Raw genomic sequence first — 127,612 nt, 5'->3', positions numbered from 1 at the left:
AATCGAAGGGCAGTCACAAGCAATTCATCTGAGTTTTGTTGACTGTTCTTGGTGATTAGGGTTATGGATTTAAAGTCTCTTGTAATTGAAAATAAATTTGGGAATTACTGATTATTGTAATTGGATCTGCCTTTTGCTAATTGAAGAAGAATAGTTTTGGTTCTAAGTTTTGTGGATGCTTATGAATTCTGACGACGATAATGATATTCTTGTTTCTTGTTAAAGACAATGGTTTTGGGGATGCATTGTTGTTTTGGTTTTGAACTGTGTGTAGCTGTTGTTGTAGGACGGATATTTTTTTTATAAGGGAACAGATGGTGATCAAGTGATAGTCAGTGGGGTGATGCAGATGGTGATGGGGTGGGGGTGATAGTCAGCCGCCTAGGAATACAGAAGGCTTTGATTGAAAAAGATCGAAAGAACCACAAGATCCAAACTGTTCCCATCATGATTCATGTTTATGAATTCAGGTATGCTTCCGCATTCAAGTATTTTATTTCTTAATGATTTAACATGAATAATCTTTGGATTAAGGAATTTTGAGAAGATTCCAACACCTTTGACTTAATTTACCTCACGCGATTCTTTTTCTTCTCCTTATTCTTTTTCTTCTTCTTCTTCTTCTTCTTCTTCTGCTTCGCCACCCCTGACACTTCGTTGTCACTGTCACGAACACTGTCATCTCCTCTTCCTCTTCCTATTCCTCTTCCTCCTTCTTTTCTCATTGGAATTTCTTCTCCTTCCTTTTCTTCCGTCTCCATCATCTTCATCTTCTTTCCTTTTCCTCCTTCTCCTCCATCATCTTCATCACTATGATAATTATCGTTATAGTCATCGTAGTTTTTTTCTTATACGTATCGTCATTATCGTTGTCGTCATTATTGTTATCATTATGATAGAATTTTTGCCATATTAATGACATTGCTTGATTCAAAATTGATTTGGATGTGTTTTCGTTAATAATTCAGTCATTTTTGTGGATGGAATATTTTGGCATTCCTTGTGTTCACATAGTATGTGTCTTGGTGTATCTAAGCATAATCTTTATCCCTACTAAGCTAATAGTTGAAAGGTGGACCTATTGATAGTAAGATATATAGCACATGCATGAGTGGAAATTAGGGTAGTCTAAATAGACATTGCATGAAATGTAAGATCCTGGATTATTTTTGAAAATTAAATAGTAAGTTATTTATAATTTATTATATTTGTTGATAATTTTATTTTAAAAAAAATTATTTATCTCTAATTTTAAATCAGAGTACTTAATTAAAAATAATCTATAGGTTAAAAAATAAATAATATTCTTAAAGTTAATTATATTTAATTAAATTTAATTTAAAGTTAATCTTCTACTCGAACCCTAATTTTACCTAACCTAACCCTAATACACTCTCACCCTTCCTTTTCACCCGTCAGCCACCGAAGCCCTCACCCTCACCAACAGATATACACACACAGAAGAAGGGAAAAAGAAAAGAGAAGAGAAGGAGAAACGGAAGAAGGAAGGGAATGGAGAGAGACGGCGCCGATGGGCGTCACTGGCACCGTCGCCGTCGTCGTTGTCGTAAGGGAGAGAGAGAAAGCGTCGTTGAGAGAGAGGGAGCAAGCAGCCGTGGGAAGCGTCATCACTGCTAGATTTTCAAATAAGACAAATTATAACTGTTTTAGCTCCCTTTTTTTTGTTACCAAACATTTTCATCGTCAAATTTTCAAAATTTTTGCTGAATTTTCCATCCGAAGTTGTAAATTTAGAGAAGAAAATCCAATAAATGGATACAAAATCAAAAGCATTGGAACAAAAAATTAATGGTTACTTATTACATATCAAAGAAAAAAGAGATATTTATTCTATAAATTTTACAATACAATTTTCCAAAGCCACATTTTATTTATATTACTTGACATATGATAAATTATTTTAGTTTAACTATAACTAAATATATCTTGGAAGCCTTTTCTGTAGAGAAAAAAAACACTCTTGATAAATAACTATAATTAAATATATCTTGGATATCCTATATGTTAGAACAAGTCTCCCAGTACAAAAATAATCAATAATATCAAAGATACAAACAAAACGCTAGCACCTATTGACAAAAGAAAAGAAGAAAAAATGCTCACTTTTGTAGTATCACACCAGACTTTGAAAGGAGCCGAAATGTTCTGTTGGAATTGTTCAAGGTAGAGCACGATCTCTTGCCTGACATAATTTTAGATATTAACAAGCAACATGATTAACAAGCATTATCAGAACAAATAAAGGATTTTAGAAATAAACTGCAAACCATTATCAAAATAGATAATTTTAGAAATTAATAAGCAACATGATTTATTTTAGCCTTCTCCTTCTCTCCTTCAGAGTGAGGCAAGAAAACTTGTTTGCAAAAGAATTATGAACTTTTACATACATATGTAAACCATCATGCATCTAATAATATGTTTCTTCAATTTGTAGCTACCATTAATAAACTTATCCAATCTTTGGTCAATTTTTCAAAACTTGTTACTTTTCTATATTCTCTACCTAATTTAATGGTTCACTTGAGCAATTCAACAAAATTCCAAAAGGTAAAAAGAAAAAAGAACAAGAACAATAAGCAGCTTAATTGAGATTATAGTAGGAACAAAAACAAACAGGAATGGCAGTCATATTCTATTAGAGTATTAGGTGAATTTGGTATGCGTAAGATCCACTTCTTATTATGAACAATATCATTTCACACTAGCACGATCCAATATGTTATATGATTAACGACTTGCACTAAAAGCAACAAGAAACCAAAGACATCTACTTGTCCAGTGACATCAATTAGGCCTATATTTGTTGGGATTGTGTAATGGATTTACTAACTTTAAATTTGAGCATATTTTTGTCACCTACACAGAGCATAAAAACCAAAACCCACTACTCCATAAATGCACGCTGGTTAGGCACATGTTGTTTTTCAAACACAAAACAAATTGACTTTCCTCATCAGGGGGCGAAGATTCTTAGGCGATGAAAGCATTAGTAGTAATAAGGATGTTTTGTTTTCTAAACGATTTCTACTTTTGTTACTGGATACGGATGGCTTATTATTAGTTTATTACTCCATCATTAGCAGAGCCAAAGCTAATGATTTAGTGGGCAGAGCAACTTTGTTACCTTCTCGTCACAAGCATGGCAGACGAGGAGCACGACGAAGGACGGCGCAAAATAAGGGGTTATAGGCCGCGACGACTCGAAAACTACCGCGACGAAGCTCGCGACTGGCGATTGAGGTGCGGGTGTGGAGCAGGATGAACAGACGAATATCTTCGGCGTGACTGACGGCGACAATCAGAAGCCCAGCTGCGGCGGTCGCGGTGGAGGAAGCTAAGGTTTCCTTCCAGGGAGATGCTCATTCTTCTCTGAGCAACTAGGCATGGTGAGAGGAGGAGAGAGAACTGAAGATGAAGAAAATCTCATGTCCTAAGCTATTCAAGCTGTGATGTTGATGGTTTGATGAACCAGAAAGAATTAAAAGATGAAAAAAATGAGTTCTTCTCAATGTTGAAGAGAATGAAAAATCTCTGTTTTTTTAAATATTTGTTAAGTTATTACACCTTATATACTATGTACTCTTTATGTACTCTCACTAAAAAATAATTACAATAGTAAGCCTATTATTGATAAAAAAAATTTAGGTAACACCCTCCCGCAAGCTAAAATTATGTAAATCTAACAATCCTAGCTTGAAAACATTAGCAAGAAAAAGATCCGGTGACAGAGCTTTGGTAAGAAAATCAGCAAGTTGATCTTTAGAACGAATTGGCATAAGATGAATGAGACCAGACAAATGCTTTTCACGAACAATGTGGCAGTCCACTTCAATGTGTTTGGTTCTTTCATGAAAGATCAGATTATTGGCAATGTGAATGGCTGACTGGTTGTCACAGAATAGAGTGACAGACTTTCGAAGTAGCAAACCAATAAAATCCATTAAGAAAGATAACCAGCTAGCTTCACAGGTGACACTAGCAAGAGAATTATATTCAGCTTCTGTAGAGGACTTGGCAACTGTTGTTTGCTTAGAGAGTTCCCAAGCATGAAGCAATAACCAGAAATGGAGCGACGAGTATCGGCACAGGTAGCCCAGTCAGCGTCGGCAAATCCAGTAAGATGCAGATTAGAAGTAGAGAAGAAGAAGAGATTAGTTGTTGCACAGTCCAAAAATTGGCTCAAATGTCCCACAGCATAAAAGATATCGGGTCTAGTGTTTGTGAGGTAAAGGAGTCGGCCGATGAGCTGACCGTAAACAGTGTTGTCTGTTAAAATAGTACTAGATTTCTTTGAGAGTTTCTGACTATAATCAAATGGGGTAGAGAGAGGCTTGCTTTGTTGAAAAAGGGAGAAAGTGAAAGAATTCTGGTTCTTTACTCATTGTATATAACCCTTCTATACACTCGGCAATGCCAATCATCTTTAATGTGGATCGATCTTGTATCTCACAACACTTATCATTGATTAACAGTTGATAATATAAGTTTGAGGTTAACTTTGACACATAGATCAGTTTAAAATCAAAAAAAGAAATGTATAAAACATTTTTGAGAAAAAAATTTTTAGAGAATGTGATTGTGCCAATAATGGTGCTAACAGTTTTGGTCCCATTTGGCAATATCACATTAATTGGAGCAATATTTTAAAAACTTGCAAAAATTTTTAAGTCAAAAGTCACATGATTTGTTGCACTGGAATCAATGACCTATAGTGCAGATTTTAGAGTGATAATACTCATAATTTTCGCATTAAAATGTAATGCAATGGTTTTACCTGCAGTGGAAGTCTGAATAAAATTAGTCAAAATTTGATTTGCGTTATGAGGTTGTTGCTGCACATTTTTGTCTTTGATCAACTCTAACAAGGCAAATCTTTGCTCTGGAGTGAACTCAGATCTTGATATTCCAGTGTTCTTTTGGAGACAATTGAGTTGGGATTGTTTGTCACTGAGTATATCATCATGCCCCTTAGTGATCACGTGATTGATGGTGGTGTTATGTTGCTGTCGTTGATAGAAATGGGAAGAGTACCCATACTTCTTATAGCATACATCTTCTGTGTGTGGCATTACTTGTTACAATGAGAGCATGACAATGTAGCTCACGACCTCTACAATGGGAGGATTTGTTTACCATGTTCACCATTTTTGAGAAATCAATGAATCACAGAGAAATAAGGATTAAGATCTTCTTCCTTCCAACTCGTTGACCGAAACAGCTATGTTCACCAAGAAAGAATCTTGCGAAATAGATTCTCATCAAACTCTATTGGATGAGTTTGAAGGAAGAAGTAAGAATGGGGAAAGAAAATGTCGAAAAAAAAATTAGGGATAGAAAGAAAATGGCAAAATTGGATTGGATCTCAATTCACAACTTGGTTGCCTTCCACGCTCACCGCACCATGAAGAAAATCTCATATTCTAAGCTATTCAAGATGTGATGTTGATGGTTTGATGAAATAAAAAGGATTAAAAGAGGAAAAAATTAAGTTCTTCTCATTATTGAAGAGAATGAAAAATCTCCTTTTTTTTAATACAAGTTTAATCACCCGTGCCATGCACGTATAAGATTGAAATTATAATTTTAAGTTGTTATGTTAAATTTCATTTTAATTATAATAATTTAATTAATACAAAAATAACTTGTATGCGTTGTTTTTCTTTTCTTAATATAGTGTTAATTGCATTAATTATAAAATAATTATTTAATCTACTTTTTTCAATAAATCAGGCATATATACTCAATATGACCATAAATAATCTAGTAATACTTAAATCGACTAACAAAACTTTATGTGTTGGTTTACTGTGAAGTAAGAAAATATCGAAATCAGTTCAAAATGAAGAACAAATTAATAGAGAATTCTAATGCAGAAAGTTTTGTAATAAACAATAAATAATTTAAACCTACTGAATAACAATTCAATGCTATCCTTTGATACCTGCAAAATATATACATGAAACAACACTGTATCAATGTTTGTATATAAAATTATATGATTAACGTAATTATAAAATTGTTTGTCAAGAGAATAAAATTATACGAACTTTTATGATAATTTTAATATTCTCAAACTATTAATGTACAATAAAAATTCATCTATTAGTTCCTATAAATTCTAAATTTTTTTAAGTGATAGTAATAAATTTTAATAAATAAATAGATGTAGTAAGATATTTTGTTATTACCTTTTTATTATAGGCTCTCAAAAACTTCTCTATATACCACATATTCATCGTGCAGTTATCTTTCAAGTGTCCATGATCTTGCAACAGCACTCGCAGACCATCTTTACTCGTTACCCTTGATAATGCAACATACAATTGACCTTGAAAACTGGCCTTGGAAGGTAAATTCCAACTTTCGATAGAGTTTGTCCCTGGGACTTTAAATCGCACTGTAGTTGATTCATCCAAGAGTTTACTCATGAAATAAAGTTAAAATGTGAACAGTAAATATATATAGACTGGACCTAGCATCACTCGAAGAAATCATGTAGAATAAACAAAATACTTTATCATCTATGAAAACCATTTCTAGATAAGCTGTCTTACTCTTGTCAAACTTGGATGGAACTTTCCATAACCTTATAATCCTTACCTTTATTTTCCAAACCTTTTTATTACATAATCTACTACAGGTAATACTGTTGATAGAATCATAGCTTGTAGCCATTAGGTATGGAAAATAATAGCTTGTAGCCATTAGGTATGGAAAATAATAAAGAGAAAAAGAAATACGAATAAGGTACGAATTTTGTAGATGAAAAATAATTGAAATAATTGACTATTTCGACTTATATATATATATATATATATATATATATATATATATATATATATATATATATATATATATATATATATATATATATAAATAAAAATTATTTAATTTCAATTTCAATTTCATATAACAAAACAGTAATTTTCAAAAATTATGGAATCTTTTTTTGACATATGTATTATGCCATACGTATAATTTATACGGATTATTATATAAATTCATATATATGCATAACAAAACAGTTTAATATTATATATTTTTTACATTAATTATATGCCAATATTTTGAAAAAAGAGATAAAAAAAAGAGATATATAAATATGTTTAATATTATTGCTATATATGAAGCAGTTTTATATTGCTTTAATTATAGAGACTTATTATAATTATATAAAATTTAATTTGAGGAAATAATTTCTCTTGCCATAAATAATATACTAAAACTGTTAGTATATTATCTTCTTTATGGTTAATTGAATTTATCAATGATTTTTCCGTATAAATCGTTATTACCCAGTTTTTAATAATTACTTAATATACAAAATTTGAAATTGAAAATTGTTATTACTAATTCAATTAACTGGTTAATTGAGTAATAATTGTCAAATTATTAAGGTGCAAAATCATTGATTTATTCAATTGATTTTCATATATTATTTATATTTCAAGTAATAATTTGAAATTATATTATTTACCCAGTTAATAATACTATTATTAAAAATTATTTTTTGCATTGATTTTTAAATCAATTATTAAAAAATTATTTTTGTTAAGATAATTGTTTATAAATTATTTCAAATTATATTTTGTTAAGATATAATTATTTAGATTATTACTCATGACACGGCTATAATTTCATTTTATACCAATTAATCAATTATAATTATATGATACGAGTGTAGTTTCAATTTTATCTGCGAATTATTTTTCGTAATAATATACAACATATTATTTACCGTAATAATTTGATTTGATTGATTTCTAATTATTTACGTATATAAATGATTAATACATAACATAAATATCGTAATTATTATAATTCTATGATATAATTATAATTAACATATTTTATCATAATTAAATATTGATTTGATATAATTATAATAAAAATACTTTCCCAAAATAATATAATCTACTATTATTCATCCACTAATTATTTGGCAATAAATCTTAATATGATTTTTTACATCTCCGCTATGGGAAATAACTACTTAGATATACCAAATAATATGTAACATATTACTACATGTATAAGTTAAGGCACAAAGACAGGATTTAATTAAGGTGATTGAAACTTTCACCAAACAGAATATAACCTCAATCGAATAAAAAAGGTGCTCAATTTTGCATTAATTAGCTAGTCGAAGAAATCACATACTCATTCATTATTTATGTTTCATTATATTTTTTAAATAATATATAGAAAACATATATCCTGTGTATAAAAATGTGACTATTAGTAATTTTATTAATAAACTTTTTTTTAAACTATTACTAATTTCAATTTTAATAGAAAATCTGAGGAAATAACATCGTAAATTTCAATATTTAGAATTCATGCAAAATCAGACCATCCTCTTGTTAGATAAGCTTCATCATCTGTTATCCATGCAATGCGATAAGGTATAGAATTGGCACACCGAGAAACCAAACTAACTCTTATTCCCCTCAATGGCATTGCATGCATGCAAAAGAAAGCTGGTAATTTTTGAAAAAAAATTAAAATATGTTAAAAAATTACTATAATAATGAACAGCTTCATCATCTGTTATCCATGCAATGCGGTAAGGTATAGAATTGGCACATCAAAAAACCAAACTAACTCTTATTCCCCTCAATGGCATTGCATGCATGCAAAAGAAAGCTGGTAATTTCTGAAAAAAATCAAAATATGTTAAAAAATTACTCTAATAATGAACAGCTTAAACTAAGAAAATTTAAATATATTACCAATCGTTGAAATTACATATCTGAATTTGTCACGAATTTAGGAAAACTGAACTGAAACTGAGGGAATTCAATTTCATTATGTGCTCCACTTCGAAGATTTTCGGGCAGACGTAAAAAACATGGAGGGGATGGAACTTGAACTTGTCCTATAAAGTTCTGTGGATGCAATTCTTCAATCAAAAATCGAGTTCCTCCTAAGAAATCTAACTTTAACCACGTTCCATTGGGTTTGTCATAATAGGTGAGTAGATCCAACCATCCTTCGGTAAAGTAGAGGCTATTGCCTCTTCTTTGAACGCTTACATCCATGTAGTTGGAACCCGAATCCGTGAAGACAACTCGATGAGGTATTTCATGGATGTGATGCATTGTAAATGATTGTGGCAAAAGACAATCGAACTGGAACATTAGACGATAAGAATAACTTAGAGTAACAACAAATAAAAAATTATCAAAAGAATAATATAATAGAATGAGCATATGAAAAATATTATAAAAAATTATAAATTGTACCTTAAAAGGATCAACTTCAATAAAAAATGAAGAATACATTCTTATTCTATGAAGTAGTAAAAAAAACACTAAATATAAAATTATGAATTGACTCTCAAATTTAGATTCATGTATCACAGAGAAACACTATATATAGACTTTAGTAAAACAAAAATAAATATGTAAATTACCTATTATTAAGGTAATTTTTTAATAATGCATTAAATTTTGATTTGATACAATTATAATGAAGATATGTTTCTAAATTAGTATAACTATACATTATTCATTAAATATTAATTACAATATAATTATATTAAAGATATTTTTTATAAAATAATTTAGAAAAATTATTTGATAAACGTGAATCGGGTAACAAAGATTTATTATTATTATTATTACTATTATTGATATTATTATTATCATTAAAATTATTAAAAGTATTTTTAATTGATAATTGATAAGTAGTTTAATAGTGTATTAAATATTGATTTGATATAATTATAATGAAGATATGTTGCTAAATTAGTATAATTATATATTATTCATTTAGTATTAATTATAATATAATTACAATAAAATAATTTAGAATAGAAAAAATTTTTTATTCGTTTTGGAGGGAAAACGGAAGCATGAGAGATCGACACGTCACTTTTAGTAGTGGAGAAAAACCCAGTTTTAGTATATTAAGTATATTTGTTAAGTTATTACACCTTATATATTATGTACTCTTTATGTACTCTCGCTAAAAAATAATTACAGTAATAAACCTATTATTGATAAAAAAATAACCTAAGTAACAGAAATCCAACCCAACCTATTTCAATCATTTTTATTCCTAAAACTATTCTCAACGATCAATAAAGTCCAACCCATGAATTTAGATTCACGGAATCCACTACAATGAAATCTATTTCTGTTCAACCCATGAAGATAGTCAAAGTGTCGAGCCTGATTAATACGTTTATGGTTATTTCAAAAGGAAGAGATAGCCAATTTCTCTGTCAGTTCCGTGCAACATTCCTATTGTTAATTTTATAAGTGAAAAAAGACAGATATTAGAATAGAGTGGTTTCTACTTTTAACTTTGGTCAATTTTGATTAATAATTAAATTATTTTTTTATTAATAATAGATGTTAAGTTTATTTGTTGTAATTTTTTTAGTGGGAGTACATAAAGAGTACTGTTCATACCCTGGCCCAATGCTAAGGGCCCAGGTCCAATCGAAAGGCCTGATCCAATAGATTAAACCTAGCAAAGCACCCACCTCCACTCAAGAGGTCGGTGTCAACCCCGACTTGGTACGAAGAAGTCGGTTGTGAGATTAGCTGGCAGATAAATGCTCATTCAAATGAGTAACCGCCCCTAAAATCTCTCTAACCACTTCATAAAGCCGTATCTTAACCTCCCTAAGATAATGGGACGGTTGCAATCCTAAAGATACGGCACTACTCCAACGGTGGTTATTGGCTCACCACTATAAATACACTGACACCCCTCAGGTATCACTAAGTCCAATACTCTCTAGACCTGTTTACACCCTTGCTGACTTAAGCATCGGAGTGTCTTTGCAGGTACCACCCCCCCATTCACACGCGAGCACAAGTCGGACGGAGCCTCCCGAGTTGCGAACCTGCCTGGAGTCCTCCTCTATTATACACTTGGGCCGCCGAACGCCATCCTTTGGACTAATCTCCGGTTACCCACCGTAACATTGGCGCCGTTGCCGGGGACCCGCGAGATCATCCCTCGATGGCGGAAAGATCCCATGAAGAAGGCCATGTCGAGACGGATTCTGAGCAAGAGAATCTAGACATGGGCAATGACAATGAAGACACAGCCCAACATCAAGACAATGACCAACATAGAGAGGGTACCTCCGGAGTAAAGAATCCGAAGGTAAATTCCTCAGATGGGCGTGAATCAGAAAAAGGCGGACCAGCTCACGTAGCTGAACTAATGGGATTGGTCCATAGCCGCCTGGAGCAATTGGAACAAGAACGGGAGAGGCAAAAGGAAACCGAAAGGTACCTTAAAGAAAAGATGGAACGGCGAAAAGAGTTAGAAAGAAAACTCTTGCAGCTAGAATCCTCTCTCAAGAATTCCCGCGATGAAGGAGAAGATCAACTCCCAGGCGGAGAAGATCCTTTCAGCGAGGACATAATGAGGGCAAAAGTTCCAAGGAACTTCAAAAGCCCTGATATGGACCTCTATGATGGAACTACGGATCCAAAGCATCATCTTAGCAATTTTAAAAGTCGGATGTATCTGGCTGACGCCTCCGACGCTACGAGATGCAAGGCTTTCCCGACCACTTTATCGAAAGCAGCGATGAAGTGGTTCGATAGCCTTCCCCCAAGATCCGTCACTAGTTTTGAAGACCTCTCGAGGAAATTCTTGATGAGGTTCTCAATCCAAAAAGATAAGGTAAAACATGCACCGAGCCTCCTGGGAATAAAACAGGAGGTCGGAGAGTCTTTACGAGCCTATATGGAAAGGTTCAACAAGGCATGTTTAGAGATCCAAGACCTGCCCACAGAGGCAGTGATAATGGGGTTAGTCAACGGACTCAGAGAAGGCCCTTTCTCACAGTCCATATCTAAAAGACACCCCGCTTCTCTAAGTGATGTACAAGAAAGGGCCGAGAAGTACATCAACATGGAAGAGAACGCAAAACTTAGAGACCTGAGTTCACGACCGGGACATACTTCCTCCTCTAAGGAGAGGGAAAGGGAAGTCAGGAAGAAGGAAGAACCCAGTCTCGAGAGGCCCAGGAAATATCACTCTTATACTCCTCTAAAGACCTCTATAGTGGACGTATACAGAGAGATTTGCAACACTGAAAGGCTGCCACCCCCAAGACCTATTAAAAACAAAAAAGGGGGAAGTCGCAGCGAGTATTGTGAGTACCATAAGATATATGGTCACTCCACCAACGACTGTTACGACCTCAAAAATGTGATAGAAAAGCTGGCTAGAGAAGGTCGGCTTGATAGATATCTCATGGAGAGGTCGGACACCCATGGAAAGAGAAAGCGAGATGATATGGACAGGAGAGATCCTCCACCCCAGACCCCTGAGAGGCACATCCACATGATCTCAGGAGGATTTGCGGGAGGAGGAATCACCAAATCTTCTCGCAAAAGACATCTCAAAAGAGTCTATCAGGTCGGGGATGAGACACCCGACCTCCCCACTATCTCATTTACAAAAGAAGATGGGCAAGGGATAATTCCCGGGCATGATGACCCCGTGGTGATAACTATGATCCTAGCTAATGCCCATCTCCACAGAACCCTAGTAGATCAAGGAAGCTCGGCGGACATCCTTTTCAAACCCGCCTTCGACAAGCTAGGGTTAGATGAAAAAGAGTTGAAAGCTTACCCCGACACCCTATACGGGTTAGGGGATACGTCAATAAAGCCACTGGGATTTTTACCCCTTCACACCACCTTTGGAAAAGGGGAAAAATCAAGGACTCTAAGCATAGACTTTATAGTCATCGATGAAGGGTCCGCCTACAATGCCTTAATCGGCAGGACTACCCTTAATCGCCTTGGAGCAGTGGTATCAACTCCTCACCTCTGCATGAAATTCCCAACTCCAGGGGGAATAGCAACGGTGAGGGGAGATCAGAAATTGGCGAGGAAGTGCTATAACGAAAGCCTAAATCTGAGAAGAAAAGGCAAAGAAGTCCACACCATAGAGTTGGGTGGAGCAAGAACCAGAGAAGAACTACGACCCCAGCCGGGAGGAAAAACCGAGGAGATACAAGTCGGGGAGGAGGACGGAAAAAAGACCTACATAGGAGCCAACCTGGGGGAAGCCCTGAAACAAAGGTTGGGTGAACTCCTAAGAGCTAATTCCGACCTCTTCGCCTGGAAGGCTTCCGACATGCCCGGGATTGATCCCGAGCTCATGTCCCATAGGCTCTCGGTTTACCCAGGGTCCCGACCTGTACAGCAAAGAAGACGCAAGCTCGGCCCAGAGAGGGCCTCCATAGTAGAAGAGCAAGTACAGGCGCTCCTGGAAGCCGGCTTTATCAGAGAGGTCAAATACCCAACATGGCTAGCCAATGTAGTGCTGGTCAAAAAACAAAATGGTAAATGGAGAATGTGCGTCGACTATACCGACTTGAATAAGGCATGTCCTAAGGACCCTTATCCCCTACCGAGTATCGATGCCCTGGTAGACTCCAGCTCAGGGTACCAATACCTATCATTCATGGACGCCTACTCGGGATATAACCAAATCCCGATGCATGAACCCGACCAGGAGAAAACATCGTTCATCACGCCAAAAGCCAACTATTGCTACGTGGTCATGCCATTCGGACTGAAGAATGCAGGAGCCACGTACCAAAGGCTGATGAACAAAGTGTTTTCCCCCCATTTAGGGAGCTTAATGGAGGTATACGTCGACGACATGTTAGTAAAAACCAAGCAAGAAGTCGACCTCTTAACCGACCTCTCGCAAGTCTTCAACACTATAAGGTTGCATGGGATGAGACTAAATCCCGCAAAATGCGCCTTCGCAGTAGAAGCAGGAAAATTTCTAGGCTTCATGCTAACACAAAGAGGGATTGAGGCCAATCCCGAAAAATGCAGAGCCATCCTAGAAATGAAAAGCCCGACTTGTTTGAGGGAGGTTCAACAGCTTAATGGCCGACTTGCAGCCCTCTCCAGGTTTTTGGCAGGATCGGCACTAAAATCCCTTCCATTATTTTCCTTATTAAGGAAGGGATGCCAGTTTGAGTGGACTCCGGAATGTGAGGAGGCATTCCAAGAGTTCAAAAAATTCTTAAGCCAACCTCCTATATTAACTCGACCAGTACCGGGAAAAGACCTCGTCATATACCTATCCGTCGCAAACAGGGCTGTCTCATCAGCCCTGATCAGAGAAGATGAGGTCGGGCAACACCCGGTCTACTTCACCAGTAAGGTTCTACAAGGTCCTGAACTAAGGTACCACAAACTAGAAAAGTTTGCCTACTCCTTAGTGATAGCCTCACGAAGGCTACGACCTTACTTTCAGGCTCATACAATAAGAGTCCGTACAAACCAACCCATGAAGCAAATCCTCCAAAAGACGGATGTTGCAGGGAGAATGGTTCAATGGGCGATAGAGCTCTCCGAGTTCGATTTGAGATATGAAACTCGGACAGCAATCAAAGCCCAATGCCTCGCCGACTTCATTGCAGAATATGCAGGAGAACAAGAGGAAAAACCGACTACATGGGAGCTCTATGTAGACGGATCCTCCAACAAAACAGGGAGCGGCGCAGGTATAATATTGGTAGATGGAAAAGGAACCCAGATAGAGGTCTCCTTAAAATTTGAATTTCCGGCTTCAAACAATCAGGCAGAATATGAAGCCTTGATTGCCGGATTAAAGTTAGCAGAAGAAGTTGGCGCTACAAAGGTGATGATCTACAGTGACTCACAAGTGGTGACTTCCCAAATAAGCGGAGAATATCAGGCGAAGGACCCCAATATGAAGAAATACTTGGAAAAAACCTTGGAACATTTGGGGCACTTTGCGGAAACCGAGGTTAAGCACATAACTCGGGATCTAAATAGCAGAGCTGACGCCCTATCCAAGTTAGCAAGTACCAAACCCGGAGGGAACAATAGAAGCCTGATCCAAGAAACCCTCCAAGAGCCCTCGGTATCAAAAACAGGGGATCAACAAGAGGTACTTGAGGTAGTCGGCCTAAACCTCGGATGGATGAACCCCTTAGTCGAATACCTGAAATTCGACATCCTCCCCAAAGAGGAGAAAGAGGCTAAAAAGATCCGAAGGGAAGCACAACATTATACTTTGGTGAGAAATGTCCTCTACAGAAGAGGAATATCAACGCCATTGCTGAAGTGCGTACCGACCTCAAGAGCCACCGAGGTGTTGGAGGAAGTACATAGTAGGATCTGCGGAAACCATCTCGGAGCGAGGTCGCTGGCCAGAAAAGTGATCCGAGCAGGATTCTATTGGCCGACCTTGCAGAAAGACGCAACAGACTTTGTGAAAAAATGCCAGCCATGTCAGATGCATGCAAATTTCCACGTGGCTCCACCAGAAGAGCTCATTAGTATAACTTCCCCCTGGCCCTTCGCAAAATGGGGAATGGATTTGTTAGGTCCTTTTCCTCAAGCACCAGGGCAAATCAAATACTTGATCGTGGGAATAGACTACTTCACGAAGTGGATAGAAGCAGAACCATTAGCCACTATCACCGCTCAAAGAAGTCGCAGGTTCCTCTACAAAAACATCATCACAAGGTATGGAATACCTTATTCCATCACCACGGATAATGGAACCCAATTCACTGACGCCACCTTCAGAAGTCTGGTAGCCAGTATGAAAATCAAGCACCAGTTCACCTCGGTAGAACACCCACAAGCCAATGGGCAAGCTGAGGCAGCTAACAAAGTTATACTGGCAGGATTGAAGAAGAGATTACAGGAAGCAAAGGGAGCTTGGGCGGAAGAGCTCCCCCAAGTGCTATGGGCTTATAGACGACCCCCCAATCCGCCACAGGAGAAACACCCTTCCGACTAGTCTACGGCGTAGAAGCCATGATTCCTATAGAAATCAGTGAGCAAAGCCCAAGGGTAATTCTCCATGATGAGATCGGAAATGTACAGGGGCACAAAGAGGAGCTCGACTTGCTCCCCGAAGTCCGAGAACGCCCAGATAAGAGAAGCGGCATTAAAGCAAAGGATGACTACCAGATACAACAGGAAAGTCATTCGAAGAACATTCGCCGTAGATGACCTGGTCCTAATTAGAAACGACATTGGGGTCAACAATCAGGAGATGGAAAGCTAGCCGCAAATTGGAAAGGGCCATACAAAATCAAGGAAGTGTTAGGGAAAGGTTATTATAAAGTAACCGACCTGGAGGGCACTGAGTTACCAAGGTCGTGGCATGCTTGTAATATGAAAAGGTACTACAGTTAGAAGCGAACTCTACTCCCTGATGTACTCTTTTCCCACTTCATGATTTTTCCCAAAAGAAAAGGGTTTTTTCTGGAGAAGGGTTTTTAACGAGGCATCACAGTAGAGGCTAAGGGAAAATATACTGTCAAGACCCTTAGTAGCAAAAAAGGTACCTTCCCGATTAATAAAGATCTTTTTTCATTCATAATCTCTTATAATATCCTCCTTTATTTTTCTAAGTCTTTCTACGAAACGCGCCGACTTAAGCTCGACAAAGCGTGAAAATCCCATGAACCGACCTAGATGGTCGTCAGGATAAACGACGAGGTACAAGTCGGTGTAAAGAGGTTATGTAAGTCGATCGTAAAAACTCGGGAACCAACCCGACTCATAAGTCGGAAATTGATTCCGAGTAGGGAAACTTGGAAAACTTTGATCCACAGATCGGAGTATAACACCGAGTAGAAAAAACGCATCGCAAAAATAACCTAAGTCATAAAAAACTCACTAAAGCAAAGTCGAGTATAAAGGATAACAAAAGATATGACAACCTGAAAAGTTTAAAGCTTGCAAGCCTTTCCACGAAAAAGGCTCGAGAAAAAATGCAAGCTAGCAAAAAAGTTTTTTCGAAAAGATCAAACATATTTCAAAATAGAAAGCATGTGCACGCGCAAAGTAACTTAAACCCTTATCCAAAAAAGGGCACCTACTGCGATTAGAAAACCCTTATCCAAAAAGGGCATTATTTTGTTTGAAACCCTTATCCAAAAAGGGCAACAAACAGAATATTTTGTTTACGGCCTTGAAAGGCCAGAAGCAAATTGTTCACAACCACCAGCAAATAAATAGAAGTTTAAAAAAGAGGGGACCCACAGGCCGGGCCCCCATATAGCCACAAAAAAAAAAGTCATTTCTTGGACGGAGTAGAGGAATCACCACCACCAGGAGGAACCACCAGGACCGGGAGGAGGAGCCAAAGAGGAAGTCGGAGCAAGGGTTGAAGAACTCGGTGGATCTGCGGAATAAGGAGGAGACTCTATAATCCTCTGCCCCCGAGTCTTTAGGTCTGACTCGGAAAGGACCTCGGGAGCAGGAGGATCAACGATGGCGCCATCAATCACCACTTTGTCAGGATGTAATGGAGAAAGATCCAGTCGGGGGCTATAACCCTGACCTGCTCCAGGAAAATTCTCCAAGACTCCTCGGAGGCATCGGCGATAGAGTCCTCCAAGTCAGCATAGGCATTCCGAGAGTTCAACAAATCCTTCTTCACCTCCACCATATCTTAAATAGGCTTTGGTAGCTCTCCTGGGCTGCTTCCTTAGATTTACCTCCATAGTACATTGGGCTCGCAGCTGGCTCTCCTTCTCCCGGAGGTCATCTCTCTCCTTCCTCAACTTATCCCTCTCCTCCTTCAACTCCTTTGATGTTTTTCAAATAAAAGAAGCCTCTCCTCTAGCTCCTCAACCTTGAGGAAGTCCCCAAGGAGCTGAGAGGAGTCTTCTCAAACATGTCCAAAAGTTTGCCACAAACTCCCGCCGCCCTAAAAACTTTCTTCGGCCAGAGTGGCAAGGTGTTTCCGAACAGAAACATCACCATATTGTGAGAGGATAGATGTTCTTTCGGACGAATGCAAAAGCATCCGCCTTAACCCCACCTTCCCAAGAAGGGCCAGACTCCGAAGTCTTGCGCCTCTTCTTCTCTGGCTCGGAAAGTAGTGGGGCAGAAGGGAGTGGTCGAGCCAAACTTGAGGAGGAAGAGAGATAAGAGGTTGAGAGGGAGTACCCACATTCTGGAGGAGGAGGAGGAGGAGGAGAGACGACCGCCTTGGAACCCGGACCCTGGCCCGGGACTTTGCCTTGGCTTCCTGCACCCTGGTAGACTCTTGAGCATTTTTCTTTGCCATATCTACAAAAGAAAACAAAGGTTACAAGTCGGTAAAATATAAGTCGGCGAAAACTACTCGGAAAAAGAATGCATGCACTACCTATTTGAGATTGAACGAAAGTCGGTGTTCCTGAAGAATTTTTCTGGTATCTAAATATGGAGACTTCCCCCACGCTTCTCGGAAAAACCCTACAATGGCCGCCTCCACCTCGTCTAGGTATCTAGACCAATCTTTTCACAAGGGGTGGCCGGCAGCCAATAAAGGGGAAAGCGAGGGGAGGAATGCTCGTCCAGAAAAAGGGGTGGTGACCCTCTACGGCCGAACCTTGAAGAAGAAATTTTTGAAGTCGTGGAAAGATTCGTCAAAAGGGTGAAATCCCCGACCTTGAATGGCTCGGAAGGATACCCATTGTTGTTTGTTGTTTAGCCCACTAAGGGCTTAGTCATATGGAAAGATAAAAGAAGATCTCAAAGAAGTCGGGAAAGTCCGAGCGTGGCTTATAAAACTGGTAAATCTTCAAAAAAAACCCCATGAATTGGGGTGGAGTTGAGTAGGGGCAACCTTACAGTGGTGCAAAACGGATATCTCGAAAATCAGAGAAAGGAAGAAAGACACCCAAACGGGTGATCATGCATTCATACAGGAAGAAAAATGAGGGGCCGCCTCATTAGCTCTCCCAAACAGACCGGTCTCAGGACCCGGGATTATCAGTTCATATTGGGCTCGTCCTCGTCCGAAGTACAGAGCTATGATGAGTGCGAAGGTGGGTGATGAACTCAGCGTCAACCAACGGTTCCTCCCAAGGACCGTATCGTCAACCCCACTGAGAAAGAATGTCTACAGAAGCCATTTTTTTATAAGAAGAAAGTGGCAGAAAACTACAAAAAGGAAAAAGAAAAAGAAAATCAAAAAATACGGCCATAAAGAGGAGAGATTCGAAACTAGAATCTACAGGTCAACCTATCACTCGCAAAACAAAACATGCAAGCATAAAGCATGGCATGAAAAAAGCAAAACTAACCTTTATCCGAAATGGAGGTTGGAGAAGCAGAAATCTTGAACGCAAGGATGCACACGAACAGGATAAGAAGCCCTAAATGAAAAGCCCCAAGGACACGACGCTTGAATTGACGTAACTGTCAGAAATCAAAGGTCGCGAAATCACGTCGGTTTCCAAGATCCGTATTCTCTCAAACAAATCGACTACGAACCCGAGTTGAATACTTGAACCCAAACCTAAAAGAAATTTGGGCTCAAGTAGGGGCACTGTTCATCACCCTGGCCCAATGCTAAGGGCCCAGGTCCAATCGAAAGGCCTGATCCAATAGATTAAACCTAGCAAAACCCAACCACTCAAGAGGTCGGTGTCAACCCCGACTTGGTACGAAGAAGTCGGTTGAGATTAGCGGGCAGATAAATGCTCATTCAAATGAGTAACCGCCCCTAAAATCTCTCTAACCACTTCATAAAGCCGTATCTTAACCTCCCTAAGATAATGGGACGGTTGCAATCCTAAAGATACGGCACTACCCAACGGTGGTATTGGCTCACCACTATAATACACTGACACCCCTCAGGTATCACTAAGTCCAATACTCTCTAGACTGTTACACCCTTGGACTTAAGCATCGGAGGTCTTTGCAGGTACCACCCCCCATTCACACGCGAGCACAAGTCGGACGGAGCCTCCCGAGTTGCGAACCTGCCTGGAGTCCTCCTCTATTATACACTTGGGCCGCCGAACGCCATCCTTTGGACTAATCTCCGGTTACCCACCGTAACAAGTACATATATATAAAGTGTAATAATTTAACAAATATTTTTGAGTAATTACCCAAATCAGTCCCAAAGATTTTAAAAGCGGACATTTTAGTCGCAAAAAAAAAAAATAATAAATAATCCCCAAAGTTTTACTCAGGCAAACAAAATTACCGCCGAACGCCATCCTTTGGACTAATCTCCGGTTACCCACCGTAACAAGTACATATATATAAAGTGTAATAATTTAACAAATATTTTTTGAGTAATTACCCAAATCAGTCCCAAAGATTTTAAAAGCGGACATTTTAGTCGCAAAAAAAATTAATACATAAATTAATCCCCAAAGTTTTACTCAGGCAAACAAATTAGTTACCAGTTTACTTTTCGGTCTAGTAATTACCCAGCTCAATCCCCAAAAATTTAAAAAACGGACAATTTAGTCCCAAAAAAAATTTAGTCCCAAAAAAATTAATACATAAATCAATTTTCAACGTTTTTCTCTATTAAAAATAACAGTTCTTGATCCAAAAAAATAAAATAAAATAATTATTATTATATTAATTGCATAATAATATTGTACCATATTTGTTTGTATTTTTTGAACAAAAATAATAATAGTCACTAAATAATAATAATAATATTTAATAAAATTATTAGAGATTATTCTACAAGAAATTTAAAGTTGAAATCATTTGATATTTTTGTAATTAATATAATCAAAAAAATGTCCTATTTTAAAAATCATGTTTATATTAAAACAATATTTTAATTTAAATTTCAAAACATCATTATTCACCTTACTTGTTTCTAACGAAAAAAGGTGTAATAATAATAATAAATAATATAATAATAATAATAAGAATAATAATAATAATAATAAATAATAATATATTATATTATTATATTAGTATATTATTATTATTATTATTAATTGCATAATATTATTATTATTATTAAAAATAATAATAAATTTGTTCAATATATTTTTATATATGTATTTATAATATATATATTCACTAAATATTAATATTAATACACTCTTTTTTGTTAGAAACAAGTAAGGTGAGTAATGATGTTTTGAAATCTAAATTAAAATATTTTCTTTTAATATAAACATGATTTTAAAATAGGACATCTTTTGATTATATTAATACAAAAAAATATCAAATGATTTCAACTTTAAATTTTTTGTAAATAATCTCTATAATTTATGATTATTATTATTATTATTATATAGTATATTATTATTATATTATTATTATTATTATTATTATTATTATTATTATTATTATTGTTCAAAAAATACAAAAAATTATGGTACAATATTATTATGCAATTAATAATAATAATAATAATAATATTTTATTTTATTTTTTTGGCGGAGGACTGTTATGTTTAACGGAAAAAAATATTAGGAGATTGATTTGTATATTAATTTTTTTGGGACTAAAATGTCCATTTTCAAAATTTTTTAGGACTGATCTCGGTAATTACTATGCCGGAAAATGAACTGGGACTCTGCTGGAGTAAAACTTTGGGGATTGATTTATGTATTAATTTTTTTAGGGATTAAAATATCTATTTTTAAAATTTTTGGAGACTGATTTGGGTAATTACTCATATTTTTTAAAGAATGTTTCATTCTTTTTATTTCAAAAATATTTATTAAGTTATTACACTTTATATATTCTATATTTTTTGTGTACTCTTACTAAAAAAATTATAACAAATAAACCTACATCTACTATTAATAAAAAAAAATTTAGATAAGATTTGGTTTTTTCTCCAGAATAAAAGATAAAATACAAATTCCAAAGTTAATCTTGATTCTTAATCCTCTTGAGCTTTTTTTGAAAAAATTTTATTTAAAAATAAATAACATAAAATTACTTCAGTAAGAACAAACGAACAAATAAGCGCTAGATACAAAAAAAATTTATAGATACTCAGCGGCAAAAAAATGTAATCGAAGATTTTATGGTCGCCAAAATACTAAAGTTTAATCTCTTCTAGTTTGCCTTAATTTGTATCAATAGCATTGATACAAATGTTCAACAGATTCTTTCAAAAAAATTTCTTAGAATTATTAATAAGCTTTAGTTCAAGGGGCCTATGATCCTTTTTTTTACTAAGAGGTCTTGAGTTCAAATTTCATGTAGTGCAAACTTAATAAAAAAAAAGATAAAAATACCGCATATGACCGTCGAGCTTGATTAATACGTTAATGGTAATTTCGAAAGAAAGAGATAGTCAATTTTTACCAATTCCGTGCAACATTATTATTATTAATTTTATAAATGAAAGAACAGATATTAGAATAGAGTGGTTTCTACTTTTAACTTTAGTTAGTTTCGATTATATAACTAAAATTTTTTATAAAGAAGAATAATACATGAAAATTTTAATTCTTCAAATATGATGCTTCTTTTTGTTTTTTCTAATAATTTTATTTTTGTTAAAAATATTTAAGCCATTTGTACTTAATAAGGCAACAAAACATCAAAACGGTGACAGCAAATATATTTTTGGATAATTTACTGTATACATTGAAATGGTCTAAAAAATAAAAATCACAACTAAGCACAGTTTTTATACAAATTTTTTGTGTTTTTTTTTTTATTAGAAAGAATAATTAAGAGATTCGTTAATATATTTTTTTATTTTATGTTCTCTCGTTTAATTTTTTTCAAAGTCTTTTCGACCTTCTTTCAAACTATTAAAACAAATGGGTTTGAAGCCCATTAAATTTAAAAAATGTGAATTAAAAATTAACTTTACTTTCATACATAAAACCAAAGCAGTTCAATATTTGTTGCTCTTTAGTTTTTTTGAAGGAAGTTAACACAAATATGTGGATTATAGTTCAAAGGAAAGAAATTTAAAACAAGCTATATCCAACAAATACAAACACTATTTTAGCAATCACAAATACAAATCAACTAAAACAAACCCCAGAAGCTACATCTCTACATCAGCACCGCACTCTCATAAAAGTTTCCAAATTTCAACTCTACTGTCGGCATTAGACAAAGGATTTGTGGAGTACATAGACAAATAATACACAAATTAAAATACCCAGAATACACCCACATTATTTTTAATTTCAAGAATACACAGTTTATCAATTGGTCCATTATTTCGACTCCAAAAATACCTCTATTTTTAGTAAATCTCTAATTAGCATCTTAATGTACGGGGGACAAAAATAAGTTTGATGGCAGAGTATTGCAATAGTGATCCACTTAATATTTTTAATGCTTTACTAATTTAAGAACACGATGATAGTTTAGGGTTAAACTATTACCGAGTTGGTATATTAATATTATGAACTAATTTTAGCGAAAATGTAAATTTGGAAGGGGAAAAAATTCAGCTAAGGGTTTAATTTAATTGATAATTTTAAAATACACAATGTAATTTTCAATTGTCTAAAATACAAATAACTTATAACTAAAATTGATAGATGCTTCGATGTAACAACTAATTTAACTGTAAATAGCATGATTTCAAACTGAACCCTTCTTCCTTGAAACCCTACTTTAACCCTTCCCTTCTCTGCTTTCATTTCATTGCAAAAGATTCACCATCTGCGCGGGTCAGATACTCGTTATTCTGATTCACGTACAAAACAAAACAAACTTAGAAAATTCAAGAATGACACGTGCATTTCACGTGGTGATTGTTGCCATGGTGGTGTTCGCCATCATTGGCGTGGCATACGGTGCATCACCATCATCATCGTCATCTGGATCTTCCTCCGCCGATGACTATGATTATGACTATTCAGACGGTATCGCTCCTTCACCAAACGCCAAGAACCACCACGTTCCTACCCCTTCTAATGCTACTAAGAACAAGAACGACGATTCTTCACCAAGTGCTGCCTCTAGGCATGTCTCATTCTCTGCCGCAATCGGAGCTGCCACTCCGGCTCTCATTGCCGCCGCCTTCTATTTCTGATCGTCATTCTTGGCTTCAATATTTTTTTTCTCTATTAACAATGTGTAATGTAAAGAAAGAGCGCGTCTATTGCTCTTGTATTTTCCAGAAATGCACGCCTGTTGTTTTGTGTTTTGGATCTTGTTCTTTAAGACTTCTTAATTATATCCATTAACACATTCTTTTTAAACTAATTTGGAATACTAGGGAAAGTTTTATACAAATTTGAAATCAACTTTTTTTAAAAGAAAAATAAATTAATATCACTGTTATTAAAATAATAAAATCTGCTTGCGTTTATTTTAATTTGTTGTTTCTTCCTCCATCACACGATTATCAATCAGTGCATCTCATCTTTACAAACTATTCCTTGAAATTTTATTCATTTAAGTTCCTTCTAAAATCAATTTCTGGTGGTCCACCATAAGAACACGATTAAAATTTTAAAATCGCGATAACTGTTTAACTAATTGATTTGTTATGACCCTTTTTTTTTGTATGGGGAGAAAGAGAAATGTTCGTAATCAAATTTAACTGTTTGGACAATTGGACGATACACATCCAATTTTTAATGTAAATATCATATCCATATTTGATAAGAAATAAATAGATTCAATATTATGAACTAATAAATAATTTATATTTATCCTCCTTGTCTAAAGACTATTTGCCACACTACCACATTTTAAAGCACTGTATTTAACCAAAAAACCACAATGTGATCAATTATTATTATTTTCATTTTGGTGACTAATCATGCAGAGGAATAAAAGAAAAAGAAAGCCTAAGACTTGACAGGCATTTGCTGCTTGATTACATCTGCTGGCTCATTCCAAGGGTGTAATATAGTGTGATCAATTATTAAGTTCTCAGACCAACTCACTCGTCCGCTTAAACAACTGTAATCCGCGATAGATTAGTCTTTAACTTATTGAGATGGGTAATGTATTAAAAATTTTTTTTTCTGTGTATATTTTTTAAATTTCATTCATAGAATTTAAAAATAAAAAATAATTCTATTTTATTTTATAAAAAATATTAAAGGACTAATAAAATTTATTTTTTTGGTCAGTTATTAACTATGTTAGATTATTAGACTAAAAAATTTAGTTCAATCACTAAAAATACGGAAAAAAACAATAAATTTTGTTAGATTTTGAACTTTCCTCCTACTTTATTTTTACTTTTAATAAATTAAGCACATTTTTTATAAGCACCAAAGGCTTAGGAGAGTTTAGTGTATCCTGTTAGGGTTTAGTGTGATTTTCAAATCCTTGTATGTGAGAGTCGAAAAAAGAGTGTGAACAAATCAATCTGAGCGTAAAAGTGCGGATATGGAGGAAAGGGAGACGTGGAGGAGAGAGGTTGATGGCCTCAATCGGAGTCAAGGTCATGTTGGTGAGAGTGAGGATGATATTGTAGTATTGGAGGAGAATGACAGTAGGGCTGGGTTGGAAAAGTGCTCACGGAGTCTAGTAGGAAGGATTATGGCGGATAAGAGCTTCACCATTGGAGCCATAGAAGCTGCCCTTCAACGCTATATAGAACCAACCGGAAGGATTGAGAATTAAGGCCCATGGAGAGAATGTGTATCAGTTTTTCTTTGCAAAGGAGGCTGATGTAGTAAGGGTGGAATGAGGATCGCCATGGTTATTTAAGCAATTTATGATTCATCTGAAAAGATTGGAGTTTGAAATGCAGATTGAAGAAAAAGACTACACTCTGATCCCGATGTGAATTCAACTTTGGAACATGCCCAAATACTGCTATTATAACCAGGTCTTATCACAAGATCTTAACCCCCATCACAAAGCCAGCGAGCATAACAACCACAATCCACACACCAACCACATAATCAACCTAGAAAACATTAGCCATCCATTAACCCCAAACACTCATCTAAATCCACAAACAAACATCCAACAAAACCAAAAATAAACTGAACCTGAAACCTTTCAATTATCCAAAACTAAACTATTTCAACAATCTTTTGGTGTTATGGACGTTGGGCGGGATGGAGAACTGGGAACCTTTAATATAGGCAGCGATAAGGTCAAATTAAGGAAGGTGTGAAGAGAAGGAAGCTGAAACAGATAGTAAGAAGGAATTCTAGGGAAGGAACAATACCCCATGTGACTGGCTTAAAGAGGAGATCATGAGTAATGGAGATAGGAGGGGAAGGAGAGCAGATGGTTTTGCAGAAAGAAACTATTGTTGAACTGGGAGAGGGTGCTAACTTGCAAAAGGCACCCCCACGAGCCATGAAGATGGTCATATGGAAGGGTTTGGAAAATTTTCTGATAGTTCACAACATTAAAAGGATCATGAAACCCTATTCTCCCGAGGTGGTTTTTATTCGTGAAACTAAAAACCAAATCTCGCTTGTGGAGAGAAGATTGAAAGAGTGCGGATTTGATGACATATATTGTGTAGGGCCAAGAGGTTTATCAGGTGGACTAGCCCTGGCGGACTCGCCCTGGCATGGAAAGGAGGAATGAAGGTGTAAGTGATGCGAGGAGAATTTTTTGTGTGGTTTTCTATTAAGGACCATGAAAGGCAGATTGTTTGGAGCGGTCATAGAGGATTTTAATGCAATCTTGACAGCAGGGAAGAAAGAACTAGGTAGGGATAAATCACCGCAATATATTCAGCAGTTTCAAGATTAAACTAGTCGATATCGGCTACATAGGAGGAAGGTTTACATGGTAGAACAAAAGCTACCAAGAAAGATCGATAAGAGAATGCCTTGACAGAGCTCTCATCTCTAGCTCATTATGACTTGACTACCCAATGGCTACTATAACACATTTAGAGGAAACTGGGTCTGACCATAAACTGATACTGATGAGTACAAACCCGCTGCAAGTGAAAGCAAAGAGGAGATTCCGGTTCCAAGAGCGCTGGTATGGTAAAGAAGAGACTGACCAGATCATAGAAGAAGCTTGGAAAAAAGAAGTGATTGGCTCCCCAATGTTCTACTTATTTCAAAAACTTAAGGGATGCCAACATGAATTAGTGAAATGGCAAGCATCGGAGCCGAGCAACTCAAAAAAGGAGATTATGAGACTGGAAGGGCTGCTTTCTGCAGCCAAGGAGAACCCAACTTTGGCAAATAAAGAACATATTATGGAGTTGGAAAAAACCTCTCCGAAGCGTGTATTTTGGAAAGAGAAGTCTCGAGTAAGGTGGCTGAGATAGGGAGACCAAAACACAAAATTCTTCCATGCACAGCATCAAGCAAGACATAAAAGGAACAAAATATGGAAATTAGAGGATGAGAATGGGGAATGGTGTACTTCTCCTGAAGAAATTGGCACTCGAGCTCAAAGATTCTTTGAAGATCTATTTAAGAGTGGCTGCCCACAAGACCCTCAGAACCTCTTGCAAGAGTTTACAAGAAGAGTGTCAGCAGAGATGAACAGAAATCTGCGCAAGCCAGTTACCGATGACGAGATCAAAAGGGCTGTATTTTCAATCAATGCAGAGGCAGCACTAGGTGATGACGGATTTATAGCTAAGTTTTTTCAGTTTTATTGGTATACTATCAAATATGATGTTCTTAAAGCAGTGAAAAGTTTCTTTAGAGGAGGACAGATGCTTAGAAGCTCTAATCACACGCAAATATGTCTTATCCCAAAGTTACAAAGCATGACTACCATGAATCATGTCAGACCTATTAATCTTAGCACTGTTTTTTTATAAAATAATAACAAAAGTGTTAGTGCACAGACTACAGCCCTACATGGACAACATCATAGGCAGTCAATAGAGTGCTTTTATCCGTGGGAGACTCATTAGTGATAACATTTTAGTGGCACATGAATGCATGCATTACTTAAAGAATAAGTTAGGAGGCAGTAATGATATGGCATTAAAGATTGATATGAGTAAGGTCTATGATCGAGTGGAATGGAGTTTTGTGTGGTTTTTAATGGAGAAGATGGGATTTTATTCAAGATGGATAGGATGGATAAGGCGTGTGTAACTACGACTTCTTATTCTGTTATTGTGGATGGCTTTCCTATTGGCTTTTTCAAACCAAGCAGAGGGCTCTGGCAAAGAGATCCCCTCTCACCATATCTCTTTATCATTTGTGCAGAAAGTTTATCTTATTTGCTCCACGACAAAGAACAGAATAACAGGATACAGAGACTAAGGCTGAATAGTAGATGCCCTTCTATAACCCACCTCCTATTCGCAGATGACTCCTTTCTTTTCTGTAAGGCTACTAGAGCTAATTGTGAAAACCTACTCCAAACAATACAGCGATACTGTGACATCAGTAGGTAGGCGATAAATTTGAGCAAATCAGCAGTGTACTTTAGTAAAAATACACCCCAACAAACAAGAGGAGAGTTGGCAGCAGCACTCAAAGTCCCGAATGTTGGATCCCAAGATAAATACCTGGGACTTCCATCAATTATTGGCAGATCAAAAAAGAAAACTTTTCCTGTGTTAAAGAAAAAGTCATGAAAAAACTTTAACATTGGAAGCGGTCTTTCCTATCGGCAAGCGGCAGGGAAGTACTTATTAAGGCGATTGGGACAGCAATTCCGATTTATTCGCTGGGTTGTTTCAAGCTCCCGGAGACCTTATTAGATGAGCTGCATAGAATGATGATGCAGTTTTGGTGGGAAAAGAAACATAATGAAAAGAAAACGCTTGTACGTATAATATCACTGATTTTACATTATGTGACTGAAACATAAAAAATATGTGTGATTCACATTAACCCGATTCTAACCTGCAATAGTGCTTATTTGTATTACAATTCCATCCCAATGAATTAAGCTTCCTACCTAGTAAAGTGCTCAGCGGAATGATCAGTCCAAGCAACAAATGAAAAAATACAGATCTTCATCAAACTCTAAGCTGAACACCAAAAATTGCAATTCAGCTCAGCCAGCTATTTGGTGAAGATTGGTTTCTATAAAAGCATTAAGTAACATCTAGACCTACTGGCAACCATATCACACATCTGATGAAAGTAACTCCCAAAGAGAGAACAGCAAGAAGAAAAAGTGGAAATATATTTTCTCACTGAATATACATATTCTACACCAACTTCTGCCACCCTGAAGGACAAAGGTTGGAAGAAAGCACAGGAGGTGAATTGCGGATCAATATAAGCAGAGGCATTCATTCAAGCTTTTAATCAAGAAACTCCATTTGCATGATCAGCTAATTTGTCTTTACTTCAGTACATCCCTTTGAAAACAGGATTTGTCCGACAAATGCTTGCTCCATATTCCTCATATTCTGCTTTTGTATGACAAGCCTGCACATTTTATCAGGAAATTTCAAAATAAGCAGGAAGCAAAGATTAGGTAAGTTGGCTTCAACTTGAAAAGAGGTGATATATCTATCATAGGGAGGCAAGTCATCGAGAGAATAACATTATCACAAGAAAACACATTGCAAGCAAACTAGTTTCTTAGGCACCAAACTATTTCTTATTCCCAAATCTAGCAACCCATACCATATGCATCTACTTTGTTAGCATGATTGATATCACAAATTCATTTAGCAAGATGACCAAGCACATTAGATTTTTAGAACTAAAAACAAAACAAAAAACAGGAAGAGCAGAACCCAAACCAATAAATTTTGACCCAACAGTCTGTGTTACGTATCCTATATGGGGTTTAGGGAAGAGAAATAGAAAGTAAGGGTATTTTTTTGGAAAAAAGTCTTGCAACTAACTTTGACAGTTTGTCAGAGTAGTGGTGTATGGCCATTTTTGTTAGAGGAGAGACAGAAATGAGATTGCGAATGAGAGAAGGAGAGTTAGAGGGATTCATCTTAGAAATTAGGCTGAACAAAACCCATAGTAGAGTAATAGCCTCTCAAATGCTACTTGTATCTTCCCTTTTTCTGCATATTTCTTACTACATTCCCTATACATTCAGGTCAAGAATGATATCTCAATGATATCATTGAGCCCCTCTGCTTCAATGCTAAGTACCCAAAGAAAGTGGGAAACCACACCTTAAAAGCTAGCTATTAAGGGGGACAAACTACTCTCCTTAAATACAACATCAAGCATCCCATACTACTTGATGTCGGACTTTGGGCACCCCATAATACCCATGTCTAACATTCTATTCCACCTTCTTCTATTTTCCACTCTATTATCTGTTTCATCCTTTAGTTGGGTTGCCATGGTAATAGGATCCTACAGTCTCCAATCAAAATTGATCATGTAAAAGGGAGAATTTGGACACATTTCTCAGTCTCACAAGCCAGTGTCAGTAAACTAGTGGGACAGAAAAGTAGTGACTAGGAGATGCAAAGCATGTTGCTTCCAGACCCAATCAGGGAAAAAGGCTGTCATAAATTAAATACCGCAAAAAATTCAGGGGTTGATGCAAGCACCGAGCCTCCAAACCAGACTGCAAATCTCTGGACAGAATGGCTGACTACATTGACTTCCACTGGTTGTGACTGAGATCCAAATAAAAAAATAAATTAAAAAAAATGATAATATGGCCACATTGTTCGTGCAAGTGTGTGCAAGAGAATGAGAAGAAACACAGAATAAATAAGTTGAAAAGTGTTAACTCTTACTTTAATCTCCCCATTTAGACGTGCATCAGATGCATGTACACGAGCATCCACTATTTTCTTCAGATCGCGTTGCAACCTCCTGTGAAAATCTTTGAACATGGTTGATCCTCCAGATAACACTATATTCTGAAATAAAAAAGAATGAGAAAATAGTATAGAGCTCACTATTAATATCATCATCTCTTATCTCTTATGACTGCCACTTGGTCACATTTTAGTAACACAATTCTTTAAAAATATAAATATATAACTGCACAATTATATTAAAAAGGTGACTTAATAGGCATGATACTGCTTGTTCAGATGCTATTCACAAGCCCTGATAAAAGATGAGGGTGGTATTAGTCCTTCAGCAACTAAAACAAAACTTTGTCAAATTTCTATGACATGGATAGAGGGCTTGAACTTATAATATCGGAAATTAAATTTCTTGGCCAGGCCAGCAGGCTGATAACACTTGACAATAGCATCATACAACTTGGACACTGGGTCAACAACAGAGTAAAACCCCAAGCTTAAATTTGTTTTAAACCCTAACTAGTTTCAAGGTAAAAGTTGACTATTCACTATTCACTGTCATGTTAAAGCAACTCTTGGGAGGCCTTTATGGTTCACCAAGTAAATCAATGGCTTGGTACTTCACCTTGTATAATGCTCTTCTTGTGTCAATCGGGGCAGACTGAATGCACTTGTCTATTACAACTGGCAAAGGAGTGGAAAAGTCACTGCTATATATCTCAGGATTAAAGAAAACCTGCAGAAAAGGGAAGACATACAGATCTCTTTAATGTATATAATGACCCAAACCTATATAATAGTTTCACAACAGAAAAGTTTGAGTCCCCAATTCAGACATCAAGGATATATATCTAAACTTTGGGAGATAGGTTCAGTTAGCCTTATTGAAAATACCATGTGACATAAAAGGTACAAGGAAACAAGTAATACATCCAACCAACAGCCTCGAAGGCAGATATATGTATGCTTATTTGAGAAAATCTAATGAACCCATAAAACAAACCTCGGGGCCAAGAAACCGTTCATAGCCAATGTCACATGAATATGGAGCCCCCGTCTTTGGTTTGATACCTCTCCATTGCCTTATATACTTTGATGGTTCTTTGTCATGTTTATTGAACTCCTAAATAAGTGAGAAAGTTTTAACTCTTGTTAGAAAGGAAAATCAATAATCCCAAAGATTATCTTTATGTCCCTTAATTTGCAAAGAAGCTGGGTAAAACTGTTGGCTTAAGTAACCCCTCACATGACGATAAACCAGTAATGAACTCAGAAGTCAGGACAACCTTAACAATGTCGGAGCATGTGTAGCAATACATTTCCTTCACTTTCCGAGCCACTTCAAAAGAGTCTTCTGGTGGTATATTCTCTCCTCTTTCCTACATGAAATAATGTTGATGTGAGACAATTCATGAACCTCAATTAGCAAAACGCAGATCCACAAATACCTAGATTTCTATTTTCTACAACCTAAGCAAGTATGAAACATACTCAGCAGGTAGCTTAGTTACATTTAGTGTGAACATTCAACATAAGAAAGAAGAGGATTCAAATAACCCACAGATACTCACATTTGATTATTAGCCAAAAACAGGCAGCACTACAAATTCTCTATATTCAACATGATTACCTACCCGCATAAGCTGCTGGACAAAAAGTGTAACATCCTTTCCAGCAATAGGAACTGATTTGATGCTACTCCCAATGACATAGCCGTCTGCAACAGGTACAACATGTGTAGCCCCATCTCCAACATCCACCACAACTCCTGTCATCTCACACTAAGAAGAATTCTAGATCAGCTTAAAAAGAACAAAAGGATATAGCAGATGTTTTAAAAATCAAGTAATTTCTTGACAACTCTGAATGAACTGTTATCAAGTTTAAATGTAAACATGTGGTAGCAATATCACGAGAAAATCCCCCTGGCTTGCACTATATAGTCATTTTTTATTCAAGACATGGTGAGCCTAAAATTGAAGGGTCTCATCAGTCATAAAATAACCTATGAACATGTTTAGATATTTAGCAAAGTAGTTGTGCTAGTGCAGCCCGTAAGAGATTTTGCAGAAGCTTATATAATTAACACCCTAAGAATTAATCACTCAATTCAAAGTCTATCAACTCACAATATATCATCATGATTCATGAGTGAAACCAACCAACCTTAGATGTTGTGTAGCCAGCTGCAAGAGCTAAAACCGAATTTACGGCAATGTATAATCCAGGTACATTAAAAGTCTCAAACATGATTTCACCGGTATATTCGCGACTCTCGGGCGCAGTCAAAGGACTCTCAGTCAAAAGAAAATAGTGATCCTCCGGATCACATCTCAGGTAGTTAAATATGCACTGCTGCCAGAACCTCTCCATGGAGTCCCAATTTTCAACCTGGCCATGCTGAATCGGGTAGCTTAGACTATAGGTGCTGCTAGATCGAGACTTAGCAAGGGCCTCATCCCCAATGAAGAAATCAAGATCCGCCATGACCCCAGCATTGTGCTGGGCGATCCAATTGGCCTTAGAAGAGGTCCTTGATTGATTGAGGAACGACTCGTTAAGTGCAACCACCGTTGGAACAATAAAGCACGGCTCAACGTTGCCGGCAAAACCCATCTTCGTATACCTGCAGTACAACAACCACAAAATTAAGAAAAACAAATACCGGGGCATTTCAGCAAACACCTGGTGTCCCTCTTTTGATAAACAGGATAAAAAGAGTACCCGGAGCCATTATCAATAACTACAGCAGGACGAGAAGCAGCAGGGTCCATAAGTGGTGAGGAAGAAGACAGTTAGGGTGGATCTGCGAGCGAGATCCAAGATTGCGAGGGAGGGAGAGGATCAACGTTGAAAATTGATATACGCTTTCGTTGACAGGGAATGGGGAAAAACTGAAAAAGTGAATAAGAAAAACATATAAAGTAAGGAACACATTAGAAGATTTAGTGCGTAAAAGACATATGTATATTGGAGTGAGCAATGGTTCACCAACTCAAACAGAGCATCCGCATGAATTTTCTCTCACTAGAAACCCTCTTGAATAAGGTTTTTCTTCTAATATTCGTTTCTTTCTTTGTGGAATCCCTTAACTTTCAATTTACTTCAGATAGTGTTGAATTAAGTACAGGGGTTAGTTATGTTTTGTTTATGAGCTAATTTTATTGCAGTTTATCCAAAAAAGAAAAAAGAAAAGAAAAGAAGAGAACTTGTTTCACTGGTCGAACCTCGTGATCATTTTCCATTTCATTTATTGTGATTATTTTTCAGTATTGATTAATATTTTTTATTTCATCTTCATAGGTTTTCTGGATTGCTCCATTCTGGCTGAAATTTGTTTCTGATGATGAAGCAGCCAATTTTTTTTCTCAAATATTATCGGAACTGCACTGGGTGCTTATTTTGTTACTTTAATTTCTGTTATATTTGTTAGCTCTTTTATGCCCTTTTCTATGCTTTTGTAAATTTCACTGTAATTTAAAGGTTGTTTACCATTGTACCAAAAACGGTAGTTTATATTTCTGAGTTGAAAATCTTTCAAAGCACCTTTCATAAATTGCATAGGGCTACAAATCTTGATTTTGTTTTGTCTTCTTAAAATATGGTTCGGACATTCTGTTTAGCAATTTGTAAATTTGTGTGTCCACTATGTTCAATAACAACTAATTCTTACCCCCGCTATGTTAGGTCATCTAATTGTGATAATTTTGAAAGCCTATGTTTATAGTTCTAATGATTTTTATATAAGAAATGATAATTGATATCTATCCATTTCTAACTCGTCATAAGGCAAGAATATTGTGATACGTTTTGTGCCAGTTTTTGTCATCTTTATTTCTATAACTTCCATTTCAATTGATTATGTCGCTTACATCGTCACAAGTTCTCCCTAGGGTCTTACATGATCGTTGAAGAACACATTAAAAGGTAAATTATCTGTTAGGGAATATTATTGTCAACCCTGCTATTAATGGAGTCTTTGGTTCTTCGACTCCATGAAATCTCAGCTGTAAAATTTGGCAACTTCAAACTCAAATCTGGCATCTCGTCACCAATCTACATTACGTACCCTTCTGTCCTCCGGCAAATTTCTCAGACCTTGGTTTCCTCAGTATCTTCTACTTCATTTGACTTTGTCTGTGGTGTTCCTTACACTGCTGTGGCTATCGCCACTTGTGTATCAGTAACTCAAAATATCCCTATGGTCATGTGCCGCAAGGAAATCAAAGACTACGGAACTTCTAAAGCCATCGAAGGCACTTCGATTCTGGAAACTGCTGCGCCACTGCGTGCTGCAGGGTTGAAGGTCAGTGATGCTGTTGTATTGATTGATAGAGAGCAAGGTAGGAGAGAGAATTTGGAAAGCAATGGAATCAAGCTGCATTCAATTATTAAATTGACAGAAATGAAGAATTTGAGCGAAAAGGGGAAGCTTGACAAAGATATTGTAAGGATTGTTATGAGGTTCTTAGAGGAGAATCAAAATGTTGCTAATTTTACAACTAAAGCTAAGCTAAAGTTGTCATTTTTGGAGAGGGCTAAGTTGTTGAAAAATCCAATAGGAAAGAGGTTGTTCGAGATAATGGCTGAGAAAGGGAGTAATCTGTGTTTGGCTGCTGATGTTGGAACTTGGAAGTGCAGCTGAATTGCTTAAAATTGCTGAAAAGGTGAAAACTTCTTTCATCTGCAAAAGCCACCCCGCCAATTTTTATATTATGGAAGGTTTCATTTGCTTAGGTAATTAGCTTTCAAATTCCTTTGCACAATGACTCCCACAACTTATGCACACCTTATGCACATCTCCTCAATTACAACCAATGAATTACACAAGTAAACACTCTCATATTGGTCCCTAAAAATTTCCAAAATGGATGATTATATTCAAGGATTATAGACCTCACATCATTGTAACCGCTTGTTACTGCCGGGAACCAATGGCAGAATCCCAGATCAGGTAGTTTGTGTCGAATGCGGCCGTCCAATGGTCCATGGAAAAGTTCCACATGTATGATGTATCGCTGCTGCAGAGACTGAAATATCAAACAAATAGCACCCCTACCCCAACTTCATATTTTATATGTATGCTTATGCCATTTGAAACCCCCTTTTTCTTGTTAATTTAAACCCAGAAACCATACAAAATAAAAGACTACTCTCCAAACAAAAAAGAGTCAAGAAATATTTTCCAATTTAGCATGTTTAAATTTAAACTCCAAGATTTACTTCCATTTAGTCCTGTTTTGTAAAGTCTAAACTCCAAACACTGATCAATCTTATTGTTGTTTATGCTTGATTCCATCTGCATCTATGGCTCCATGCTCCATTTTTTTTTTTTGGGGTGGGGATTCACAAGACAATAGATTATGGAAGAGTTTTATTTTTACTTTTACTTAAGGAACAATGTGCTAAGTTCTAACAAGTAATTAAGAATGGTACAATATGATAAATGGTCAATAAGATAAATGGTCATTGTGGAGTAGATTTAGTGGCAGTGGTAACAGAATTCCATATCTGTGCAAGAGGAGCAATGATATGAGGCATGATAGCACCAATTCCTCTAAGTGTGGCAGCAGAGGCAACCCCAATTGCAAAAGTCTCAACATAACCAGGCTTTGAATCAAGCTTCATGTCAAGAACTGCTAGTCTGCCATTAACTGCATCCATCTTCCTTGAAGAATCAATCAACAGCTTGTCCTTTTTCCCTCTGCCGGACGATATCACTCCAAACAGCGCCCTCTGCAGATCCTCTATCACCTTGATGGATGCTTCCTGTGCATCCATCCCTTGGGATTCATAATGTGATATCAGCTCCTTCGGCGACGGAATCTTCCTTTTTTGGTTTGATTTTGGCGCTGGTTTCGATGAGGGTGATGCATTTGGAATTGGTGGCTTCTCCATTTCTAAGACCTCTTCACAGATAAGTCACTAGAACCTGCGGATCCAATATCATATTAAATCATTAGAAAGATATCATTTTTGCTACAAATACTAAAAGTAACATTTTCCATAATTTCATTGTACCAGTAGACAGGTAGCGTAATGTAGCTCAAAAAAAAGATTACAGCACGCTGTTTAAAACTGGTTAAATAAGAAAATTTGATATATGCTTCGGAAACAAGAACATCCCCAACTTCAATATAAAAAAGGATGTTCACCAGAAGAAGCAACCATACAAAAGAAAAATAAAAATACGAATAAGCGAATGTGTGTAAACAACACGACCGCAAAAGAAACTACGATAGTAAGAATCCGTAGTTTGGTGGAGACATGAAAGACTCTCAAAAGAGGTCTACGTTGAAAATTGATATACGCTTTCGTTGACACGTCCTTCTGCAAAAGCAATTTAGACGAAGAACGTAACGCCTTTCAAAAGCGACGATAACAGGGAATGGGGGAAACTGAAAAAGTGAATAAGAAAAACTGAAAAAGTAGCACTGGTAAAGGAGAAAACGGAACAACCTAAATAGAGAGTTTGGAGCGCCTTCTAGTTCGCATGCCGTAAACCCTAGTTTGCGCCGCTACGGTTTATACCGTATCTTTTTATCGGTGAAGGAGAATAGGATATTACTGGGCCCTACTTGCTCTTTTGTGGGCTTAGACCCTTCTCCCAAGAGCGTTGTTCTTAGGGAAAACAATAAAAATACTCTAAGCCCAATATTCCCTTGGGTAGTAACTAGTAAGGGAATAGAATTAGTATTTGTAATATTTTATATTTAAACAAAACAAGAAACAACTATAAAAAATTAATTTTTAAATAGTTAATATTTGCCATTTTTATTTATAAAACATTGGGAGCAAAATAGGAAGGTCATGTCTTTCTTGGAAAAAACTGGCATCGATACTCGATTAAGAATTTGATTATATTTTTTAATTTTTTTTTTTAAAAAGAACAATAAAAGTTATGAAATGGCCATGGCCCATGACCCTCATAGGTTCAACCTCATGTAATATTATCTTGGCCCAATCTATAAACCAAAAAACAATGTAATTAAAATTGCCAATTGCCGGATTGTTGCCTTAGACTAATGCCAATTGAGTTAATATTTAATTTAGTTTCTAATTTTAATTTAATTTATAAAATTTTAAATATTTTTATTTAATATTTAAATTTTATAAATGTATCTTATACTAATTTTTAAGACAATTTTTAGTATAAATTATTAATAGAACGATGATATAGATAATTAGATATTTTGCTGAAATTTGTAAAATGATGCAATTTTAATTTTGATATTTAAATAGTTTAAAAACGATATCGTATCACTTGTTTTATTAAACAAAATTTTAATAAATATTATTTACGATGTTGTTTTTAGTTATTTGAATGTCAAAATTAAAATAACATTATTTTATAAAGTTTAGCGTAGTATTCAGTTGTTCATAGCGGTGTTCCATTAATGTCCGCATGTTAAAAATTATTTCAAGAACTAACATGAGTCATATTCGCAAAATTTAAGAATTAAATAAAGGTAATTGAAATTTTAAAAACTAAATTAAGGGAAATTATGAAGAGCCTATAAAATATTTATACAATGTGCACAATGGAAGTTTATGGAGTATTAGAGATATAATCATTAGTGTTACATTTTCTCATCAGTTAAAGCTTTTGAGATGAGTGGTATCATGACATGGTATTAAAGCACTAGATCCGAAAGGTCAAGAGTTCGATCCTTGTACACATTGTACAAATAGTCCATTGTCTCCCTAGCGGAATTCCTAAATTAAATCTCACATACAAATTTAAAAATTAAATTAAATATTATCTCAATGGCAATTAATTCATTAGACCATAAAATTTGCTACAGTGTTTCCACTATTAGGTTGAGAAAAGTTCAAACAAATTACAAAAGATGAAGCAACATTTCTTTTCTTTTCTTTTTTTCCCCCCTTTATAAGGTCTTGCCATTGATCATTGTCTTCTTTCAATATTGCCAAGAATTTGAATATGGAAAATAGTCATTAACTCACTGCCCCATTTTTTTATGCCGGTATTCAATAGAAGAGTTAGACCCTAGTGATTGTCTTAGTTAGACCCTAGTTTATACCACTCAACTCTCATGGTGGTGTGGAATGAGAGTAATAGCTACTAAAGTATATCCTTAGGATGAAGGAGTACCAATAATCTACATTATTGGAGAAATTACTTAGATACCCTTTCAATATATTTCATGGATGCTACAAACCAATAATTACTAGACATTTTTATATAGAATTTAAAATCATCTAAGAATTAACTTTTACTAACAATAACAACAAAACTTTGCTTACTAGGTGGATAATTTTTACAAAATATAATTGTAATTTAATGATAGGAACAAAAATAAAAAAAATAGTAACAAAATAAATGAAACGGTTAAATACGATTTTGGTCTTTAAGATAGGAACTGAAAATTTATTTCATCTTCAGCCCTTTTTTTTCACTACAAAATGATCGCAAAGATTTAACTAAATTTTAAAATCGTCATTTTTATCAAATTTTTTATTTTTATTCAAAAAATACCTTTAAGTAAAAAATAAAAAAAAAAAGAAAGAAAAGAAATACGGGTTAAGGGAAAGGGAGGAGGGTCAGCGCTGTAGGGGGGTTGGGTTTTGGTTTAGGGAGAAGAGAGGGAAGGGAAGGGAAGGGAAGGGAAGGGAAGGAAAGGGAAGGGAAGGGAAGGAGAAGCGGAAGGGACACTGTCGTTGCCGCTCCTGCTCTTCATCGTTCAGTCCTCGCCGCTGGATCTCACCGTGAGGGTAGACGTCGCTGCTCCTTGTCCTTGCCGACGTCATCGTCGCCTCGCCGTCGCCTTCGTCTCGCCGCACCTCCTCCTTACCATCGCACCTCGTCTTGCCGCACCTCTTTTTTGCCGTCGCACCTCGTCTTGTCATTTGTTTTGGTAATTATATTTATGGATTTTTAATTTTTGTAATTGAAGATAAATTTGGAAATTTTTTATTATTGTAATTGCATATGAGTTTTGTTAATAAAAGAGGAAGAATTTTATTTTTGAATTTTGTTGATGATTCTGAGTTTTGATTGTTCTGGTTTTCTGAGTTCTGGGTGGTGGTGGATTTTGAGTTTTGTTGTTCTTCTTATGATTCTATTATCATTGTTGTTCTTCTTCTTCTTCTTATATTTCTTCTTATGATTCCATTATTGTTCTTTTGATGATGATGATGATGACTATGATGATAATGGTGGTGGTGGTGGTTGTGGGTTTTGGTTTAGCTTTGGTTTCTGTTCTGCTTCTGGTTGATTTTGGAGAAGTTCTGATGATGATGATGATGATGATGACCATAATGATAATGGCGGTGGTGGTGGTGAGTTATGGTTCAGCTTGAGTTTCTGTTCAATTTCTGGTTGATGTTGGTTGATTTTGGAGAAGAAGGGGGAAGGATATTTTCATCCGAAAGATGATTTTAAAACTTAGTTAAACCTTTGGGACCATTTTGTAGTGAAAAAAAGGTTGGGAACAAAATAAATTTTTAGCCCTTACCTTAGGAACTAAAATCGTACTTAACCCTAAATAAAACAATAACTTAAGAGAGAAAAGTAGAATCATTAAAATGGGCTAAATCCATCCGCCAGCCCGTTTATCTATTTAAATGGCAGGTTTTGCCTCTAAATTTAAACCCGTTTAAATTTTGGACTAAACGAGCTGAGTCCGATTAACCCGAAAAAAAATGATGGGTTAAACGGGCTAATCGCGAGCTAAATGGGTGGTCTGTTTATTTTTTTTCAAAACAAATAGTACTTTTAGCCAATATTTCTCCCGATCCGACCCAAAAAACGTGACCCATCAACTAAAAAAATACTGTTTGTTTAAAATTTTTTACCTAAAAATGATATTTTTTGTCAAAATATTTTTTAAAAAAAATAACAAATGGGTAAATAGGCCTCCTGTTTAACCCATTGGACTTACTATAAATAGTCCAGGATGAATTATGGCCCGTGAATAAAGCGGAGTTAAACGGGCCAGCCATTTAACCCACAGGTTTAAATGGGCCGAACCTAATTGGGTTGGCCCAACCCGTTTGACAATCTTGGAGAAAAGCTACTAGGCAAATAAGATATATATCAAAAAAATCTATTAATATATAATAGAAGTGTAGCAGTGGTCTTTGCTTGACATGTGAATCATCCTTTGTTCGACAAGTGTATCTCGTAATTAAATGACAATTGACAACTTAGGAAAACACAATGAAATGGGTCAATGCATACAGTAATAGGCCAATCCAATGGGTACTTAAGGAAATGGATTTTTTGTGATTTAAGTAATTGAAATAATAGTATAAAAGGTAGTGAAACTCTTTCTCGCTAGTTTCTTGATACACACATTGTCGGATAGAGTATAGGTAGCAATAAACAAAGAACAATCCATTTTTATCAGACCTGTGTAATACCTGAAAGATATGATATGCTAATGGATGTGAATGCCAAAAGACTTGAATGTAAGTTTAAGGTGTATGTGGTTTGTATGTGAAAAAATCTAAATAGGTACAACCAAAAGAAAGTTAATAGTACAAAGTTAGTGCTTCAAGATATTAAGGCAAGCTCTTTCATTTTATTTACTTTCTTTTGTTTCGTTATTGAAAAATAAAAATCTTATATAGAATGAATTTTTTTTCAGGAAGGGAGAATCCAAACTTCAATCCATAAAGGTTTATTCAAGAAGTGGAGTTTAAAATGTACACTATGAGTAACTTTATAGTTGTGGACAAGATGAAAAAAATTAAAACAACAACACATCGGTGGACTTTGAATTTCTCCCATAAAACCGTTGCTATTCGTGTGGAAAATCCAAGTTGTCTTCTCGAACCCTTCTGCTTGAAGCCTATTCTAGAGTTGCATGCTACTGAAAAGCTTGATGATTCTCAACTATTAGATAAACAACCATTTAGTCTGTTATTTTAGATTGTAACCAGCCTTTCAAGTATCTTCCAAATTGTGACTAAGTAGGTATTATTGATTGTTAATTAGACATCTTAGATGAGGTGATTGGGAAGGAGGATCCAAGGGATATAATCACTAGCAAGAAAAAAGAGACAAAGCATATAGTTGTTGTGATAGCATACCTAGAATAAGCCTCTTTAAACAAATTAACAAGTTATGTATCGTTTGAAACCGTATACATCATTTTAATGTGGATGTGTATAGGTGTTGCGTAATGCAGTAACAACAATCTTGATTGTGTGCTGTTTGGTGACATGGTCGATCAAATACTACCCCAATCTTAAAGATGGCAGGGTTGAACCATTGATAGTGGTGTTGTAGTTCTTTAAATCTAGCCGATGAAATGATGTGCATCAACATGTTAAAGTTCTTAAACCTCTTCATTAACATATTGAGTTTGTATGTGATATCGTTATGTTTATTAATGATGGTTTGATCCTATTGTTTCTATTTTTAGAGAAGATTCACTTCGAATAGGTTTGTGTGATACTCAATGACAAGCATTTTTTTTAGTGTTGTGTTCCTATTAACAACATATTTTAATGGAGTTAAAATGCAGCTTACTAGGCAGTACAAGGTCTAATTCGGTCAGGATTTGTCAGGTCTCTGGCATGGTGTGCAATCTGCTGCTACAGAACTGAATTGAGGAGGTGTCGTAGGAAAATCAATAGAGGACGCACTCAATTCAACAGAGGTCCAGTTAGCTAACACTCTTACTTAAAACTAATTGTAGTTGGCATTCACTGAATTCAACCATGGTGGTTTGATAGTTTCACTTGGAGTTGGTGCAGAAAGGTCGTATATGGATTAGCATTGTCTCTATCAATCATGGCAAGAACAATTGGTTTTACAAATCGTGTAGGAAGTATCCAAAAAAAATAGAAACGTCCGTTGAAAATCGATATGAATGTTCCAAGTATGGTCACACACATGACAGTGCATCTCTTAGGTGTGACAGATGGAGTTGATTATCATATTATTAAGAATAATGTATTTCAAAAAATTTTTGATGTAGTTTATGAAGAATTACCATGTGTTCATAACACGCAGCGGAAGAAAAGAAAGTAATTCTAATGATCTGTTTTGTGCTTAAACTTTATTCTAATAATAAATATGTAGTAGATCAGATCTAAATACCTGAGTACGCTAGTAAAAATATTTTTCTCCTTCAATGATACGAAGACGCTATGCGTATCCACACCGAGACCAATATTTGTTGTCAACTCCTTGACCAATGGACATCTGATCTAAATTGAGAAACATCTTGCAACTCTTTGCACGCCATAAAATTCTTTTCCAATAATCAGGCTCACATACGTTTATGTGTGTAGAGGTAAAGGAATAAAACTCTTGTTATTCTCTCTGTTTTCCTCTACTCTTGGCATACATATATATAGTATGAGATTTGTTACTAATTTTAAATTTGATTCTCAATTCAAATTTAAATCGTATCTTGAAATTCCAAATCTGAATCCTTCAAATTTATTAATCATATCATAACTCAATTTGAAACAAAATCAGTTAGGATCTCATCCAAATTTAGAAATAAAATAACTAATTATTCTCAAATCTCATTTAATATTCTCAATCATCGTACTATTATTATATTCTTGGTGCTAGCAAAGAATATAATAATATTTCATTTTGAATTAATATAATTATTTATTTGATCAAATCAAAATAATAATTAAATAATTCTATAGCAAAGATTAGAACACTCGTTAGTATGTGACTTCATAGGTTCAATACTAAATTTACTAATCAATGTTGGTTCCTAGCAACACTCCTCAACGACCTGATAGTATGAAGTAATATATATTTTTACTAAGAACCTTAGAAGAATAAAGTATAATTCCTTCCATCTTTCCAGTTCTTGGTTAACCCTTAGAGTATGGTTTAATTGTCAAACTCTAACTTGTTACCATTATTATAATGAACTGTGAATGACCTAAGAAACTCATTTCTTCATTCATTCAATCCCCTTGACCAAGGTTTTATTTATCTCAGTCATTATAATCATAGAGCTCAAACTCTTTACCGAGAGTTGACGGATTTCTTATTGACTAATCATTAATTCTACAAGTATTTAAATCATACCCAATATCCATTCAACTAGCACCCTAGAGTGTTAGGTATCTGAAATCAAAGTATAATAAATACATTGTTAATTACTATGATAGTCGCAGGTCAAAGGAAACTCTATTACTATGTGCATCTTGAGAATATCCTATTGACAAATATACCGTAATTATAACCATTAAGAATTCTCAAAGTGAGTCAGTTCAATAGTCATATCTCTATATGCACCATCTATATATATATATAATTTAATAAATGAGATCTATTAATCTTCATCCAATGAAGACCATTATATATATATATATATATATATTGATCTTTCCGGATTATTAATGTCCTTTTTAATAATCCTATGACCAAGAATAATTTAGATTAAATTATAAAAGATTTATCTCTCAATATTATGATCACTATTACAATGATAAACCTCTAAATTTAATCAAGGACCTTATTATATTAACATTTTAATATAATAATAATAACAAATTATTTGACACATGATTAATTGGATTGTGGTCATATTACTTATTCCCAACAGTTTAATGGAAAACTGAATTATTGACATGAATTGTAAAATATGGAAGATATTTTATTGGTTTGTTGAACTATTGGCAGTGAAATTTATTATAAAAAATTTATTTTTTAACTAATGTTATTGCATGTTTTATAATAGGTACAAGGTTGAAGTTATAGTCTATAATGAAACGAGAAGTATTATTCTACAAATGTGGGATAGGAAAACAACACAACTTATAGGGAGGCAAGCTAAACAAATCAAGGATGAAGATGTTTGTTCAGCATATGTCCCTTTTAGATATCAAATACACTAGTTGTGATTTGATCATTCTTTGACATTTGCAGTGTGTGGAAGGAGAAGGTTACCCTCCAACCTTTGATAACATGATGGACAAGAAGTTACATTTTACAATTAATGTTAAAACTGCCAAAATCAGCAAGCATGACCAGATTTATACTATTATGAAGGTATGTGATGATGAAAAGATTGTAGAAAAAAATTGTCTTACTTCTGATGTCTTAACTACATGTATCTTATATATCTATAGTTGTATAACCTACTAATCAAGAAATTAAGATACTGACTACAATATCTAAGAAGGATTATTGTGTGCCTTTCTATAGGAGAATTGGTTCAGTAATTCAATGGATGTTTCAACTCATGTGGTTAATGTTAAGTTTGATAATAATTCTCAATACTCTGTAGTGTGTATCTCAATTACCTACTAATTATAAGCAAACACAACTAGAGATGATTGGTTTATTGTCAACTAACACAATATGCACTTATGTATTGGGCAGGATATTGTGGAGGATTTTGTCACAAGCCTCAAGTACAAGACCTCAACAAAGAGAGTTTCTAATGGGGTCAAACAGGCAGTGTCATTAAAGATTGACAATGAAAAAGATTTTCAGCTCTCCACTAACAAGTTAAGCCATATGGATGATAAGAGACAAAAGATGCACATCATTGAATATATATATTGACCTTAATTAATATTTGAATATAATTGAGATATTAGATATGATTATTTGCCTTTTGGTTAAATTAATATTTGAATATAATTGAGATATTAGATATGATTATTTGCCTTTTGGTTATGTAAGGTATAAATCAGTATTAATTTATATTTGCTAGTATTTTGAGGACTAATGTATGTTTTAATGGACAATTTATTTCTGTTTTGTACTAGTATTTCAGTTTGTATTGTTATAGATTAACCACATCAATTAAGATTTTGTCAGTACTAATAGCAAGTCCGAATTTTCATCAAACTATGGTAAATAACACTAAGTTGAATTTAATTGGACAATTCATGTAAGACAAATATAAATATTTTGCATATATATCAATTTATTACTGAAACAAAATTTAGGGCTATTAATAAATAATAATCATATTATGTAAGTGAATAACCCAATGCCTAGATAAGCAATGAACAAATCACTGTGACTGCAACACTTTCCTTCATTCAATTTTCAATTTCATGGTAATGACTACTACCTCTGTTGGAAAGTTCATTTTTTAATTGATTTTTTCTTATTTTTTCTTTTTGTTCTTCTATTATCATTAAAAATCACGAGATAGAAGTGCAAATATAAACTTACTGTTTTGTTAAATTACATATAATCTTTGATGCAATTTCTGATCTCTTATAAGTTTGTGACTTAAAAAAATATATATTAAAAGAAAATTAAAACATGAAATTAAGAAAGAAAACAAAGCTCAAATAGATCGACCTTTGTTATTTTCTTTTCTTTTCTTTATTCTCTATTGACCTGATTTTTATCAAGGAGACTGAGATACATGCATTCCCAGTCTTATAATAGTGATAATAGCTATGTGACCCAAAGTACATATCGTAATATTTACTTCTAAAGCTCATACATTTTATATACTCCATTGTAATGTAGATTAACCAAGTTGAAATTGTTACAGAGGTCATTGAGATGGTGAAGTAGGCAAAGAAAGTACATTGGGAGAGTGGTAACTTCTCATAGATTTGGGAAGACTATAGACTCTTTCATTGATGCCAATGAAATTAAGTAAATCAGACAGTTAGTATGATCTTCTTTTATCTTCATATGTTTATATGTTATGATTTCGTTTAAGTAAATTTTATTGAAAAAAGTCTATTTTATTTGTCAATTGGTTTCTTGAAACTTATCTTATTACTCTTTAAAGGTATTGCATTTATCGTAGAATATTGAATTAGTATTTATTAATTGGACAAACGCGTTTTTATTTGTGTGAATTTTTTAGATTTTATATTTAATGGGCTGGTAATGGTTTGAATAAGGTGTATGCAATTCTCATTGAGACTTTTATTAGATTTTGACATTTTTTTAAGTCTAATGCATTTCTTTTGATTAAAATCTCAATTACTGACATTTTTCTATCATTCAATAAACTTAAAAAATATATATTTCATAATTTAAAAGAATTGATAAGAACTAGAAAAGATTTTAGTTTAATTAAATTGAATTTTGATGAACATGGAGTAGTTTATTTTTTGTTTGCGGCTTAATCATATGATTCTTTGATGAGATGGTTTCATTGTGAATTTAGAGTTTGTATATTGAAAACTTTTAACTAATATGCATGCTCACTTTTGTTTAAAATATGTAAATTTTTATGAAATTTTCTCTAGTAGCTAATTTAGTTCCTAGCCTGCTATTTTTTTACATCTCATATAAATTTAAAATAGATCATTATGCATCCTTATATCTATTCTTAAGCGGATTTTAAATTTTTAAATATTATACTCTGTAATTCCAAATTTCAAATCTCTTAAGTATTTTTTTAGTTGTATCAAGAAATTGATTGTATCTTCACCAATTGTGATGTTTGTTTGATTCATTATTTTCATCAAATTTCAAATCTCTTAAGTATTTTTCTCTATATGTTTGTTTGATTCACCAACTGTGCTGTTAATTGTGATGTTTGTTTGATTCATTATCTATTTCAAGTATTGTATCTTCACTTTTACCTTCAAAAACAATGCCACAATCTTGTGACACACCCCAATAGCCAAAAAATTTAGGAGACAGAAAAATACCCTTTTTAGATACACATATAGGACGAGAGGAAATTAGAATAACTAAATCAGTGATGAGAGTACTTTGACTTTAGGAATTGATTACAAGAGAGACATATAAATAAAAAGTAAGTAGCATGAGTGAGTTAGGTTTATTTTGAGAATCATAGTAAAAAAATTTAAGTTCAAAAATTAAAAGAATGAGTGGGATAGGCTCACTCAAGAATACACTGAGTTAGTAAATTAAAAAGTTTAAAATATCTTCTGAATTTAGTGATAGCCAATAGTCAATACCAAATTAATTATTTCAAGTGAAGCCAACACCAATTAAAGGTTTTGGTGTGTGTGGGGGAGAAGGGGGGGGGGGGGGGGGGATATTGTTCTTTTATTCCTTTTTAAATAAATGGGAGGCATGATGATCTTTCTTAAATGATTTGAAAAGAGAATAATATTATAATAAAGAAAAAAATTTTGGTAAAAAGTTAAATTTATTTTGACTAAAAAAACACAAAAAATATATCATGTGCCATGTATATTTTTAGTCTAAATTTAATAAAAAAATTCTTCATTTAATTTTATTTTTCACCAAATTTTTTTTTTCAAAGGAAAGAAGGTTCTTCGAAATCTTTATACAAAAAAAAAAATTTGTTTATTTTTTAAACCATAGCGTAAATGATGGATCATATCTATCCTTGTAATATAATATATTTTTTATATTTGTTCTTACATATAAAAATTGGGGTTGATTATAATTAATTAATTATATATCTATATAGTAATTAAAATACAAAATATGTGGATGCTTCGATAAAGCTAATGGAACGATATAAATAATGATTAGTAATTTAAATATTTAATACACTAAAAAGAATTAAACTGATAAAGATGTATCTAACCAAAATTTCTTTCTTTTTTATTTTATCTACTATTCTTAACTATATTAATAAAGGAAGTGAGGAAAAACAATTTTAGTTGATTATATTTTGCTATTTTAATTACAATAATGATGAATGAGTACTCTGCAATAAATAAATTTATTAAATCACTCTTCCACCTTAGCCCATGACAACAATAAAGACGTCTCACGGCCCACAAATTCAGCCCAACAGAATGCACAAATTCAATTATAATTTTAATCTTTATCTTATCTTATAGTTATCTTTATCTTTATCTCTATCTTATCTTTATCTTATCTTTATTTACTTTTATCTTTCATAGGCCAATGCTTTATATATATTTAGTTTTACCTTCATAATGAACAATTCAATCAATCAACAATCAATAAAATTTCTTCATCTTTTCTTTTCTTTCATTATTATTCTTTCACAATTTTATTATCTTTGCATACTCTTTCCGTTTTATTATGGTATCAGAGCTCCTCTTGAGCTCTGCTGACATCCATGGACCAGGGAGAAAGGGCATACCAGCAACTTCATTCAGAGCCTCTTTGGACCTTTTGTCAGCCCAATACTTTTCTTTCATGGCACCTCCTTTCAATGAAGAAGCTCGTCCTTCAAACCAACTTGAGCTTTTGCCAAGTCCAACTACTCATTATCTTTGTTCTTTCAATGTTTTTTCTACTGTTAACAATTCTTCAAATCGAGATTCATTCTTGAATACTTGGATTATTGATTCTGGTGCCACAGATCACATTGCATCAAATTTGTCTTGGTTTATTTCTTACACACAAATTTCTCCTATTATTGTTCATTTACCAAATGGTTCTCAAACTACTGTTTCTTATAAAGGCATCGTTCAATTTTCACCATCCTTGGTTCTTCATGATGTTCTTTACTTACCTCAATTCAACTTTAATATTATTTCTGTTTCAAAAATTACTTCAGCACTCACATGTGAACTCACTTTTTCATCTTCTTCTTGCACTTTACAGAGCAACAATTTGGGGACGATTGATCTGGCCAGAATGAGAGAGGGATTATATGTCTTTGAACCCAATTTCGGTAAAAATTCATCCACTACACACTCCATAAATTCTATCCAATCTCCACCCATTACACCTTCCAATATATGGCATTTTCGTTTAGGACACCTATCTGGGCAAAGACTTAATCATTTACATAAACAATTTCCTTTTATCTCTATGCATCATGATGAAGCTTGTGACATTTGTCACCTTTCTAAGCAAAAGAAACTTTCATTTTCTCAAAGTTTTAACAAAGCCAATGCAAGTTTTGATTTATTACATTTTGATATTTGGGGTCCGTTTCGACAAAATTCTATTCATAATCATAAATATTTTTTTACTATTGTTGATGATTTTAGCCGCTTTACATGGGTTACTTTATTAAAATCAAAAGGAGAAGTGCAAAATCAAATAAAAAATTTTATTACTTTAATTGAAACACAATTCAACTCCAAAGTCAAAACTATTCGTTCCGATAATGGACCAGAATTTATTTTACCTGATTTTTATGCTTCAAAGGGCATTATTCATCAACGTAGTTGTGTTGAAACTCCTCAACAAAATGGAAGGGTAGAACGCAAGCATCAACATATTTTGAATATAGCTCGTGCTCTTATGTTTCAATCTAATTTACCATCATCTTTTTGGTCTTATGCTGTTAGACATGCTGTTTATTTACTTAACAGAGTTCCATCATCCGCAATTAATTTTAAAACACCATTTGAAATTTTATTCAATCATCCACCAAATTATCATGACCTTAAAGTTTTTGGATGCTTATGTTTTGTTTCTACCCTAAAGGCAAATAGATCAAAATTTGATCAAAGAGCCAAAAAGGCTGTATTCATTGGCTTTCAAAGTGGTTTTAAAGGATATATTGTTTATGTTTTAGAAGATAAAAGAATTGAGATTTCTAGAAACGTAATTTTCTATGAAATGGTCTTGCCCTTAGTCACAAAAAATGCCCAATTCCATACATTCAGCCCAACATTGCCAAACACACCTTCTCAAAAACAAGATTCAGTTAGTCTTCCAGTTGAACCCTCACCTATACCCATTGACCCAACTCCATCTAGTTCTTTATTTTCTCCAACAACCTCTCCTTCTTCCTCACTATCGTTACCTAGCCAAGTTGAACCCATGACAACCGAATCACTTTCAACACAGACACCCATCTCTCCTTCTGCACTAGACACCAGTCCACCATCACCTTCTCATCCCCCGTCACCTTCTTCACCACCTGAGCAACCCCATCCTCGTCATTCCGACCGGCCTCACCGACCTCCAGCATATCTCTCTGATTACTTGTGTAATTCCTCTCTCATCTCTACAAATCAATCTCCCTCAAAGTGCAAGTATCCTTTATCTTCAGTCATGTCTTTTTCTTCCATTTCATCTTCACATAAAAAGTTTCTTTTATCTCTACATTCTGACGTTGAGCCAAAGTCTTTTAAGGACGCCAATCAATACTCTAATTGGCGTAGTGCTATGAAAGATGAGTTGGATGCTCTTGAGTTGAACAAAACTTGGCGTCTTGTTGATTGTCCTGCAGGGGTTAAGCCGGTTGGCTGTAAATGGGTCTATCGCATCAAACGCAAGTCTGATGGTTCAGTTGATCGATATAAAGCACGCCTTGTGGCTAAAGGGTTCACTCAAACTGAAGGTGTTGATTTCTTGGAAACTTTCTCCCCTGTTGTCAAGCCTGCCACCATCAGATTAGTTTTGGCATTGGCTTCTATGAAGCGTTGGCCCATACATCAGTTGGATGTCAATAATGCTTTCTTACATGGGGATCTTTCTGAAGATGTTTATATGACTCTGCCACCTGAATTTATATCTCCTCAACCGAATCAATGTTGTAAGCTACTAAAGTCACTGTATGGTTTACGACAATCTAGTCGTATGTGGTATGATAAACTTTCTCATCTTTTGCTATCTCATGGATATCAGCAGACCTCATCTAATTATAGCTTATTTGTTAAATTCATTGGTGATCAAATTTCTATCATTTTAGTCTATGTTGACGACATTGTTCTCACTGGTAATTCTATTTCTGAACTTGCTGCCATTAAGTCTATTTTGCACCAACACTTTTGAATTAAAGACTTGGGTCCGTTAAAATATTTTTTGGGTATTGAAGTTGCTCAATCAGAGAAGGGAATTTGCTTATCTCAAAGAAAATATTGTCTTGATCTTTTGGAGGATTCTGGTTTATTAGGTGCTAAACCTGCCTCTGTTCCAATGGATAGCACCACAAGACTATATCAAGATAAAAGTCCCCTGCTATCCGACCCTTTTGTATATCGCCGTTTGGTTGGCCGTCTTATCTATCTCACCACTACTCGACCGGACATCATGTATGCCACTCAACAATTAAGTCAATTCATGGCATCTCCTACTGAATCTCATCTTCAAGCTGCCAAGCATGTGTTACGGTATCTGAAAACTAGTCCCGGCAAAGGACTTTTCTTTCCAAGGGAATCAGAAATTCAGCTTCTTGGTTTTAGTGACTCTGATTGGGCTGGATGTCCCGACACTCGACGATCTTTAACAGGTTATTGTTTCTTCTTAGGCAGTTCTTTAGTCTCTTGGAAGACCAAGAAACAAACTACCGTTGCCCGCTCATCCACCGAAGCAGAATATCGTGCACTTGCCAACACAACTTGTGAACTTCAATGGATACTAAATGTGTTACAATTTTTACGCATCTCTCCTATCCGCCCACCAGTTTTATATTGTGATAATCAGAGTGCTCTTCACATTGCTGCTAACCCGGTTTTTCATGAACGGACCAAACATTTAGAGGTTGATTGTCACTTGGTTCGACAAAAAGCTCAAGCTGGAGTAATGAAACTTCTCCCAATTCCCTCTTCTGGGCAACTAGCCGACATCTTCACCAAGCCTTTGTCTCCTCAACCCTTCCATCTTAATCTGAATAAGCTTAGTATTCTTGACATCTTTCATCCTCCAGCTTGCGAGGGCGTATTAAATCACTCTTCCACCTTAGCCCATGACAACAATAAAGACGTCTCACGGCCCACAAATTCAGCCCAACAGAATGCACAAATTCAATTATAATTTTAATCTTTATCTTATCTTATAGTTATCTTTATCTTTATCTCTATCTTATCTTTATCTTATCTTTATTTACTTTTATCTTTCATAGGCCAATGCTTTATATATATTTAGTTTTACCTTCATAATGAACAATTCAATCAATCAACAATCAATAAAATTTCTTCATCTTTTCTTTTCTTTCATTATTATTCTTTCACAATTTTATTATCTTTGCATACTCTTTCCGTTTTATTAAAATTTATTGAATTTTGCATTTACTCATACATAGTAAAGATGCAAAAAAATCAATTGGGTGTTTATTCATATTTAAAAGTAAATTCGTATTTTATATTAATAACATTTTATAATATAGATTTTTTGTCAACTATAGTAATTATAAATTTTGACATTTTGATTGTTTGAAGAAAATATTTGCGTCGATAATAAATTTTTAAATTTTGGAATCATTAAAACAATTAATAAAAAATGTATTAGCATTTATTTATATAATTAAATGAATTTAGTTATATAACCCAATGATATTTAGGCTCTTTTGTACATCAATTAAGAAAATAAAAAATAAATAGATTTATGAAATAGCTGATGTGAAAGGTGAGAAATATACTAAAAGAATATTTTGAATAGTTAATTTCACTTTTACATAATAGTTAATTTATTTTTTTTAAATTTAGTTAAAATATTTTTTAAAGTTACCATTTGAAAAAAAAAATTATTAACCAAATTAAACATCAATATAATAAAATAGATTTATCACTCAATCTTTTTTATACTAAATAAAATACTTCTTTCAATAAATATATAATAATCTTTTTATAAATAAATTATACCTAAATAAAATAAAGTAGATTAAATACATGACCCGCGTTATCGCAGACTATACACTGGAGATTTAATAAAAATTTTAATTTTTTGGATTGTATAACAATAACAGAGTGTAACAATATTTATTTAAATATACAAATATAATACTTTTTACATTTAAGCGGATTTTCTAATATCGGCTAGAAAAATGATAAAATTATTTTGGCCTCTATAATAAAGAATGTGTTGAGTTTAGAAAATTAAACTAAGATTAAAATGATGACTAAATATTATTAGATTATTTGTTTGTATAATTTTATTGTGTTTATGTGCAGGAAATTAATTAATTCACATTAGTCCAAGAAACATGAAAAATAAGTTCATATTACATCTGGCCCAATATGATTTAAACAAAGCACTCATATCATATGATGAATGACTATGAAAGCAAACAATCTGAACAAGGAAGATAAAAAAAGAAATATGGCCCAATATCAAGTTCAGCTTGAACAAACTATTTATTCCAATAATCTTAATCCAAAGATTGAATGGCTGAACCATGAGGGAGAAAGAAAATAAATAAGTCCAAGAACATAAGCAAGCCTGTAATCAAACCAAAGTTCAACGGTGGTCAACATTCAAATCTATTCATTCACTTAGACAGTAACTAAGTTATTCAAATTCTATTTCATTAGAACCATCACATGACATTATTTCATTTCAATTCAATTTATTATATTCACTTCATCCACCGACGAACTCTCTCTTCTCTCTCCTCTCACATCTATCACATCACTCTTTGGTTGAAAGAGAAGATTGAAGGTATAATTGCATATCGCTGCTTCTACCCTCTCTCCTCTGTGAACGCCACTGCTGCATCTGTGTATTGGGAGAAGAGAACCAACATGTGCTGAAGAAGGTTTCAAGCCCTAGAAGCTTCATCCCTCTATAATAGGGGTGAACGGCTAAGGATTAAAGGAAGGAGTGAGAGCACACGTTTGAGTTTTCATAGCTCTTTGAGCTGTTTATTCTTCTCATTCATGGTTTTCATTGAATATTTCTTTTTTCTCAATTTAGTATGTCTGTGTTTCATTGATAAAAGGCAAAATATGAGATTTTGTAAGAAAAAGTCAATGACTGGAAAAAGGCAGAGAGTTAAACTTGGAGAAAAAGTCATAGCTATCTCAGAAATTCTTTGTATGTATTTTTGTTTTGTTGTTATGATCCTGAAGGAATTCTCTTACAAGTTGGGTTAGCACTTTGCTGTTGAAAGCTAGGTTTGAGTCCTAGTCAAGTTCAGGTTGGGTTAGAATCTGGACTTGTCCCATATAGGATTGGATAGATCCTAGGGAGAATTAATTAATGTAATTCTGTTGAAAGATAGTAAAATTCTGTCACTATTGTGATGGAGACTTGATGTCGGCTACATTGCACTAGGTAACTGAACCAGGATACATCTATGTGTCACTTCTTCTTCTCTACTTCACTTCTGGTTCTGTTACTCAAGAGACAAAAATTAAAGTGTCTCTCAACTTGTTACGAGATAAAAGCAAAAATATCTCCTAAATTTTTTTGAAAAAGCAAAAAGTAATTTTTACAAGAAAATGAGCCTAAAATTCAACCCCTCATTCTCTTAGCCACTGATAACCATCATGATGGAACAGTCTTATTTACTGTACACTAGATTTTTATATACGAATACATTTTCCAAATTAAAAGTAACAACTATTAATTTCAATGAATAAGTACCAATAAATTTTTATAATGAAATAACATTTTGTTTGCGCGTAGCGTGGGTCGTACACTACTTATCCATAAAAATCGACTAGATAAGATTCTTATTGAATATAATAAGTGATGTATGTTTTTGAAGAAAATTACTAAAGTGAAAAAAATAATAATTTAATCACCATTAAATTTAGAATTTTTTTATTTAAATTAAATACATATAGTATTTACCGAAATAAATAAACGTCGAAGAATTTATCAAAATACATCGTCAATCACATCTTGGGTGCACTGACCCCATGCTGTGATACGGCGTCTGCGGGTCATATCTCGAATGCAACCATGATATGAGCATAAGCATATATTGGATACACTGCATCCGAGATACGCGTGTTTTCGGATTTGGACTAGTGCATCCAAGATACTATCTAACATATTCAGGGGCCGTTACTAGGCACAACACTTGGTTACCATCGACGGTCATCCAGACCTTCGCCCGACACAAGAGTACCTTGCTTGGTGGCCTGCAGAGTCAAGACATCTCTCCGGTGATGACATCCTGGCCGATCCCAGAGCAGCAGCCCCACCGACTGATATCCTCCCTGCAGCCCCTAGTCATAGAGATGAGATACAGTTACCATGGGATGCCCCAGATAGGAGGCGACGGGCGAGGAGGCGACCTCGCGATGATGTCCGGAGACTGGCACGACAGGCACGCGGTCAAAATGCCCATAGGGACAGTTGGGATCCTCAGCACGGTGACGGAGACTAGCAGTTGTCAGACGAGGAGGCTGAGTACGCACGACAGGAGGATATACCTAAGGTTGACATTCCTGATGCACATGCAGGGCAGCCGTCCGATGCATTCTTCGCTGACCATGAGGCTGACGTGGCTACGAGGCTTATGCCGGGTACCTCCATCCCCAGTCACCACCCGGCTGATGACACCGCTTGGTACCAGCCCTAGTTCGACATTAGATCCAATGTTGAGATAAACATCGATGATATGTTCTAGATCATTAGGGCGACGGGTGATGTGATAGATGACTTGGTCAGCCGTTATTGCCACTGGAGAGACGATACCGACATACTTGGGACATCGAGCAGTGTATCCACCCAGCATGGTTCAGCTCCTCCAGGGTGTTACCAGACTCCTCCTCCACCACCGCACCAGTCTGGTTCTGCTCTGTCACCCTACTATCAGACTCCATCCCTACCACCAGAGCCACCTCTGTCCGGTTCTAGCTGGCCACCACCTCCTACGCCTCCTCCCATGATTGTAGCAGCTCCTCTTCCACCAATACACCAGCGGCCACCACCCACTTCCAGCCAGCCAGTTGTTCGTCCCCGTCCATACCGTCCTCCTAGGGTGTCTCATCCTCGTGGATGTGAGAAGGGACACCATTTGGATCCTGCCGCCGGACGGCGTTAGTTATCATTAGGGTTAAGTATTGTTTTCATCCCTAACGTCTTGGGTCAAAATTAAAATCGTCCCCGACCTTTTTTCATTATTAAAATCATCCTCAACGTTCAAAAATGCTTTAAAATCATCATTTTTCGAATTTTTAGACCAAAATACCCTCATCATTATTAAAAAAAAAGAAAACAGGGGAGGGGGCAGGGGAGAAGGGAGAAGGGAAAAGGGGAAGGGCGAGGGGGCAGGGGAGAAGGGAAAAGGGAGAGGGGAAGGGGAAGGGGAAGGGGGAGGGGGAGAGGGAGGGGGACGGCGCCGGCGAAGGGAAAAAGGGGAAAGGACGCTTGTGAGGGTGGGGGGGAAGGGGTGTGGGGGAGGAGGAGTGGGAAGGGGAAAGGGGGGAGGGGATCGCCGCCGTTGGAGGAGCCGCGTCCTGTTGCCTGCTTGTGGTGGTATGGTGTTGTTGCTGTTGTTTGATGTTCTTGGTGTTGGTGTTGGTGTTGGTGGTGGTGGTGTTGGTGTTGATGGTGGTTGTGGTGGTAATGTTGGTGGCAGTGAAGGTGGTGGGGTGAGAAAGGTGAAGAGAAGAATGTTGATGATGAGGGTATTTTGGTCCAAGAATTCGGGGAAGGGTGATTTTAAAGCGTTTTTGAACGTTGAGGATGATTTCAATAACGAAAAAAGGTCGGGGACAATTTTGATTTTGACCCAAGACGTTAGGGACGAAAACAATACTTAACCCTTATCATTATTACTATGTATTTTGCTCATTATGTATGTTTTTAGACTTCCAATCACATATATGACTCTACTTATTTATACATTTTGATATAAGTTTTTTTACAAAAATATTGCAACATTATATATAAAAAAATGGGCTATAACAACGTTAGTATCTCAGATGCACCGACTCAAATTCAAAAACACGCGTATCTTGGATACAGTGTATCCAATATATGCTTATGTTCATATACGGTTGCATTCGAAATATGACTTGCAGGCATCGTATCACAGTACAGGGTCCATACATCCGAAATGTAGCTATTTTGGCCAAAAACCTTCTTGATAAATTTTTTAACGTTTATTTATTTCGATAAATACTATATTTATTAATTTAAATAAAAATATCCTTAAATTTATCATTTTTGTCATGTATAAATATTATCAATTTAAATTGTTTTAATTCCGTAACTTTTTACATAAATGATCCTGCACTAAAATAAATTCTATCTTGTTTTTATATATTTTTTCAATTAATCTTGGTTTAGATGATTCCATGACTAACCCAGTAATCATTTGACCAAATCAATTTTATTGACTATGATATTGACTTGTAAACATACAACGACCAGAATGATTCACCGAACATTAACCCGAGTATGAAGGGTAGTTGCAGTTTGTTCATAAAATAAATTTTATTTATGAAATGAACTAAATAAGAAAAAAAAATTTAAAAAACAGTACTTTTATTAAAATTTAGTCAATATTTAATCAACAAAAAATAAATAATTTTATATTATTAAATATATTATTAAAAATATTAATAATAATTAATTATGATTATAAATCACAAAATTTATTAGTGTCTTAGTATTTCTTATAAATAAATTGAGGATAGTGTTAAGGAGCTAATGGCCTAAGACCTAAGTATACAATATGTATAACGGGCTATATCACTCATACTATCTAATAAATATGAAACTACTCATCCCAAAAATATAACCTAATAGAACAATATAACACTAATAATTATATCTCTAATACTTCTTAAACCTCAATTATATGCATTGTACACTTAAGCCATTGGCTCCCTGTACTTTTCCATGAATTGAATATGGCCATTAAGGCATTAATTGTGTTAGATGAGGAAGTATGTGATGCACCTTGCCATGTAAGGTGCATGATACAGATCAACTCAGTTTGAATCCCGTTGCCATTTCCATCGAATCGAGAACTCTCTCTCTCTCTCTTCCGCTATACGCTCCTCTCACTCTCTCTCATTCCCTTTAATTTGAAAATTCTTGTTGCATCTGCATACGCGCACTCGTGACTCCTTTTCATTTATTAGTTTGTTGTGTGAACCCTCTCCCCCCTCACCCACCCGTAACAATAACATCATTCTTTCCCTTTTTGTTTTCGGTAAATTAAACCCTCTTTCTTATTTTGAATTTTCCATTCCTTTTATTCCTCTCTGTAATGAGCTTCTGATCATTCAGTCATTTCAGGTATTCCTTTCTTCCTCTCTGTTTTTCCGTTTTTTAAGTTTTCTTGTTAGGCCGTTCCTGTTGACTCGTTTTGATTAAGATTAGGGATTCCTGTTATTCTTGTTGGGGTTCTTTTTAAGTGTTTGTTGTAGATCTGTGGAAGGTTTTGCCTTGAATCAATTGTGCTTTTATTTATTGTTTTCAAGGTTTAGGGTTTTAATTATGTGGCATTTGGAAATGTATGGAACAGTTTGTTCTTTTCAGGGTTTGAAATGTGATCTCTGCTTTTTCAGCAGCGAACCCCTTTTCTTCCAACTAGGTGGGATTGGTAGAATGAATCAAACCATGTGATAATGTTTCATAATAACTCAGATTGCATTTGTTTCTTTTGTCTATCTCCATGCCTATCTTGAATCATAGTAGTAGGCAGATTGGAGAAAACACAGAGAACTAGTAGTGTTTGATCCATGCATCCATCCCTAATATCTCGCAGGGGCTGGAAAGGGCTTTTGTTGTGGCCGCTTTTGTTTATCTACTTGATAAGCAAACGTAGAAACCAAGGCTGGGAATATAGGTTGAGTAAGTGGAGGAATCCCTTTTGGCCGGAACTGAGATTAAGGCCTTAACTTTTTAGTTTTTGAAATGTCAATGATCAATCATCTACATGTCTTTTTATGGTTGAAAGTGTCCTTATCTCTCATTATAAGTCGAAGAGTTGATTACCTTTTGTTGGAAAAGAACTAAGCATTCCTGTTGGTCAATATAAATTGGATTTTAGAATCAAATCATTGAAATGTTTGAATGACAAATGCTCATGTTTTTGGATGTTTGTTGTAATTTCTATTCTTTCATAAACTCAGCTATCAAACATTTATAATTTGTTAAGCATACAATGACTGTGTGCTATGTAAATTGGTTTTAAAATCAAATTAGATGAACACCATGCATATTTGATACTCTCAAGTCTCAATGTAGGAGCCATATAGAGGCAGAATTCATTCTTTGACTAAAGAGGTGTAATTAGAGTAAACACCCAAAATTGGTTCCCAATGAATTTCAGATCAAATACTTTGGTCCCCAACAAACTTTCATTACTATGGAAGTCCCTAACAAATTCTGAGGGACTTCTAGAGTAATAAAAATTTGTTAGGGAGCAAAGTGTCCATTTTGGACATTTTTGGGGACCAATATGAGTGTTTACTTGTATAATTCATTGGTTGTAATTGAGGAGATGTGCATAAGGTATGCATGTAATATTGTAATACCTAATTAATTATGTTCAAATGTGGTGAAAAAAAGGAAAATCAGTTATGTATTGAATTTGGTTACTCCCTTCCTGGTTGATTCTAAAATTTTTCTCTTTTTAAATTACTACTCACAGGGCTGTTGCAGATTGCTTTTAATAGCATGGCATCAAGTAATCCATTCTTTGACGATATAAGGACCAAAACTGAAGTTGATCCCCCTCAAAATGAGGAGGCAACAGATGTTAGTGAATTAGTAAATGATCCTGCCCTAACTGCTCTCAAACCTAATGGGACTGTTTCAAGCAGTGTTCGTGAGCTTTTAGAGTGTCCTGTATGCCTGAATGCAATGTACCCTCCAATCCATCAGGTTGTTTATGTATTTGTGATGTTTTATTGTTGTTCTCTGGGTTGTTAAGAAAGCAAGTGATAGTATTATAAAAAGTTGTGGGAGTCATTGTGCAATCTGGCAATTAAGTAGGAAATAATGGTGTTGCTGCTAATCAATAAGATTGCATTAAGAAAAAACAAAGAAAAACTTGGGATTCTTACACTTGTTAGGTATGTCACAAGGAAAAGCTAAGTGTTGAGGTGCTAGTTTTCTTATTCAAGATCAATATTAATACTGTGATCTTGCGTATATGATCCAATTTTCAGAAGATTTGATATTTCTCCTAGCAAGAACACTATACCATTGCTATATATAACTTGTTTAGTTTATTTATTTGTTGGCTTTACTGAAGATTTAAATTGAATATCGTCTTATATAGCAAAGTATTTTCAATTCAGAAATTTGGAAACTTATATTCATACTATTATTGTTGCAGTGTTCAAATGGCCACACGATATGCTCAGGTTGCAAACCAAGGGTCCACAATCGGTGCCCTACTTGTAGGCATGAACTTGGCAATATCAGATGTTTAGCACTAGAGAAGGTGGCTGCATCTTTGGAACTTCCTTGTAAATATCAAGGTTTTGGGTGCATTGGTATCTATCCATATTATAGCAAGCTGAAACACGAATCCCAGTGTGCATATAGACCATATAACTGTCCATATGCTGGTTCAGAATGCTCAGCTATGGGTGATATACCCTACTTGGTGGCCCATTTGAAAGATGATCACAAAGTGGACATGCACAATGGTAGCACTTTTAACCATCGTTATGTAAAATCAAATCCACAAGAGGTTGAAAATGCCACATGGATGCTCACGGTATTGTTTTGCCGAACTACCTTTTTATTTTCTTTCAGCAAATTCACTAGACAGTAGATTGTGTTATTTAAGTGCATGTTTGAAATTTGAATGTATGCGTGTTTGAATTTACGTTATTTTTTGTTAAAAAATCTTATAATAGATATATTTCATGGAGCATTTTTGAAATGATAAAAAATTAAATTTCTCCTATAATTAAGCAGAACCAAACATGCTAATTTTCGTTACAGCGAAGAAATTATGGAAATATAGAATTTATGCAAACTGATTAGGCTTTTATTTAATTAATAACAAAAATGTTTTCACTAGACTTCTCAATAATGAAACATTTCAGAAGCTGAATTGTATTTTTAAAGCTGTAATCAACAATTAGTTTGCAAGTTGCAAATGTTGCCGTAGTCTGTACAAGGGCCAGTTATGCACTTAATTGTGGCATTAGTCAAATTTGGGGTTTAGCTGATTCATGGATTTCACATTGGTTTATAGGTTTTCAGCTGCTTTGGTCAGTATTTTTGTCTACACTTTGAAGCTTTTCAGCTAGGAATGGCTCCTGTCTACATAGCTTTTTTGCGATTTATGGGTGATGATAACGAGGCAAAGAATTATAGCTACAGTCTAGAAGTGGGTGGAAATGGGAGGAAAATGATTTGGCAGGGTGTTCCTAGAAGCATTAGGGACAGCCATCGCAAGGTTCGTGACAGTTTTGACGGTCTCATAATTCAGAGGAATATGGCTCTATTCTTCTCCGGCGGCGACAGGAAAGAATTAAAGCTAAGGGTTACCGGTAGGATCTGGAAAGAACAGTGACTGTTTAGAGAGATTGTGTCCTACAGCAATGATATTAGAGTGAAGTAGTTTGTAGCGCAGCGTATTTCTTATAGTGATGAATATTCTGGTCATGTATTCTGTTTTGTCATGTCATTTTGGGGGCAAACACTCTTTGCTAATCCTTGTATCAAATACATGAACAAGAAGTAATGGTGTAATGTACGATCACTATGATAATTGCCAATAGAGATGTAGAACCTTAGCCTGCTCTGTCTATGTTCTTTTTTCATCTATAGTAGTCAATGGTTAAGAGAAGCTGAACAAACGTTCTTGTTAGGCATATTGATTGCTTGATTGGATTCAACTGTTTCTAGTTAAAACAATCTCTTTTTGTAATGATCAATGCTTGGTTGTGTGCTCTAAAACTGAACATGTCATTTTTTAGTTTTGTTGTTTGATAATAACATGAGATACTGTAGCGATGTACTTAGTCACCATTAGATAGTTGGGTCTTGGCATATAAATGGATGTAAAATTCCAAAAATTAATGTAAAATATATTATTCATCCATTATAAAGGGATGTAATATCATTAACATCTCTGGTTGAGATTTGAATGGCTGAACTAAAAAGGGTGAATATATTTTTCAAGTCCTGTTTCACTAATAAGAAAAAAATGATAAAATACTGTGCTGCAGAACCACAAATGTAACGTCTCTAACAAAGAAACAGAAAACAAAGCCACTCCCCAAGTGCTTCTTCTACTTTTCTAACATTTATACAGAATGAAAACCTCATTTTTTAATCTGGGGATATTTTATGGAAGCCTTTTATTTGTTTCTCATCAATGGAAGTCTTATTTCCTAGAATGTATCCTAATTGTTGGCCAAAAATAGCGTGCAGAAACAAAATTTCCTCATAATATAGGGTCCTCAGCTGCACTTGGCCAAATATGCATTCCATCCTTGAAGTCGGTAGTTGCGAGCCGTTTCAGCCGGATTACCTGACTTGATGATCCCACGGCCCACTATGATAATGTCACTACCCCTGTCATGGACAACCTGAAATTCCATATGGGGAATTTTCAATTGCAGTAAGCTCAAATATGCAGAAGTGAAAAGCACAAGATTGAATCAGAAAACGAAATATTGCATAGAGGCGTTTTCATCACAATATTAGAAGGAGCAAAATATGATATTAAAATCAACTCAGAACAAATAATACTTGACGAAAATAAAGATGGTTTGAAACTCAAGCAAACAAGTTTGAGGAAATAAACAAAAGAAAAAAGAAACCCAAGTTATGGCAGGATAAGGCTTCGTTGTTTATTGTCTATGTTGTTGTATATGATATCTACTACTTTCCAAGGGAAGTAAACGAAGATTAAGTTTGCATCATCGCCCTTTGTTTTCCATCATAAAGGTAATAATTAGATATTAGCACTGGATATACATAATTCTTTCAAGTTTGACCATTTATTATTGAAGGTCCAAACTGAAATCGATGATGTCTAGTTACCAATACTATATATACACAACAAAGGTCAATTGAGTTCAATATAATGTAGGTTGGAGGTACAATCCTAACTACTTGTAAGTGTGACAAGTATTTAGTATTCACCCTCCCCCTCCTTTCTTTCCTATTTATATTTATGGGTCTATTTGGTTTGTGAAGACGTTTTCTGTTTTCAAGATTTTGTAAAGAAAATAGTGAAAACAGAAAACGTGTTCACAAACAAGACAGGCACCAAGCATTTCATTTACGGCTATTTTCTGCTTATGACAAAAGATGCATAGCAAGATGCAGAAACTCACAGAATATGGAGTGTTATATTGCTGCCCTAAAGCATCACCACCAGTCACCATTTGAACTCCAGGAGTTGCATGAATGAAAGAGGGATTTATTGGTGCCCCAGGCCATGATGCTGGATCAACTGATATGAAGCCGATAACAAAGTCGGAATGATCCTCAGCAATTTTAACTGCAAAAGTGGTATAATCTCCCTTAGCAAGGTTACCAGCTGAACTCATCTCGGCAAGCAGCAACAGACCCCTTCCGCGAGGCAAACCCTTATCATGGTTCAAGAGGCATGTTAGTCAAGCAATTTAGGTCCAGCTACATTCAAGATAATGTCACAACTAGTATTATAGACCTTTAATTTCAGTCCATCCACGATTCCAGGACCAGAGATGATGTGTGCATTTACTATATCAGCCCAATCCAGTATCCGAAAGATCCCTCTGTAGAAAGCAGAGCCGAAACATGTCAAACTAAAGAAGAAATGGATGAAAGGAAACTTGAAAGAATAAAAAATAGGTGGGTGCATAAAGTCTTACCCTTCATACTGCATTGTCACTGTGTTACCAATGTCAGCAAATTTACGGTCCTCAAAGATTAAGAAGTTATGCTTTTCTGCAATCTTCGACAGCAAAAAGCATAGTTAGAGACTATTAGACCAGAAATGTAAAAGATTCTATGGAACATGATGCCTACAATCATGTAAGAAGTCAATGGCTTTAGTATCAAATATATTCTAGAGCAAAAATGTTAAAATGATGGTGCAAAAGTTTCTGCTATACTGAAGGGGAAATCTTAGCTTATGTAGTAGTACTATACCGTGCGAAGTTTAGAACCGAAATCAGGAGTAAAATCAGGTAATATATCCACATGAGTTTTCAGCAAGCATATCTCAGGCCCAACCTGATGGGAACAAAATAAATAAAGAAAAATGAACACAGCCAAACAGGGTATCATATTTTATTTATCAAGGGCAAACTTCTCACTATAATCTGATTAATCATAATAATACAAAGACCGAACACTATTGTTGTATATAAGAGATGAAATTAATTGTCATGGACTAATTAAAAATATTTTTTTTTCTTTTTAAAGAAAGGAATCTGAAAGCTAATGACCTAAGCAAATGAAACCTTCCATAATGTAAAAATTGGTGGGGTGGCTTTTGCAGATGAAAGAAGTTTTCACCTTTTCAGCAATTTCAAGCAATTCAGCTGCACTTCCAACATCAGCAGCCAAACACAGATTACTCTCCTTCTCAGCCATTATCTCGAACAACCTCTTTCCTGTTGGATTTTTTGACAACTTAGCCCTCTCCAAAAATGACAACTTCTTTAGCTTAGCTTTAGTTGTCAAAGCAGCAACATTCTGATTCTCCTCTAAGAACCTCATAACAATCCTTACCATTTCTTTGTCAAGCTTCCCCTTTTCACTCAAAATCTTCACCATTTCTGTCAATTTAATAATTGAATGCAGCTTGATTCCATTGCTTTCCAAATTCTCTCTCCCACCTTGCTCTCTATCAATCAATACAACAGCATCACTGACCTTCAACCCTGCAGCACGCAGTGGCGCAGCAGTTTCCAAAACCGAAGTGCCACTAGTAACTAAATCCTCAACTATCAAGCAACTATGGCCGGGTGTAAAATCACCTTCGATGGCTTTAGAAGTTCCATAGTCTTTGATTTCCTTGCGGCGCATGACCATAGGGATATTTTGAGTTACTGATACACAAGTGGCAATAGGCAGAGCAGTGTAAGGAACACCACAGACAAAGTCAAATGAAGTAGAAGAGACTGAGGAAACCAAGGTCTGAGAAATTTGCCGGAGGACAGAAGGGTAAGATATAACAAGACGGAGATCTATGTAGATTGGTGACGAGATGCCAGATTTGAGTTTGAAGTTGCCAAATTTTACAGCTGAGATTTCATGGAGTCGAAGAACCAAAGACTCCATTAATAGCAGGGTTGACAATAATATTCCCTAACAGATAATGTACCTTTTAGCCTGTTCTTCAACAATCGTGTAAGACCCTAGGGAGAACCTGTGACAAAGTAAGCGACATAATCAATTGAAATGGAAGTTATAGAGATAAGGATGACAAAAACTGGCACAAAAGTATCACGATATTCTTGCCTCGTGAAGAGTTAGAAATGGATAGATATCATTTCTTATATAAAAATCATTCGAACTATAAACAAAGGCTTTCAAAATTATCACAATTAGATGACCTAACACAGCGGAGGTAAGATTTAGTTGTTATTGAACATAATGAACACATAAATTTACAAATTGCTAAATAGAATGTCCAAACCATATTTAAGAAGACAAAACAAAGCCAATATTTGCAGCCCTATGCAATTTATGAATGGTGCTTTGAAAGATTTTCAACTCAGAAACATAAACTACCTTTTTTGGTACAATGGTAAACATCCTTTATATACAGTGAAACTTAAAAAAGCATAGAAAAGGGCATAAAAGAGCTAACAAATATAACAGAAATTAAAGTGACAAAATCAGCACCCAAATTACATAGATTCAAACAATCGATGCAGTTCCGATAATATTTAAGAAGAAAAAAATTGGCTGTTTCATCATCAGAAACAAATTTCATCACAATAAATGAAATGCAAAATGATCACGAGGTTTGACCAGTGAAACAAGTTCTCTTCTTTTCATTTTTATTTTCTCTTTTTGGATAAACTACAATAAAATTAGCTCATAAACAAAACATAACCCAATGCTGTAACTCATATTATATATGTAAATAATTCAAGACTATCTGAAGCAAATTGAAAATTAAAGGGATTACACAAAGAAAGAAATGAATATTAGAGGTAAAAAAAAAAACCTTAGTCAAGAGCTTCAGCTAGAAAGAGAGATGCCTGTGACTGTGAGGGTTTCTAGATGCTCTGTGTTGAGTTGGTGAGCGGTGTCCCCAGAATTGAGACAGAGGCGGGTTCACAACTGAAATACGAGAATACCCATTCCGGTATTTTTAGAAGAGAGTAAATACCCATTTTCAATTTTTTTTTTAACGGAAGGAAAAACTTCTCCGGTAGTCAAACGACACACCCGGATTACAGAATTGGTCTGATTTTTTGGTGTTTAAAATTTGAGATATTATAATTATATTTTAGAAATGACGTATTAATTTTCAGTTAATCTTGAGAGATATAAATACAGTAATAGATATTATAACAAAAATTATAATAAAAATCTTTTTTTTTTTCAAGTGGAGTTTCCATTGTCTTGAAAGGAATTTAAAAATAGTATTCAATAGAACTGTCTTTCTTAAACAATTTTTTGTTTATTTTTTTTAGTTGTTATTTATTTTCTTTTAAATCACTAAAAAAATGACACGCCTAAATTAAAAAAAGTACAAAATTTATATTTAAAATATTTTTTTTAGTCAATCACCAACAAAAAATATTCTCTATAGAGAATTATAAATTAGTAAGAGATATAATATTTGATTAACAAAATCTTAATAATTAGAAATATAAATAATTCTGATTCTCTTTTATTTCTAAATTTGAAGTATTCAAATTCTGATCAAATGAGTTTTACCGTTTTACTATTTTAAAATTTGAAGTATTAATTTTTTTAATAAATGTAAAAAAATTTATTGTTTATATTTATTTTATATTTTTTATCTAAAATTTGTTCGAATTAAGAATTTTTTTAAATTTATTGTTTCAATTTCAGCATATTTTATTTTGAAATTGATATTGGACTATTATAAAATTATATAAAATAATTAAAATAAGGATAAAGTATTAAATTAGTCTTTATGTGTTTGGACCTAATTCTGTTTAGTCCCTATAAAGTTTAAAATCCTATTTGAATCCAAAAAAATTTCATTTAGTTTTAATGTAGTCATACTATGAGTTCAATATTAAATAATTAACAAAATATCCTACGTGACAGCAATGCAAGAACAATGTCGATAATTTGGAGAAGATGTATAAGCTCAAGAGGCATAAAATTAGCTGCAGATGCATCCCCGTGAGCTGCTAGCCTTGATTCAAGCATATACAAAACATCGTCGGAAACTCACTTTCTGCGAAGAAGTTTGCCAGCAGCAACGAGGAGAAGGCTATCATCACCTCCACCGTGGGAACTTCCCTCGACAACCGAAGAGGTTGGTGATGAGTTTTTTAGATTTGAAAATTGAGTTTCGTTAATTATTTAACTTTGACACGGTAGAACTACATTAAAGTTAGATGAAATTTTTTTGGATTCAAATAAGACATTTTATACCTTTATGGATCAAAATATGATTAGACTCAAACGTAATAAACCAATTTAATACTTTACCTTTAAAATAACTGTAAAAAACAAGAATATACTTTTAGACTAATAAAATATTTTTTAGATTAAAATTATTTAATTGGAATTAAAAAATTGATTTAATTTTATAACAACTAAGATACATCTTAATTCATTTTAAAAGGATAAAATATTATTTTAGGATTAGACTTGTTTGATTGTTTTAATAAAATTAGAAACTTGGATTTGATTTAAAAAAAAATAAGATTATCCGTTTGAAGATTAATTTTAAAATTCTAAAATATTCATTTAAAAATAAATAAAAAATTAAAGACAAAATGACCAATTAATGGTGTTTGGTTGTACTTATTTTCTTTTAGATATATGAACTATGAATTTGATAAGCAATGAATTATGTCATTGATTATATAAATTATTTATATATAATATTATTTTTGAAAAAGGAGTATATTTTGTTTGAAATTATAAAAAATTAGCAACATAATAAAAAATAATATTAACAATGTCTTGAAATTTCAAATTAATACTTTAAAAAATTGTGGTGGATTACACCTGCTGTCAAATGTAACATAAGAAACTGTAAATAAAACTAATAGTAGTTTAGCGATAATTCGCTAATAAAACTAATAATTGCGAACTAAGCTCTTGCTACATTAATCTTACAAAATAATTATTTAATTAATAGCTCACTAACAATAGGGAGTGGATCCTTTCCAGTGAATAAAAAACTGGATGGTGTGCAGTGTTTAATCTAACCATTCACCATACTCTCTCTCTTATTTATTTCTGGTCTCACTATTAAAATTAAAGGTGAGAGATTACACTGTATTTTGTCAAGTGTTGAAAAAACTGGAGAGGATCCATTTCCCTAACAATAAGATATATCAACCGTTAAGAGCAATCCCATTTCAAATGTAATTGAATGTAACCCCATTTCTCAAAAATCTATATCCTCATCATAAGCTCTCTTTTACTTTTGCTGGCAACTCCAATGAAAATGTAAGAGAAAAAATATTTTATTTTCACTTACAATATGTGTGAAAATGACTAATCTGTTTTGTTTTATTTTTAATTTGTTGTCTGTGTCAGCAAAAATCATATAATTTTGATTTTTATAATTTTAACCTAAAAATATAAATATATAATTGAATGTGTATATTGATATATTTTTGTAGTCTGATTTATTTGCGTAAATTATGAAATTTTTTTATTTAAAAAAAAGTTGCTATTGCGTTCATGACAATTTTTTCATGAAACTTTTAAAAAAATAAAGATTTGTAATTAAATCAAATCATAATTAGCACAGTTACTCCCAATACCACAATAATCTCTCTTTTTTCATTTACAATTTCTGGTTTGCAGAGTCACTCCGGCATCGCTGCACTTTCTTGCTGTCCGGTTCGACGCCGCCTAGCCTCTCCTCGTCCGGTTTGCACTCCATTGCAATGTGAGATCGCGCCGCATGCAGCAGCCCCGTGCATCCTCCTTCCTGCTGTCCACCCGCCGTCGGCCATGCAACCCCCATCCCAGCCTCACCGTGCACGGTAGTGTCGCTGATATCCAGCACCATACATTGCTACATTTTCATACGTGCATAACCATCACATGCACGTAAATGGAGTCTAACTTGGATGAACCGCTTTGTGATGCCTCATCATCAACGACAATTCCTCTCATTTACACGTAGTCACCAATGAATAATATGCAGATATTCAGTTCATTAGGTATGCGGATGGTTAGTCTAATACTTATGCGGCTAGTTTGATTAAGTAGTTACTAGTAACATATGCTGGATGTTCAATTCAATAGGTATGTTATGTTGATTCTTAATTGAATGGTTATTCTTTTTAATTCGATTTACTCATGTACAGTTAACGATGACTGGATGTTCAATTCACTAGGTATACGAATGGTTATCCTAATGTTAGGGTTTATGAGATAATTTGATGGTGGAATATTTTTTTACTTTATTGGACCAATTCTAAAACTCATTGTTCACATTATTCACAAAAGTCATTATCTACCTAACAAAATCGATTTTTTTAACTGTGTATTTTTTTTTTAAATGCTTGACATGGAAAGTGACCAAAGCAACTATTTTTGGAAAGCAACCAAATAAAGCAATTATTTTTAATGCCAAATGTGCCTCTTAAACTCTCATGGCACATGTTCTTTATTTGGTGAATATATCTATTGTCAATATAACAATAGCCTAACCCAAAAAAATAAATAAATAAAACAAAACAAAACCTAACCTTCAATGTGAGAATATGAAATTCCCACAACGAACTTCAATGTACATGATCAAGAATCTTGATCCATCTCGTTCTCTTGAACCTTTGATTTGTTCTCTCTATCACATACAGTCCCATCAAATTTGGCTTTTCAAGTATCCCAATCTCTTTTAGATGCAATTTTCTCAAAGATTGTAAGGCTTCTTCTACCTTTGATGGTTGACAATCACCAATGGTATTATTTGATCCATCACCTATTTAATTAGATTTGTTTCCTTCTGTTTTAATATTACAATTTTGATTTAATTTGCCAAAATGCCACATAGATGAAGCTGCCATTAACTCCTCCGATCCTTCAATGCGAAAACTATATATAAGAGGAGAGATATAAATTATATTTTGATATGTGTAAGAATTTTGATTTGAATATCCATTCCAATTCTTTTTGTGCCTCATATTCAGCATCTCTCTGCAACGCCTTAAGAATTTTGTGTTCTACAATTTCATACAGATAAGTAGCGTTTGCATATGGCTGGTTACAATTTGTAGCACCACTTCTTCATTTGGGTTTCGAATATTATTGGAGGATAGAGAATGTCTACAGATTCTGAAAACTCTGATATAGATGTAACAGGTTAGGTTTTTATTTTATATTTTCAAACAAATATAATATCCCATTCCCCCCCCCCCCCCCTCCCCCCCCTCCCCCTCCCCCTTTTAATTTAATTTCCTAGGCCTTTTCCTAACAAGAATAGAATGACAGAAATTTTACACCATAAAATAAGAACAATCACGTTAAAATTGGATATAACTTTCAATTTGGTTCGTGTGTTTTGACCAGTTAATCAATTTACATTTTGAATTTTAAACATCTTTAATTTGGGCATCAAGTTTTATAACTATGAATTTTTTTTTTTTAGTCAGATTGAACAAATCTCAATTTTAAGTACATCATAAATTCATGTATATTATACACTCTCACATACAATATAATATTTAAGGCCATCACCAATTTTCGAACTTGATTGCAGTTGCGTGCACTACGAATTTAAGTTAGTCTTTTTATTACCAACTTAGTTAGCAGAATATTTATGTGTCTAGTATAATAATCTAATGACTAACCCATATTTTACTAAAATTGTATAACAAAAAAAAATATTGTGCTAAAATTCTCTCTCATCCTCAAATCCTACAAGAAAATATAGTTTTACGAATTTCATCAGTGAATTCTCTTATTCAATATAGACTATATCAAATGTAACTCAATCAGTCAAGATAAAGTAAATAGTTAAGAATTAAAGATGCTCATGAATTAGTAATTTACTACCAAAAATACCTTGTAATTTTGTTAACAATAAAAATACACTTAAACTATATATCTCAAAACACATCTTAACAATAAAAATACTCAACCATGAAGAAACATTGTTTCTGGAAATAAAAATAACCAATGTGACAAAATATTTAGGTGGCATCTGTTAAACTAACATGAAACTATTATAACTCAATTCCAAATAGAAAAGTTCTACCTTTTATTTTTGCATCAAATAGGTAAAAAATGAGGTACTATAGAAGACACTTTTCAAGTATCCACATCGCAGTCTCCCACCTCTTCTTGCTTGTGTTGTCATCATCGTTGACTCCTTCAGTGGTTGTTATTGCCAACTTTGCCCTTTATTCACTACCTCTATTCTCTGTATCGTCTTCCTTTTCTTTGCCTTCGCGTCTGACTCTGCATTTTTGCCGCTTCTCTTTTCTTCTCGTTAGCATTTACTTATACAAGATTCACTACCATTGATGCAGCTTCTACTTTGCATCACGTATGCATTTCTCTCCATTGTTATGAGTTTGTAAATCCACCATCGTGCCTCCCTCTCCCTCTCTCAGTTTATCTCTGTCTCCATTTCCGTCTCTACCTCTCTTCTAGGCTTTCACGTGCGGTTGTCTTCATCTTCCTCCTCTACTTCTCTTCAATTCCCACTGCAGTCTCCCTCTTCTAGTTATTTATCATTTTTCTTTTTCTTTTTCTTTTATTTATTAGAATTTGGATTATTTGTTTTATTGGATTGAATCTGTGAATAGTTAAGAATTGTTAATGATGGTGGTTTGAAATCACCCTACACACCATATTTAGATTCATATTGGGAAATTAGGATTTATAATTTGAGAATTTTTTAAAAAAATTAGTGTTAAGATGTTGAAACTTAGGGAGGATTATAACTTAGAAATGAATTATAATGGTGTCATTCACCTTAACAAAAGTTGTCTAAGTATTTTTTGTCATAGTCGTAAAATTTGAACCAGTTTGATCCATTTAATTGAAAAGCAAGTGAATTGATCCCAAATTAATTTGGTTCGGACAAATTCAGGGTTAATATGTATCTTATCCGCAGAAACTGGTGTTAAACTCACAACTTCTCTCTTATAAAAATCTTTAAATAATTACTAAGCTAATCATTTAAATCACTAATTTAATATATTTATTTTTCGATAATAAATGTGACAAAATATTTATCTTTGTTTTTGTTATTTTAATTTTATTAAAAATTTGATAATCATGTTATTTATAATTTCATGTTAGATTTTTTAAAATTATTTTTAAAATTTAATTTAAATTTATTTTTTATTTTTTTATTTTTTTATTTGATTAATATGTATAAAATTTATAATAATTAAATTTTATATTTATTTAAAAAAATTTGATTTTTTTTTTTACAGATAAATTCAAGTAGGGCAAGATTTAGAAGTTTAGGTGGTAGATAGAGTTAAAATGAAAAAATTCTTAACTTATGAATATAGTAGAATTAAATTTTATGAATTTTATAAAAAAATTTAACCTACTAATAAAATTAAGATAAAATTCAAATTCTACTCTTTTCTACCCATTTGTCATCCTTATTTGTTGGTCTACGGCATACCAATCTTTTGGATTTAAACTCAAAAAAGTGTTGGTGATGGAAGTTGAACCAGCTTTCTTATTACGATAGCCCTCTTTATCACTCAACCAAGCTTGTTCTTATGTTATTATGTACCAATAAAATTATATATTATATAAGAGTGATGATTAAATTTATAATTTAATTATCATTCAATACTAATATTATATTATAAATTTATAATAAAAAAAATGACAATTTCCTTATTTTTAGTAATATATTAAGAGTAAAGTACTAAAATTAATTATAAAATAAACAAATTTAACTATAAAAAAATTAAAATTTATTTACAACTATAGAAGATTGTTTTGGCCGATAAAACCATTCAAATACTTAAAAATTATTAAAAATTTCTAAATTACCCCTAATCTAACCTAACACTAAAAGAATGACTTCCATCCGAAACTGTGTTAATGGCGGTGGTTGCTCTTTTGGTAAAAGGTCGTACAGAACCTCCCATCTTTGAGAGCATCGGTTATTTGAACCCCCAATCGGGTTCTCTGTCTCGTGTCTGCTTAAAAGAACAAAAACGGTTGTATGCCAACGGAAGCCTGCAAGCTAAGTAAAAGGAAAAATATGAGTGCCTTGTGGTTATTTGTTATCGTTGAACGTAGAAGCATATCTTCATTTTACTTTTAGTGGACTCATCACTCATCAGTGCCAAACTTTCTTACATTGTTTTTGAAAAAAAGATAAATAAAAATAAAAATAAGGTAAAAACTCAGGTGAAGTCGATTTCACGTGAAGTTGATATCTGAGAGCCGTTAGATAAAAATTTAGTCAAATCAATCAAATTATCTATCAATTTTACGTGAAATCGACTGTACCTGAGTTTCAATTTTTTTTTGTTTGTTTGTTGGAAGGAGGGCTATAAGGCAACCGGTGAGTGCCTTTTTTTTATGTGTATTATATATAAAATTTTTTATAATATAATTGATTAATGACTTATTTTTAATGTATAGTCTAGCGTAATTGTTTATTTGGTATAAATACAACCTCAATTGTCTTCTTAAGATAAACGAATTCTATTTCGAGTTGGGCCTTTACTTGTTTAGTTTCAATTGACATCATATTTCATTTTGCTCATTATACCAGGTCCAAAGGAGAGACTAATGAATCTGATGAATCGATCTGAAAACAAGTTTTGTGCTGATTGTGGAACTCCAGATCCAAAATGGGCGTAAGTAATGCCTTAATCTTTTATAAAAATTTAGTTGGTTAGATTGTCAGTAGGCTAAAGAATTTAAATATAGAAAAAAAATATTTTTTTTTAAATGGACATTTTTAGTGTATATATAAACATATGAATATTTTTGGTATATTAATCAAGTAAATACTAATACATTAATAAAAAAATAATAAACTTACATAATTATAATGTCTCAAATAATTGATAACATAATTTTCAAAAGACGTATAATCACATATCATTATAAATATATTAATCTCACTCTCAACTTTTAAACTAATTCAAAACATTCCTAAACTTTAAACTACACCACTCCTTTGTCACTCTCAAAGAAAACAATGAAAACAACCTAGCCCCACCACCATTTTATACATCCGCGCTATCAATCTCCAACGAACGTTTATCATTAATCGCTGCTGATTCCGGTGCGGGCCTGCCTCTTGCGACAAGACACGGGCAACACGCATGTTGCGTGCTACTGCATGTGCGACACGTGGTGTAGCACTACTAACACGCAGCTTGCGTGCTGTACAGATATTAGACACGTGGCTGAACGAGTATTACACGCAGCCTGCGTGCTGAGTGGATGTTGACACGTGATATTTGTGTCTTTGGTGGACACATCCACACATTATCTGCGTATTGAATTCCTTTTTTGACAGATTTATAATTCTGTAAAATACCCCAAACACCCACTCTTTTCTCTATATCTAAAATAATTTCTGTGTCCAACACTCATGTTATTTAAATAATATTACATAAAATCTGAAATAAAAATATTTTATGAATTCCTTTAGGTAAAAGTATTTTTTTTTCTTTTTTACTCAACCTTCACAGTGATCACCATTACTCTTTATGCTTTCGGTCATAGGCCCAACCATAATTAACATGTACAACTAATTAGAACGATTTCAGCTTCCAAAAGCCAAAGAATAATAACATTCACATACCGGAAAGTTCAAACTTTTAATTCAAATAAGCTAACACGAGTTTTCACAATTTTCCCCCACATTATTTTCACCAATACAACATACACCATTTTTCAAAACAAAAAATAGAAATCTCAATTGAAACCTATCCATGGACGATGGCAATGTCTTGGGCCTTGCATACGAAGTGTCTACCAGCACGGGATTCAGTGATTGTTAACATGACGCAACTCATCGGTGAGCTGGAAAAGCGAGTCGAGGCGGAGAGAGAGAGAGAGAGAGAGATTGGAGGTGTAGGATAGCCATGAAATTGAAATCTCTGATATGTTTATAGTTTGCTGACAATACTATACTGATTCAACCCCTGTAACCCAAAAAATTATAATGAATTATAGGAAAAAGTCTATGGGACTAACATTTTTATTAAAATTTGACTATTATTTAATCAGCAAAAAGAAAGTAAGTAATTTTATATTATTAAATATAATCTTATACTATTAAAAGTATTAATGATGATTAATTGATAGTTACAAATTACAAAATTTATTAGCCCCTAGCACTTCTCTTATAAAAATGTCACTCGAGAGTATGAATTAGTCTGAAGATCAGTTATGGTAAGTCGATAGTCATTGATTTGAATTGGAGAGCAGAAGAGATTAAATTGGCACATAACATGTTAGGATGTATGTTAGTTAATTTACCGATACGTTATCTAAGAATTCTATTGGGTGCAAATCTAAAGAGGGTGGAAACATGAGATTCAGTAATAAAAAAAGGTGGAGAGGGGGCTAAAGGTTTGGAAAGGGAGGTACTTGTCAATTAGTGTTTGATTAAATGAGTTTTTAACCACTTGCTGATGTATTACTTAAGTCTTTTTAAGATTTCAAAAGCATTGACAGCAAGTTTGTGAGAGAGGTTTTAGAATATAAATAGGATCAATTAGATTAATTAGTATTATTTAATATATTTAAATATTTATTATAAGATATTATGTATTTATTATTTTGATTCTCTTAATACTTATAAATAATTTTTTATATTATGTTATTACAGACAATTTAAATATAAGTCAATAATATACAAATTCTTTTTTTAATTTAGTCTTTTGTTTCTAACAAAAAAAAGTTAACTGTAAGGTGGTCTATTATACAAAGACTGAAAAATCTAGGGTGTTTAGGAGCGAGGGATGTAACGCTGAAGAACAGAATCTCTTGTTTAAGTAAAAGTGGAGGTTTAATAAAGAAGAATGTCTATTGTGAAAGAAAATAGTACTTATATAATGGCTTGGATGGAAGTAGGCCTATTGAAAATCAAATGATAAGAAAGAATGGGGAATTGTGGGCGGATACTGGTGGCTTAAAGCATAAGAAACCGAATATGTTTGGATTATATAAGGAGGGATTAGAGATTCAGGTTCGTGATGGAACAAAAACAAATTTTGGCATGATTTGTAGATGAAGTTGAAAGATTAAAAGAGAAATATCCAAGATTCTATAGAGCGGTTCTAGATAGTGTGTGTTATTTATGATTGCAGTGTTTGGAATGATTTGTCGTGGAGATTAGGTTTGCAATGGAGACGACCTCTAAGAAAATAGGTGAGAAGAAGATTCAAGGTCAGTTAGGATTGACTTTTACAAAAAATATTTAATATTTAGATAGATTTTTAAAAAAAAAGTTTTTAAGTATTAAAAATGTCTTTTGTTTTTGTTTTTTCTAAAACGAGATATTGTTAGTTTTTTAAAAAAAATAATTTATATAAAAATATTTTTTTTTAAATATGTATTTAAATATATTTTAAATTGATTAAAAGTACTTTATTAAAAAAAAGTTTTTTTTTTTTTTTTTACTGAAAAAGCCAATCCAAACTAGCACTTAGCCGAAATGCTTGGAGAGTTAGCAAAGGAGGGGATAAGGCACAAAAGAAGAGGCTCTCTTGTTTAGAGGCATGATAAAAAAAAAAAAAGTACTTTCTGTTCAAATATTTTTTTCATGTTGTGTATAAGAACAAGGAGTTATGAGTAGAATCTAATTTGTTTAACTTCACAAAAAAAGTTGTGGAAGAGGTTAGTTCCTCTGCGTGCTGAGCTTTTTGTGTGATTTATGGTGTTAGAAAAATTGAAAATTAGAAAAAGACTTGCTAGATTTGGGATTGTTCTTTTAGCTAGATCTAATAAATGTGTACTTTGTGGTTTGAAATAGGAATTGATGCACCATTTATCTTTGGATGTGATAAATCGTAGATTGTACAGTGAGTATATTAAATCAATGGAGGGTTTGTTGAGTGTGTGCCAGTAATGCAAAAACTTGTTTTGAATTATGGATGTAAAAGAATCTAAAAAGAGATGACAAAGAAGTGTGGATGACATTATTCTTTGCCATTATATGTTATATTTGGAAGGTGATAAATAATAAGATTTTTAGAGGAGAAAACATAAACGTTGTTTCACTGAAAAATGAGGTTATCAATTGTGCTGCAATATGGACTAAACAAAAAATTAATAGTTAAATCAGTCCCTAAAAAAGTCACCAAAAAAATTAGTCCCTAAAAAATAGATTATTTTTCAAATTAGTCTTTAAAAATTTTTATCAATCAAACTAGTCCTCTAAAAATTACAAATTAATCATGTTTGTTCTACCATCGCTCTATAAACAATTTTTATTAGCGATTGACAATGTAGAATGTTAATTAATAGCATATATAATATCAGACATGTCTAATTAAACGATGACCAAATATGTAAAAAATTAAAAATCTATCAATTTAGTATGTTTTTCTAATTATATAAATCTTAATCCCAAGCTATATGTTGGTTCTGTTATGTAGTTTGGAGTTTGATTGCATCTTTTGAATTTCAGATCTACAAGTCTTGGAGTATTTATTTGCATCAAGTGTTCGGGCGTTCATAGAAGCTTAGGAGTCCACATAACAAAGGTGTCCTTTTTAACATAGTTTGTTGATTCTAATTAGTTTTCTTTCCTTTTTATTAGTATCTTCTATTTTTAATCTTATTGCTTCTTAGAAAAAAAAAAGAAAAAAGAAGTCTGAATATTGCATAACACATTATTGTTCCAAGATGGTAAGAAATAACAAATTTGCTAATATTCAATACAAGAAAAAAAATTATTCAAAATTCTTAAAAACAAAAAATCGAAAACTCAATTATTAAATGAAACATCTAAAATTTAAACTCAATAAAAGCTTATTTTTAGTGGACTTCATATTAAACTTATTTGATAACTTACTATAATATTAGCTAAAATTAATTGTTATAATGTTAGTTTTCTAGCATCACTCATTTATAAATATGTAATTATAACATTTTCTTGAAACAAATTAAATATTAGGTTCTATCGTTGAAGCTCGATGATTGGACAGAAGAAGAAGTTGATACATTGCTCAATTTTGGAGGAAACACAACACTAAACAAGAAGTATGAAGCTTGCCTCCCACCTAACATTAAAAAACCAGACCCAGATTCATCAATTGAGGAACGCTCTGACTACATAAGGTATCTCTAGAATGAAGAAAACGTAAAAATTTACATAACTACTGTTTATGTATGAACGATCGGAATCATACCATAATCATTATTATTAGATATATAATTATTTATGTGTTTTTTCTGTTTAGAATATTTAATACTCAAATTTATCTCTGATAAAAAATTTATTCTTTAAATTGGTCATTAAAAAATTTGTTAATCATATTAGTTCTTAAAAGATACAACTATAGTTATCAAATCAATTATTCCATCCGTTAGATGATGACATGTCACATTAAAAATCACGTGGCATGACTATATGTTTATGGTTATAATTTGTTGATCAATCATTTTGTGATACATGGCATTAATTTATCATATCGTCATGCTATATGATACACCATAGTCTAATTTATTAAAGGACCAATTTAACTTACAATTGTATCTTCCAGTGATTAATATAATTAATAAAATTTTTCGAGAAGTAATTTGAATAATGAATTATCTTTGAAAAATAAATGAGAATTAACTACTGTTTAATTACCTAAATTTTTAGAGTTCGATTCTTTTAGTATAAAGTAAAATAAAATAGACTTATACTATACATCATTCATGCTTCAAATTGAAACAAGATTTTTAGATAAAAAGATGTGATAGATGTATAGTCATTAGTATACTTGTACTAGCAATTAGAATTTGTTCAATTTGATATGTTAGGCGAAAGTATGAGTTGTTGCAATTTACTGGTGGTGACAACAAATCACAACCTTGTCAAGCAAGTAATTCATCACCGGTTCAAAGTGATTCTCCTTCATTCAGTGATTCTCCGATGGATAAGAAGCAACACGAAAAACATAAACATCGAATTGGGAATGCATTGCGCCATAATTGGGGAAAGAAAGATCATGAGAATAAAGCTCCAAAGAAAACCAACTCATCATTGGTAAAGTTTATATCCTTAAACCTCTTTAATTGGTTTTAATTCAACTTAATCATGTGGTTTCTTAGCTTCTTTATTGTTATATATAGGCAGGTATGGTTGAATTTGTTGGATTAATTAAGGTTAATGTGGTAAAAGGCACTAACTTGGTTGTTCGAGATGTAGTGTCTAGTGACCCTTATGTTGTCCTTTCTTTGGGTGACCAAGTAAGCATTTTTTTTTTATCTTAAAAACAAATGGAATTTGCTTCTAACAAATTAAAGAGTTATTATATTTTAACACTTTCAATATTTATTCTTGTAGTCAGTAAAAACACGTGTCATAAAGAAGAGTTTGAATCCAGTGTGGAATGAGAGCCTAATGTTGTCAATTCCAGAAAACATTCCTCCCCTTAAAGTGGTAAGTTCAAATATTTTCCCACTTATGGTACCATAATCAAATTATATATATATACACATTCTTTAAACAAAATAATTAATCACAAAAATATAATTATTTTTTTATAATAGTATAATCAAAGTATAATAAATACCAAAAAAAATCAACCACTACGATATTTTTTATACTTTCATTTGCATTTTGGCCACAGATGTAAATTTAGTTTAATTATATTATTTATGAAATTTAATTATAAATGTGAATCAAATTTAATTTTATTACTTATAAAGTTTAAAAATATGAATATGTGGTCATTTTTTTTATATATAAATGAAGGTTAGAAGATTATTAGACATTATTTTTGGTTATTAATTAGTTAGTAATATTTAAAAATATAGATTAAAATATATCATTAAATTACTAAATAATAAAAATTAGATTGATAACTAAAAATAATGAGCAAAAATAATTATCAGAGGTGAGCATGTCTTGGTATCTACTATAAAATACGATTGATTTATCTCAAGATATATTTTTTACTACATAACTCATGATGCACAGAATATTTGAGCACATTGGTACAACTATTTTCGTAGTTTCATAAATTAAATACAATACATTTAACATTATTTAGACATTAAACATTTCTAGTTTGCATTTAATTTATTTTCAATTCACAAAATAAAAAAGCATGTGTTGGTTTTAAAACAATACGAATGTCAAAATAATATTTACTACTATAAAAGAATGTAGACGTGGCCAGATTGAATTAAACAACTACAAGCCAACAAAACTTCAAGTGAAATTGTTCATGAACTGTCTTTATTATTAGACTTATATATATGATGTACTTCAAGTTTACTATACTTTTAAATTAGACATCACTCATACAATATGTTAAATTTTACAATATTCGAGGGATTCAAGTTAAAATATTTCTTTTAAAGTCTACTTATTTCAATATTGAAATGCATAATAAGAATTATTTAGATAAAGTAAAGTAGTTTTAGTTTCTAACATTTAAAACTGTTTATTTTTATTCAAAATGTCATTTCTGATATTTTTATTTTAATTATTTAGTAAAAATAATTATTTTTCTTCTAAAATTATTTATTTCTTATATTATCATCTTATATTAGCCGTAGCCGACCCCACTTAGTAGGACAAGACTTTGTTATTGTTGTTGTTGTTGTTGTATTATCATCTTATATTATCATCTTCTTCTAGATAGTGACAACAATTTTAATCGTGGTAGCCGTAATAATACTTATAATAATTTGGTAGTAAGAGTGACAGAATAATAAAAGAAAAATATATTTTTAAAAAAATTAATTTTAATTAAAGGACAAAAATACGATGAAATAAAATGTTATAAATGAAATTAGGACTTAATCCATCCATTAAGTTGCGTTTGTTTTTGAAAATAGGATAAGGCAAAATACTGAGAACAAGATATAAAGGATGGAGACACAAAATTGTGTTTTTATATTTTATTTAGTGATAAACTAAAACAAATTATGAAAATTCAATTTATTCTCATTTTTTTTCATTAAAAAAATTTGAGACGAAAAATATAATAATAAAAACTATCATTTTGAAAAATTAAAAAGAATAATAAAAAAATAAAAAATAAGTTGTATCTTTTGTTAGTGTCTCCATGTCATTCCTGTCAGGATGGACATAAAATACACTAATTCAGTATCTCTAGACACATTGTCTCTGTTCATATCTCCTCTATCAAACACGATTTTATCACTCTGTGTCTTTGTCTCAATGTCCTGTCTCGATAAACAAACGCAACTTTAAGAATTTGAAAATGTAAATATCATAGAATAGACTAGAAATAAAGAAAAATATGTGACCATAATTTTTTTTTTGGTCCTCAATTCTTTGGGAACAAAAACATAATTATAATTAAACAATAACATTATACAGATCTTGGTAATTAGTATAACTATTTAAATATTTATTTATTATTGCTCTGATTGATAGAAAAAGGTAAATATTCCCTGCAGTGTGTATATGATAAGGACAAATTTTCAAATGATGATTTTATGGGTGAGGCTGAAATAGACATTGAACCTCTAGTGATAGCTACAAAAGAATATGAGGAGTCTAAAAGCTATGAGCATATGCAACAACATGGGGGATGTGGTTCAATCACAGAAAACACTTCCATTTGTGAAGATGATGCTAATGCCACTCACAAAGGAGAGATGAAACAACATTTCTCAATTAGGTTACAAAATGTTGAGAGTGGTGTGTTAGAGATTGAGATTGAATGTGTTCCTCTTACTCAATAATATCCAAAAGAAAGTTGAGAAATAGAATCAATTAACTTGAATACAAATTTTAGACAAATGTATCGTACATAAATATAATTGTAGATTCTCTCTCTCTATATATAATAAGGAAGAACTTTAGATTCTCTCTCTCTATAATAAGGAAGAACTTTGTCTATATAGTTGCAGAATTTGAAAGAGTTAATATTTAAATTTATTTTTTAAATTTATTTTTTAAATTGATCTTTGAAATATTTTTTATTTCTAAAAAATATAATCATAAGTCAAATTAATTCTTTTGTAAGTTAGATAATAATATATTACGTTTTAGTGAAGAGCGAAGTTGGTGGAAGAGTGAAGGTTATAACTAAAATTTTTAAGTAGAGTTGCATTACATATGATGTTTTTATTTTTTTTGAATAATTTTTTATTTTAAAAAAACAATCTTCATTCTTCATCTAACTTTTTTTCATTATAATATTACTCTTAAATCATGGTTACACACTTGGCAATAAAAAAGAATATATAGTGCAAAAACAGCAGATGATTATCAGACACTACTGATTGGATATTCTCCAACATCTTTACAGCAACGTCTCTAAAATTTTAGAATGTAAGATTAAATATTTAAAAGCATTGCCTCTCACATAAAGTAGAAATCAACCAGATTTTAGATTTGAAGAAAAGAACACATACACTGAAGAGTCTAAGAACATTCTCTATTTATCTTGTTCTTCACTTTTTATTCGTTAAAAAATCATGTTTTTCTTTCTAATTTTTTTGTAAAAGAAAAGGCATTATTTGAGAAAATAGAAAACAAATCAAAAGAAAAAAAAAAGGCAAGAGATAGATTTGTGAAAAGCTATTTATATCATTTTTGATATAGTATTTTCTTGTAGATGAACCTAGCTAGCCAGATTTTATTTTTTTTAGTTGGGATAGCACTTTAGTGAAATTAGGCTAGATAATCTTAGTAGTTGATAAACTTAGTGAAAAGTTTAGAAAATTCCTAGATGGATAAGTTTTTAGCTTTTTTAAAATTATATTGAAATTCTACTGTTGTTGTGGTAGAGATTAAATGTTGATTATATGGCATTAAGTAGCTAGTTGAATCAGAATACATAGTGGTATCAAATTCTCTTTACCATTCATTGCTTCTCGAACTTGCTAATTCTTTACCATTATTCTTTGCTTCTCTTTCTTTCCGAGTCGCAATCATTATGTAATTTCGGTTCATTTATGAGTTAATTGTGTCGCAATCATTATATAATTTTGATTCATTTCTGAGTGAATTAAGGTGTTTTTGGACTCGTTGTCCTGCACAATTCAAAATTCTTTCTCCTTACCTTCTACTGCAATAACAGCAGCAACAAAAGAATGACGTGAGAAGAAAATACGCGAAGAATAAGAAGAAGAAGGAAAAGGAGAAGGAAAAGGAGGAGGAGGAGCGCGACAAAGAAGAAAAAGACGATGACAATAATAACGTAAAGTTCAAGCCAGGTTAAATATATTTGTTGATGACTTAGTTAAAAGAATGATGTGTATGAGTGTAATCAGCTCTTTTGAATGAGAGTGATTATTATTGATGTTGAGTTTACTTGGTTAGACTTAGATAAAAATATTACTTAAATGTGTACTAGATCGATTTTGTAAAATTATTAAAAGTTGTAAAATTTATTCTTTTTAGTAAGACTAATAAAAACTTCAAATGTTTTAAGAGCATTTAAATCCAAGGCAAGTTAAATATATTTGTGTATTAATAGGCACTGACCATTAATTCACTCTTTTATCTTTTATATATATATATATATATATATATATATATATATATATAATTAGTTGAGATGGTAAATAATTTAAAATTTAGCAAAGAATCATGAGTTTAAATCTCAAAAAAATTATTTTTATAAATTATATAACAGGATATTTTGAAAAAAAAAATTAGTGACTAATTCTTTTTTGTCCTATTATATATACAGCATAGAAATAGAGATTATATATTATAAATTTCCATGTATAGATATATATGTTGAGCTTTTTGTGACGATGGTTTAGTTTATTTTTTAAATTTTAGAAAAGAAGATAAATAAGTCTTTAATTTTTTTTATTTGTAAATATTTAAGTCTTTAAAGATTTAAAAATATATTTAAATTTTTTATTTTTTTAAAATTTAGACATACTAATCTTTCATATTTATTTTGATCTGTCAAATTTAATAAAAAAAATTAAATATAATTTCTGTTATACTGACATGATTAATACAGATATATATGTAAAAAATTTTTTAAAGTGAAACAAATTAAACATTTAGATTCATAAATCAATGTGTCTATATTTTTAAAAAAATTAAATATCCGTAGACAAAAAGACTAGGAACAGTCATTTTCTCTAAGTTTTAAATAACCAAACAGATTCCTATCTGCTTCGTTGATGTATGCCTAGCTAGGAATGCTATGTTTCTCCACACCAAAAGAAAAAAAAAAAAATAGCTAAACACTTAAACACGACAAGTTATTGTGATTTGTGAACGTCCAATGCTGACTGAAAATAATAAATCTCACATGCAAATTACAAGAAATAGTTTTGGAGTTAAAACTAATAATGCTTGCCAATTATGGATAACAATACCAAATACATATATAAAATAAGAAATAAGATAAATATTTAAAGCTGTGTTTGTTTATGTAAATAGAATAAGCTAAGATATTAATTATAAAAATAAGATAAAAATTCAAAATTTAAAATTTGGTGATAAAATAGAACAAATTATAAAAATTTAATTTATTATTATTTTTTTATTCAAAAAATTTAAGAAAAAAATAATAAAAAATATAATTATAAAAAATTAATAAAAATAATAAAAAATAAATTATGTCATTTGTTAGTATTTTTGTGCTATTTTTATTAGAATAAACACAAATTAAAATACACACAATATTCATGTCTTATCTGTAAAATGCAATTTTATATCTCTATGTATGTGTCTTAGTATTCCATTTTAGTAAATAAACGCAGTTTAAAAATTAATAAAAAAATCAATTTTAAATAGTCTAAAATTGTTCTATTTTATATTTTTTAATTATTAAATTATATAAATAATTGAATAACATTATATACAATAAATATATAATTATAAATATTATACGCATAAAATTATAATACGAGCCTTTTTCATGAAATTATAATTGTATTTCCCAGTTACTTGTGGAGATCTTATATGGCCACTTACAATTTTACTCCCTGATCTTGACACATCAACTCCAACAACCAGCATTCACTATTTTTACCTGCTATGTACATGAATCATTTCGATCCATTATTAGAAATCCGTCTATACTTTAAGCATATATAAGTCAGTTTTATCATTTATATATTATAAGCAAAGTAAATCAATTCTTTAGGTTTGCTAATCTATAGTATAACTTAACATTAAATAAATTTTCGGAAAATTCACTTTTATTGGATTCCACTCTTCCAAAAAAAATAATGAGATCAAATTTAATTTGGATGTGAAAATTAAACTACTCCTTAGCTTTTAGATGAAAGTTAATTAAATCTAGCTATAACTTTAACCTAAATATATGGCAAGAATATACGTACTACTTTTTGTTTACTAATTCAACATAACGTTGCCAATAGTTATCATTTCGAAAGTTTTATACTTTTATTAGCAATTAGTTACTGTATGTAGTAAACAATACTACTTAACTTTCTCCAGTAATAATAGTACTTATTGAAGTAGTTGATGTTTACGTTGGGGCATGACATTATGATCTCACCGGCTAATTATAAATAAAACAAATAATAATAATATTTAAAAATTTTTTTGAAATAAATTAAAAAAATTATTTATTTTTCAAAACAAATAATTTTATCTTTATTTTTTAAAATATGTTTTTTTTTTAAGCTGGAACAAGTTCGCTCACTGCATTGACAAACTTGCCTATTTTTATGAAGTTTGCCCACTCCATCGGTGAGCTTCATAAAAAATATAGAGTTCGCCTACCACATCGGCAAACTATATAAAGTTCGCCTTTTCCAACGAGAAACTTATTCCAAAATGTAATATAAATTTTCATACACCGAGTTCCTTTTCTTCACTACATCTACATATACTTTTTCTCTTTTATACTTCTTATTACTATCCTCTATATAATTTTTGAAATATCATTATTTTCAATTCATTACAATGGTAAAATTGTGTTTGATCAAGATAGATCTGTTGTGTTTAGTTCTGCAAATCGACCTTTATATACTTGCCGAATAAAGTAAGAGACAATAGTGACGTTGACAAATTTTATAATACACACGATTGGTCAACAACACATGAAAAGAGTGAGAAAAATCTATTACATATATTCGATGGAGGTGGACGACATTTTAATTTACAAAAGGTTTTTTTTCTTATTTTCTTGTATTTGTCAAATTATTTTTATATTACTTTTATATGTAAGCATGACTTTTAACAATTTTTTATTTGACCAATGTATTGAATACGTAATAACGAGAAGATATACAACTAATCAGGAGTTGACACAATTACTTTTCAAACGTCCATCTATTAGAATTATTTACAAATACGAGTCAAAATTCATTCGACATAACATATTTAACTTTCTTATTAACATTTATCACATACTAGATAAATGCTAATATTGTTCAAAATCCATCTCTAAGATCGAAGTCTGATCTTTGCAATGTCATTGCGCGACTCGTAATCTACCCGCCTGTCATACATTGCAAGATTAAAAGTCACACAACAATAAATACTTATTTACACTAACTTACATAAAAATGAAAAATACACTTCTTAAATACAAAACATACCTCTCCATCAACGAAATCATCACTACCAAAATGAGAAGGTAGACAACTCGGGATGCGATGATATGCCCATAATAGAAGCAACCCTCTACATCCATCCAAATTTTGCTGCCTGAAGTCCGTAGCACAACACACTTGGCGATATAATCATGTAAGAACGGATGAACTCCAAGACAACTGGCCACAACTAACGGTCCAGATCCTCCAACAGTGGTAACCATCTCATGTGCATGCAAGACTCAAATGCATCTGGAAACAACATGCCCCTTAAGATCTACATAATGTACTCATAGGGATACTATAGTAATCGCTCATCTGTCGCATCTTCAGCCAACTCTCCACACACAGTGTCTCTGAGCCACGATAAGTTGATGGTTATTTTGACCCAATATGTGGTTCGGACCTGATACATGTTCTAGTAGCTACTAACACAAGTCTTCCATAGAACGTCCGTCATGGTATTGCTATTGCAACCACCAATGCAGCCATTAACTAGATCTCTATCAACATTCAAACCCATTTGATATGTCATGTCATGTAGAGTAATCGTCATCTCTCCACATGACATATGAAAAGTATGAGACTCTAGCCGCCATCTCTCTACCAACACGGATACTGAAGACTAGTCATGATCCCACTCAACCATGTAGATCACGTGTTCAAAACCAGCTCAGTCGTCGGAGGTATACTCTGATATATTCGTCGGATCTCACCAATAAATTCTGACGCATCCACAACACCCTATTAGGCTAAAAAATATTTGACATTTATATCAAATATAAGTTTAAAATAATATACATATTTTTATACTTATTACACTTAAAATTTAAACATTATACCAATTAATTAAGTCTGCCAATAATGTGTTTTATTTGGTCTAATCTATATAACGTATTTTCATAATCTATTAACTTTTGGTCCATTAAAGTATCTAAAATATCAAATAATTACAAAATTAATATGATTCATTTTTAAATCTACAAAATTAAAAAATATTAATTTTATATTATTCTAAACAGTTAGCAAAATATCTCTAAGTAATCACTTTTAAGTAACTTTTATAATAATTTCTAAATCAGTAACTTTGAATAATTATTCCTATAGTTCTAAGTAAATATCTAAAAATAATTATCCTTATATTTTTTAATAATGAAATCTAAATGATTATCTCTATATTTTTAAATAAATTATTTTAAATAATAAATTTTATATTTTTAATTAATTAAGCTTATATAATTATAAGTTTAAAATTATCTAATGCTAACTAATTATATTAAAAATTCTATTTTAAACTAATTATATAAAAATAAAATAATTTAAAAACAAAGAAGTAGTTTAGATAACTTAAAATTTAATTTAGGAAGACTTAAAAGAAGAGGGTGAAAATGAAAAGGAGTAGAAGAGTAAAAATGAGAGAGAGTTTGTCGCAGATGAAAAGTAAAAAAATAAGAAGAACACCTCGGTTTTTAGACTCAGCACATGATGTTTGCCACGCCAATGGGCAAACTCTGCATTTTTAGTGAAGTTTGTACAAATTTCATAAAAATGCAAGTTTGTTGATGTAGCCAACAAATTTGCTTTAGCTTAAAAAAAAACCGTATTTCAAAAAATAAAAATAAAAATATTTGTTTTGAAAAATAAATAATATTTTTTAATTTATTTTAAAAAATTTGCCAATCTTTCGGCCATGCAAGTTTACTTGATATTTATAGATTATCATAAGTATATATATAACTAATTTGGATTGGTTGAGTGGTTAGCTCCATAGATTAAAAAAAAAAAAAGTAAGTGTACTTATTGCATTAACCGCATGTGGTAGTAGATCTGTCCGTTTCTTTTTCCCCTCTATAAATAGCTGTTTGCCAAGCTTTATTTCTAACTAGAAGCAAAATCAAAGCAATTGCTTTCGGGAAATCTATTTGTTGTTGAAAGATAAGAGAACATGGGGAAAGCACATAAGAATGTGGGTGCAGTTGTAATGATATTTGTTTTGGTGATAGGGATAGCAGAATGTCGAAACTTGAAAGAAGACGAAGTAGTCTCTGGAGTTGGAGCAGTTGGAAGAAACTATGTTGTTGGATTTGGAGATGGAAGAGGTGGTTTTATCGTATCAGAACCCTCAAGTGGGAATGCAGTCGGAAAAAATTTTCATGTCGTATCAGAACCTGCAAGCGGGTTAGGAGCTGGAGTTGGAGCAGTTGGAAGAAATTTTCATGTCGTATCAGAACCAGCTGGAGTTGGAGCAGTTGGAAGAGATTTTCATGTCGTATCAGAACCAGCTGGAGTTGGAGCAGTTGGAAGAAATTTTGTTGTCGTATCAGAACCTGCAAGCGGGTTAGGATTCAGCAGTGCTGCCAGTGTGGGTCAAGGAATTAGCGGTGCCACTGCTGCTGGTGGTGGTCTTTGAATTCATCTATTATGATGATGCGTGCAGTGTAATGCTTTTTCTTTTCTTTTTAATAATATACCATTCACTGTAATGCACTAATATATGGAACCCAATACGTAATACAAAATAAGCCTTCATCTCTCATCATTTCCTTCTTTGATTTTTTAACTACATATTCTCATTCCCGTAGTAGCAGTACTTCATAAAGCTCAAGAGAGGTGAACCATAATTTCAAATGTTCCTCTGCTTTTAGCTATTGATATCAATCATTGTTTACATATTTTGTGATTGAGATTAGTGACTAAAATTAATTTCATAATTGAAATTAATAACCAAAAACATTGAAACACATAGAACTATGATATACATGATGAAATACTTCCTACAAAATAGACTAAATTAAACAAGTCAAAAGGACAAATTTTTCTGTATTTTAAACAAGTCAACAAAATATCAGTTCCACTCGTTTGTGCTAACCAGTTAAACAGTTGATTTGTTTGACTCTTTTTTTCTCCTTCCAGAATGAAAAAAAAAAATCATGGTTCTGAAAATTAAATTAGTTGGTTTAAACTGGTTAATCAAAACCGACCAGCAGATCAATCCCATTCAATGTAAAAATCGATTAGCACGAACCAATCAATGCAAAAACCTAAAACCGATAAAGTGGTGGATGAATCGATTTATTTTTTAGCAATTAATTGGTTTAAAAATAACAAAACACACAAAATATATTTAATTTTTAATTTATATATAATATATATAAATATATTATTTTATTAAATCTAGTTTAATTTGCGTTGAATACTTAAACTTTTGAATTTCTAATTCTATCAATTTGATGATCGATTTGTTTTTAAAACCTCAAAAACAATTACTATAAAATTTTAGCCAATTTTTTTTTTTTACCTGATATATATCTGTACAAACAAAAAGGTTTATCATACAATCATATATTTTTGTATGGGAAAGCAAAGTCCCAAGACATAGTTGTTTGAATTATTAGTTGAACTTATTACATAATTAAATAATTATATTAAAATTTTATGTTTTTCTTTTTCTTTTTCATATAATAAGTGTTTTTTAGTTCTGTTTTTATATGTTTGGATTAAATTAAAATTTTTCACCTCAAGTATCTTACTGAAAATAGATTTAGAGATAATAATAATAATAATAATAATAATAATAATAATAATAATAATAATAATAATAATAATAATAATAATAATAATAATAAAATAAATAAATAAATAAATAAATAAAATATATTAGTTATTAATAAAATAATATTTTTTATTTTTTATATTTAAAGTCCTATTAAATTAGCTGTTAGAATAAAGACATATAATTATCAAAATCCAACCAATTAAATTATTGAATCAATAAGTTATTGATTCAACCATTGAGTCATTGAATCTATTTACTTGATCGATATAATTAAATAATTATATAAAATTTTATCTTCTTTTTTTCATATGATAAGTGTTTTTTAGTTTTGTTTTTGTATGTTTGTATCAAATTAAAAAATTTCACCTCAAGTATTTTATTGAAATTAGATTTAGAATTAATAATAATAAATAAATAAATAAATAAAATAGGTTAGTTATTAATAAAAGGATATTTTTTGTTTCTTATATTTATGATATAATTTAATCAACTTTACGTATTATATATAAAATACAATATCTTAGATGATACATTATGTACCAGCCTAGTGGCAAGCATAATACAAGTGCTAATATCAGCGTGACATTACCAGGCGCGTGGTCACCCACGGATTCGGTTCAAAACGAGTTTGGCCGACTCTGGATGGGTTTGATTGGGTCAATCCGAATTTTACTAGTTCAATAAATAAAAGGTGGATTCTATGGTGTCTTTTATTATGGTACTTAAATTGCCTAATTTATTTTTATAAGTAAAAAATAAAATATATAAAGTAAAATTAAAATATTTAAAAGTTTATTAAATATTATTTTTTTGTCTTTTTTAGTAATTAAGCATTACAACTTAGGCACCATAGCATTTACCTAAATAAAATGGTCATAGATTTAAATTAGATTGATTTAAAAGAGAGACAATAAATTTTGTGATTTGTAATTATCAATAAATTATTATTAATATTTTTAATAGTATAAGATTATATTTAATGATGTGTGCCAAATTTTAATAAAAATACTAATTTCTTAAATTTTTTCGATTTGAAATTCAGTTTATTATTTTTTTTGGTTGAATCCAAGTTACTTTCAGGTAAGATATCGATTAGATAAAAATTATAAAATTGAAGTAAACAATCTTTATACTATGATCAGGGGTGGAGTTTAGTTAAGACAAGGTGGGGCCACAGCCTCCCAAATTTTTGTTAAAAAAATTAGTAGTACTTTTTCAAAAAATTAAAAATAGTTCAGTTGGCTCAAATACTTTACTATGATTTAAAATATCAAAATTCAATCTTCATCTCTTACTTTTATTGTACAATAGTTTTTAATTTTAAACATTCAAACCTTGTTGGATTTGGACTGAATTGAGTGTATTCGCATTTCGTAGCTCTCTATTCAATAAGTAACACTCCTTCTATCTTTGAGTTCAAATATAAAAAATTAGGTATTTTTTATTTATGTAATTAATATTATTATATATTTTACTTTTTATTTAATTTAATTTTTTATATGATAAAAAATATTAGAATATTCAATAAGTATTGATATTATTGTATTTATATAAATTAATAAAAAAATTCAATAAATATTATAAATTTTAATATTTATCTTTTTAATTTTTTTTTACATATTTTACAGGATATATATTCAAATTTTTATATAAAATAATCATGAAAAATTAAAGAATTGATGCATTTTTAAGAGGAAGGCTAATATTCAAGAATGAGAACATATAATTTTTACAATATCAACCCCCTGTAGATAGTTTTTCTACTTTAATAAATCACGAAAAAAGTGAGATACAACCTTCAAATATTTAAAGAGTTGCATCTGATGAGTTTGACCTTAATTCTTTAGAACGAGACACTGAAAAATGGCTTTAAATTTGGCAATGTCACCCAAACCAGAGAGATGAGGTTAGACGAACTTATCTTAAATGAATTTCATATAAAAAACATCTTGACAATTATATTCTATCTGCCTCCAAAATTTTATTTCAAGCTCCTGACTATAATCCTCTTTTTCTTCAGCTCCCCACTCCAACAACAAACCTTAGAATCTCATAAAAGTATATTTTCCTGGGAATGAATGCTATTACTTGATTGATAATGCTTAATTGGGAGTGACATTGATTTTAGGATTAGGGACACAAGTATAGTATGTGTTTTTGAAAAGAGAAATTTTATATACAAAGGAGAAAAAGAAAGGCCAAATGAGTAAATCTATGCGATCTTAATCTAAACTCATTTAACTTGCGAGTTATCCTTACTGAGTTAAATTAAACTTTTTAAAAACAAATTGTGATTTTACTAGCTCGATTAATCCATTTTTAGGAGCAAACCAAGATGATCACTATCAAAAATATATTCATTATAATCGGATTTTATTTTGGTTGTTTCCATTATAATTGCCGTTGGATTTTGTGTGGGAAGATTCAACGATAATACCTAAAATTAAAATTCTCGAAAATTTTACCGTTGGACATAAAAATATGACGCTAAATTTATCACAAAATTTTGGCACCAAAATAATTTAAATGGTGCGAAATTTTATCATTACTTACTTAAACGTGTTGATTTGCTTAGTGAACTTGTCACTATTGGTGAATTTTTCCGCCACAATTTTATCATTTAGTAATGTGTTGATTTATATTTAAACAATTCTAGTAGTTAACTAATAAGAGGTCTAGTCAACAAATATTTTTGAACTGCATTTTATACTAATTAATTATCATTAATTCGTTATTATTTAAATTTTAATAATTATTAATAACAGTTGTTTAAAATTGGTTGATTAAGAGTTATTTATTTATATTTTTTCATATTTTAATAATCTATTTCTTATTCCTGACTACTTTTAAGTTATTTACTCATCTAATGATGAATAGAGTATTCTGCCAAGTACTCTGCCAATTTAAACTTGTGTATATTTTGTTTTTAAAAGTTTTCAAGTGAATTAAGTAAGAAACATTTGTGATTTGTGAAGTATCTTTTATTTTTATTTTTTTATAACTTCAACACTTGACAATCACTTCCTTAATGTTTATATGCATTTAAAATTCAACATTTAATTGATACAGGAAAGATTAAGAGTCAATAGTAGAAAAAAAGTTTGTTAACATGATTGCCATTTTTACCACAAAATTAAATGTAAATATACTCTTATATTCTCTTCTCTCTAATGAATCTATTTACATCCAGGACTTCCTGAACAGCTAATTTCATTTTGTTTGATTGGGATGCCATATATGAAAACAGTAGATGAAAGGAAAATGTTGTAATTAAGAAACTACCACTGCCCCTAATATATATATATATGTATTATCAAATTTTGATTTTGTAAGAATTCTTATTAAATGGTGCACTTGATTCTTGTTTTCCTCTTGTTATTGTTGCTGGGTTGGGTTTCCTCTTCTTCCTTGGATCTTGATTTCAATAAATGGGGTTTCAGCTTGTTCACATCTGATTGTTGAACTGGTTTCAGAAAGAATTCTTCAGCCCCATCTTCCAAGCATCTGATCAAAATAAATGAGAATTTAGACTTATAATTAATGCACCTAATTTGTTTAAAAAATATAAAAGATATTTATACAACTAAAAAGTTGATGATATTGGATTGGGTTATGGGATCCAATTTTCTCACCTATTGATCCTTGATGGAACATTCTCCGAGGACATGATCACAACTGGTATGTCTTTAAGAGAATTTGATTCCTGCAAATCAATGAACCTTTATTAGTATTTAATATTTATATTTAGAGAACAAAAAATTTTTCATTAAAAATATTAATTTTTAATGTATTTATTTTGTATTTATTAAATAAAAATATTTAAAAATTTTCACTAAAAATAAACTTATCAAGTGTTCTAAAGACACGTGTTAGCTAAACCTTTATATTTATTGAAATCTATTAAAAGAACGTCAACTAAAAAGACGAGTCCAACTTTAAATTTGGTTTGAGATTTGTTATGGTTTTGAAAATTTAGAAAATATCACAAGTGACTGTTTGTATTGTTTGAGAAATCCATATCACTGGCATTTATGAAATCAGATCCCTTCTTTTCAAATTATTTTCAAAAATAGGAAAATGTTGATCCTAAAATCAAATCCATAATTAATAATTTGATTTGACCAAACTCTCTGATCCATTCAAATTTTGAAGATGATAAACAAATAATGTCAGAAAAATTTACACAAATTAAAGATCATACCAATCAAAAAGCTACCTTAATTTTTCTTAGCAAATCATGCCCAGTCATTTCTGGCATACAGTAATCTGTTATGATCAGATTTACATTAACTTCCGCATCCTGCATAAAATAAGTATAAAAAATTAGAGAAAAATATTAATACAAACTTGTTCATTTAAAATTATTTCTTTCTATCCATAAAAATAAGTTAATGACAAAAGAATTGAACCTGATGAATTTCAGGTGTCTCATAACTCTTTAGTTTATCTTCAACCATACCAAGGTATTGTAAAGCCTTAATGGCAGAGTCCACTGTTGTAACTGCAATTACATCACATTCATAAGAATAAGATACCATGTAACTGCAATTAGTACTAACTTTAGTAACATAACTTTAGCTCTAGCACCCAAAAAAAAAAATCCTTCATTACATGCAGATGAATGGAGCTAAATTAAGTTTAAACTCGACTTTAACAATTGAATATACTTTAAAACTCAATTTCAAGTTATAAAAAAACTCATGAATTAGCTCAAATAGCTAAAAGATAAGGATGCGTTTAATTTATATTTTTTATTTTAATATTTTTATTTTTTAAAAAAAATTTGGTCAAAATAAAAAAAAAATACAAATACAAATTTTTTTATATATTAGCGCTAGGAATTAAGTAACGGGAGGGAAACAATGAAAAAAAAAAAAAAAGGAAAAGTACCATGAAATGAAGAGGTTTTGAGGAGCCTCTCAATCAACATTCTATCAATTAGGCTGTCATCAACAGCCAAAACATGGAACTGTGCCGCAGCAGACATACCCATAATAATTTGTTGAAAGAGATAAATAAAGTATTGGGAAAAGAAGAGAAGAGAACAACGAAAGAGAAAGAGATTAAGATGAAGATGGTGGTGATGGTGATGATGGTGATGAATCATGAGGACTTGGCATTTTATTGGGGAGCCAGGTCCTAGTCATGAAGATGCATAATCCACATAGGAAATCTCACAGTTTGGAAAGGGAGATCCCAAAGATTTCATCAAGAATCTCCATGATATTCTACGTTGATTCTTGAATTCATGAATAAGCAAAGAAAGTTCTCTTTGTTTTTAATTTTTATCAATATTTTGAAAAGACTCCTTATCCATAAAAATCAAATATTAAATCAGTTATTAATATAAAATATATTAAAAATAATTTAAATAATATATATTTATATATAAATATAATAATTAATTTTTATATTTATATAATATATTATATTTTTAAATTGTAAGTTTTTTGTCAAATTAAAAAATTATTTTTTTTGATCAGCTAATAAATAGTCAATAAAAAATTAAAATACAATTTCTTGTTTAGCCAATAAGTGAGGAAAAAAAAGAAAGAGAGAAAAGACTAAAATCAACGGATACTAAATGTTGAAAAAAAAAGATTTTCAAATTTTTATTCACAACCTAAAAAAATATTGTTCTTAGAGCCAACATAAAAATAATCATTATAAAAATAAGTGATTGTTATGAATGTCTAAAAGATAATGCTTAAATTACTAAAAAAATTAAAAATTAATATTTTATTTAAAAATATAAAAATAAATAATTTTTAAAATTTTTATAAAAAATAAATTGTATAAAATTAGATACTGACTCATAACTACCATAGAATTTTACCATAAAAATATTGAGGGTAGTGCTTTGTATGTTCTGATTTTCTAAAGAGAAAAGCTTAGTATACAAGCGATTAGGGCTTGTAACTATTACAAGTTCATTAACGCCTAATCCGCTAAAACACGCTGCAACTCCTACGTCACTTACACGCGCCATACAAAGATCCCGCGTTTGTATAACTACCAAATTTAAAAGATTTGTTTCCTTCTTTGTTTTCTTTCTTTTCAAATTTCATCGTTCTTCTTCTCGCGCGTCTTCCCCTGATTTTTCGATCGTTCTTTTCCTCTCCTTTCTCATTGGTTTGTTCTTCGTCATTGACGTTAGTTTTTCTCTCTGTAACTCCAGCTTCGTTTTGACATGGTGTATTTATAGTTTTTGACATAGTGTATTCTGTAACCTCTCTGTTGTTGATGACCAGTTTGTTCCGAAGGTTGGAATGACCTTTACCACCCTTGAAGATGCTCGAAAGTTTTACAGAAACTATACCAAGGTTGCAGGTTTTTCTACAAGAGTTCGGAGCACAAATAGAAAGGAAAATGAGATTAAGAATCAATTGATTACATGTAGCAGAGAGGGAAAATGAAACTCTCATAGCAAAGACTCATTTGATAGGAATTGGAATGATTTTCTGCTAAACTTTGGTCTTGTGGACAACAAGTGGCTTTCATGTAGTGTTGGGTTAAAATCTGCAGCAGGGGTGTAAATTTAATTTGTTATCGGGTGTATTTATAGTCTGTGTTTGGGTGTATTATGCAGATCTCTATGCAGACCGTCATATTTGGGTTCCAATCTATCTGGATCACCACTTCATATTATAGTGCCTGTAAATCAGACATTTTGAATACACCAGAGAGAGTTTAATTAATTTTGGTCTTGTGGACAACAAGTGACTTTCAGGTAGTGTTGGGTTAAAATCTGCAGCAGGGGTGTAAATTTAATTTGTTATCGGGTGTATTTATAGTCTGTGTTTGGGTGTATTATGCAGATGTCTATGCAGACCGTCATATATGGGTTCCAATCTATCTAGATCACCACTTCATATTATAGTACCTGTAAATCAGACATTTTGAATACACCAGAGAGAGTTTAATTAATTTTGGTCTTGTGGACAACAAGTGACTTTCAGGTAGTGTTGGGTTAAAATCTGCAGCAGGGGTGTAAATTTAATTTTTTATCGGGTGTATTTATAGTCTGTGTTTGGGTGTATTATGCAGATGTCTATGCAGACCGTCATATATGGGTTCCAATCTATCTGGATCACCACTTCATCTTATAGTACCTGTAAATCAGACATTTTGAATACACCAGAGAGAGTTTAATTAATTTTGGTCTTGTGGACAACAAGTGGCTTTCAGGTAGTGTTGGGTTAAAATCTGCAGCAGGGGTGTAAATTTAATTTGTTATCGGGTGTATTTATAGTCTGTGTTTGGGTGTATTATGCAGATCTCTATGCAGACCGTCATATATGGGTTCCAATCTATCTGGATCACCACTTCATATTATAGTACCTGTAGATCAGACATTTTGAATACACCAGAGAGAGTTTAATTAATTTTGGTCTTGTGGACAACAAGTGGCTTTCAGGTAGTGTTGGGTTAAAATCTGCAGCAGGGGTGTAAATTTAATTTGTTATCGGGTGTATTTATAGTCTGTGTTTGGGTGTATTATGCAGATCTCTATGCATACCGTCATATATGGGTTCCAATCTATCTGGATCACCACTTCATATTATAGTACCTGTAAATCATGCATAATTCAGAACTCTTTCTCTTTCTCCTCCTCATCTTCTGCTGCTTCTTCTTCTTCAAAAACGATTTTACCATGAATAATCGAAAAAAACGAGAAAACAGAGAGAAAAGACGTAAATGAAGAAGAAGAAGAAAAAGAGGAAAACGAGGAAGAAGAACGTGCAGAAACGAAAGAAAAGGAGAAGAAGAAGAGTAAGAGGAAGAAGAACGTGCAGCAAGAAGAATAAGAAAAATTTCAGAAACCATGAAAATCGAAAAAAAAAAACGAAGAAGAAGAGGAAGAGGAAGAGGAAGAGGAAGAGGAAGAGGAAGAAGAAGACGAAGAAGAGAAGAAGAAGAAGAAGACGAAGAGAACCGTTTGAGTGGGGCGCGTGTAGTTACGCTCCATTCAAAATGAGTTAATGCGCGTGTTAATGAAGTTTGGGCTGATAACTTGTAAAACTTGTACGGCCTTTTTACTTGTATGTGTAGCAGGCCCCTTTTCTAAAATCATTTTGGCTTTTCATGAGAGCTAAAGGACATTTGTTTATATCAAAGACAGATCTCATTCTATTTTTTGGCATGTGCATCACTTGCTTAGTGCTTACCAAGCCCCACACATATCAGAAGCACCACCAATCTTGTAATAAATTAAAGATGATTTCCCTGAGCGGTGGCGGAGCTTAAAAATATTGAGGGGGCAAAAATTTTCATATAAAAAGTATATAATAGCATTTATATATAAACAAAATTTATAAATATTATTATCCTTAAAATTTGATAATAAATAAATAATTTTATAAATAAATTTTATGAAATATTTTAAAGTGATATTTTTTGAGTTTTGAATAACTTAAAATCTTTAACAATTGAATTAAAACTAAATTTTTAGTATTTTTGTTAATTTTATTGTCTAATTCTAAAAAATTAAGATGAAATTCACCAGATGTAATTCTTTAAATATATAAATCATAACATATGTAAAAAAATATAATTACAATGATAAAAATTAATATAATACTTATTGAATATTTTTCTTACAAAAAATTCAATTAAGAATAGTCAGCAAATAGTATTAAATTAAATAAATGATCTAATTTCTTAAAGATGGTATAAAAAAATATAATTGTATAGAATTTAGTTTAAAAGATTAAATTATAAAAGTTGTGACTCATAATTTTTTTTATCGATCTATACGGATACAATAAAACTATTATTTATTAGATATTTTAATATTTTTATCTAAAAAAATTAAATTAAAAAAACAATAAAACATAAAATAATATTTAAAAAAATCAATTATTCTAATGATTATGATGATGACAAGTCTTGTTGTATTCTACTAAATTATTATAATTTTCAAAAGCCCATTAATAAAATACGTTATAAAATATAGTATATATTTAAATAAATTTTTAAAAAAATTTGTATTGAAAATTTTTGACACTAAAATTTTTTTATTATGTTGAGATCGGTCTTTTAACTTTACAAAAATAAGATATATGTCTTTTTGTCATATCTTTTAGGATTTATTTATTCAAATAAAAACAATGAATCTAATTAAAATGAATCTAATGAGTTATATATAGTAACTAATATCAAGTCTGTTAGTCATTTTGATCCTTTTGTTGCCGAAGAACCTTTTTTGACAGTAATTACTGCCAGGTGACGTCTTATTTACTATCATGACATTATACATTGTGTGACGTGACTTTTTTAACGATACAATAAAAAATAATTGCCAAATTTTTGAATTTGTTAAATTAAAATAAAAAAAGATTTATGTACATGATTTCGCTAGTACAGGTTAAGAGAAGGATCAGAGACTTGTGGGCCTTGGTGGTGATAGAGTCGGACCTCTAGAGTAATGGGGGGTAGTACCGGCAAAGAAATTTCGACGCTCAAGTCAGAATGGATCAAAGAGGTATAGGTAAGGGTTAGGAATGTGTAACATACCTGAGGGAGCCCTTAGCTCTCCTTATATAGTTTGTGTCTGTTATCTTATCTTATCTTGTTGGATAAGATAAGAGAAGTATTTGAATTTGAATATTGGTTAGGGATTAGAGTTTGGACCATGGTGAGGGCTTGGACCTGGGTAATCGGGTCATTACTGCTCCGATAGGGGGACTCCAGGGATCGGGTCAAAACAGTTTCCCCCGGAGTGAGAGAGTGTGCTTGCTCAGACTCATCGCTGGAGGAGTTCGTTTTGTCGTGGAATTGGGAGTTGCGAGCCTGGCATGCGGGATGGAGTGTGATGAGCGGATAATTTATACGCTTTTTGGCATTGTTTTTAGGTAGATTTTAGTATGATTTAGTTAGTTTTTAGTATATAATTATTAGTTTTTATGCAAAAATCACATTTCTGGGCTTTACTATGAGTTTGTGTGTTTTTCTATAATTTCAGGTATTTTTTGGCTGAAATTGAGGGACCTGAGCAAAAATCTGATTCAGAGGCTGAAAAAGGACTGCAAATGCTGTTGGATTCTGACCTCCCTGCACTCGAAGTGGATTTTCTGGAGCTACAGAAACCCAATTGGTGCGCTCTTAATTGCGTTAGAAAGTAAACATCTTGGGCTTTCCAGCAATGTATAATAGTTTATACTTTGCCCAATATTTGATGGCTCAAACTGGCGTTTCAAGTCAGCAAAAAAATCCTGGCGTAAAACGCCTAAACTGGCATAAAAGATGGAGTTAAATGCCTAAACTGGTACCAGAGCTGGCGTTTAACTCCAAGAGAAGCCTATGCACGTGAAAGCTTCAATGATCAGCCCAAGCACACACCAAGTGGACCCCGGAAGTGGATTTCTGCACCATTTACTTATTTCTGTAAACCCTAGGTTACTAGTTCTCTATAAATAGGACCTTTTACTATTGTATTTTCATTCTTTTGATCATCTTTGATCTTGGGATCAGGTCTTTGAACCCTTTCTATTGTTTCATGTTATTTGGGAGGCATGGTCACTCGGCCATGCCTAGACCTTGTTCTTATGTATTTTCAACGGTGGAGTTTCTACACACCATAGATTAAGGTGTGGAGCTCTGCTGTTCCTCATGAATTAATGCAAGTACTATTATTTTTCCTTCAATTCACGCCTACTTCTTCTCCAAGATATACTCTTGTTCTTAATTCAGTTAAGTCAGAATAAAGGGGTGACCCGTGACAATCACCCAATCTTTGTTACTCGCTTAGCCAAGATCCACGTGCCTGACAACCACAAAAGTGGTCTACATGATGTTCAACGTAGTCATTGGACGCCAGCTGGAGTATACTCTCTTGGATATCTAATACAGGGGACTGAGTCCGTGAGATTAGTATCTTCGTGGTATAGGCTAGAACCATTGGCAGCATTCTTGGGATCCGGAAAGTCTAAACTTTGTCTGTGGTATTCCGAGTAGGATCCGGGATCCGGAAAGTCTAAACATTGTCTGTGGTATTCTGAGTAGGATATGGGAAGGGATGACTGTAAAGAGCTTCAAACCTGCGAATGTTGGGCGCAAGTGACAGTGCGCAGAAGGACAATGGTCCTATTCCGACGCTAGCGGGAACCGACAGATGATTAGCCCTGCAGTGACAGCGCAGATGGATTTGTTTTCATCCGAGAGGATCATACAGCTTGCCATGGAAAGGAGTGTGAGGATGAAGGCAATAGGAAAGCAGAGGCTCAGAGGGAACAAAGCATCTTCATACGCTTATCTGAAATTTCCACCAACGAATTGCATAAGTATTTCTATCCTATTTTATGTTCTATTTCGTTCTTTTAGTTATCAAAACCTCATAACTATTTGAATCTGCTTGACTGAGATTTACAAGATGACCATAGCTTGCTTCAAGCCAATAATCTCCGTGGGATCAACCCTTACTCACGTAAGGTATTACTTGGACGACCCAGTGCACTTGCTGGTCAGCTGCACGAAATTGTGTATCACGATTTCGTGTACCAGAGTGTCATCCCAAACTTTTTGGCTGAGATTGGAAGTCCGTGGAGCACTTGGTTGCTCCATTAGTTGTCCGTTGCATTTCTCGAAAAAGGAGAGTTCTGTCAGTTGTGGTTCCCAAGACATCATAATGACGTTTAATGCGAGGAGATGAGTTTTGGGTTTCTTTTCCTTTTTTCCCTCCGTGTGCTCATTCGAAATGTTGGGATTTTTTATTTCCCTTTATTGTAGTTGCTTCTCCTTCTTTCTTCTTTTACCTTTTCATTTTCTCTACTCGAACGCTCTCTACATTTTCTCTTTGGCACTGCGTTTTCACTGGATTGTTGGGGTTTTCATAGGAGTCGTAGTGCTGTATTTCCCTGTGCGCATTGCACTTCCACTTATGCCGTGCAAGTGTTCAACTTTCTGAGAATCAGGCTAGTGCTCTTTGTTTATTTTCATTACTTGTGCGTGGCTATTACTTCCATATTTTCCCTTTGGTTTATTTGCTTTTGTATTTTTCTTTTCAGGGGTGTTTTTTGTGTAGGGTAATAAGAAAATAGGAGGTGCCACTATTTTGACACAGTTTTATGTTTGCGGTAGCGGTAGGAAAATAAAGGGAGGTGCCACTGCTTTTTAGATGTCTTTAGGTGCTTTTAGCATAGAATTTGTATGGTTTTCTCTTATGGGGAGTGGAATGACGGTGGTGCCCCCTTTGGTTTATAGGTATAGTCCGGCAGAGAATTGAGGGTGCTAGGGTTCCCGTTGTTCTGGGACCGGAAGCGTGTCTAACGATTATTATTAGATGACCTCCGACATGTGGGGCACACCTTCTCGGCTTACGGAAGAGGACCTCCAAAAGTTACACGACGAGGCCGTGGTGTGCGGAAGTGGTGAGGCAGAGCTTCAATATGTGCTTTTACTCTCCGGGGTGGACGAGCGGGTGATGAGCGGATAATTTATACGCTTTTTGGCATTGTTTTTAGTATGTTTTTAGTATCTTTTAGTTAGTTTTTATTATATTTTTATTAGTTTTTAGTTAAAATTCACTTTTCTGAACTTTACTATGAGTTTGTGTGTTTTTCTGTGATTTCAGGTATTTTCTGGCTGAAATTGAGGGTTCTGAGCAAAAATCTGATCCAGAGACTCAAAAGGACTGCAGATGCTGTTGGATTCTGACCTCCCTGCACTCGAAGTAAATTTTCCGGAGCTACAGAAGCCCAATTGGCGCGCTCTCAACGGCGTTGGAAAGTAGACATCCTGGGCTTTCCAGCAATATATGATAGTCCATACTTTGCCCAAGATTTGATGGCCCAAACCGGCGTTCAAAGTCACCTCAAGAAATTCCAGCGTTAAACGCCGGAACTGGCACCTAAATGGGAGTTAAACGCCCAAACTGGCATAAAAGCTGGCGTTTAACTCCAAGAAGAGTCTCTACACGAAAATGCTTCATTGCTTAGCCCAAGCACACACCAAGTGGGCCCGGAAGTGGATTTTTATGTCATTTACTCATCTTTGTACACCTTAGGCTACTAGTTCTCTATAAGTAGGACCTTTTACTATTGTATTTGACATCTTGGTAGCTATCTTTGAGTTTTATGCTATCTTAGATCATTGGGAGGCTGGCCTCACGGCCATGCCTAGACCTTGTTCTTATGTATTTTCAACGGTGGAGTTTCTACACACCATAGATTAAGGTGTGGAGCTCTGCTGTACCTCGAGTATTAATGCAATTACTATTGTTCTTCCATTCAATTTCACTTGTTCTTTGTCCAAGATATCACTTGTTCTTCAACTTGATGAAGGTGATGATTGACGCCCATCACCATTCTCACCCATGAACAAAGTGACTGACAACCACTCTTGTTCTACAAGCATCTGAGACTTAGTGAATATCTCTTGGATTTCTGATTGCATGATGCATGGTTGATCGCCTGACAACCGAGTGCTCGCCTGACAAACGAGCCAACCATTCCGTGAGATCAGAGTCTTCGTGGTATAGGCAAGAACTGATGGCAGCATTCAAGAGAATCCGGAAGGTCTAACCTTGTCTGTGGTATTCTGAGTAGGATTCAATGACTGAATGACTGTGACGTGCTTCAAACTCCTGAGGGCGGGGCGTTAGTGACAGACGCCAAAAGAATCATTGGATTCTATTCCGGTCTGATTGAGAACCGACAGATGAATTCCGCTATGCTGTGACCAGAGCATATGCAATCGTTTTCAATGAGAGGATGGGAGGTAGCCACTGACAATGGTGAAACCCTACACGAACTTGCCATGGAAAGGAGTAAGAAGGATTGGATGAAGGCAGTAGGAAAGCAGAGAGACGGAAGGGAAGGCATCTTCATACGCTTGTCTGAAGCTCTTACACCAATGATATACATAAGTATCTCTATCTTTATCTTTTATGTTATTTTCGTTCATCACTATACCCATTTGAGTTTGCCTGACTGAGATTTACAAGGTGACCATAGCTTGCTTCATACCACCAATCTCCGTGGGATCGACCCTTACTCGCGTAAGGTTTATTACTTGGACGACCCAGTGCACTTGCTGGTTAGTTGTGCGAAGTTGTGTTTATGCCATGGTATTGAGCACCAAGTCTTTGGAGCCATTACTAGGGATTGTTTATGTTTTGAAAAGTATTGATCACAATTTCGTGCACCAGCGGGTTTGCTACATAAACCTTGATTTCCCATGAGTCACCGACTAGATGTGGGTTTACGAGTCCATGTTCACGAGGTTGGGGATGTGGCTTCCCTTTTCTGCGTTTGTTCAAGCCTTGCAAAATTGGTGTTCGGTGGCACCGTCTCAACTGCATCCGAATAGTTGGGCGCTATCCGAACTTTCGAACTAGTCTGTGAGTATTTGCAGCTTCCTACTCGTGTGGAGCTCTTTTTGTATTTTTCCTGTGTACTCTCCCAAAATATAGAGTCCCAAAATATAACACTTTGCTTGCAGACAGAACTTCAGACGCTTACCGAGATGTCTCATACCATATATATGTTGTTTTCAGATGCAGGTCAAGAGACATCTCGGTAAGCGTTTGGAGTTCTGTCTGCAAGCGAAGTGTTATATTTTGGGACTCTGTATTTTGGGCTTATGCTTTATATTATGTAGTAGATTCTCCTCTGTATGTATAACTTTATTTTATTCCTCTTAGATGTCGATGTGGAGAAACAGGTTGTTATTTTATCTATTTTTGGATATGTATATATCTATCTATTTATACTTTGGCCAGCCTTAACTTTATAGGTTGAGTCGGAGATTCGGTATATTGTAACTCTTGACATTCTACTCTTTATACTTATGTGTTATCCTTTCCTATTTTACTCGGTTTACGTTCACGCGAGCAATGCGCTTTTATTTTTGCGACTTATTGTTTAACCTTTCTTTCAAGACTCCTTGAATATATATTCATTTCACATATATTGTGTGTGTGTGTGTGTGATTTTATTTTTAGAGGTTGTAATACCTAGTCACCTCAGTCTTATGACTATAGCATAAGATTCTATGTGGTAGGGTATTACATTATGATATCAGAGCAGTTCGTCCTCGTGAGCCTGAGAGATGGACTGCTTATACTTCAATGCATACTCTGAATTATGCCTGTACTATTTAAGATATCTAACCGATATGTCTAGCATGAAGTTCATGAGTGTACCTTTAGTAAATTGAAGCACTTAACTTGAGATATTGAGACTGATCAACTTAATATCACTTATTTTGTGTGGATAGAACCTAAATTGGCAACTCGTGGACGGGGTCGCGGACGGAGAGGAAATGAGATACCCGCTCTGATTGGCAATCAAGCCGAATTTCTGGCGGCGATGACCCACCTTATCAACACTATGTAATCTAAGGCAGCAGCTGTCAACCAAGCGATGGAAAGGATGAGCGAAAATGAGAATGGTAACGGAGCTGGAGGAAGCTCAGCTGCAGGTCCAGGTGCTCAGCAGTGAGCTGTAGTTTGTCTGAAAGATAGCGAAGACCTTTAAGATCTCTTATTTACATTTTTCTTAGATTCTCTCCGCTTTTGTTTTTTTAAAGAACTCATGCTATGTATTTAATCCTTTTGAAAACTTGCCTCTAGAGGCCCTCATGTATCTTTTGGGAGAGATTAGGAAGTATCGTTGTCAACTACTTTTATACTGTACCCTACTCGGCCTAAACTTCGCGGGTCGTGACTAGTGACTATTTACTAATGTTATATATTTGTACTTTGTCTTATTCTTACTTTTTTTTATAGCTTTATCTGTGTATTGTTTTCAATTCACGCTTTGCTTTCTAATTGTAGATACATGAGTGTCACGACTTCGCGATTTTATTTTCACTCTTTTCAGACTTTTCGATTAATACTTCATTTCAATTATACTTATAATTATATATTATAATCTACCTTGAGAGTCGTACCACCTTATTATCATTAACTTATGACTCGAACATAAGGATTTGAATATTAGGATATTATAGTGCTTCTATATAAGTTTTTGAATATGTCACATTAATGTTGTAAATTATTTTTTCTATTTAAAAAAAAAATAAAAAATACTATGTCATAGCTCATGCTCTACGTGGTGGAATTTTAAAATAAAAAATAAAGAAAACTCAATTCTCACTTACAACTAGATATTTTTTCACATTTTTTAAAAGGGAACAGTTAAATAAAGATATTAAAAAGTGTCTTTTTTAAGATATTTTTTAAAAATTAAAATTTAATACATATAATTAATTAAATTATGTTATTTTTATTAAAATTAGATTGGACAAATCAGTTTAGCCAAAAAATTAATAAATAAAATTTTGAACTAATCTATATTAATATATTTTTTATAAAAAATGACTGTAATATTCCTAACTAAAATACTCCTGTTATATATATATATTTTGAAAACTTTAAATCCTAATCTTATGACTACAGAAAAGAAAAATAACTAGAATTTAAAATTCTTAAAATTAATACATATAATAAGAGTATTTTAGTTATTTTTTATAATAAAGACATTGTAGTCATTTTTTATAAAAATAATATTTATTTGGATTGATTCAAAATTTGATTAACCATTTTTCGGTCAGGCCTAATTTTTGACAAAAATAACATAGTTTAATCGATTATATATATTAAATTTTAATTATTAAAAAATATTTAAAAAAAAAGATGTTTTAAAAGTGAACCCCACCATTCTTCGGTTCAACACCTCTCATCTTTATCTTTGGGAATAACACACAAAAAAACTTCCATATCCAAATTTTTTAAGTGAAGATTGCGTGTGCTGCGCTTCTTTCTGCATGTATGCGGTATATATACGGTATTTGACCAAATATAATGTACATGCATGTATCACAAATGCTTCTATGTGTGTAAGAAGAATCCAGTAGCCAATTCTATTTGCTTTTATCTTAAACATATATAAACATGAACAAAGGGCAGAATTGCAAAAGCAAAGATATCATATCTAATACTAAGGTAACCATAGTAAGGCAATGCATTGAATGTGCTAAACCTTACCCCTACCCTAAAACATTTTATAAAACAAGAAACAATGCATGCACTGAAAGCCAAGGTGTTACTAGCTATTAATTATTGATGAAAAACTACACCATATAGATCAGACTCTTGGAGGGTATTTGTTGAATCTGAAACCTTGATTGTTGCTACTTCTTTCAGCCTCATCCACCTTTTTGTACACATAAGACTTGGCTAGCAACAAATACACACACAAGCTCCCAACACTCAATCCAGCCAAGACCCAATAATAGTAATCAAGGTGTGCCCTGTTTATATTGTTACCCAACCATTTTTCACCGCTTCTTGAGCTTATGTCCTCCACAATAGCTATAACTATATTGCTAACAAAGCTTCCGACTCCTACTATGCTTATATAGGCGGCCGCCCCCAAACTCCTCATTGCATCTGGCATTTGATCATAGAACAATTCTTGCAGGCCGACGATTGCGAAGGCGTCGGAAACGCCGGTTATCATGTACTGAGGAAGCATCCACCAAATGCTCATAGGTATGACTGCTTTGGGGTCATCCATGAGTCCGTGGTCTCTAGCCACGCCAACCCTTTTGGTCTCCACGAGTGCTGACACCACCATGGTCAAAATAGACAAGGCTAGACCAACTCCAATCCTTTGTAAGACCGTTATACCGGCCGGATGGCCTGTGAATTTCCTGGCGAGGGGGACGAAAATCCGGTCATAGATTGGAACGGCCAGAAGGATGAAGACTCCAACGAAGCCTTGGAGGGATGCCGGAGGGATTTGGAAGTGGGGCCCTATGGAACGGACTAATGTGCTTCCTTGCTTTGTGAAGTATGTGTGGATTTGAGATTGGACAACACAGAACATCAAGCAACTTAGCCATATAGGGATTAGGCGAAGGACAAGCTTTACTTCTTCTACTTGAGTCACTGAACATAGCCTCCATGGATTTCTTGTTTTGCTTGTTGCATCAACTTCATCTATGATCATTGCTTTGTCCAAAAAGCTGTTTACAATTTCCACAGTAGAATTTTGTTTAGGGGTATTTCCACTATGATAATGTGTCGTAACAAAATAACAATAATGATTCCAAGACAAGAAAATCAGCTCAAATAATATGTTATTTTATTTAGTATTAATTAATTATTGTCATGGTAACTGTGTAGTTATAGATGTTATAGGTATAAAATTATAAATGTAGTGTTAAATAAGATTATTTTAGTTATTGTGTTCCTAGTATTACCACCAATGATGCAGGGATACTAACACGTGTACGGAACACGATATGACACGGAATACGCCGACACGCGAATTTTAAAATTTTATAAGACGTGAGACATGCATATATCTAAAATATAAAGTATTTTTTAGATAAATCGTAATGATATTTTGATATTTTATTGATATTAAAATATAAATTAATTTTTTAATTATGTTTAATGTCTTATTTTAATTATATCAAGTATTTAAAATATTTTTTGTTTTAATAAAAAATAATATATACTATATCTGAATTTATTTTAAAAATATATATTAAAAATAATACTGAACACGCTGACACGTGATGATATTTAAATGTGTCGTATCTAAAATGTGTCCAAAACAACTCAGTAAAATGTCCGTCGTAGATTACCACAAAATAAATCGTCCACTATCGAAGAATGAAAAAAATCAACACAAATAATTCCGATCAATGCACACAATGAATATTCAATGGGATTGGATAATTAATGTAACGTTCCTTCCAAAAACAGGTCAATTTAGTTTTGAGAAATTTTACAATGAATTCATAAGTCTTTGATAGAATGAAACGAAGACTTCGGAAAAGATAAAATTTGTCCGGTATTATAATTTCTTTAGAGACTTGTTGGTATTCTTCTGTAGGAATTTATAAATAGAGAAGAGTGGCACTTACCTACAGTGTTGAGTGTGCTGCAAGGCGTGAAATTTGAGTTGATGATCATGGAGCTGGTTATGCACCTCCTCGTCCTCCCCATAGTAATAATCAGTGTGGCCGGACTTGTCCTTCACGCGCCACTTGCGCACAGCCGCCACGAAGACTTGGGCCATCGTAGTGAATGGACTTCCTTGTGGGCTTTCCTTTCTATACCTATTGATTCCCAACAAGAAAAGTGCCAACGCTATTGCCAGCACTCCTACCAGCACTCCTAATCCTACTCCCCATCCAACATTGTCCTGCTCATATATATTTAAAGGTGAATTATATGATAAAGATGTAAGTTTACAGATTTTTCTTTTAATAGAATGAAAGAGAAATTAATAAAGGTAGAACTTACATTTTGAAAAATAATAAAATAATAAAAAATAACTATAAAAGGAATTATATTCTCTCTCTATACCACTCACATCTTTACATTAGAGTGTCCCATATTTAAAATTAATAAATTAAGAATTATCTTATTGGCCCATTCAGTAAAATGATGATGCTAAATCATGTCATGAAAAAGGAGTGATTTATATGGAAAGTGATTTAATTTTACTTGAAAACTTTAAATTACATCATTTTCTTTCTTTACCTTATTGTGTGAAATTTATATGCTTACTTCTAATTTGAATTAATATGGATATATGGATAAAGTAATTTTTTGTTTATTTTTACAATATCTTTTAATTTACATTATCATTCATGTAGCCAGATGTGTGTATGTTGTTGATCTATATTAGATAAAGGAATTTTGTATTAAAAATATAAATTAAAGTCTTTACTTACTGTTACAAAAAAGGACTGTTTTACATCGTTAGTATTTTTTTTTTGGTAGTTCATCGTTAGTTAAAATTGAATATTCACTGCATATTTCAGAGAATTGTCAATTTTTTTTTTTTTTTACATTGAGCTGATCTAACAATGTATAGCCCATTAGATTTCTTTTTGTATGTGATCTTAAGTTTGGGTTGTGGGTTGTTAGGATGATACCAAAACCAATAATGTTGGAAGGGTAGCCACTAACTTTGGGCAGATATGGTAATAAGATTCAGACATGGGAAAATAACAAAATACAAATTTTAATCATATCTTTACAAAAATATTTAGTTGATACTTGAATGCTTTAAAAATCTCATAATAAAGATATGGTAATTTTATATGACCAAATTATTTTGATAATAAAAAATTTAATTAAGTTAGTCTAATAATTTAATAGTATAGTAAAAATCAGTTAAAAAAGAAGAAAAAAGAACACCAGATAAAAAGAAAAAAAATTGGTTAAACTTAGGTATTAAAATAATTTGTTCACAGTATTATGTTATTAGATAATAGTATAAGACTTAATCTTTTATAATGTTGACATGTCACAATTAGCATCTTATTTAATTATATTTTAGCAACTGTTTTTTCTGTAAAATATTAAAATAAATAAATAAGTGAATAATGATCCGCTTGGATCACTTTTGCAGCAGATAATTCCTTTCGCCTGCCCACATATGATGCATTAAGACCGCCATGAAGAATATATTAGATATATTTATGGTTCTTATAATTTCGTAAAATTTTTAATTAGATTTTTATATTTTTTTAATTGAGTCTTTGTATCAATTTTTTTGAGTTCTTACACTTTTATTTTTTTTATTTGAGTCTTTATACTAATTTTTTTAGTTGGGTCCCTATATAATTAAGTTCATTACTACCAAAAGAGACCTAATTAATAAAAAATTTAGTATAAGACCTAACTAAAAATAAAAAATATAAAAATATAATTAAAAATTTTATAAAATTATAGAGACCAACAGAATAATTAAACCAATATATTGTTCCTATCTGTTTATGTCGGTGAAATTTGCTCCTAAAAAACGAAATGTTTGTAGTCCATAAGTTTCTCCTTGTATGAGATCATCATCACCCACTATATTAGCGAATTCTATAGTATTTTTTATGGTGGTATTTAAATTATCTAACTTATTTTTAAAAATAAAATATTTAAAATAAAAAATAAAAAATTTAAAATTATTTATTTATTTTTTTTTAATAATTTAGACACAATATTTAAAGTACGTAGTATTCATCATATATATTACTATATTTTTCATATTATCCGTTTATGCAACAATTTTTATACTGCCGTCGAGAACTTTTACTTTATATTTTATTAGGAGTTTAATTTGTATGCACTGAGAGTATAAAATATTTTATACAATTAATATAGAAAGTATTTATTTCACTAATGTAATTTTATGTAATTAGATGCATATATAAAATAATTTTACAGTGGATATTAAAATTAAATTCTTTTATTATTTACAAATAAATTTGTTTTATAAGAAAATGCTCTTCTAATAATTTTCAATAATCAATATCAATTAATATATAAAAAAATAATACTCTTAAGAATGTGGTTAATTAGCATAATTACCTGAAGATATATGACTACAAAAACTGCAGCAGCAGAACCAGCAACAATGCCCAAGTACCACCAATTGAAGAAGGAACTTTTGGCTTCCTTCTCCTCCGGCGTGTCCTCGTCGAATTGATCGGCGGCGAAGGTTTGAACGCACGGCTTGTGCCCTCCGTCGCCGATCGACAACACGTACAGCGCCAAGAAGAATAGCGTTGTGTGTTTAACTACCGACACGGATAGTGTCAAGAAAATCATCCCCTGTATTGTGTTAAATATGATGTCACAAACTCACCATCCTTTTCAAAATAGAAAAGAAAAAAAAAATCACTCTGATAATAACATTAACAGAAATATTATTTTTTTTCACCAATATATTTTCATACATACATATACATATAAATCAAAATACATATGCATATAAGTTAATATAATTTTCATGCATACATATACATATAAATTAATACAACATAATTTGCAAACTTCTCATGTTTCATAGAATCTGCATATAATTTTGCGTTCCTGTATAACTTTGAATCAAAATAAACAATATATTACTACTCAAAATTTTACCGCATACTTCTTTTTTTGATATTGATTTTTCTGTTTGAGAGTTGCATGTGGCATTATTAGTGTTTGAGACCATTCTATGAATGTTGACAAAAAATTATTGACAACCTACCAAAATTCAAGAATAAATAAATAAAAGATGAGAAGTGGTGCATTTTTTTTCAAAATAAATTATATTTTCTTTTTCTACAAAATATCTAAGTAATACTTCTCTCTTATTTATTTATAAAAATACTTTCATCTCCTGTAAAATTTAAAAAATATATATACTTTAATCCATTCAACCAAAATACCATTTAATAGTTATTATAATTATGCATATATATATATATATATAACAAATTTTATTTATTTTTAATGTTTTATTATTAATCATGAGATATATAAAAAGTTTAAATAAAATAATTTTATAACTAGTTAAAATTTTATAATACGATAAATATTAAAATTAAATAAAATTTATTACAATAATAAATATATAACTTATAGTATTATTATTTGAATCAACTAAATAATTATTATTAATTTATATATAATATTAAAGAGGAGTGTTAGGGGATCAGCAAATTTTGTATTTTGTAACCATTAATTGGTCATCAATAATGTTTTTAATGATGTGAGATTATATCTAATGGTGAGAAATCACTCACTCTTCTTTTAATGGTTAAGTACTGGCCAAATTGTTAAAAAAGTGCTGGCCTTAGACTTTTCCATTACTAAATGGTATTTTGGTTAAATAAATTGAAATATATATTATTTTTTAACTAGAAAAAATATAATATCATTTAGATAAAATGAAAATGTCAGTTTCTCATAAAAAATACGATTTATTAAATTTAATTAAATTTCACTTCTACACTTGTGGGTACTTTCACATAACTGTAACAGATAAGCGCATGCATGTTGCATGGGCTGACTAATGTATAATGTGGACAAAAATCCTACCAAAGAAAATGTGCAAATCTTATAATGGGAATATTGGAATCATACACTTTATGTACGAGTCCTTTCACGGCTGATTTTTTTTTTGGAGTAATATATTTAAATATTATAATTTTTTGTATTTTTAAAATTATGAAAAATACATAAATTAAAATTTCTGATTTTTTTATTTTAAATTTTTAATTTTTTTAAAATAAAAATTAGACAATCCGATTTTAAAAATAAAAAAACTTGATTTTTGTACTCCAAAAATTAAATAATCCGATTTATATACATTTTAAAAATTAAAAGGTTTAATTTCTATATTCTAAATCAAAGGCTGTCATATTTAAGATTAACACCCGAAAAAATTCATAGTTTAACTTTTTCTAATCGGTTTAACAGAATATTTTTTATTTCTATGTTTTGAAAAAATAAATAAGCTTTCTGAGTGATTCTCCATCATATGAAAAACCATTTCAAACAAGTCAACTTGAAGGGTTTTAAATAGATAAAAAAAAAGTTGGAATTTCATTGAAACCAATTATTATAACATAAATTTTTTTCCCTAATTTTTCGGTGACCAAAATTTTTTTCGTAATTAATATTTCAAGATTTTAAAGGGAAAAGCGTAAACAATTTATTTTATTTTATATTTTTAGATAAAAAAAATCTGAATAAAACAGTGGTTATAAAAAATTTCATGATTTTATTGTGGAAAATATCAAAGCAATTTATTGTGATATTGATGGTTCGTACAGCTTGCTAGACCCAATACATATGACTAATACATTATGAGAAAATTTACTATATCAACACTTTTATTAAAATTTAGTCAATATTTATTTAATAAATAAAAAATAAATAATTTTACATTATTAAATATAATTTTATATTATTAAAAATATTAATAATAATTAATTAATAATTACAAATCACAAAATCTACTACTCTTTTAGCATTTTTCATAAATTTTTGTTATATCACATACCACCAATCGCATTAGATTCCGTGCAAGAAGCCAAGAATCAAGAAACCAAGGAAACACATTATTATTGGATTTTTAAAGGAATAGGTTAAGATTATAAATTAAAATTTTTTTAAATATAACAAATTTAAATTTTTAAAATATTTATTTTATATTTATATTTAAAAATTTTATTAATGATAAATTTATCATATACATATTAACTAAACCCTAATTTAATACTACCAAACAAGTGAAACAACATAACAATTATGGAATACGTATATTTTGACGGGAGTTAATATGTATTGGAACTGCAACTTCAATAGAATATTTGTGAACTATCACTTTTCATATTTGCGAAAAAAAATTGATTTAAACTTAAAATTTGCATTGAAATAAATAAATAAAATAAAATTGATTATATTCTAGAGAGATAATATAATTTTTAATAAAAAATTAATAAAATTTTATAATTTATATAATTATTTTGATAAAATAATTAAAAAATATATAAAATTTAAATTAAATATAAACTGAGTATTGAAATAACGAATTTTATATTTAGTATCAAACTACTAGCTACTATTTATGACATATAATTCTATAAATACTAAAAATAAAATTGAAATTACTCTGAAAAATATGTTAAGGTTCTTAATTAAAAAGTTCTTATGAAAAAATAAATTATTTTATTTTTTTAATATATAAATTAAAGTAAAAATTAAAAACGAAAGAATTATAATAATAATTTAATATATGTTCTTATTAGAAGTCATAATAATTAAACCTTAACATCATTAATAATGAAAATCTATACTATATAAAATGAGATATTGGAAGGATTGGGTGTTTAAGTTTGTAAAAATATATTTTATTATATATAATTGATAAAATTACTTATCATCTTTAATAACTTAATTTTTATTATTTAAATACACATTTAATAAATAAAAGAATGAATTAATAGACGTGATACAGTAGTAGTAACAATGATAATTTTATGGAGAATTTACCAGGAGATAAATAAGTGAAGATAAGAGAATGGTCCTGAAGCGACCGAGACAGGAATCAGCAATGAAGCCACCAAGCAAAGGGAAGAGCGAGGAAACACCAATCCAAGTGTTGACATTTTTTGCGGCGGTTGTTATTGGTTCGTTCAAAACATTTGTGAGATATGTGATAAGATTGCTCGCCAAACCTTGGTATGCAAATCTCTCCGCAAATTCCACGACTGTGAAACATATAAATAATCATCATCGCATAAAAATAGGATATTATTATTATTATTATTATTATTGTAAATTTTTCATTCATTAAAAATATAAACTCTTATTTATTTATTTATTTTCTTCGCTCTCTTCTGGCTGGATCAGCTGTCAGCTCACACACCCACACCCAAGCACGAAGCACGAAGCACCATCACAAATTCACTCTACTCTCTCTCTCTCTCTCTCTCTCAGAAAAAAAAGCATCTCTCTCTTCTCTTCGCTCTAATGAACATGAACATGGACAAGAACAAGCACATAGATCTCTCATAGGGGGAAAGTGATAGATCGCCACTGCACTGGAATGAAGAAGATGAATTGCATGGCGGCCGTGGTTTCTCTCTCATCGTTCTCCCTCCATCTATCGCCACCACCGCCGTGTCGCTGCCATCTCTCTCATCAGCATCTCTATTTTCTAATTTTTTTTATTTTCCTGTTTTACCCCTTTTCAATGTTCATTTAAGTTTTATCTATTCTTTTAATTGTTTATTGATTTGTTGTATATATTGTTGATTCCCATTGCAAATACGTTGATGTCAGTGTTTATTTATTTATTTTTTTGGTGGTTGGGGGGGGGGGGGGGGGGGGGAGGGTGTAGGTTGTTTAAAAGAATGGGTGAGATCCCCAAAATGAATGAAATGGAGTGAAGAAGAGAAGAGAGAGAAATAGGGGGTATTATTGGGAGAAAGGACAATTATAAATGGAATTGAAGAATTGGAAAACTCACATATAATGTAGATGGCAGCATGCCAACCACCTTTCTTAGTGTGGTGAAAGATGAGGGAGTTGCTCTTGCTGCTGGGGCTATCTGCCATGGTTGTTGGAAGCTATAAAGCAAAGGTTATTAGGGATGGTAACTTTCTTAGTGTTTTGGGCGAATCAAGTTTTCAGACGCTTTGAGGGAGGATTTGCTGCTCCTATATAGCCACGAATCTATCACTAGTGAGTCACTGAGTGACCTTTGTTTTTTGGATTTTGTGTGCCAAGTGCCAACTGCACTAATAATTAATAAATTTGGACCCAAGGAAAAGTAAAAGGAGATTGGTTGCTAGTAGTAGTGCCAGGGTTTACCACGGAACATGCCATAAATGATAAACGTTTACTACTTCAATTCGTTCTTAATTTAGTTAAGAGAATAAATTTAAAATGTTTTAGTTCGTCTAATATATTTAAACGCATAAAAAATCTTACCAGATTTACAAAGTAAATATCTAAAGTGTCCTAACATTTTAAATTTAATATCTGGATCTTTAGGAGTAGAAGTGAATCAAATCAACTCACTAACTAATTTGAGTTAGACTCGTTAATAGTTCGATAAGTTGAGATCGTGAGCTAATGAGTCAAATTTGAATATAGAATTGAGCTCATAAATTAAATGCGTCGAGCTTGAACTTTGATAAACTCAATTCATTAGCTCGTGAGTTAGCTCGATTATATATATAGTTTATACTTTTAATATTATATACATAAAATAATAATATATAATTTTATATATATTAATGTTTTTATTTAAAATTTTATAATTATTTTTTATATGATTTTGATGTAGAACATAAATAAAAATCTTATAATTAATAGATATACAATATATAAAATTAATTTTTTTAATATATATTGATATAAACTTATAGATTATAATTCTCTTATTTAAGCCAGTTCGTGAGTTCGAGTTGGTTCATAAATTTTCAGTGAGTCAAATTGATCTTAAAAAATAGGCTTAATTGTTAAAGAATTGAGTCGTGAATCAAGCTCAATTTTTTTGAATCGAACTTAAACTTGATCTAGATTGGTTCACTCCAACCCTATTAGTCTCTAATAAATTTGTTATACTTTGAAAGTTTTTTAGAATTATTCTAGTGATACAGATTAATTTTTCCTTTTGTTTTTAGTAATTTTTAATTAATATATATGGTAGATAAATAAAATTTTAACAAATTTATTAATAATTTAGTTTTTAAAAATAATCATTATAAGAAATTAATTTTTTTAGAGTAAAGTATCGTTTTTGTCCCCAACGTTTGGGGTAAGTCTCAAAGTTGTCCCTAACGTTTCAATCGTCCTATTTAAGTCCCTAACGTTTTAAAATTGACTCAATGTTGTCTTGCCGTTAAGGATCCGTTAACAAAATTGACGGCAGGACAAAATTGAGACGATTTTAAAACATTAGGGACTTAAATAGGACGAAAACGTTAGGGACAAAAACGATACATAAAAATAAATTTTAATTTAATTTTATCTTTTAATAATATTAATTTTTTACTGTACATAGTATTCGATTATTTTTTAATTACATCTAAATAAATTACACTTAATCACATCACTTTTATTTTAAATAAATTTATTTTTTATAATTTTAAATAATTTTGATACATTAGAGACAAAAGGTATAATTTATATTTTATTGTATATATATTATTTTTTTCTTTTCTCCAAATTTATATATTAGTCATTCTACAAACATTTTATGATAACTAAAAATCTTTAAGAGTAAAATTATAAAAAAATTAATTTATTTAAAATGAAAGTAATATGATTAAGTGTAATTTACTTAGATATGATTAAAAAATAATTGAATACTATGTATAGTAAAAAATTGATATTATTGAAGGATAAAATTAAAAGTTATTTTTATGTATCATTTTTGTCTCCAATGTTTTCGTCCTATTTAAGTTCCTAACGTTTTAAAATCGTCTCAATTTTGTCCCGCCATCAATTCTGTTAACGGATCTCTAACGGCAGGACAACATTGAGTCAGTTTTGAAATGTTAAGGACTTAAATAGGACGATTGAAACGTTAGGGACAACTTTGAAACTTACCCCAAACGTTAGGGGCAAAAACGATACTTTATTCTTTTTCTTACAAAAGAATCAAATTTTCTTGAGAATTTTTAGAGTAAAAAAAAGTGATAGATATAAATTTTTTGGGAATCAATTTAGGTATTTACCAGATTTATACATAATTATTAATTGAAATGTTTTGACCCACTTTTTTATTTATGACCTTCCTAAGAAGTATTCTTAACAAAATCTCTTAATTAATTGTCTTTTTGTACATTAAAATGTTAATTTGTTTAGATATTATCTATTTTATTATATAAAAATTAAATTTTTATATTTAATGATAAAGTTGATGTAACATATTTATAAAAGTATTTTTTAATTTATTTTTTTTAATTTATTAAAAATAATTTATTATAATAAATTAATTATATCAACTAATTAATTTAATTAGATATTTAATTATTATATAATTTATTATAATTTATATAAATTTATTTTGATAATATTTTAATTTATTTTTTTAAAAATAAATAATTTTTTCTAACATTAAAATTTAGATACTGATAAAACTAACTATAAAAAAATTAAATTAATTTTGTATCTATAAAAAATAGGTTTTTTTAACAATATTATCCAATTATTAAAATTTATGGAAAATTTCACTCTTTTTCTTTGAGAAATGCAAAAATGATATTTTCTTCTTCTTTATTTGTAAAATATACATTCTACTTTCTTATAACTTTTAAAAAATCTCCTTTTTAGTCATTAACAAATTTTTAAAAGAATATTTTAGTAAAAATATAATTTAATTAATAAAAAAATAATTTGTAAAAGAATATTTTAATAAATAAAATTTAATTTTAAAAAAATAAATTTTTATTAAATAATATTTTTGTAAAAAATAATTTTTTTTAAGGGTAAAGTACTAAATTAGTCCTTACGTTTGGGCATAATCATGTTTTGATCCTTAAGATTTAAAGTGTCCTATTTGAATCCAAAAAATTTTTCTTTAGATTCAATTTGGTCCCACGTGAGGTCAAAGATAAATAATTAACGAAATGTCCTACATGACGGTAATATAAGAACAAAATCGATAATTTGGAGAATAAGTACAAGCTCTACAAGCACAAAATGCATCAATATATGTATTTAATATATTTTTTAATTTTATAGAAAATATTTTATTTTAATTATAAGAAAAATGATAAATAAATGTATTAATGCATCCACGGTTGATTTTGTGCCTCTGAAGCTTGTACTTATTCTCTAGATTATCGATCTTCTTCTTATATTGCTGTCATGTAGGACATTTTATTAATTATTTATCTTTGACTTCCGATGGGACTAAATTGAAGCTAAATGAAATATTTTTGGATTCAAATAGGACACTTTAAACCTTAAGGATCAAATCAGGATTACGCCCAAATGTAGGATCAATTTAATACTTTACCATTTTTTTTTAAAAAAAAATTATAAAGTTAACGTTAGTTAACACAAAAAATTTAAACTAAATTAAAGATAAAATTTTTTAAAAGTTATAAAGAAAAGAAATGTATATTTTATGAATAAATAAATAAAAATATTATTTTAATATTTTTCAGAAAAAATAAATTTTTTTCTAAAATTTAATAATACTATCCAATTACTAACTTACCCCTTTTATTATCTTTCTTATCCTAATACTTCAACAACTTTCACTGCCATTAGCCGACCTTCACATTATCCTTCGCGCTTTCGACCATTAATAAGATAGTCCAATAATAAGTCGAATTAATAAGCATCGATTTATATAAACTGTGTCATCTAAGTAAATCAAATTAAAAATACATGAAAACTAAAATCAAATCTATTCATATTCGATTTACATGGAGAGAATGATTTTAGCTATGTGTTTCGAATTATTTTGGCATCATACTAAATCAAATTTTTTCAGTATAATTTACTTTGATTTGTTCTCTATTCTGTTAATTCAATTTATATATAGTTATTCAGAATAGAGCGTGTGATCATTTTTAGTTTAGAACATTTGCATAATATTCATCTCATTTATTTTAACCATGTAAATTATTTTAATAATTAAGTTTGGGTATAATAATATAAATTTTTTATATATTAATTATATTAAAAACATCTTTTTTAAAATAAAAATTTTTTAAAAAATATATAAATTATAACTTCTAAAAAATATATTTTTATATTTTTTTAATATTTTTATTTTTATTATAAAAAATTTTGTCAAACATAATAAAAAAATTATTAAATTTTTTTTTTACAATTTAATAACACTCAAATAAGATCTAATGTGAATGAAGCAACTATTATTAATTATGTTAAAAAAAGAAAAAAATTATATATATTCAAGACTAATGATATTTAAGGTAATGTCTAATTTGGTTCTTAATTTACAAATCGTGAATCTTCATTCGTCCTTAATTTAATTACTGTTAATAGAGTGCTGATATATTAAAGTTTTAATCATGTCATTTTATCGTTGAAGATGTCACATTTGCAACATTTTATGTTAGCGTTGTGTGATAGGCAAAGGATACTACAAAGTGTCCAATCTCCAAGGACGAGAGATCCTGAGGTCGTGGCACAGTTGTAAGCTAAAAATATATTATAGCTAAAAAATCTTGAACCCAGGTGCACTCTTTTTCTCGATAAATAAGGAGTTTTTAGTGAGGTGCCAGTACAAGGGCTAGAGGCACCTAAGCCTTTAGCAATAAAAGCTCCGTAAAGAAATCTCTTAAACACTAATAAAAGATCCCTGGTTTATTTCTTTTTGAAGTTTCCTAAGCTCGACAAACCGCAAAAATCATCGCTCAACTTAAAAAAGTCAGCGAGATAAAGCGACGATGTACAAATTAATGTAAGAAGATATACAAAAAAAAAAACTCGTATAAAGCGATCTTAAAACGAGTCAGAACAAAAACTGAGTTGTAAAAATAACTTGCTAAAGACCGATTACCCAAAGTCGAGCCTAACTAAGGAAATTAATAATAAGAAGGATCAAACAGCGAGCATAAACTATGTCTCGTCAAAAGGTATTTTTCGCAAAATACAATAAAAATTCTTGAACATTACTTAAAGCTATGAACAAGCAACCAAGCAATAAAAGTAAAGTGTTCAAAATAACTACTAGCTATTACAAAGCCAATTTATTATAAATGCCCACAGATCGGACCACCACAAACAAAATGTAAAAGCTTGAAACATTCTAAGACCCCTCACCCATGAGAGGGTTAAAGGCCTCACCGGTCACAACATCTTGACCTTCGGCCAAAGGAGCAGGAGGATGCATAGAGACTGGACCGGTAGACACAACCCCAGGAGCAGAAGTCTCTTTAGGGACAACTTCAAGTTGAGCATCCGACATAGAGGGCTGACCAACCTGTGGCTCCGACATCTTCATATTTAGAGGAAGATTGACATTCTCATTGGGAGTTCGGACAATTTTGCCATCGACCAAAATGTTGTCAGTGCTAAAGAGAGAAAGGTCAAGGTCGGGAGCTAGCTAAGATTTCGACCTGAGCTTCGAGATTCTCAAACATCTCATCCATACCAAGAGCAGTTGTCTCCTTAAGATCAGTGAACCTCTCCTTTTGCTTCTCTAGCTCCTCTTCAAGAGACGTCCTCTCCCCAAAGACACGAGTATAGCTTTCTTGATACTTCTTCACCTTCTCCTTGGCCAAAGCAGATGTGGCTTCCGACTTTGTCGCTCTCTCCCGAGCTCTCTCTAAATCGGCCTTCAAAGTATCTTTTTCCTGCTCCAGCTCATCCTTGTTCCCACTAAGTCTCTCCACATCAGCTCGGGCAGCCACCAAGGCTCCCGATGTAGCCTGGATGGGAGAACTCTTCAGCTCCTTAGAAAGTGGGGAACAAACTCCCACCAGACGAAGCCCCCCACAGGCAAGAGTCTGAAGATGATTCTGAATTATCACATTGTTCATATTGACACGATTGTGAGGAAGAAGATTTTCTTATCCTCAAGTCAAAGCATCAAAATTCTTCGTATAGATGCTCTCATTTTCGTCAAGTTTTTGCTTCTTGGAGGGAGGCTCAGTGGATGAAGGAGACGAGGGGTGGACTCTGAGGAAATGAGACCAGAAAAAGGAGTCGGAATAATGACCTTCTGATCAGCAACATCAGATTCCGACCTTCTCTTGGAAGAAGATCGGACAGATGACCCAGCTTCGGCCTCTCTTTGTTGTTCAAGGTTACGAGCCAAGAAATTCTTTTTGGTATTTCGGAGAACCCTCATAGCTGACTTTGGGGTCATATTCTCTGAAAACAAAAAACATACACTTAGAAAGGACAAAATATACATATTGAAATACAAAAGCCAAGGAAAATGAGTTACTGAGCTCAGATCTCAAAAAGTCAGGATCTCCTAGAATTCTTTTTGTATCCAAATGAGGAGGTTGACCACAGGCATTCAACAGAAAGTCTACCACCCCCTTTCTAGATCATCTAACTCCGGCAGGTCGACCTTAAGAGTTACAACAAACTCTTGCCAGTACAAGAAAAAAAAGGGGACTCTCAGTTCTCGGAAAGAAAGAAAGTTTGGGTATTAACAGCAACTCGAACCTTGAAAAAATTATTTTTGAAGTCGTAAAAAGATTCGTTGAAAATAAAAAAAAATCTTCCGACTTTGTACGGCTCAAAAAGATATCCATCCCGATTTGTTAGTGGAACTATAAGGCTTCGTTGCAACGAAAAGATAGAAGAAAACTTTCAGAGAAGAATCTACATTCAACTCCCGACATACTAGCTCATACATTTTTATAAAAGTCCAAGAATTAGGGTGTAATTGGTTAGGGATAATGTTCATACCATTACCCAATCTCCACAGCAGAAGCCAAGAAATGCTTGAGCCCGACTAATAATAATAACATACTCAAGTAGGGGTACTGTTCATACCTTAACCCAATTTGTAAAAGCCAGACCCAAAAAAAAAACAAAAAGGCCCACTAATAAAGTGGCCCTCCACGATAAACCCGACCTCTTATAGAGGTCCAGACAAAGATATAAAGGTCCAGTTCAACTTGACTAAACAAGTAACTGCCTACTTAAATCTCTCGTACTATCCCTCCCTTATCTAGAAGGTAAATCCCAACAAACTCCCAAGATAAAGAGAACGCTTATCTATCCGAAAAGATAGAACTACTTTAATATTTAAATAATTTGTTATATTAGTAATCAGTCAATTTTACACACATACTAAAATTAAATGATATTAACTCTTTAATATTTAAATAATTTGTGTCAAATTTAATAGGAGAACAATATTAAACTTGCTTTAAATTTTTTTTAATTAAAATAAAGCATCTAAAAAATTTTAAAATTGAAATATAATATTTAAAATATTAGAGATCAAATTAAAATTCGACTAAAATATTAAAAATTAAAATAATATTTTATCCTATTTTAAAAAATCATCTAATAGATTTGCTTTTTAAACGATTATACATGTAATACTTACGAAAAATAATTATTTTTAATTTTTTATTAACATAATAATATGTATCATTTGTTTTGGATTGACTTTTAACAAACCATCAGGTAAAAAAAAATGATAATATGTAATAACTGAAGACATGTGTTAAACTTAAATATCGAAACAGAATAATTATTTTATTTATTTATTTATTCCCTCCTTCCATCTCTACAATCAATGTATTTGCGGTGTGATTTAAATCGGTTTTGAGTAAAAAACTCATCTGATTAGAACAATAATTTTATTTGCGGTACAATTTGAATTGAATATTTTAAAAAAAAAATCGATCCGGTCCGATCCAATTTCAAACGGTTTGAATTGGATTGGATTTGTGGTTTATAAATTAAAACAATTAAATACATATAACAAGTCTTAATATCAAATTTTAAATAATCAATAATGACATAACAAGTCTTAACAATATCTTAAAAAAATCAACGATAATATAACGATAGAAATAAAATTATAGGTTAGTTAAAATAAATAAATAAATAACATTTTGAATATAAAATATTTAATAAATAATAATAATACATAAATAATATAAAAATCTATAAAAAATTGAACATATTATAAATATAATTGTAAATATAATAATAAAATAATAATATTATAGTACATTGTACGGTTTAAATTAAATTGGATCGGCTATGAAAAATAGATCCAAAATTCGATCGGATCCAGTGATTTATAAAAAATATAATCCAATCAAATCTAAATTAGTATAATTTTAATTAATTTTTGATTTAAATTTAATTAAATAAATAGTTTAATTTTGATCGATTTAAATTTAAACATCCCTATCAATAATAATGGATCCCCAAGCAATAATGGAAAATGTTTACTTTTTGAAAAATGGACATGCAGTCAATACATAAAAACTTTTCTGCCATTTGCCTGTCAAACTTAGTGCTTCCCCGATTACACCTATATAATTTTTTTATTATTTTATTTACTTTTGGAAGAAAGGTAAATTTTCTCCATTTTGCTTTAATACCAAGGTTTGGCCGACCAGAGGCGGAGCCTCATAGCTAAATTTTAATTTTGTATATTTAAATCTTAATTTATTTATTTTTTATTTTATTTTAGTCTCATTTGATTTTACAAATATTTTTTATTCTCTTCTAATATTTATCTAATTCTGCCCGTGGCCGACTGCACTATATATATACATATCCAGTATCCATCCATATTATTCACACACACAATTGAACTCTATAGTCTCCTAAATTACTAATTATCAAAACATCTTTTTAATATGTAACAAGGCTTTATCTAGGTGGTAAATAACAGAGCAAGGTGAACAAAGAATTTAATTTTAATGAAATAAAATATCTAGTTTGAGTCTGGAAAAAAATATCTAGGGTAAAAAATAACAATTTTTGGATTTTTCAAAAGGTTAAGGGAGCTAGAAAAAAAATCAATAGACAATTTTAAAAAATAAAAGTTTTTTTCAATAATTTTGTCACATTTTTTGTCCTCTAATTATTTTTCTTATTACTAAATGCTTGATGTATCACTGCTATACTAATTAAGAAGGATGAATTACTGTTATAACTTATAACTATAATTGTAAGTAAAGAGAAATCGTTAGAGAAGGGTGCAATAGGAAATTTATATTAGTACTTTATTTAGAAAAAAAAAACCACTTAATAAAAAAATTCACTAAAATAAAATCATTACACATGATTTGTTCTAGAAAAAATTATTAAAATAAAATCGTTATTCATGATTTCTATTTTTTTTTTAAATTACAAAACCCTTTAAATAATTTCTCTTTTCCTATAATTTCTTTGTTCCTAATATAAAAAAAAAGCCAAATAAATAGTACTCTTTATTTTTAATTTGACGATGAGATAGGTATAATAAGATAAAATGAGAGTTGAATATATAATGCACATATATAAAATTAATAACGGTTTTTATATAAATTGTTAAATATAATTTAAATCAAATCGTGAATCAAGATTTGAGTGGAAAGAGAAGAGAAAAGAGAAGTTAGGACCTGTCCGATCATTGATCAATAGTTGAGAATTATTGAAAAAAAATAAAAATATCGATTTTTTCATGTTAATGATTTTAAAACAAATCGTCACTCTCATTTTCATTGAGCAAAAAATTTTATTCTCTATCAAATCGTTACTCATGTATTAAGTGAATTTTTTATCACTAGTTCAAATCATTAGTGACGATTTATTCTAACATTATTCCATTTCATATCAATGTATTACATTAAATTTACATAATATTACCATATACCCTTCATTTTATAACATCTAAAAAAATGAGCCCCATTTGTCTTCTACAAAATTAATCCATATATAATGAAAAGATAACCTATAAATAAAATGGAAATTTAAAACTGCGTGCTGCTTCTTCCATGACCTATGCATATAGGGTTTGGCCGACTGTCACAATCTTTCATATTAGTGATCCCAATAACTAACACAATGAATCTAGCTTAATGGCTATGCCACATTTGAATTCATTGTCATTGGTATATAAATATTTTATTATTATTGTACCTGTATAATTATATTATAGCTTCCATCTTCTAGGAGCAGCCACATATACTTGTTTCTTTCTTTACTTTCCCGACACACCACTTGCACACAACACTAAGCAAAATCGTAAATGTTATGGTGCCTATCACTTTGTACTTAAGTTACTAAAAGAAGTAAATAAATAATATTTAATAAATTTTATATAATTTATTTTTTATTTTAATATTTTATTTTTTACTTTAAAAAAAAAATTAGGCAATTTAAGCACAATAATAAAAGCACCATAAAACTCACCAAGCAAAATTATAGTGAAAGTAGTGGTAGTAAGCCAGCACCCTAAACTGAAGCCAAATCTATATATACAGGCCAATAGGGTCCATTTTTCACATTATGGGGTGTCCAAGTTCACTCTTATCAGCTGCACATTTCATATTCACATTTTCTGAGCTTATGCTCTTTGACATAAATCGAATCTCACAGTAGTGAAAGCAGCACACCAATAAGAAAGGGACGTTCTAGGCCTTCTGTGCATGTATCACTCACCAAAATCTTTCTATATTCTTAAGATATATTTTTTGGTAAATCACTTTCATAAACCAAAATAAACTAATTTTACGTGTATTTTCTAAATCTAAAAATATTACGTGGATGTCTTGTTGTACGTTTTAACGTAAATTGAATCGATTGAATTCGAATTAGATTTATAACACTAAATCGAATCTACTTGATTCAAATTATTTAGTTTAGAGTTTACACGTATATCGAATTAAATAAATTTGAATTAGACTAAGTATTACTAAATCGAATCAATCAGTTTCGATTTATATGACCACTACTAAATCGAATTAATAAGTTTCGATTTAACTCCATTAGTAAATCCAATGTACTGAATTCGATTTATACTCAATACTGGCTAATGGCAAATCGACTCGATTAGCTTTGATTTATTATGATTTCTACTATATAAATAAATTGAAAGGAGTTAATTCGATTTAGTATATGCCTAATGTATATAAATACGAGTTGAATGTGAATTTTTCATCATAGTGGGACTCACAATGGTTAGTGACAGGAGTTTTTTAGTTCTAGTGCACTATAGAGGGTCGATTAAGAAGAAAACGCGATCGGGAATTAAATTCACTGATAAGGATCTGCTTGGTATTTTTCTCAAACCTTTGACGAGTTTCACCGAGTTTCAGAATACTATACTCCAAAACTGAGGCTGCTTGGCATGAAATGGGTGGAGAAGTTATTTTACATAATTCCGATTTGTGTGTTGAGCGATGATGTGAAGTACGATTCATTTGTCATAGGCTGCAACAAAAATTTCCAAGTTCTGTTCCATTGTCATCATCAGTTTCCTGAGGTGAGGATCCTTGAGCTGTTGGTGAAGTTTGTGGATGCGGTATGTAGTTTTGGAGATTTGAACCGGAATCCTCAATCCTCAGCAATGCCAACCTGCTCTAGTTCAATGCCTCTTGTTGCCTTGTCATCTGTGCTGGTGATTGCACCTGAGACAGTTTTAGTTGCATCTTCATCCTTTGTGGCTAATATAAACCGCAGTCTTGACGGAGAAATAGGTGATACTGGACCGTTGGGTGAGTTTACAATTGCGACGTTCGGAACTCCTGTTGCGATCCTGGTTTTCGGAGAA

The 127,612-nt window shown here is 32.1% G+C and overlaps 8 protein-coding genes, 1 non-coding gene and 1 pseudogene across 14 annotated transcripts; 4 read left to right on the top strand and 6 right to left on the bottom strand.

Annotated features, from left to right (window-relative positions):
- Positions 1-28,471: 28,471 nt before the first annotated feature.
- LOC130946392 (actin-related protein 3) lies at positions 28,472-33,564 on the bottom strand. 2 transcript variants are annotated; one of them, XM_057875124.1, is made up of 10 exons: positions 33,349-33,564; positions 33,082-33,251; positions 32,524-32,983; positions 31,992-32,138; positions 31,644-31,736; positions 31,361-31,480; positions 30,983-31,093; positions 30,340-30,465; positions 30,118-30,216; positions 28,472-29,050 (listed from the first exon to the last, which is right to left on the bottom strand). In XM_057875124.1, exons 2-10 carry the CDS (start codon positions 33,129-33,131, stop codon positions 28,970-28,972), a joined length of 1,287 nt encoding a protein of 428 aa, XP_057731107.1. In that variant the 5' UTR covers positions 33,132-33,251; positions 33,349-33,564; the 3' UTR covers positions 28,472-28,969. The 2 variants fall into 2 exon arrangements, with proteins under 2 accessions (XP_057731107.1, XP_057731108.1); XM_057875125.1 differs by having other exon boundaries at positions 33,353-33,480.
- Positions 33,565-34,235: 671 nt separating this feature from the next.
- On the top strand, positions 34,236-35,102 carry LOC130946043 (uridine 5'-monophosphate synthase-like; annotated as a pseudogene).
- Positions 35,103-35,667: 565 nt separating this feature from the next.
- On the bottom strand, positions 35,668-37,021 carry LOC130943524 (uncharacterized). Of its 2 annotated transcripts, none has more exons than XM_057871433.1 (2): positions 36,817-37,021; positions 35,668-36,289 (listed from the first exon to the last, which is right to left on the bottom strand). In XM_057871433.1, the coding sequence occupies exon 2, from the start codon at positions 36,253-36,255 to the stop codon at positions 35,824-35,826; it is 432 nt and encodes a 143-aa protein (XP_057727416.1). In that variant the 5' UTR covers positions 36,256-36,289; positions 36,817-37,021; the 3' UTR covers positions 35,668-35,823. The 2 variants fall into 2 exon arrangements, with proteins under 2 accessions (XP_057727416.1, XP_057727417.1); XM_057871434.1 differs by lacking the exon at positions 36,817-37,021 and adding an exon at positions 36,379-36,799.
- On the bottom strand, positions 36,371-36,525 carry LOC130947158 (small nucleolar RNA snoR137). The gene has a single exon (XR_009072566.1). It is a non-coding gene; the product is annotated as a small nucleolar RNA snoR137 (small nucleolar RNA).
- Positions 37,022-57,788: 20,767 nt separating the features above from the next.
- Positions 57,789-61,726, top strand: LOC130944027 (E3 ubiquitin-protein ligase DIS1-like). The gene is made up of 4 exons (XM_057872146.1): positions 57,789-58,096; positions 59,457-59,689; positions 60,147-60,533; positions 61,020-61,726. Exons 2-4 carry the CDS (start codon positions 59,483-59,485, stop codon positions 61,338-61,340), a joined length of 915 nt encoding a protein of 304 aa, XP_057728129.1. The 5' UTR covers positions 57,789-58,096; positions 59,457-59,482; the 3' UTR covers positions 61,341-61,726.
- Positions 61,727-61,917: 191 nt separating this feature from the next.
- LOC130944026 (uridine 5'-monophosphate synthase-like) lies at positions 61,918-66,166 on the bottom strand. Of its 2 annotated transcripts, XM_057872145.1 has the most exons (8): positions 65,949-66,166; positions 65,097-65,141; positions 64,286-64,821; positions 63,917-64,000; positions 63,637-63,719; positions 63,453-63,540; positions 63,115-63,369; positions 61,918-62,361 (listed from the first exon to the last, which is right to left on the bottom strand). In XM_057872145.1, exons 3-8 carry the CDS (start codon positions 64,802-64,804, stop codon positions 62,233-62,235), a joined length of 1,158 nt encoding a protein of 385 aa, XP_057728128.1. In that variant the 5' UTR covers positions 64,805-64,821; positions 65,097-65,141; positions 65,949-66,166; the 3' UTR covers positions 61,918-62,232. The 2 variants fall into 2 exon arrangements, with proteins under 2 accessions (XP_057728128.1, XP_057728127.1); XM_057872144.1 differs by having other exon boundaries at positions 64,286-65,141.
- Positions 66,167-72,973: 6,807 nt separating this feature from the next.
- LOC130946042 (probable ADP-ribosylation factor GTPase-activating protein AGD11) lies at positions 72,974-81,781 on the top strand. The gene is made up of 8 exons (XM_057874723.1): positions 72,974-73,034; positions 73,656-73,740; positions 77,535-77,610; positions 78,024-78,187; positions 78,878-79,103; positions 79,190-79,306; positions 79,404-79,499; positions 81,494-81,781. The coding sequence occupies exons 1-8, from the start codon at positions 72,974-72,976 to the stop codon at positions 81,779-81,781; spliced, it is 1,113 nt and encodes a 370-aa protein (XP_057730706.1).
- Positions 81,782-88,493: 6,712 nt separating this feature from the next.
- On the top strand, positions 88,494-89,104 carry LOC130946957 (uncharacterized). Its single transcript, XM_057875865.1, has one exon. It carries the CDS (start codon positions 88,527-88,529, stop codon positions 88,989-88,991), a length of 465 nt encoding a protein of 154 aa, XP_057731848.1. The 5' UTR covers positions 88,494-88,526; the 3' UTR covers positions 88,992-89,104.
- A 4,338-nt stretch (positions 89,105-93,442) lies between these two features.
- Positions 93,443-95,130, bottom strand: LOC130946504 (two-component response regulator ORR10-like). 3 transcript variants are annotated; one of them, XM_057875266.1, is made up of 5 exons: positions 95,028-95,130; positions 94,547-94,638; positions 94,354-94,437; positions 93,770-93,840; positions 93,443-93,641 (listed from the first exon to the last, which is right to left on the bottom strand). In XM_057875266.1, exons 1-5 carry the CDS (start codon positions 95,128-95,130, stop codon positions 93,479-93,481), a joined length of 513 nt encoding a protein of 170 aa, XP_057731249.1. In that variant the 3' UTR covers positions 93,443-93,478. The 3 variants fall into 3 exon arrangements, with proteins under 3 accessions (XP_057731249.1, XP_057731251.1, XP_057731250.1); XM_057875268.1 differs by having other exon boundaries at positions 94,351-94,427; positions 94,573-94,638; XM_057875267.1 differs by having other exon boundaries at positions 94,354-94,427; positions 94,573-94,638.
- An 11,850-nt stretch (positions 95,131-106,980) lies between these two features.
- Positions 106,981-116,139, bottom strand: LOC130946375 (protein NRT1/ PTR FAMILY 5.4-like). Its single transcript, XM_057875102.1, has 5 exons — positions 115,904-116,139; positions 114,925-115,142; positions 111,469-111,711; positions 109,017-109,297; positions 106,981-108,107 (listed from the first exon to the last, which is right to left on the bottom strand). Exons 1-5 carry the CDS (start codon positions 115,989-115,991, stop codon positions 107,225-107,227), a joined length of 1,713 nt encoding a protein of 570 aa, XP_057731085.1. The 5' UTR covers positions 115,992-116,139; the 3' UTR covers positions 106,981-107,224.
- Positions 116,140-127,612: the final 11,473 nt, after the last annotated feature.

The sequence above is a fragment of the Arachis stenosperma genome, chromosome 8 (assembly GCF_014773155.1).
Source record: "Arachis stenosperma cultivar V10309 chromosome 8, arast.V10309.gnm1.PFL2, whole genome shotgun sequence".
Taxonomy (NCBI): Eukaryota; Viridiplantae; Streptophyta; class Magnoliopsida; order Fabales; family Fabaceae; genus Arachis; species Arachis stenosperma.
This window is presented reverse-complemented; position numbering and strand designations above follow the sequence as displayed.

Coding starts and splice junctions, on each gene's coding strand:
- LOC130946392 (XM_057875124.1), bottom strand. CDS start 33,131: ATGGACCCTGCTGCTTCTCGTCCTGCTGTAGTTATTGATAATGGCTCC. Junction 32,139..32,523: donor CTGGCTACACAACATCTAAG/GTTGGTTGGTTT, acceptor AATTCTTCTTAG/TGTGAGATGACAGGAGTTGT. Junction 31,737..31,991: donor TTGTCCAGCAGCTTATGCGG/GTAGGTAATCAT, acceptor TATTTCATGTAG/GAAAGAGGAGAGAATATACC.
- LOC130943524 (XM_057871433.1), bottom strand. CDS start 36,255: ATGGAGAAGCCACCAATTCCAAATGCATCACCCTCATCGAAACCAGCG.
- LOC130944027 (XM_057872146.1), top strand. CDS start 59,483: ATGGCATCAAGTAATCCATTCTTTGACGATATAAGGACCAAAACTGAA. Junction 59,690..60,146: donor TGTACCCTCCAATCCATCAG/GTTGTTTATGTA, acceptor TTATTGTTGCAG/TGTTCAAATGGCCACACGAT. Junction 60,534..61,019: donor ATGCCACATGGATGCTCACG/GTATTGTTTTGC, acceptor ATTGGTTTATAG/GTTTTCAGCTGCTTTGGTCA.
- LOC130944026 (XM_057872144.1), bottom strand. CDS start 65,053: ATGGAGTCTTTGGTTCTTCGACTCCATGAAATCTCAGCTGTAAAATTT. Junction 63,541..63,636: donor GTGACAATGCAGTATGAAGG/GTAAGACTTTAT, acceptor TGCTTTCTACAG/AGGGATCTTTCGGATACTGG. Junction 63,370..63,452: donor TGGATGGACTGAAATTAAAG/GTCTATAATACT, acceptor AACCATGATAAG/GGTTTGCCTCGCGGAAGGGG.
- LOC130946042 (XM_057874723.1), top strand. CDS start 72,974: ATGGCGGTGGTTGCTCTTTTGGTAAAAGGTCGTACAGAACCTCCCATC. Junction 73,741..77,534: donor ACTCCAGATCCAAAATGGGC/GTAAGTAATGCC, acceptor TTTGAATTTCAG/ATCTACAAGTCTTGGAGTAT. Junction 78,188..78,877: donor GAACGCTCTGACTACATAAG/GTATCTCTAGAA, acceptor TTGATATGTTAG/GCGAAAGTATGAGTTGTTGC.
- LOC130946957 (XM_057875865.1), top strand. CDS start 88,527: ATGGGGAAAGCACATAAGAATGTGGGTGCAGTTGTAATGATATTTGTT.
- LOC130946504 (XM_057875266.1), bottom strand. CDS start 95,130: ATGGGTATGTCTGCTGCGGCACAGTTCCATGTTTTGGCTGTTGATGAC. Junction 94,639..95,027: donor CAAAACCTCTTCATTTCATG/GTACTTTTCCTT, acceptor ATGTAATTGCAG/TTACAACAGTGGACTCTGCC. Junction 93,841..94,353: donor ATTTGCTAAGAAAAATTAAG/GTAGCTTTTTGA, acceptor ATTGATTTGCAG/GAATCAAATTCTCTTAAAGA.
- LOC130946375 (XM_057875102.1), bottom strand. CDS start 115,991: ATGGCAGATAGCCCCAGCAGCAAGAGCAACTCCCTCATCTTTCACCAC. Junction 111,712..114,924: donor CTTCACTTATTTATCTCCTG/GTAAATTCTCCA, acceptor AACACAATACAG/GGGATGATTTTCTTGACACT. Junction 109,298..111,468: donor TTGTAGTCATATATCTTCAG/GTAATTATGCTA, acceptor ATATATGAGCAG/GACAATGTTGGATGGGGAGT.